This window comes from Trachinotus anak, unplaced genomic scaffold, assembly GCF_046630095.1.
Source record: "Trachinotus anak isolate AG129_WGS33_773 ecotype Australia unplaced genomic scaffold, CSIRO_AGI_Tana_v1 ptg000012l, whole genome shotgun sequence".
Lineage (NCBI taxonomy): Eukaryota > Metazoa > Chordata > Actinopteri > Carangiformes > Carangidae > Trachinotus > Trachinotus anak.
The window spans coordinates 119229-242877 of NW_027273863.1; the positions used below are offsets into that span (position 1 = coordinate 119229).

At 40.5% G+C, this 123649-nt stretch overlaps 1 protein-coding gene across 7 annotated transcripts; it reads left to right on the forward strand.

Moving 5' to 3' along the window:
- Nucleotides 1–20963: 20963 nt before the first annotated feature.
- Nucleotides 20964–121597, forward strand: LOC139629369 (microtubule-associated protein tau-like). 7 transcript variants are annotated; one of them, XM_071491937.1, is made up of 16 exons: nt 20966–21362; nt 37615–37808; nt 56389–56475; nt 59622–59861; nt 66195–67382; nt 93990–94372; nt 95211–95396; nt 96643–96757; nt 98662–98721; nt 99100–99356; nt 106266–106322; nt 109439–109531; nt 111335–111416; nt 111517–111626; nt 111833–112022; nt 113990–121597. In XM_071491937.1, the coding sequence occupies exons 2-16, from the start codon at nt 37625–37627 to the stop codon at nt 113992–113994; spliced, it is 3237 nt and encodes a 1078-aa protein (XP_071348038.1). In that variant the 5' UTR covers nt 20966–21362; nt 37615–37624; the 3' UTR covers nt 113995–121597. The 7 variants fall into 7 exon arrangements, with proteins under 7 accessions (XP_071348043.1, XP_071348040.1, XP_071348042.1 ...); XM_071491942.1 differs by lacking the exon at nt 95211–95396 and having other exon boundaries at nt 20964–21362; XM_071491939.1 differs by lacking the exon at nt 56389–56475 and having other exon boundaries at nt 20965–21362.
- The last annotated feature ends 2052 nt before the right edge of the window (nt 121598–123649 follow it).

Below are 123649 nucleotides of genomic sequence, written 5' to 3' on the forward strand. Positions count from 1 at the left end.
GTAGACATGGTCAAGATGACCTGCTGAAGTTCAAACCGAGCATCAGAACGGGGAAGGTGATTTAATCGACTTTGAACGTGGCATGGTTGTTGGTGCCAGACGGGCTGGTCTGAGTATTTCAGAAACTGCTGATCTACTGTGATTTTCCCTCACAACCATCGGTTTACAGAGAATGGTGTGAAAAAGAGAAAATATCCAGTGAGCAGCAGTTCTCTGGGAGAAAATGCCTCGTTGATGTCAGAAGACAGAGGAGAACGGCCAGACTGCTTCGAGCTGATAGGAAGGCAACAGTAACTCAAATTACCACTCAGTACAACCAAGGTTTGCAGTAGAGCATCTCTGAACACACAACACATTGAACCTTGAAGCAGATGAGCTACAGCAGCAGGAGACCACACCGGGGGCCACTCCTGTCAGCTAAGAACAGGAAACTGAGGCTACAGTTCACACTGACTCAACAAAACTGGACAACAGAAGACTGGAATAACGTTGCCTGGTCTGATGAGTCTCGATTTCTGCTGTGACATCAGATGGTAGGGTCAGAGGTCAACAATATGAAAGCATGGATCCATCCTGCCCTGTATCAATGGTTCAGGCTGCTGGTGGTGGTGTGATGGTGTGGGGGAAATTTTCTTGGCACACTTTGGGCCCCTTAGTACCAACTGAGCATCGTTTAAACGCCACGGCCTACCTGAGTATGGTGCTGACCATGTCCATCCCTTTATGACCACAGTGAACCATCTTCTGATGCTGCTTCCAGCAGGATAACGCACCCTGTCACAAAGCTCAGATCATCTCAAACTGGTTTCTTGAACATGACATGAGTTCACTGTACTCAGATGACCTCCACAGTCACCAGATCTCAGCCCAATAGAGAACCTTTGGGATGTGGTGGAACAGGAGAGTCACATCATGGATGAGCAGCCGACGAATCTGTATATATGCAGATATATGCAGTATATATTTATAATCTGAACTGCACAGCAAATACATTTTTATGTATTTAGTAAGTCACAAATATGTTGATACAGATAAATATCAGTAAAATTTTCAGAGACAAATGATTTTTTTGTCCAATCCTGCAGTAGGCCTATAGGATCCATTTGTAGTGACTACAGAATTATCTGTATCATTATTATTATTATTATTACCTTTATTTATCATCATGTTTGGGCACTCACAGCACTTGCTTAAAATTAGAAAAGTGACTGTGACAGTGACTTCACGCATCATATGTTTTTTAAAAAAAACTACATGATCTTTACCTAAACCTAACTAAAGTGCAAACACTGGTCTCTGGTGTGAGCACCATGTGCTTCGTATTATCTTTCCTACAAAACATATTTGCTGTTGCAGTTAAGGTGAATAAAACTATACTTTCTAGTGGACTGTTTTCTGGAGACATACAGCACAGTAATGCTCATCTTTGCTTATGTTATATCAGACTTCAAATTAACATTTCCTTGCAGGCCAAAACATACTTACATTCTAAATAAATTCTAGCAACTATAATAATTGTTACATTAGAGAGGAGCTGTTTACTAGAGTGACTATCTTGTAGTAAGGCCAGCAAGGTGCAAGGTGTGTATGCAGTAGAGAAGGTAGGAAGCAGACAGCTGCTGGACGAGTCCCTCGGAACAATCTGTGCCATTTAGGCTGAGGGCCATGAAACCAAAACAACCATCATCACTAACCATTAAATCAGTTTACGGATTAATTGATGGCTTTCAAATGTACAAACAAGAGAGAGCATATGTGCAAATACTTGATGAGCGACATAATGCACCTGGATAGGTTATAGCATAAAAGATACATATTTATAAAGTAAAAAATTGGCAAAGGCTACTGTAATTGTCCAGATCTTGAAGCTATTATGTGTATTATAGATTTATTTATTTACAATTATACATGTTTTTCTTAAAATAATGAGATGATTGTAATATTGTTCTGTTTGTCTTCAGCTCTGGATGGAAGAATCAAAGATAGAGATCAAAGCTGCGTCTGTCAGTCTGTTAAAAACCAAATACTCTGAGTCACTTATGCTATTATGTTAAACTTTCATCACTTCATCTGCAGCAGCACGCACAGCAAGCCGCCACTGTTTATCAAATTATATCATACTCACAACAAACCACTTTGAATCTAAAAGTGGACTTCAAAGCTGAAGTGGGGATAATTTTGGCCTTTTCTGTTTCTTTATTTCTTTCTTTATTCCACCATCTGTACTCTCTTCCGCTGTTAATGTTGCTCTATCCTTCCAGTTTCCTTCCTCCTCTCTGATATTCTCCTCTAATTTTTTTCAGTGTCACTCACTTCACTCCTTACCCACATCTACCACTTCACTTTACTCACTCCTCTCCCCCGCTCAGCCCTCTTCCCTCTATCTCTCCCTCCATCTCTGACTCGTGTTCTCTTTGACATGTCTCTGCGTTTCCTGTCTTTTGTGAAACCCTCCTCTCTGTCACATCTTGTTTTCCTCATTCTATCCTGTTTTAATCCAGTTCCCGCCCCCTTGCACAGCAGAGTCACGCTATTGGAGGAAATGGATGAATAGTGGCTGCTGAGTGACAGGTTATTCTGGGTAGACTGTGGAGGTAAACATTAGAGGTAATGGAGGTAAACGTCTGGTCATTTCATTGGGTGGTACACAAACAATAGACCAGTCGGTTCTGGCTGGGCAGTGATAGTCTGGACTGCTACAGGATCTTGTTGTGTGTTAGAAAACCAACCAAATTATATAAGGCTTGTCTCTATACTGCTCAAATATCGAGTCACCGTGAATCACTTTGTTCATACCTCAACCTGACTGTGTGATTTGCTTGAGTAGTCTGCAGCTGCATAATTCCACATGCACATTTGGTGCTGCTTTCTTACTCGCTCTGTGAATTGTAGTATTCTTGGCTGGTACAGTATTGGGCACCTGTTGTATGGGAGGAAGTGCACAGCCCTGTTTTTTTTTTCACCCAAACCTGTTCACAAGAAATTATGTTTATGTGCAGCTAATTTGGAAAAACAAATATGGTTTGAGGGAGTTACTATATGCTAATTTAATATATGTACAAATATGAAATACAGTATATGTACACATATATGTGTGCATATTGCATGAAATAAATTAGAAATTGGAACAATTTCATGTATTGACATATGTGTGTAGCCCATACAAATATGTATGTTTATTTATGTTTGCTTATATTGTGGACATACAATATATACATTTATGTCATGTCAATACATGTTGATATTATATACAGTAATTTAAATTCCAAAAGACAGAAGACAAAAGATAGACATGTTTAAAATTAATAAGAAATGAATAAGAAAAACATACAGTGTATAAGCATACAGAATTTTAAATGTGTGTTGTTTTTAAACTAACATGTTATAAATTAAATATACATTGTTAACATATATGATCGCAACATGTTGTAGACTGCAATATAAGAATTCATGATACAGATATTTTTATGTACATGTACAAATTTAACCATGGGTACTTCATATATGTTATTAACATATATTTTCACATATTTAGAGGATAATATATCCCCTTATTGCTAACATATATGGCAACACACACACACACACAGAGTACAGAAGCGTAATGCATTTGTTTGAGAATTTCTCTGAATTAAAGAGATTATTATCTCAGATTTGTGAGATAATGTTTTCATTTAAAAAAACAGAGCACATTTTTTTCCCCAAGTAAATGCATTACACCTCCATAGAAATGTAATGCCAACTGGAACATGTTTTGTAGTAACCACAGACATTTTTTAATAGAACCAGAGTTAGTTTAAAGATAATTTTCATCTCTTCACATGTGACAGTTCATACATACAGTTACAAGACAGCACTAAACAAACAGGACAAAACAGTGACACAGTACATCACAAACACCTACCATGTCAGTAACAAGTATGTTAGATTAATTAAAAGCAAAATTTGTGTACAAACCAACAAAATGCAGAGTCAGTAGGAAGCAAAATCAGTATCAGCAGTAGGAACAAAGGCTGCAGTACAATCATGATCACAGTAAACATAGTCATGTAAAGGAGGAAGGGGCCCAGTCATTTAAAACTATATATACAAGAGACAAATCTGAATATGATTTAAATTTCTCAAAGCTCAGAAAATTGACTTGACTTTCAGGATTGTTTGCACAAGGACTCTAGTGGTTTAATACTGTTTCTCCAGTCTGATGCCAACATGTAATATAAAAGAACATGTGGAAATGGTTAGGCTGCATCCATAGAAAGACAGTTTCACTAAAATTTGCTTGGGTTTTATTTGTTTTTCTTAAAATTAAGTTTTATTAAACCAAGATATTTAATCAGTAACTATATCAATCTTTTCAGCCTCGATGAGAATGTCAACATCAGGGGCCTGTGCACGATGAAAACACTGTTCTCTGTACTTGAACCTGTACGTCCCTGCCTGCTCACCCATAAGCCTATTAAAATCACTGATCTGTTCCCACCTGTCTGGTCTGTCTCCACCCTGTTGCCCTGTACACACAAACTGTGACAAGTGCATCACAAACATTAAAACACTGTGCTGTGGTGGATAAATATGAAGACATCTTTTAGATGAAAAATTCAGTTGAAAGAGTTTAGAAAGAACATCATGACTGACTCTATCAGATTCTCACTCAAGTCTAAAAGTACAGCAATAACTCCTCCTTATCAGGCCTAGACTTTATTTGCTCTATTAGCTGTCAGCTCCTGAATGACAAATTAAGATTACATTCAGCAGTTAATGTGATCTGAATGTAATACTTTGTTCCAAAGTAGGAAGTAGAGAAGGAACTTCACTTGTTTCGTACACAATACTGGACTCAGAGAGGTGTGGATCCAGAATTGTAAGGGTCAGACAACTCTGGAGTGAATGTGGGAAATGTTTTTAAGTTTTACTCTGAGACAAACCTCTTGCTTCTACCTTCTTTGGGCTCTTGTGTCCTCAAGGTCACTAACCCTAATCTCACCCTACAGGCTCACACAGTGGGAAACTGCTACTGATAGAAAGAGAAACAGACAGACAAAATTTAAATCATTCTCCTGGAGTAGATAGTTTCAGTGTTGCTGACCTCCATAATGCTTGGATGGAATTTATGACTAATAATTTCACACTACAGATGAAAGGAGGCAAACTTAAGCCTTGATCCTGAGTTAAACATCTCAAATGTGGCAAAATATCACAAAGATGAAGAGTTGTTATCGTGATTATTTAGATTCCAGTGGAGTCTGCAGTGTCCCAATTAGCTGCTACTGTCTACTGCAAACTATTCACTCTTACATATTTGCTCTGAAACAGGTGCATTGTATGTGTGACATGGAGCATGGGAATAAGATTGTAAAGCATTACCTTTCCCACAAAACAGCTCAATAGGGAGCTGTATGGACTACATCAAGGTGTAAAGATTTACAGCTTTAGTTTTCTAATCTCTTATCATTGTCATGTCTGTGTGTCTTATGATTGAGACACACAAAAGCTGAGCTTTTGGGCTGTGGCACAACCACATACATTTTGCTCAGTGCAGTTATTATATCCATGTAGGCGGGGAAACTGGATCTGTGGACTTTTTCAAGGCACATCTAACTAAATGTTCTCATAAACAGGAACTGAATTTCACAATAACACACTGACTAATTACTGTGATATTTTAGCCAGCAATAGATCAACAGAACAAATATTTATTGTAAAGAACTGGAAAAAGCGGCAGCAGTATAACCAGCAGTTATTCTGAGCATTTGACCAGAGGAAAGGGAAATTCAAAAATAAAATTTCTTCTTTGTCTGGGCTATTTCTTTTACTCACAATTGAGCTCAATTTATGATCAATATAAGATTTTCACCATTTCTTCTTAATTCTTAATCTCAAATCATAAAATTTTGTCCTTAAGATAGTCTTTTTTCCCTCACTGCACTGTTCTTTACTCATCTGAAACACTCAGCTCTTAAGATAACAGTAAGATCCCAAAGAAAACTTGATGTCAGAATCATGATTGTGATGAAATGAATTCCTTTGAGCACAGCAGAAGATTTCCTGCTTATACTCAAACTGGACAGCATTGATTTCTCAGATCTTGATCTCCTCTTTTGCTCCTCATTTCTCCTGGGGGGTGGGGGGGATCAGAATTCAGTGATCTCCAAATAAGAGCTTATTTACTTCTGTGAGACAAAGACAAGACAGATTCATTTTCCTGTGGGTGTGGTCCCTGCGACCTCTTACACTCCTTACTATTGTATGACCTGGAACACGGAACTTTATACATCGCACTTACTGAATTAGCGTCACCACAAGCTGTGAATGTAATTTAAGGTAAATGTAATTTTGATTTACAGCCTGCAGTTTATCCACCAGAGGGAATGCTGTCAGTGTTTTTTCTCTCACATCATACATTCTAAACTGTTACAATACAAACAAAAATAGATTTGAGATTAATTATGTCAATTTATTTCCTTGAAAATGAAGCTGACATCAATATCCTGCCTCTGTCTGAAGGTGTTAGGCCAAGTGGGACACACACGCACACACAGGAAGTGTGTGAGGCCCTGTCCGTCTGGCAGAGTGGAAGACGATTCTATACGGGGAATAAGAGCGCTCAGTAATTTATTCACACCCTTGGCCAATACAAACCAACTGTATACAGTACTATCTGATCCAGACATACAACAATTCTCTGATCCTACACACAAATACACACACACACACACACACACAAACCTGCTCTAAATGTCGTTAATGATTTAAGACCTCCCTCTCAGAATCAATGAGTGTAATGAGTATATGCAGCCCACATACATGGAGGATTCCCACCTTCCCACATACAGACTGGTCACAGAACAAGAACATACACTCACCAACCACTTTATTAGGAACACCATCCAAACACAGGGCAGTTCCTCTCTTCACTCTCAGAACAGCCTCAGCTCCTCAAGTCACTGATTCCACAAGGTGTTGGAAACTTTCCTCTGAGACTCTGCTCCGTGTTGACATGACTGCATCACATCATTTCTGCAGATTTGTCAGCTGCACATTCATGATGAAGAAAACTTTCCCCACACCATGACACCACCACCACCACCACCACCTGCCTGGACTGTTGACTCACGTTGGGTCCATGGATTCATTCTGACCGTACGTCTGCTGCCTCAGAAGAAACTGAGACTCATTCATTTCTGTTCTTGGAGACAGAAGTGGAACCTGATGTGATCTTCTGCTGCAGCCACATCCGCCTCAAGGTTAGACACACTGTGCATTTTGTAATGCTTTTCTACCCCCCACATTTGTAAAGAGTTGTTATCTGAGTTACCATAGCCTTTCTATCAGCTCCAACCACTCTGTCCATTTCTTCTCTGACTTCTCTGATGTTGCTGTCTTCAGATCTGCTGCTCACCGGATGTGACCCAGTGTCAGAAATACTCAAACCAGTAGGTCTCACACAACAATGCCACAGTCACTGAAATCACATTCTTCCTCATTCTGGTGTTTGCGATGTGAACATAAGCATGTATCTACACGGTTTTACATATTGCACTGCTGCCACATGATTGGCTGATTGGATGACTGCATGAATAAACAGGTGTACAGGTGTTTCTATTAAGTGCTCTGTGAGTGAAGATATGTGGAAACTGTGAAGGAAGCGGAAGGGGTACAATTTGCTCCAAACACAATGTATTTAGGTTATTTCACTCAGGGGGAGAAAATTCATCTAATTCTTTCCTCTCTCACTAGTATTTACAGTATTTAAAACATGGAAACAGGGTTTAAAGGTTTAACCCAACAAGATCAGACCATGAATGTAAAAATTATTTTGTCACAGTTTTCCAAAAAATAAAAAAAACCTCAGTTGGTGTTAAGCTGCTTTGCCATGTCACACCACGTTCATTGTTGAACTTTAGAGTTAAGTAAAACACTGAGGGACAATATCACTTTGCCTGATCTTTGCAAGGGCTCCAGACAGAAATGATGCTGCTGCCACGTCTGAAATTGAAACAACCCAACAAGCCCCGGGTTCATAGGTCACAGGATATGAGGTTGAATGGTGAAGAAAGGGATACAGGGAGAGAGAGAGGAGAGGGAGAGTGGGGAGGTAGCAGAGACCTCTGGACCCTCTTGGAGTGTTTATATAGTGGTGGTAGGATATCCTGCTACATGATGAAATCATTACAGACCTGTGTGAGTGTGTGTGTGCGTGTGTGTGTGTGTTTGTGTGGTCAGAAGGTCAGAACCCTTTGTGAAAACAAACTGAAGTCAGTGAGCTGAGCTGCAGTTTGTAGAAAGTTTCAGTTCTTTTAAAGTTCTTTTAAAGTTTCAATTCATTTCATTTGTTCAAATTCAAGTTTTGAAGTGTGTGTGTGTATGTGTTTGTGTGTGTGTGAGTGTGTGTGTGTCTTTTAGATAATCTGTTAAGCAACATTACAGACGTCTGCTGAAGCTACAAATCTGTGGTTCACTGTGTTTGTGTAGCAGCTCAAAAACAATTCCTATCTATCTGTTGATGTTAAATATCATACATCCTCCAAAATGTTTATTTTAATGTTAAATCTGAACTCTCCTTAAGGTTCAGTTTACCACTATTATATATTGTTGAGAGTCAGATTAATACAACTTTCATGTCTGGAAACTAAATATAAAGCTGGAGCCAGTAGGTCTGTTCAAAGCTACAGCATGAATCTGCAATTTTTTAATCTGCAAAAAAAAAAACTGTAGTAAAAATGACATACTGTGCTCTGACATGGTTTTACTGGGCTTTATGAGCTGCACCATTTTTGACCATGGACAGTGACGTCATGGAGTCATCTCTGACTGTCTGACCAGCTCACAGTGATCAGTCACATTTCTTTAGAGGTGATTCTCTAACCTTTGGAAAGAGCCAGTTTCCCTCTGTTGCCAGTCTTTTTGCTGAGCTAAGCTAACCAGGAACCGGCTGCAGCTTAATATTTATCATACAGACATGAGAGTGATATCAATCACCTACTGTCAGCTAACTCTCAACAAGAACACAAATAACTGTATTTCCCAAAATGTAGACTCTCCCTAAAGCTTCCTATGATCCTGGGTCTCTTTGTATAACTGATAACTCTGTTTGAAGATGCAGCTGCAGATTTAGAGGGTTGTGGTGCTGTGGCAGAGAGGATGCTCTCTGAGTGCATCAGCTGGAAGGGTTTCTCATGATCAAGACAAGAAATGTTAAAAAATGGCATAATGGGAACATGAAATATCACATTTACTGTACATGAACATATATGAACACAATTTATATATTTTTTTTTTTACAGATATAAAGATTCATATCTTAAATAAAAGCTCACATGGACAGGAAAGGTGATATATTACATAATTCTCTGTACTCTATACTTTGTTTGCATTAATAAACTGAATTAAAAACATACAAGAATCTGGCATAATAACAACATATAATATGTACATATATTGTGTTTTAAGATGTTTGTCAAGTGATTTTCATGTCATGTTTTATGAACACAACTGTGAATGTGTTCTTCATCAACCGTCGCATAAAAAAAACAGAAACATAATTTCCTGTGTTTTTCTTGCACTCAGTCGGTGAGACTCTTTGAAGTCAGTGGCAATGTTCCCTCTCTCTCTGTCCAAAGTGCATGTAAGCGTACAGTGTTGTCGGACAGACAATGGCAGACGCACTCATACATTTCCCTGTCCAGTCTAGGAGGAAATTTTACATTTGTCACTCTCATGTCCGTCTGTGTGTGTTTGTGTGTTGCCGTTTGCTCTCCACTTGCACAAAGTGATGCAGAGAGTGGTGAGATGCTGAAAAGATTGAGAGCTACAACTCATTCAACAATGAGCCACGCATCACCCAGAGGCTTAGTCATACAAACATGCAGTGAAAGAGGAAACCAGAGTGAATGGGCTGATGAAAGAAAGCAAGAGTAAGATGCTGTGAGGGAAGGAATGTGTGAGTTAGTGAGGCTTGTGTGTTTGTAAGAACCCTAACGTCCCTTTGTTTTCCATTAATACTCGTTTTCGAGAAAAACCAACTGTCTCTAAGCAGCGGAAGAAAATATTTAAGTATATTAACTGAACTCAAGTACTGTACTTGAAGACAACTGTGAGGTACCATCATTTTCTGCTACTTCAGGCAGGGATTATTGCACTTTTTACTCAGCTACACTTATATAACAACTAGAGTTACTTTGCAGATGAAGATTTGACCCACAACAACATGTTAACAACTCCTTACAAAAAAAGCAGTGTCTGATAGCAGCCCTTTGTCAACTTTCATGTCTATACTTCTCAGACAGATGGTGTGAATCCCTGTTTGTGGCCCAGTAATGAAAAAATAACAGCAAAAAAATAAATGAATGAATGATGATTTTTCCTCTTCTTTCCAACCCCATTAATGATCTCGCACCCACTATATTTATCATGTGACTCTTAGGGGGCTTGGCCTTAAGGTTGAGAGCAAGTGGACTAAACTACCTAACTGCATATAAATAAAGGATCTGAGTGATTCATCCACTTATCATGAAGTGCTGTGTTATGAGAGGCTTCTGTGTCAATCACATCAAAGGGGAAAACTACACTGGCTCCATGTGATTCACCAGAGCTCAGCAGTAGCAGGAAGGCTGAGTGAGTGCATCAGTATGACTGTGAGGCAGGGTGTCACTGAAAAAGAGCCTGTTGGGCCAGTTAGCGTCTTAATATTTGCAGAGGTCAAATACTCACCATGCAGTTTATGCAGCGGGCACAAACAGAGGTCTTGTTTTGTGTCATTTTACCAAACTATTTTTATAAATATTAAAGTAGTGAAGGTAGTTTGTTGGGAATGATTTATTGGACATTAGTAATTTTAAAAATGTTTCTGTTTGAACTCCTCATGCACAGCCAGCTTTAGCGATCAGGGGCTGGTGGGTCACAGGAGCATCTTAAGTGAAAATCAACATTAATTTCTGCACACTGAAATTCACTGTCACTTTTATTAATGGTTGATTTTAATTTTCACCTCTATAAGATCTACTTTGAATAAGTTTTGCAGGTCATACGTTTGAACCCAGGAAACTTTTCCTTGATACATTAAAGTACTAGAGGAGTAGCTCCAGCTCAGGAAAATGTCAGTACAGCACAGTGTTATTGTTATTGGTGTAAAACTGCCAAGGACCACTGGCTCTGGAGTTTCCTTAATGGCTAATAAGTCTGAAGACTCAGTCTCATAAACTGAAACTTTCATTGATACACTGATCTTTTATTGGATACTTTAAGGACATGTATGTTAGTGTGTTTTCAGTACAATTGTTTTTGTGCTTTCTTTGTAATTACACTGGTGCATATAGTGCTGGTACTAATACAGGCCATCAGTCACTATGTAAAGTGCCAGTTCTCGTATGTCTTCTATTCCACTTGATCAGCATTAAGAACATTAGTAATAACATTATGCAGGCTAAATGTAACATTGATTTTATTGCAGTTATATATATATATATATTTTTTTTTTTCAAAAAAATCACTTTACTTTAATTCCACGTATTTAGCTTTTAAATGCAGAATATGAACATTTGATACCTGAATTATAGCATACAATAATGTTGTTATAAGTGTTATAATATATAAGTGTCTATAACTTTAATAAACACCATGATAAAAAGATAAAAAATGTGTTGAAGTTGAAAAAAAAAAAAGAGAGAGAAAAAATGAATGTGTGTCCTGCTATGTCTGTCCTGGCTTTAAGGCTCCATGTTACTGTCTTATTGACAAATTGTGTTGTTCTGTTTTTACAGTCGCAGCATGAACCAGATTCCACTGTGGGACACTAACTCAATCCATCACATTACTTTCATCATTACATAATTATTCTATCTACAATATAAAATAGAAATAAAAATGAGCAATTTGGACCATCTATTATTATGATCTATTGTGACCTTTATGGTGACCAAGAAATGTCACTGCTTAATAAATGATTTATTTTTGTGCTGCCATTAATATTATGTTCTCTCACCAGTAGATGTCTCTGTAAGACTGTGAATAGTGGACACAGACTGGGGTAATGGAGGAGTGTATGAGGCAGTGTGGCCTAGTTCCTGCCATGGATGTACTGAGAGCTGGATTTGGTGTTGCCACTTCACCTTGCTGCTTATTCCCCCCAGTGGCCACTTGTGGTATAAAAACACCACCATTATGAGAAAGGCTTCAGTACAACCCCTTTTACACCAATGTTACAGCAAATGAGTGTTTTTTTAAAATATGGATTAATGTGCTAATAAAAAAAAAGGGTGAAGGACTCGTTTCACACCGCCAGATGAGTTTGTCTTTCTGTTGGGACTGAGAGGACACAGACACACAACTGCAGGGAGCAACATCATCACCTGTAGTTACTGAGCACACACACACCACACACACACACCATCACAGATTCAAAGGTGAGCTGCTAGCTACTTGTGTTTTTAAAAATGTATTTTGTGACTGCACTCACCTCACTCTTGCAGCCCCGAGCTCAGGGCGCTCTCAGCTGGTGTGCAGCAAACAACCAACATTCACCACTGCAGATGCAGACTCAGACTGTGGGTTGGGTGCTGTCCTAACACAGTCGCACTGAGACAACTTCAGGTGTTAAGGTGACGTAATGTGATTTTTAGTTTTAGAGGGTTTCTTACAGTGTCAGTGTTTGGTAGTTTTGTTTTTTGTTGCTATAGTTGGGTAATTGGATACTGGGGAGATGATGCATTCACAAACACATAAGCACTTGATATTGACTGCCACTGACACTACACTCCTTCACCAGTAGATGTCTCTGTAAGACTTTGAATAGTGGGGACAAACTGCAGTAACGAGGTGCGTAGATGGGCTGTGTAACTTTGGCCTGGTAAAGTGACTAAGCTAAGTTACAGTGCGTATGCTGTGACTAATAACTGTTAGTAAAGTTGTCAGCAGTTGACTGAGCACTGACTGAGTTTGGTGCCTCACTCACCAACATAACAAATTAGTGATTGAAACATGGTAAGAAATCTTTGACAACTACATGCTGGTGTTACACTAGGAGACATGTGGCTAGATGCAAGGGAGTATAATCTTTGTCTGGATGTGGATGGACAATGGCTGTTCTACTCAGAATAAGATGTAACATTTGTGGAGCTCATGGCTGCACTTGAAAAGCATTTTGTTCCTAAAGGTAATGTGGTAGCTTCTAAAAACAGAGCAAAACAGATCAAAAAGAGCAGATAATGCTGATCTAACAAAATTAAAAGTCAGGTACAGCACTACCTGGCTCACCCTTCCTCAGCCATACTGTGCTGTTTTCATGTCTCCACACCCCATCTTCCTATCCCTCTAACCCAGACACCCCCTGTGAGGCCTTGCCCCAAATCCTCCTGTCCTGTGCCTCCCCACCCCCAACCCCTTCAATTCTGTCAATCATCAACTGCTAAATAGATATTAGATATTTTAATTTTATAATAGCTGTTGGCACAGGCTCAGGAAAACAGAACAAATAACTTTCCATTATGATTGCAATTAGTGAACAAAGGAGATGGGGATTTGGCATCGTGTGTGTTTGCTGCTGCCTGTTTGACGAGCGTGTGTGAAAGTGTTTTAATGGTTTAGTGGTAAAACATGGTATATCCAGCGTATTAGTGTGTCAGTCCCTCAGCTAAGCCTCATCTCTGCAGGGGTTCACTCCTTATTTAGGTCATCAGCCTCTCTCTGCAACAGAAGAGTGAGGGAGTCCTGACTGTAGGAGGTATGGCCCAGTAACCATCTAGTATGTAACATGGAGGACTGATGGAGATGAGAAGGACTGATTGACCACCTCGCAAGCATCAGAACAGGGAAGAAAGGTGATTTTTTTCAGAAACTGCTGATCTACTGTGATTTTCCCTCACAACCATCTCTAGGGTTTACAGCAAATGGTGTGAAAAAGAGAAAATATCCAGTGAGCAGCAGTTCTCCGGGAGAAAATGCCTCGTTGATGTCAGAAGACAGAGGAGAACGGCCAGACTGCTTCGAGCTGATAGGAAGGCAACAGTAACTCAAATTACCACTCATTACAACCAAGGTTTGCAGTAGAGCATCTCTGAACACACAACACATTGAACCTTGAAGCAGATGAGCTACAGCAGCAGGAGACCACACCGGGGGCCACTCCTGTCAGCTAAGAACAGGAAACTGAGGCTACAGTTCACACTGACTCAACAAAACTGGACAACAGAAGACTGGAATAACGTTGCCTGGTCTGATGAGTCTCGATTTCTGCTGTGACATCAGATGGTAGGGTCAGAGGTCAACAATATGAAAGCATGGATCCATCCTGCCCTGTATCAACACTTCAGGCTGGTGGTGGTGGTGTGATGGTGTGGGGGAAATTTTCTTGGCACACTTTGGGCCCCTTAGTACCAACTGAGCATCGTTTAAACACCACAGCCTACCTGAGTATGGTGCTGACCATGTCCATCCCTTTATGACCACAGTGAACCATCTTCTGATGCTGCTTCCAGCAGGATAACGCACCCTGTCACAAAGCTCAGATCATCTCAAACTGGTTTCTTGAACATGACATGAGTTCACTGTACTCAGATGACCTCCACAGTCACCAGATCTCAGCCCAATAGAGAACCTTTGGGATGTGGTGGAACAGGAGAGTCACATCATGGATGAGCAGCCGACAAATCTGCAGCACAATGTGATGCTGTCATGTCAATATGGAGCAAAATCTCTGAAGAATGTTTCCAGCACTTTGTTGAATCTATGCCACGAAGAATTAAGGCAGTACTAGTTTCAAAAGGGGTCCAACCCGGTACTAGCTAGGCTACTGTGGGCTCTAGGTCTTCCACATGCCTGATAAATAAATGCAAAGTAGGATGTAACAATAATAATAATCATAGGCCTCAGTAAAATGTGTAGAGTAGTCAGGGGATGGGAGACGATGAGGCAGGCAAAGGTCATAAAACTTCCTCGACCTCGCTGTCGTGGGGAAGTGTAGAGAAGCCAGGAAGCCAGGATCAGTGAAATGTGATGATGTTTCTTTGCACCAGCTGCCAGAGAGCAGGGAATTACAGTAGTCCATTTGACTGGTAATAAAGGCAAATATGGCAATTTCCAGCTTTGTGGCAGGCAGACATGGTTTAATCTTTGAGATGTTTCTCAGATGTAGAAAACAGGTTTATCTTTGTTAAGGCTGCAGTCAAAAGTGACACCAAGATTTCTGCAGTGTCTCAGTAAATCAGGTAAACCTAGATTATATGGTGCAAGGTTGTCCTGCAGACGACATTACTGTAAACTTTCTGTAAATCACTGCATCATTCTAACTCTGTCTGTCAGAGAGTCCAGGCTGTGCACAGTTCTCTCTCTCTCTCTTTCTCTCTCTCTCTCTCTCTCTCTCTCTCATCACCTTCTCTGTCACTCCTCCCTCTGTTGCTTTCTGCAGGTATTTCTGCCTCTGGAGCTGTAGAGTCTGGATCAGTGATTGCAGTCCACCTCCTGCCCCCATGATCTTGCTGCTACAATTATCATTATTAGTTCTATTATTATTATCATTATTACTATTATTGCATTGTGCTCCCTCCCCCTGCTCTCCATCTCTTACCATCTGTCTTTCTCTGTCACCCCATCCATCCGAGCCTGGTTCTGCTCGAGGTTTCTGGCAGTATTTTCTCACCACTGTTGCCAAGTGCTCACAGTGGGAACTGTTCTGGGCTCTATATGAAAAGTGCCTTATAACTTTATGGCTGTTAGGATCCAGGCAAAATGATTTTTCCCATCTAAAAATCAAAGTTACACTGGAAAAGGGGAAAAAAATGTTAAACTAAACTGGAGTTAGGGGACTAACTAACTTTGAATTCTCTTCCATCTCTCACTTTTTAATGATGGGGGGCAGAGGGAGGATATCTGCAGAGAGGATGATAAGAGGGATGGAAAAGACTGAAAGGAAGGGTTGAAGCATCAAAAGAGAAAGAGGAGTGAGGGTAGATGGTGTGACAGACTACGTTTGAGAAAAACAGGAACAGAGATGCTAATGATAGAGAGAGAGAGGGGGAGATGATGCAAGCAGGCAGAATATTATATAACACTGTCAGAGGAAGAGGAGGAGGGTAGGAGAGAGAAGAAGAAAGGTGATGGAAGGATAGATGGAGGAGAGGAGACTCCTCCCCTGTATGAACCTGAGGAAGACAACGGGCCTGCAGCCATGCCCCCTGGTTTGAGTCATCAAGAGCTGCTGCTGCAGATGTGAGAAAGGGGAGACACAACTGAGATGAAAACACAGCTTACAACAAGCTTGTGTTTACTCTCATCTCATTGGTTGATTTGAATTTTAATTGAACTTTTATTTGATGGTCAAGTTGGATTTGTTACGACTTGCTCATAGAAACCTCCTACAGCCTCTGAATCCTGAATCTTTACTAAAATGAAGTAACAATCGATACTTTATAACAAGAAACAATATTTTTGAACACCAGGAATGAAAATTAGCTGACCAAAGCTCTATTTAAAGGTCCCTTTACTTTTAAAGTTTTGATATCCATATGAAGATATATTTGTGGTTTAAGTAACAAAAACCCGTCAGCATAGTTTTACATCTTCTCTCTCACGCCTCATTCTGGAGTTCTGGCAAGAACAAGGCATCTTGTGTTGGTCTCTGAGGCTCTCTTCCGATTGGCTGTTTTCTGAGTGATGCACAGCCAGGCCAATGACAGGTAGTGGACTGTAGCCTACTACTGTAGCATGGTAAAACTCATGATGGTCAGTCCACACAGAAATGACCCAAACAGACAGTTAAATTCAGGCTAAAATGCTTTGGTATTTTAGAAAAAATAAACTTCAGGCATGGGTCTCTATCACTGTCCTTGGGAAGACGGCTTGTTTTCGACACTGCTTTAGAATCAAAAAACACATGGTCATCTCACTTTCTACACTATAGGACCTTTAAATAGATGCATTACAATATTAAACCTGCATTAACCAATATTTTATATTAACTATAAAATATTAATGTAAAGTGGTTGCTCTGAGAGAGAATTCAGCTCCCCTCAGGAATATGGAGAATAAACCCTGTTTCCAGCTGCAAGCAGATGTTTTCAGCAAAATAAGTTCTGAGCAGCAGACAGATAAATTTAGTGACTAGCTGGTGAACATAACGGAGCCATAGATTGTATGTAAAAATGAATGGTGTGATGTCATCCATTGGTTTGTATTGGAGCTGGTTTGAAGCCCACAGTTGCAGTTTAGGGTTGGCACCTCTTTTACATTTGAGGCCAGGAGCTTCCAAGTAAGTGGGGAGTGTTGCCTTTCACCTTAAACTCATCAGAGGCTTCAATGGAGATGCTTCTCGTTCACTTTAAATGGAGGGACGTGATGTGTTGCTTGTGGTACAAGTTGAGAAAAGTTCAACTTTACAAGTGGCAGCACAGGCGCCAGCCAATTACATCATGTTTGCTTATTCAGGTTCAACCTGGCATTCAAGATTATTGTGGTGGGGAATGGCCCTGCTCTCTGTGATCAGAGTTTATTTGCGTACCAGGACACAAACCAGAGAAATCAAGCCTGGAGAGAGGTAGCAGAGACAGTTTGGTGAATCTGGCCTGTGTTCATTTGGTTATGGAGTTTATTTCTCATGCACTTCCCTTTGGCATTGCATCGATAGCTAACATGGCAGGTTATTGCAGAAAATAGCATGTCTATAGCAGGCTATTTTCTGTGACTATTGTGTGACTCGTTAGCTATTGCACCAGCACCAGGCACGCCCACAATCAGGCGTGTGAGTGCTCTGTCATGCTCTGAACAGCAAATGAAAGACTAACTTACTGAAAACACCAGGCAGCAGCGTGACCGCTAGCTACTGAACCGTCTGTCAGTGAATTAGAAAATATCCATTAATAATCGGAGCTTGAGGACCAAATTAAGGAAAATTTCGATAGATAGGTTATTATTTAATGTGCACCGAATGTTGGGGGTCTGAAAAGTGCATTTGTGCTTTGAATAAGTAATTCTGACAGATGGCTGAAACTGAGAACATCAGCAATGAAAACTTTATTTTACCAGTATCCATGTAGCATTGAATTATTACAAATCATCATCCACAGTGTGGATCCACTGATTGGTTTAGTTTTTTACATTTCAAAAAATAGAAAAAAATCAATAAAAATAAAAAATAAATTAAACATGCTGCATGTTGTGGTGGTGCAGGATGTGTGCAGTAGTGGACAGTGTGCATATTTAAGTGTGTATTGTGCAGTGCATTAAATATATGTACTGAAATAACGTGTATGTGTGTATGTGTCTGTGCTTTGTGGTGTGTCGTTATTATTTTCAATTCAATTCAATTCAATTTTATTTGTATAGCGCCAAATCATAATATACATTATCTCAAGGCTCTTTACAGGGTCAGGTCAAGACCTTACTTTGTTACAGAGAAAAACCCAACAGTTCCCACAAAGAGCAAGCACTTGGTGACAGGGGGGAGGAAAAACTCCCTTTTAACAGGAAGAAACCTCCAACAGAACCGGGCTCGGGGGGGGGGGGGGGGGGGGGTCTGCCTCGACCGGTTGGGTTTAGGAGAAGATAAAAAGAGGGGGTGGGGGGAGGAGAGAGGAGAGAAGAGAGAGAGAGAGAGACCAGGAACAGCTGTGTAGGTAATGGTGTTATCAATAATAATGACAGGTAACAGTGGTTAATAGTAAAGATGAGTAGTGGTGGATCTGGATCCTGCTGCTCCCAAGGCAGAGAGACCTGCAGAATGAGGACAGAGAGAGAGAGAGAGAGAGAGGAGAGGCACAAATTACGGGAGAGAAAAAAATACAAAGTTAATGGCATGAAGTCATCGAGAGAGAGAGAGGGAAAGAGACAGAAATAGAGAGAGAGAGCCCAGTGAATCATGGGAATCCCCCAGCAGTCTAGCTCTATAGCAGCATAACTAAGGGATGGGTCAGGACATACCCGAGCCAGCCCTAACTATAAGCTTTACTAAACAAGACACTTTTAAGCCTGATCTTAAAGGTAGAGAGGGGGTCTGCCTCCTGAACCCACACTGGGAGCTGGTTCCACAGGAGAGGAGCCTGATAGCTGAAGGCTCTGCCCCCCATTCTGCTCTTACAAACTCTGGGAACCACAAGTTGACCTGCATTTAGAGAGCGAAGTGTCCTATTGGGAAAATAGGGAACTATAAGCTCTCCAAGGTACGATGGTGCCTGACCATTAATGGCTTTGTAGGTGAGGAGGAGGATTTTAAATTCTATCCTGGAGTTTACAGGGAGCCAATGCAGAGAAGCTAACACAGGAGAGATGTGATCTCGTTTCCTCGTTCCTGTCAGTACTCGTGCTGCCGCATTTTGGATGAATTTATGGCGTAGGCATGTAAAATGAATAAGGTCTTCTAGGTACAGGGAAATTGATGTAAGTACTGACTCTTCAAAAGTCTGACATCACTTTTCCATAAATGGGAAACGTTGAACGTTTTTGGACCCCACTGGATAAAAGACATCTATCATTTTGCAGTGTGTGTTTGTTCATTGTGATTTTGGGCTTGTGTGCCACCAAATCAAATGGGAGTCATAATCCCAGATAATCCTATAGAAACCTTTGTGTCTCGTACAGCTAGTCAGTCATCTGGCTAGCTAGCTCTATTACATAGACGGTCAGTCAGTCAGTCAGTCAGTCAGCCAACTAGCCACTCTGTCATTCATTTTAATGCTTCAATCCACTGTGATTGAAGCAATAACATATCTGCTGGAAAAGGAACAATAGTGTACAACCATGAGTTTAATAGTTGAGAAACTGCATCCACACAATCTCCAATATTAAGATACATTATCCTCAGCTCTGGTGGCCCACAACAAATTATTATTATATGACAAGGCAGGCGAGCTGAGGGAAGCGAGTGGAACAAAAAGGTGTCCAAATTTATGGTACTTTTATTCTATCATGTTGTTTGATTGCTGTATTGGAGCTTTTACTAAAGTAAAGGATCTGTATACTTCTACCACCACTGACCGACTAAGTTATTATTATAATTATATTATATATTACTGTACTTACATGTTATTGCAATTCTTACATTAGATAAAATGATATCACAGATTGAAGACACTTAAAAAAAGACCCATTGGAGCCCCCCTACATTGTAATTTTAAATTGTAAGCATTAAATTCCAGCTGGCTTTGCTTTCCAGGTGTTTTTTGGGCTCGGAACACATCTGTAAACCAGGGACACTGGATTGTAAAAGTGAAATCAGGCTCCTTCATACCGCAGTTACATCAGCTTCTTACAGTAATCTTCTATCAGTTTATTGTTCATTCTGTACATTTATTTGTCTTTTTACTGGATATAAAACTACTGAATTTGGATCTTGTTACTTTTTGCATTATCTGGGTAGATGCTAAACTGCATTGCACTGATGCTTACTGTGTGCAATGACAATAAAGTTGAATCTAACCCAGTTAATGAACATGATGATAATCCCGTGCACAGCTGTATGTAGGTTCATCTGCCAGGCTGCTGATCTGGAGCAGAAAGATTTATACAGTAGAAATTCCAGCACACGCAAGGCCTGTCTAGATCATCTTCATTTATTAATGATCATATATGATTACAAATATGCAAACGAACAACACGTTTTGCTTTGCCTCTAGCCTGCGGTCAATTGCAGATATTTACATTTCCAAATTCATAATATACATATCATTTATTATATACAATGTTCAATTGATATTGATATACATAGTAAATAAGATTACAACCCATATCACCCACAACTAGAAACAAAAGAAAATTGAAAATACAATAAAATACAAATCTAGTCATTTTTGCTATTAAAGAAGCAATAATATAGGTGAGTTGTTAGTTAAACAGTAGTGAGTAATGCTAACACTGGCAAAACAAGAGGTTTTAGTCAGGTGATCATAATGTCAATTAGATATTTGATATTGTCATATTTTATCATTTGATATTTAGTTTTGAATTTTGAATTTCAAATTATGTTATTTAGTCTTTGTCTTGTTCTTGTAAAATCGTGAGTCCATGTTGGAGATACATGTCCCGAGTTTAGCATGTTATTTCCTTGTATTCACTCTAATGGATTTTACAAATCCAAACATAAATCAAGTGAAAGTTTCAGGTTCACGGCAGCCCCTTGAAGGCATCACCCCTCCAGCTGCCCCCCTGCAGATTCACAGGGAGAAGGCTCCTTTTTCTTTTTTTTTTTTTTTTTTTTTTTGCTCCGGCTTCTGATTGGCTGAGCCGGATCTTGAGGGGGCGGGGCCCGTGTCTAAGTGTTGGCATCAGTCTGCTTTGCGAGCAGGGAAAGGTGGAGAGATTTTCAGCATCACACACTCTTGACTGTCACACATACACACACGAAAACACACTCAGCGAGAGCAACGGGACACATCCAGACGGTGAGCAGTGTTTCTCCTCTTACACCTTGTATCTGATTTCTGACGTGTCATGGCGTGATTAGCGCTGTTCGCTGTACCCCCGCTCTGCGCCACCGGCTCCTGGCCTTTATGGATGAGTGATGAATGATGATGAAATTCATGTTATATTTACTGAATTATTTAGCTCTCGTGCTGCGTGGATGTGGGCCCGTATTTCGCTCGGTCCGTGGCGCACAGGCGCTCAGACCTTATTGTGCACGGTGTTTCCCGTCACAGTGATAACGGGGGGTGGGCGTGTGAGTTGGGATCTCTCCGGTCTCATGCGGAGGTCCGTGGATTCGTGTTTCTTTGTTGTGGTGGTGCCGCAGTCGGGATGGTACACCTCTCCTGCTGAGGAATCACCGGAGCTGAAGTATTCCTGAAATATCCCAATATGAATTTCCTACATGCCTCATTGTGCTCCTCAGTCAGCACTGATGAGACCTCAGTGGCCTCATTGCATCTCATGGCCTTTTACACTTTACCATATTCTCTAAGACTACAGTGACCCATGACTATGATCTGTAGTGATCTGCTTGTCTCTGTAGTCGGCCCATGTACTGTAGGAGTATATTAAGTCAAAGGCAGATAGGTGCAGCTCCAGGGCTAAGGCCTTGTTATATAAAGGGTTTTTTTCCTCATGTTGCAGAGCCTGTACACCAGTTTTAGGAAGAGTCTGTTATCTTCTATAGGGACTAAGTCTGCCATTATACAATAATACCCCACCCCCTACCGGCCTACTCTACACACATATACACACAGCCACAGACACACACACTGCATCCTCTGTCTCTGGATTAGCACACATTGTTCTATCAAAGCTCGTGTCTTTCTCATTCTGGCAGTTCCAGTCTTCAGTCTATTACACATGTGAAATTGGATGTGTTGTGTTTGAGGATAATAAATGTGCAGTCGATTCATTACTGAAAAGACGACCACAGCAAAGACAAGCTGTAGGAATACTATCAGAGTATGAACATTTAAATTCTCCCTCTTAAATTTCCCCTATAGTAGAACTGGCGCTAAAGTTTGAGAAAACATTGTCATATATTTTCTGTATCCGCTCACCCCAGCGCTTGAGCAATGCTACATGATGCAACGCAGCGATATTTTCAGCCAAGATACATGGCTGCACCATCATACAAAATGGACATATTCTGGAGTTTCATGCTTCATCGAATACATATTTCTTTCAAATTCATCTTGACATGTTCTGTATCTTGGGATAGGTATAGAGGAAAATTCCTAATAATGATGTGATGTTATGTGTTGGTGGGCACTGTTGCATCCTGCAGGGTTGAAGAGGTCACGGTCATCTTTTCTGCCACTCTTTGTCTGTGTTCCTTTTTGTGGTTGTTTGACATTTTCTGCCTACCTGCTGCTTTTTCACTGTCAGTAATATGTCACATTGTATTTAATCAAAAGATCCTCTTCAGTTTTAAGTATTTATCTTTTGATACAGCAACAAGGCAAAAACAAAGCGTAATCAGAATCAGATGGTTGGAAATTATGACATATCTGGTGACCGCTCAAAATATTATTATTAAAAAAATTGTCAAAGTAGCTATTAATTCTTTAATATTACACTTGTATGTAGGGAGGTGGTAGCAGGTAGTACAGCAGCTTAGCCATTAACATCAGGGTTGTTGGTTCAAATCCTTGGCTACTCCAAGCCCCATGTTGTAATGTCCCTGAGCAAGAGACTAAACCCCATAATTGTTGCCCCTGATGTACATGTGTGAGGAGGAAGAGCATTTGGTTTATATCTGTGTAAAATCAGAAAAAAAACTGTAATTTCATGTTTTTGTTGCTCTAGTTTTGTTTTTAAACTCCATTTTAGTCGCCTCTTTTCTCACCAGTCATGTTTAATGGCTTCATTTTTTTTCTTGTCTTTGTCATGAGAAAAAAGGTTGTTGATGAATATAGTTTGTAATTTCATCAACAAAATAAACACTACTTCTGATACCTTTAGATCTTCGGATATCTTCAGATTAAACTGAAGGAAATGTATTTAATTTTCTGACTGATTTATGAAACCATATAATAATAATAATTTCCCAATTACAACCTGTTGTGTTAGCTGTACACTTCAGACCACCCGTCTTGCACCGATTTTAGCAGCGTTCTCTCTGACGCAGTATGTTTTAAATGAAATATTTATGAGTAGTGACAGATGAGTGATGAACAGGCTTGTCAGAGAGACAGGCAGACAACAATATAATTTAATATTTAAAGAAAGAATGAAAGACCAAAAGCAAGAAATAAAAAGAGGAGGATATACCAAGAAAAGGAGTGTTGCAGTAATAAATGGATGAAGAGGCACTTGGGAACAAAGAATTTACATAAGTGCATCCAGCATCCATTCATATGCAGAGGGACTTAAAATGCAAAAGTAGAATAGACTGAATTTCCAATATAACCAATATAACACGGGGAAAAAATTAATTAAGACAAAAAATATTTGATTATGGTGTAAGAATAACTGAGGAACATGTATATATGAAACCCATTAGTTTGAGCTCATGAAGGTGCGTTCAGAGTTAATGTGAAACAATCATCAGAGGCAGTCTGATGCATACAAACTCCATGAAGACGTAAATAGATGGAAATATATGCACATCTGTCCTTGGTGGAGAACTGGAGTTTCTCCTAAGTGTTGAGATCACCTTAGTCTGAGCTGTTTAAATCTACAGACTTACTGTACTCACAGTCACTGTGTTAACATCTGTACACTTGCTAACATCTGTACATTTGGTATGGGTGATTAATGACAATCCAAGTAGTCCAGTTTCTGCCAATAACACATGTTGAAAATTGGCCGATGGCTTGGAAAATGGGAGCAGATACACTAGAATATCCATATAACAAGACATTAGGAACCAAAGAAAGTGTGGTGACATAGAAAAAGTAACAGGGTGATGATGTCAAAGACGACAAGCAGGAAGCTATATGGATTATGGGAGATGTTCTAATGCATGCTCGTTGTGATGATGATGCCATAATTTCTGATTTAGGGATTGGTGGGATTAAATGCAATCCTTCCCAGATTACCAGCCAAGTAGGCCGGAAGTCAGGCTAACAGTCATCCAACCATATTGAGTTAACATTTTCAGTCCTTTTGCCAGGCAGTGAGCCATTCAGAAGCAGTTATGTACCCGGGTAACCAATGAGACAGTCAAGGTGGTCACCCAACTGGCCAATCATCCACTGTATAAATCATTTGTACAGCACAACAGTGTCAGGGATAATCAGGTACTTCTACAGGAAATGTGTCAGGCTCTGCAGTCATTCAGTAAGTCAGCAGGTCTACCAGACATGAGGCAGAGATATGATCTAATAGTGGAACCTCATCTTTTTTATCCTCCAAGACTGAGGATGAAGAAGAGAATGATATAGAACCAAGGATCAGATGTTGTTTAGTGATATGAAATCATAATTTGTATACAGCTGCTAAGACACCCGCAAAGTGACTAGTATGATTGGCACCGTTTGAACTAAGGTAGTAAATTAAGATGTCATGCCTAAGATTTGTGATTAAAACTCTGTGTGTAGTATTTCACAGTTCTTTCATCTGACCTGAATGGGATGATCATGTTCATTTTTCTACAGGCAAAAGCATGCCAAATTATAATTAAATGATCAATATTTAAATAAAAGTAAACATATTAAGTTCTAGACACATCCTGACTCCTCATTTGAGGCAGTATGTCAAATGTTTGCATTACCTTTTGAATGTTTGATGAAGCAAAATAAATTTCCCATTGGGTGGAACAGAGATTTAAAGTTGCAACAATAATTATTTTAAATTAACAGTGAGAATGTCTATGAGTAATGTGCAAGGAGCCGCTGGTAGTGACGAACCCACAGTGAATAATCACCCAACTCTGTGGTTCAATCACCTCTATGAAGAATTTTAGCCTGTTTTAGTTTGTTGTTTTGGTTCTCCTGCTGAAAGATTTACTGTTCTGTCTAACACCTTCGAGCAACCTCATTTCAAGACACTGCAAAAACAAAAACCCTGGTAAACCAACTGCAGGCTCCCTGCCCATCAATGGACAAAATTAGCAACCATCGTGGAGTATTTCCAACATTGAAAACCCAAAGGTAAAAAGCACACACACAGAGCTTCAGGAAAAAGGTGACTAAAGGTGATTAATCTCAATTTTACCACTTGATCCCAGCCATGTCAATAACCATGGTAATGTGTATGAAAGTTCTTACGACTAAGAAAGAACTGGATGAATTCAAATGGAGAGTAGATGAGATGAAATCAAGATTTGATGAAAGAAATTGTCATCCATCCACAACAGACAAAGACTATAACTATGCTTTGATATCCTCAAGATCCTCAAGAAGAGTTGCTTAAGCCTTAAGTCATATCTGAAAAACCAGAATTACCGGGAAAAAAACGATAAATAGACACTGGCGCATCCTAAGTGCAGAACCATCACTGCGTGAGTTCACAAGACCCGATCATTCTGACGAGCACCAACTGTCAGAGACAACTGAAGCCAAAAGATGGCCCTCCAGCCACCCTGCACTTCATTGGATTTGAGCATCTGACTCCTCCAGCCAGAGGGGCCAATCTACCAAAACTACTCTCTCTATATGGAAACATAGAAGGTATATCACAAAACCTGTAACCTCAGTTAAATCTGTTAAATAACATGGGATTCACCATTTCACCTGCTTTTAGTCATTGTCATATTATAGGAAGTCAATTACCATGTAACCCTTTACACCAATCATAATATTCAACACTGGAAGTATATATGACTTTGGTTTCACACCACACCGTGATGGGCACGTCCTTTTAAAGATCTAATTATGGTGGAGCATTTATCTGCTAAAGGGCCAGATGTTTCCCTTAGGAGTTGGAGGTGGAGACCAACACAGAGCGAAAAAGGGGAGTGAATACTGGACTTGAATTCGTCAGGGCACAGACACACAAATAAATGATTTGCTTTGCTATGTTGGATGTGTGTGTTGGACATTGCTTACTTATATTTTAAGGTGAGAAAATGTCAGGTGCTGTGTTTTCAGCTTATTCTGATTTTTTAACATATTTTTAAATTTCCAATCTGAACATCTGCATTTTGATAACTGACACATCAGATGTTTGCTCAGACATGGAGCGTCACATCTTTTGACCTCAAACAACCCTTCACTTGGTCTCTAGCTTAACCTTCTCCATTACATGTGCAAATAAAAAGTCCTAACTGCATTGGAAATGATGATGTGGGATTCAGCTCCACTTGAAAATTTTAGCATGTGGGTGTTTTAGAAATGGACAATGATGCTTCAGAGGCTGGAGACATAACATTACCAAGGTAACAGTCTCACCCCTTGCAGTAAAGACACAGTGGACAAGTAAACTTTTCACTGATACAATATTGTCTTCAAGTCTGTGAAGGTTGTGAAGTCAGCTTCACACTGTGCTGATGAGAACAGGGACGGAAGCTGTTGCACCAGTGACTCTTGAGAACCCTTCAGAAGGCTGCAATAGTAATTTTGATTCATTATTGATGACCTTAGAGAATTATGTAAGCTATGAGATATTTTTTAGAAGCCAATTTTATTGCCACAGTGGGATTTAGGGGCCTGAAATCAAACATTTATTATATCTGATAAATCGTCACTGAAAGAAAAATGATTCTGCCACCTTAAAGAGACATAATCCTGAAAACAGAACATCATGTTATGAACTATTGCAAATAACTATTATCTTCACTGCTTCCTAAATACATTTGTATTTAGTGTTTTTGCCATTCATTCTGTGAGTGAATTGTGTTGATGTTATACCGCTCGTAGTCGAACCTGCTTCTCCTGTAGGTGTTTACCAGCTTACCCACGGTGATCTTGGCCAGTTGAAAGTGAACCACCACTAAGATACAAATATTGCTTTTTGAGACCCACTCTGGCATTAAGGCTACATCCACATTAGTACATTTTCATTTTAAAACAGTGTTTTAAAATAAAAATGATCTGCATCCCTTGCAGAAACGATCTGTGTACATACTATCACACCCAAAACCGCATTTATACATGACCGTTCACACACTGGGCATGCATGAGCCTGTATAAACAGGAAGCTGATTGCCTACTCTGCAGTCGATTAGATGCAGAAAACACTATGAATGAGGAACAGCAAAGATAGCTGTAGTGTTAAAATGCAGAATTTAACTGCACAACAGCTGCTAGCAAAGACAGCAAGGTCAGTAATTCATTATTCATGTAGCTTTCACCACTGGTAGCCAAGGCTGATAAGATCCAATCGGAGCGACCGTGAGTGTTTACTTCAGCGTTTCCAGAGGTCTCAATTTTTGCCCATCCAGACTACAATGCAACCAAAACGGCGTTTCCAAAAGTCTTGGGGCGCTCACAAACTCCTGGAGTAGTGTAGATGGCAGGCAAAAATTTAGCTAAATTTGTAGATTTGTGCATAAGGGAAGACAGAATTGTGAACGTAAGAGATGATTTCAGCATGCAACAAGAAAGGGAGCAGAGCAGAGCTTTGCATTTTTAACCACCAGATGGAGACAGAGCAGTTTTTGGTGTCTGTAAAAATCTATGCATTGACACTAAATTATTAAAATCACACTCAATATGTTGGCACTTTATCATATTTTAAACCATTGGAGTAATGTTGAGAGTCAAGTTAATTTAAAAGTACTCATTCATTCATTCAAACCACACCGCTTGTCCCTTGGTAGGGTTGCAGGGGGGCTGCAGCCAATCCCAGCTGACAGTGGGTGAGGGCGGGGTACACCCTGGACAGGCTGCCAGTCTATTACAGGGTGAACATATATATAGACAAACAACCATTCAAACTCCAAACTCCACACAGAACAGCTCTAGCCAGCCGACAGGTGACGACAGTGCTAATCACCTGGACTGGACTCACTTGAGGTTCTTGAAGCTCAAGTTCACTTGGGAGGGGGTCAGAGTAAATAGTCTGGCTTTCTTGGGCTGTGCCCTGTGAAGACGAGTGAAGCCTCAAGATTTGGAAGTACACGACCCACCAGAGCACAAGTCGTTCTCTTACATGAAGCAGTTGCAGCAATAAATAAACCAAATAATGGCTTTAAAAGCAACCTCCTGGCTGACCTGGCTATATAGTAGCGATGCATCGAGTGGTTCAAACAAAGAGTTCAGAGGGAACGACAAAAGTCATTCTCCCCTGCCAAGGACGCTGCTGAGATTCAGATCAAATCTGACATCACATGGTACAGTAGAGCGCGGGAGGATGACCACGTGTCTCTCTCTTCTTCATTGTCCTCATCCTGAGAGCTTCCATCAGTGTGTGTGTGTGATTTGAAACACGCAAAGGTCTCTTCTGTCCTTCTGATCACAGTGGCGGGGATTCAGATCTGACCTGACATCAGACAGTGCAGTAGTGTGAGGGAAGGATAAGAACAAATTTTCTTCTTCTGTCAGCATTCTTCAATGGGTTTTTAGTATTGTTTTATAGGCTTTCATTGCATGCCTTGCTGCCACATTCTCCTTCTTGATAATACCACCGGGGGCGCCAAAGGAAGACATTTTCAAAATGTACAGATGGGGCTTTAATGTTTTACAGAAACAAGACAAGGAGAAAACCCACTCAAAGTAGGAGATTTCTGATATTTCAGTCACTATCTCTGAAACAAGGAGGGTTATTTTCCTGGGTATAAAATGTGAAAAAAGACTATTTGCACATTTTTATAAATGATTCACTTAATGGAGCAGACAGGAAAAACTGCAGAGAAAAGACTTCAGGTGGGACCCTCTATAACTGAAACTAACGACATGCTGTATATTGTAGTAGGCTACTCTGTGTGTAGCATAATGATTAAAAAAAAAAAATGGTGATTTTGCAGAATTAAACTCTTACTAATCTGTCCACTCATTTCTACGTGTCACATTAAAACAAACGGTACCTCTGACAACTGGCAGTACGACCGTTGAAGACAAGAAAGGCTGGATGTTCATGGATAAGATGATTCCATGGAAACAAAAAAAAAAAAGTCTCCAGCGTGGAAGTCCTATGTTTTGTTGGCCTATCCATCCACCCTGACCTCTTGTAACGCAGACTTTCCCGCTCTTTATACTAAGTCATCTGACGTCTTCCTTTGCGCTTGTGGTAGTTACTGCTAGAGGTCTAGTAGTTAACTTCATACAAACTGCAGCAAGCAAAGAAAAACTAAATCAAAGCGATAATTGGTGCGACCACTCTACATTTGCACACAGTTTTTCAAGGCACTGGGCAGGAAGGTTGTTTGTGTGGATTTAGGCTGTTGCTTCTGTTTCTTTGTGTAATCGCAGACTGACTTGATGATGTTGTGGCAAATGTTTCCTATAACTTCCTCATTTAAAAAGCCTAATAATTGGACCTCTGTAACTATGTCTAACTATAATACACTGATGTGGTTTTCCTGTAAGTCTGTACAAAATATCTCAGTGTTTGTCACAGTATAAGATTGCAACATTGATAACACATAGTGAGACGAACTTGATGATGAATAAGGCTTCATGTTGATAAAGATAGATGTAACACTGAGTGTTTGTTGCAGAGGAGTGCTGATGTCCTGAGCTCAGATAAGAGGATCTGCAGGAGACAGCTGCACAGCCAGGCTGCAGGGTCACCAAAACATATAGATTTGCAAGAGCAGCATAGGAGACGTAGAGAAAAGGAGTAATGAAAGCTAAAAAAAAAAAGAAAAAAAGATGCAAGATCAACATCAAGCTGAGAAATAAAAAATACAATAAAAAAGCATTTATATACATGGAAAATCAAATGATAAGCATTATACTGACTCTTCTGCTGTGAAGTTGATTTTTATATCACATATCATTTTAGCCACAACATGTAAAATCCAGTAATATTAAAACAAGCTCTCTGTTGTTTCTGACAGATCTTTTGACAGCAGCCTCGAGGGAAATCAGGCTGCAGACTGGAGACTACAATTTCTGACATGCCAAGAGAAATCCATCTGATCATCAGACTGCCAGGCCGTTGATCTTTCAGGCAATCAATCAGGCGCAATTAATGCGTCATGACCCCCATTAAACAGCACGTCAAATGACGACTATTCTGGCAGAGGTTCAGCTCTGTTCTAAAATTAGTTAGTGCAAACAATTTGGGGCTAAAATTTGGGGCTTAATCCGTATAGTGTCTGCCCAGCTTTAGGTATTGCAATCTGTATCAGGAGAGGAGAGACAAAACCTGATTGGTGCATCCCTAGTTTGATGATATGTGTAAGTGTGTATGTGCACATATATGTGTGTGTGCTGTGTGTATGTTGTCAGCAGTAATCTAAACTGCTGCTCATCAGAGACACAGTGTGTGTGTGTGTGTGTGTGTGTGTGTGTGTGTGTGTGTGTGTGTGTTGGCACAAGGAACTGCTGAGTCACCATGACAACCGGCCAGGCAGCCATGACAGCATTTTGTCAACATGTTATATGAAAAAAAAAGAAAAACACAGTTACAGCCTTTGTTGTGTTTCCTTTTACTTCCCCTCAGTGTTTAACCAAAGAAGGAATTTTTATGTTTTTTTTATGTCACCACCATTATATAAACTATTCACATTGTCGTATCACAGTGTATCCCTGACATCACGAACATTCTTCAGCATGTAGACGTTACTTAAACATAATTGACTGACATGACTTTCACTTTCACAGTCAACATTTCTGAGCTCACTAATGGACTCGAAGACACATTTCCTCTGTCTACATTGTTAGCTCCTAACTAAATTAGGCTACTCATTTATCCTCTGCTTCTGCCGGCCTTAGACGTCATCTTAGATGTCGACTAACACATTGTCATTTTGGGGAGTACTCAGTACTGAGCAGTAGTTTTCCATCCAAACATAGGGATGAAATTAATATTGAGCTTCCCATCTGAGTGAGGGTAAGACAGCCAACAAGAATAGTTTCCAAAATGGTGAAGTGTTCATTTTGAGCTGGAGTAAGCATTGCTTCTATTTGTTATGATAACACTGAAACCACCGAGCTAATGGCTGAACACAGTCACATCACTACAAAGAAACTGCAACAGGTCCGAAACATGAGAAGTCAGATGATCAGACAGGTCATATGTAAACCCTGAAGTTATTTGAAGGGGAAAAAAAAGAATATTTACTCTTGTCTCTATCGGGTCTTTTCTGCTACAGCAGTTAGCATTCTAACCAGCTAGCCCCAACTCACTGTAGCCTCCAATCTGCCCTGAAGACGTAGCTGCTCAGAGGGCGGATTATAACCTCTTGGACTACAAAGAAAACAATGGCCAAAGCTCTTGTCAAGCAACAGTCACAATTGCCTGCTCCTGGCAAGAAACCATGAAAGCATGCAGAGAATTTTTACAAATAGTCCCTTCAACATCCAGTCAGACTGAAGAAACTTGATAGAATATTTGCTAACGTGCTTTGACAATATTGTTAAGCAAAGTGCAGTATACGCTTACTTTTTATTGGCCAAATAGAGCTTGAGTTTTAGTAAATCTGCGTTCTGCTCAGATGTTAATCTGATGTACAGTAAGTTGTGTGACACATGAGAGTTCACAGAAGAGATAAACAGTGCTCGTAAAAATACAGATGATCTGGTGCCATGTTATTATCTCTTGCTGCGTGCTGACAACCTTTTATTTGTCGTAGTGTGGCTGGTCATTCAAGCCAAATGTATTACCACATCGGACTCACTATAATCATCTCCTTCATCTTTGGTCTTCAGTTATTTTTGCAGGATGACAAGAGTTTCTCTGTTCTCTCCGTCTCTTGAAATGTGTGTGAACCCTTCAGTGGGCTGGACAGTGCAGCTGAAAGCTGCAGCGTTAGCCACTTGCCGTCAGAACTGCCGAGAACCTTCCAAAGCAGTGATGTGCCTCTCTGTCTGTCAGGCTATGAGGCTGGTTGCACATTAATTTATCATGATTACACTGAGCTGAAAATAGTTACAGCCACTTTACATAATGCAGTCCTCCAAAAATCTGTCTGACAAACATATAAAGTGTCATAACATAAAGCAAGATATATTATGAATATTAATATATCATATAATAATTACCAGCGACCAATAAGCCCATAAATGCAGGAGGGAGCAGGTTCCCATGGTCACTAACCTCTCCATTCACTGCTGTAGCATCATTAGCAGAGACATACAGCAGATATTGTACTATGACTCATCGCTGGAGTGCACTGACCTACGGCTGTAAAGCTACACTTGTATCATACTGTACAGCAAAAATAATTTTAAATATGATATTGAAATTAACAAAAGTAAAATAAACAACTAAGACAAATTTAATGCAAACTTAATATTTAGTTTGTGAAACCATCATCGTTGCTGACCAGTTCACTGAGAGGCTCAGAGGAAGTTTTTATTATTTTTTATCTTTTTTGGTCTCTTGTAGCATTTATGTTCATGCTACTCAACTGTCACATTGTGGTGCTGCTTTGATGGCACGTCATTGACAGCTGTATTAATATTTTCTAGTTCTTCCTCTGGTACCACTTAGTTCTTTGTGGTTTTGTTGTCGGCAGAGAGTGCAAAGTAGATTTCTCCAGGCAATTGAGTACACAATGTCTTTTCAACATGGCTACAAAACTTAAAAAACTTTTCTTGGCCTTCATTTTAAATAGTTATGTGCTGTTCTGTGTGCCAAGTGTGCAGGAAGTGTCCAGCTTGCAGGTGGGAGGCACTGAGGGACATACTGACATCAAGAGGTCTAGGAAGTAAGGCTTGGACCCCCAGCAAGACATTTCATGCAACTGAGAAAAGAGTTTTTTTCCCCAACAGAGTGTACTTTGAGCCATGTTACTTTGTAGATCACTTACATGCACAAAAAACTATAAAACACTAGGAAAGGGCAAACTCAGAAAAGTATGATAGAGCCTCTTTGGCAAAGAGGATCAAACCTGGTCAAACCTCCTCTGGCACCAATAACCTCAAACCAGCTCTCACAGTAGCTCCTGATCAGACCGGCACAATGTTAAAGAGGAATGTTGGACTGTTCTTCCCACAGATTCTTAGGATGTCTGCATGTCTGCTGCTCTTCGGGTCGTTCTACAGCATCTCTACTGGATTAAGGTCTGGGTTCTGACTGGGGCCTCTCCAGAAGGCAGATTTTGTTTGAAGTCATTATGTAGTAGATTTACTTTGACATTTAGTCTCATTGTCCTGCTGCATCACCTGCTTCTTCTGAGCTTCAGCAGGTGGAGCCACCCTGATATTTTCCTGTGAGAGACCTTGATAATGTCTCGATAATGTCAAAGCCCTAAATCATGAAGCTCCCTCTGCCCTACTTCAGCTTTGGAATGATTTTTTTCCATGTTGGTATGCAGTGCTCTTTTTATGCCATACATAGTGGCACACAGTCCCCAACAATTCAACCTTAGTTCACAAAACATTTTCCCAGTAGTGTTGTCGAGAGTTAAGCTAATTTTTGGCAAACTCCAGGCTGTCATGCCATGGTCACCATGCCCCATGCTCCATGCACTATAATTTGCAAGCAAATCCTCCAACGTGAATGACCATAGAGATCATATGTCCTTACCCTGTGAAATAGCGCCCCTAAGGCAGCTGATGTACTGCACCTTCTTCGTCATGGTTACAAGAATAATCATGTAGTTAAGGCTGTTGAATGGTCATGGTTCAAAGAAACAATGAACACTCTTCCTGTTTCAAACAGGAAATGAGCAGCAGTCTCCTTCCAGCTCAACCCCCTCCCGATGCTGACTTTATTGCTCTTTATACAATTTGATTTTGTGCTTCAGGCATTTTCTGTTCATTTTATACAGGTACAAGTTAAAAATTGAATGCTGTAAATGTCAACTCATTCTATTACAAGCATTGTTTCTACAGGCTTTGATAACTTGTCAGTAACTCGTCGTAAAGCTGAGATGCTTTTGCTCTTCTATGAACGTGTTTGATGTATTGTGGTACTGAACGCAGAGCTGAGACATTAAACCAGTATCACAGTATCAGGTGTGGTTTCCTGAGCTGATTTTACCCTGCATATCACAGTCCTTATTTGTCTTTCTGGAACTTGCTACATTTTGTGCTTTTCTGTGACATTGTTGTCCTTGCAATGTAAAAAGTGTAAGTTACCACAAAAAAAGAAAATTCAGCATTTGTGTGTGTGTGTGTATGTGTGTTTGTGTTTGTGTGTGTGCGCGCGCGCGCTTGCATGAGAGCTCTCAGTGTTTTGGAGGATGAGACGATTACGTAGCAGACGGTTGGTTTCAGAGAGGGAGAGGTGGTGGATGTTGGAGCAGGGGATTGTGGGTACACAGATTTTTAATCCCTCAGTGCAACAGCTGTCGTGCCCAACAACCCCTCATCACCATCATCATCATCATGTCTCTCTCTCTCAAACAAACACACAACACACAGAGAGAGAGAGAGAGAGAGAGAGAGAGAGAGAGAGAGCCTTTTATTTAACACCAGTTACTTTGTATTTCTTTGTGTGTGAAAGTGCTGCACCAGTGTACTTACAACATTAGCATTAGTAAATGTTGTTTGACCTTGGAGCTCACATGGACTCAATCCTTGAAGTTGCAGTTGTAGTATTATAAGAATACGTAGTAGAAACTAATGATTATTTTCATTAGTGCTCTGATGTAAGAGAGAGATGTGTGTGTGTGTGTGTGTGTGAGAGAGAGAGAGAGAGAGAAGCAATTGGGAATGAGAGTGAATCTGTTAGAGCGACTGTGGCCAAAGTTCAGGCAGGAAGTTAATAACTGGAGGATTGTGGGAAACTGGGTCCATGTGAAGGCATGTGAAGCCCTTTTGAATGTAGATTCTTACAGTTTCAGTAAACAGTGGTGTGGGTTTATTCATTTCTGTATTTTCAGACTGAAAATTTCACATATTGAAACAGTGATAATATTTGAAATCTGCTTCAAGGCTGCATTAATGGACAAATTATCACCTTATTGAGTTGTTTTTAAAATGTATGCATTGTTAATATTAAAAATGATCCTCAGTCATGGTCAGCCAAGTCTGCTATACATTCTGCTACATGTAAGCTCTTCCTGGTCCTGTAGTTGTGATTTTATCCAGTGTAGTGAGGCCATCATGCTGGAAGGATAACTAGTAGAGTCAAGTTCATACAATTTTCAGCAGCCGTGACAAATAGTGTTCATTTGCCAGCAAACACAACTTTCCAAGAATATGTAAAATATATATCGAAAACCAAAAGATGTTATTGCAGCTGCTGGCAGAATGGGCAGAATGGGCGAGAGCAAACAAACGGCACCCAGTCCGGCCTGCTGAATAGTGTGGCTTATGAAACCTCTCCAGTGGAGCGATAAATATTCAGAATAATAGGCTAAGAGGGTAATGGAGGTTCGGAAGCTCCTGTTTAGGATTGGTTCATTTTTTATTGAAAAGATTAAATTATTGAGTGCATTGTGTGTGTGTGTGTGTGTGTGTGTGTCCATGCCCGTGCGTGCGTGCGTGTGTGTGCGTGTTTGGTACAGTTGCAAGACAATGACAGCTTGTTTGCTGGGAGGGTGGATGAGGGGGATAAACAGAAACTGAGGACAGAAAGAAAGAAAAGTTTGTTCAGGGGTCATTCTGTCTTACTGCTGGGCCCACATCTATGTTGTATGTTTGTGGCATTTAGCAGGAGCGATCAAGTGTAACTCCAACTCAGTTTACAAGTTGTACACAGTGGGTCACAATTCTATCAAGATGAAGCAGATTTATTTGGTGCAACTCTTTCCTGAAATCACTCTAGAATCACAGCTATTGTGTCTGACAGGCTGTAAATGCAAATTCATCACACTCTGCGGGCTTGATGCTGCATACTTATAACAGAAAATGCTTTGGTATACTATACAGATAAATAGGCCAGGCAGATACACCAGCCAAATGTAGGTTATTGCAGATATAATATATAATACAGATATATCTGTCTTGGTGGGTGTATATTTCAGCCAATAAATAACAAGACATTGCATTACAAAAATGCCAAACTAGGTTTGAGGTAATTTAAAACCAGTGTCACCTTCACGTAGTTTGTCCACCATTTTACATCTTAAAATGTCCTGGTCTTTGCTACCAAAATAAAGATAAATGGAAAAAAAAAAACCTCAAAAAACTACAAATCTACAAATTGATCCCGAATAAGATTATTTCTTATATTTAGAAATACAATTGTGAAAAAAGTATTGCGGGTAAGAAGAAATGCTTTTTTTGCCAAACAACATGTGGAACATTGTGTTAGCACAAAAGCTGCACTTACTTTTCTCACTGGCATCAGGTGCTTCACTCTTGGTTCAACCCAAGTGGTTCATGTATCAGCTGACTGGCTACTACCTGACTAAATAAAGCCCAGTAACATCCATGAATCCACCTAAAACCACAAACTGTTGTTTTTGCATTTCTGTTTGTGTACTGGTGATGCGATACAACAATGTTCATAATTAGTGAACTTAAGAGATGCTGGTAGTTGCTAGTAGTACTTTTGAAATTTGGTCAGGAGGCCAGGTTAATAGTTTCTCACCTCTTCCAGTCTTTATGCTAAGCTAGGCTAAATGCTCCCTGATTCCAGCTATGGAAACACACAGTATTCTCATCTAACTATTGTGAAGAAAATAAATTGTATTTATAGAAATGTTCTGTATAACTATTTCTTTAAGTCACATCGACAGTACAACTTTTAACAAACATAAATTCTAAACCCAATATGTTGATATATAACACATTTTATATGTAATTAGCCTATATAATGTCAGAAATGATGTAGAATACAAGTGGGTGGTCTTTTAATTTATTTAACCAACATGGTTTTGCCTACATTCACTAATAATAATAATAAAAATAATGAGTGTACAAATTGCTTTGACAATCGAAGCAAGAGCAATAACAAGCAAGAGGCTCCAAAGGCAATGTAAAAACAGACGCTCAAATGCTCTGAAGAACTTTGAGTTTTAATCAGTGTTGTTGCTGTAAGTACTGGGATGTCAAACTGAACTGAAGAGAGTTAGACATTGAACACAGAGATACTGAACCAAGAAAACATCAGTCAGTGTGCAGCGTATTATCAGGCTGCATCTGCAAGCTGTCTACAAATTGCGTGTACTAGGAAGTCACACCACTGCTCACCTGAATCGACAGGCCTGTAAAAGGTGTGAAGGGGTCAGTCACACACAAATAAGTGCTGTGTTCACTGGAAGGAAGAAGTGGCAGTTATTTGTATGAGAAAAGAATATTGAACGTTATCCTGCCTATCTCTCCTTTCCCTCTGCAGTAACAGGACTATGGACCTGAGCCTGCGAGATGCTCTGGGTGGAGGTGGAGTCCCAGGTGGGGCCCCGGCTGAGGCCCTGCTGAAGAGGGACTTCATGTCCACGTTGGAGAAAGAGAGCTATGATGACAAGGTGGGAGAGACAGTCTCCAAGAGCGACTACCGACCCTTACTGGATGGAAAGGACACCAAGAGCGGTATGTCCCCACGAGCGTCTATGCAAAGATGTGAATTGAGAGTGATGGTTTCTTGAATGTGATGTTGATCCCTGCAGGGAAGTTCTCTTCTCTGGAGGAGGCCAGGGTTGAGTGGGCTTGCAGGCGTTTTGAAAAATCAGTCTCATTGCTGAACCATCCCAAAAGAATGTGGAATCTGTCCTTCAAGTTTGTGAATGCAGCTGCCACATGTTCAGTCCAGTGAACAGGGCCAGGTGCAGAGTTCAGTGTGGCAGCACAGACGGCAGAGTCCACTGTAGTATAGTCGTGAATCCAGTGCCTGCAGAAATGATCAAGAAAGAGCGTATTCCTGTCTTTGAGAGAGGAGGCAGCGCTGCAGGCAGCACTGCAAGAAGGGAACCTTAGGCTGACAAAGTTTTGCCAGCTTCCTGAGATAGGAGGCCGCTAGGGGAGCAGCAAGCAGCAGGGCCTGAAGCAGCAGCTAAAGCAACAAGGGAATCAGCTTCAGTGTCCATGGCTTAATGTCTTTAACTGCTTCTTTTCATAAAAGATATTGTGAGACAGTTCAGGAGATAACTTTGATAACCCCCACCACCACCACCCCCACCCCCCACCCTTTCCTTAAAAAACGTGTTGCTTGTTGCTAAATGTAACATGTTGATTGGTCGGTGACATGATCACACGTGAAAACATAATGAGATTTTCCACGAGAGTTAGTCAGTGTTGAGGTTGAATGGTGCCCTCGGCTCATCACATGAGCAGTGCTAGCTTGCTGTTTTGTGCCCGAGCCTCAGAGTCCTCGACCCAACGCAACTGCCCAGGTCACTGACGGAAACAGCTGTGTGTTCTGTACTCACCTGCCGAAGTGAAGTAAAGTTCACAGACGGAATATTCCCTGTCGTGTGAGGTGTTTCCACCCACGCACATCCAGGCGAAGTAGCCCAGCTTACTTCAATAGGTCTAGGCATGACAACAATTGTTCTATCTGTTGTTTTATCTGTGGCAACACTGCATTTGGTTTTGTGTGATGGAGATGAAGTCACCAGCTCAACGTGGTTTTTGTGTTTTGGAGGTGGGACTTTTCCCAACTCTAGCGAATTATTATCTGTAACCAGAGACAGCAGGAATCTTTCTATTCTATTGAGAGAACGTCTACATGTAGTTTCTTTAGCCCCTCTGTGGGATGGTTCCTGTTCATCGCTTTGATCATGTTCAGTGATGTGGTCAAAGTCAGAGGGACAACCAGTTCAGAGTAATTTAGATTACATTTCAAAATTACTCAAAGCAAGTGCAAGTCTTTTGAAGATGTCTGAGCTTGTACTTGTGGCACACGCAGACATGGTGTTTATTAACATTAGGACCATGTTTCCCATATACCTTGCTTCCAAAGGTCACAGTACTCTGAAGGTGAACAGTGTTTTAAACAAGCTAAGTCTGTATTTAAAAATATACTGCATCTTGTTTCTTGATGAAAAGAATGAAATTGTGCTGTTGGTTGTTGTCAAGTTCCTGCCAAGGCTCCTTATTTTCAAACCAGCCAAGTCCACAGTTTTCTGTTGATAATATGATTTTACATTGTGATATACTCAACATTTTTTATTTATTTATTTTTAATTGTATTATTTTCATAGTTAGTCAAATCTGAAAATATAACAATAATGATGTGAAATGATTTTAAATCAGCAGTAAAAGTCCTGATATATGACTTGCAACCCCTTTAGCTGGGGCTAAGACAGGCTACTCTTTAGCTCTGAGAACTAACCCTAACCCTCCACCAGCTGGTCATTTACACTCAACAGCTGCTGCGCTAACTGCTAGCTACCTGTCTGAAAGTGACATCATGTCAACAGCTGAGCTAGACAAAGAAACATTAAGACACATAGTCGTGGTTCTTTCTGTACAAATACAATACAAGTACAAATTACATTTCCTGTTGTCCTCATAGCGGCTGAAATCAAAGTCACCCACAAATAAAACTTTACAGCTTGTTTAGTCATGTTGAGACTGATAATGTTGTAATTATATTGCAGTGATAAATAATGATTAAATGAGCATTTCCTGTGGTTGTTACAGAGGCATAAACCCTTAATAATTAATGTTGTTTTCAACAGTGTAAGGTACAGCATACTGAAACATGTTTCAATTCAGAGGGTATTCATTGAGAGTCATGTGATTTCGGTATCAATAACAGTCAACAGACGTCTTATAATCATCCTGGACACTGCACAAAATGCAAACACCACAAGCTCCTCAGATTCTACTATGTGCCAGGGGCCTAAGAGATCAGGGTGTGTGTGTGTGTGTGTGTGTGCGTGTGTGTGTGTGTGTGCTTTGAAGATTAAGTCTAATTGCTTCAACACTTTGGCAAAACCCTGTCTAGACTTTAATTAGTTGTCAGTCTTCCCTTGTCTTTATCTCTCAGGTTCGCTGTCTTTATTCAGGACCTGACAGTCCCTCCTGCCTTGTTTCCCTCAATTACGGTCACCTGACTTTCCCTGACCATTGGCACACCTGTTCTTACTCTGTCCCACACCCACGTCACCTGTTTGTCATCTGCCACAAAACCACAAAATTAAAGACAAATATCCTCATTCAGAAAACAATAAATATATAGAAAATCTCATTAAAGGCTTTACAGAGGAACTCTTGTTTTATAGATTATTTTTTGAACTGTATGAGCACCTTCATTAAATACAATTGTTTTTAATTCCAGAGTGGTTGGAGTAAAGGCCTAAATAAACTAGTTTACTAAGTATCAATAGATGGACACCATGCCCATCTCTTCTATATTATTACATTACTCTTACCAATGAAAAGATGATTTCATAAGCAATAAATTAGGTTGTTGCTCAATTCAATACATTCAAGGGCTTTGCTGGTTCATCCTTATTTAGTCTGGTATGACTAGTAGCTTATAATGTTAGTAAGTTTCATCGCTGTATAATGCACCTTAATGAGTTATTCGCTGACTCTTCTACACCTTAGTTAATGCTATATTATACTATATATAGTATAGTATTAGCTAAATTCTTACTTGCAGTTTACCATTTAGTATCACTGTCACTTGTGGCCACAGTAGCCAATGTTCAGCAGAAGTTACACAGTGCTGTGGTAATTTTGTAAGCAATGTATCGAGAGGCCATTAAAGTGCACGGAGCTGTGGGATCTAACCAGTGCGCTTATAAATTATAAATCAGCGTGTGTACTTACATTTCTAGTACGTTTCAGTGTTTTGTTATTCAACTTGACAGGTGACGTTGCAGTGGCACAGCATGCTCTCCTTTAAAGATCTGTCAGTTGTTAGTTGCAGTAAGTATTTGAAATGCTGACTGAGGTTGATGCAGAGTGAAGTGTGTTATGCCTCGCTGTAATGATCAAGTTCAGCCCATAATAAATTTATTGTGCCACATTAATAATCCATTTAAGTTTATGTCACACAGCTTGTGGTGCCACCTCACGTGACAATCATGTGACAAAAAAATTAATAAAACTTCCACAGCAAATGTTGTGTACATGACCAAACACAGCCTCCTAACTTATCCCACATTCATCAGGCTAATGAGATGCTATATAGATTATGGGTGGAGAACAGATATCTGCATAGATCTGGAGATGGATGAAATCTTGTTGACTGGTTGGATGTATATGATGCTAAACAGAGATGGTACATCAGACTCAAGTGTGTGCATGTTTTTTTTTTTTAAATCCTTTATGATAAACCATTAGCCTGCCATATCATCTCACATTGTTGACATGTTAGTGTACAGCTGGTATTATAATGATCATCAAAAGCAAGCACACACACTCCAGCTGTGTGTGTGTGTGTGTGTCAGAGCTACAGCCGGACTATTTAAAACTGGTGACCGTATAGGCTTGTAGGCCACATTCTGTATGTGGCATGAGTGTTCTTGTTGATACTGTGCAACAGACTGTGCTGACAGCAGATGTTTTACCACAGGGTTTCTCGGATGTTTTCATATCACTGCTCCTTAGTCAAACACACATTACAACCACTGACTTCAAGTGATGAGATTTTAACCAGGGGGCCAAAGGTTTGGCCCCTGAAGGATCTGTTCTGAACCCATGGTCCTTTTTCAACAAGGTAAATATTACTTTTTTTTGTGTGAAAAGAGCTGTTGGACATTGTGAGTGAAGGCTGTTGTATGTCACAACCTATCATCTCTGTAATCCATCAGCAGCAAGCTCTTCTGTCTTCACTGTAGATTGATATTGTCAATTTGTCAAAAAATGAAAATGTTCAGCTCAGCAGAGTGATTCAAAAAGCTCTTTCCACTGGCCTTTGTTATGGTTAGTTAAAGTAGACCTAGTTCATTGGTTTTCAGCTTATGTGATTTTATTGCTTTGGTTGATTAATCAATTACTAAACAATTTTGATTGTTAATTAGTCATTAGTCATCTATTAAGCAAAATATATGTCTCATTTTAGTTGAAAGTTTAACTTTACCCTTTTTAACTAACTATTTAAAGTTATGATTGGCAGTTTTCATTGTTTTGTGACATTTTATAGCCTAAAAAATTCAGCAATTAAAGATCAAAAATAATTGTTAGTTGGAACCAGCTTAGTTTACTGTTCAGCTAATTGCTGAAAGCATTTTAGCTCATGGTACACAGGTAGGCTTTAAAACTTTAAGACCCACATGTTTCTCACAGTGTATTGTGTTCAGGGCTTGGAGGACACTTTGGATTCTGGGAGAACAGCGAAAACAGAGGAAGAATAGTTGAGTTGAGCTTGTATTGTGTTTGTCAGATGTGTAGAGCTTTCACCACTGACTCTCTAATTTCACTAAGTTGCTACTCACAGATGAGTTTTCCACGACATTAAATAATAAATTTGTTTTAGTCAGTGAAAATGTACATTGGTTGCTTCTACAGTTCAACTGTAATGGTTACAATTATATGATATGACATAGAGGCTGCTTGTTCCGACCCTCGAATATGACCTATAGGAGCGTACCAGCAGCAGACAAACCAGACCTTTGTTGCCATGGTAACAACATTGAGTCAAGCTTGTGAAACAGTCATAGTGTGGTTAGGTTTAGGCACAAAAACTGCTTGGTTAGGTTTCTGAAAAGATGGTGGTTTGGGCTAAAATAAGCATTTACTTAGAGGACCTTCATTGTCATGGTGACAATAATAAATGCATGCAGTGGTTAAGGCTGTGGATAAAAGATATCGATAAAAGAAACAATGCTGATTGTTGAATATTAAATATTATGAATTGGTTGCACAGGGGAAATAAAAAATGGTCTGCTGTGGGAAGGTCCTGTGTTTTGTCGACAAATGCATCCACCTCACCCCTCCTCTTCCTCCTCCTCCTCCTCCTTCTCCGGCATGTGTTGTCACTCTTTATACAACGTCACTTGACATCCTCATAATTAGTAATTACTGCTAGAGGTTGCCTAATAATAAAAACACAACTATGGGTCGTATTAAGCCGTTTGTACAGGTGACCTATGGGTTTGTTTTTTACAAGCAGTCTCACCGCAGCTGAACTATGTTCTAAGGTAATAGAAAATATTTCTGACATATTGGCTTTCCAGACTGACATGTTTAGATATCTAGTTGGATGGTCAGGGTACATTTCAGAATCACTACCATCAATCAATTAGATCTATAGTCTGAGACAAGAGAGCGTCCTCCAATCTGTCGTTCTGTATTTTTTTTCATCCTCTGTCTCTCTTCCTCTTGTTTTTGTTTTCTTTTACTCGCTTCTTTCCATGTTCCCACCGTTCTTTATATTCTGTGGCTGAAGGTGCCATGTTCTTCTTTTCATCTCTGTTTTATTAATGGCGAAGCTGTGTAGTAACTCAAGGCTGCAGCTGTGATGAAGGGGTGTAATAAACCTGACTCCTGCAGTATGAACTGAATAGGAACCAAAACCTCACCTGCCGTCTGTGTCACTCAAAAGAAGACATAAAGATTCTTCTTCTCTTGTTTCTGGCAGTTAACAAACAGCTGCAGGTGCATCCCCACCACTCTCTGGGCTGGACTGGCTCTCATCCCACTTTATATATACATGTTGTCCTCTGGCTAACAGAGACGCAGAAAGTATGTGTGGCTAAGTGTAAATGAACATGTATTAAATCCCTTCTGGATTTTATCAGGATGTGAGACACTGAAAATGATCATTTGCTCCCTCGGTGAATATCATCTCCTCTCAGAAACAGTCATGTTTATTTAAAGTAAGATATTTAACCACATCATTCCCAGAGTGGGGGTGGGGGCATTTTCCCCTCACTTTTCAAAATATTTTCCTGCAGACACCATCACATTAAAGGCTTTTTTTTTTAGTTGAGTATCAGTTGTTTATTTAAAAAACTAAAAATGTTTTTCACAATACAAAAGGTTTGCATAGCATTTAAATTTTTATATATTATACCACCATTGTAAAACCATCATTATTAAAAGTGCAACAACCATTGCTATCATAGTTATCAAAGTTTGTTACGTGCTACAGTGATTAAATATAAAAGTGGTAACTGTATAAAATGTATCTAAAATCATTTTTCTTTGTTTCTGGTGCAGCTTTATTTTTCCAGTTTGAAGACACAGTACGTTTGACGTGTATGAATGTAGATGTTTTTCTTTACATTCACTGCAGAAATTGTAAAATGTGTGAATTTCAATGTTTTTGAATATATTCTAAAATAAAACCTAAACATTTCTTACAGAAGCTCAAATGTTTTGAGACTTATACAAACTGTTTTCACCGTGGTTATATTAAATTGTAATTTATATGATTCATTTTATTGGGCAGCACACAGGTTTGTGTTTTTTAAAAACTTCCTTTGAGACCATCGTGGTGCATGTGGAGCCTGATGTTACACTGAGTTTACTGCGTCCTCCTGCAGCAGCACAGTGGAGGTGAAACTGTGCTGCAGTCTGCTGCTGTGTTTGCTGAGGCATGATAACCTCATGCATGTATGTGTGCATGAGGTACAGCAGATGAATGTGTCTGCGTGTGTGTCTGTGTGCCGTGTGTGGCCAACAGACACAGTTACTGTCATGGTTGCTGATGCAGCACAGACAGGGACACACAGACAGGCTGATGCAGTGAAGTTGCTTTAGTGGAGGAACCACGGCTTCCAGACAGATGGACGGACAAGCAGCCAGTGCAGGTACAGACAACAGTAACTAAACTCAGGTTGCAGGCACATATGAGAACCCTGGGGAACATAAACAGAGGAAATGACACAGAGCTGGTGTCAATGGCAGGTTTAAATACTGGGAACACTTATGTGAGTGGGGAGGGAAGCTGAGGCGACTGAAACAGGTGAGCAGATGGATGCAGGGACAGGAGGAAAGTCCGGAGACATCTGCTGGGCGGATGTATAATGGCAGGTCTGGGGAAATGAAGGGATAAACATGGCCAGGGAGATGAGCAGGGGCTGCAGACGGGGGCTAAGGGGAACTGAGGAGCAGAGTGTGTGTGTGTGTGTGTGTGTGTGTGTGTGTGTGTGTGTGTGTGTGTGTGTGTAACTGAGTGTCAGTTTGGCAGTGGCTTTAAGTTTAGGACAGAGAGGCATGAGAAATGCAAAATGCATTTATTGATTTCCATGCATTCATGAGACACACCAACACCAACCACCTACTGAAGGCAACTCGCTGCCTTTTATACTCCAGCTGCTGCAGGTAATTTGCTGGAAGAGACCTGAAGATGGGACCAAAGCCATGTGAAGTAATAAATCTTACATAAATCCACCACTGCCACACATGCAAATATAAATTATAATACATTAGTCAATTATGGATTCCTATGAATAATAACATATACAATATGCTCAAAATAGGGTCAGAAATCAGAATTGCTTTTGCCTTGTTTGAGTCCATTTCACATCCTGACAGACTGAGACAGACAAACACAGGACATGAGCTGTGAAGAGTTAAAGCTTAAATGGTTTTAGCTTTTAATATGTGACTTGTAGAATCAGTTATATGTGATAGCGGGAGATTAAGAAGTTAAAGAACAATTCTGTCATCAAAATTTGCATTTTTTGTTTGGATTTTTGTAATCACCAAAATAAATCCTGAGATCAGGGAACATGGCAGCATCAGTGCAACAGAGTCAGGCTGGACTCAAAACACAAGCAGCCAGACAATCAGACAGGTTGTAAACAATATGACCGGGGCTCAGGTCATGCTTTTATTTCACTTGGTATTCAACCCACCAAGATCACTGTGCTGAAACAGTGTAAGGCTTTCACCACATATTTTGTCACTGCTCATTCAATATTCAGTCCTGGCTCATGCTCAAGAAATGGAAATACTCAAGTAAAGTACAAGTATATTATACCTCAAAAGTAGGCTAGAGTACTCAGAATAAATTTACTTAATTACTTTCTACCACAGCTAATAGAGTTACTTAGCCTTCAGCACACCTGTATTTTAATATTATTCAATGACCCAACAAGATAAAACTCCTGAATTCCTGAGTAAAAACAAAGAGGGTGTGTAGAACCCAATAATGTAATAAATCCCTGATAATGTAATAAAAGTAAATTTGAAGAAGATGCTGAATGCATTTGTGTGTCATGGTCTGAATATCACCTGGGCGACGTTTCAAGAAGATTAGACAAAATTTGTGACAAGAGAGGCCTTTTAAAGGTTTTTGATCAAATCAAAGATGGCGGAAATCCAATATGGCGGAAAAAGACATTAAGGATGCGTTTACCTCGGCTTGGCCCGAGGGCTCCAGTGATACATCGTTTGTGAAAACGGATGAACGGGTCAAAGTTAACCATTCATGCATGTCCAACTTTGACCTGTTGGTGGCGCTCTGGAGCTTGTGTTGCTTACACAGAAATATAACCTTGAGCACACCACTTGAAACCAAGTAATGGGTGATCCCCTGTTAAATTATTACATTATTGGGAAGTTATTACATTATCAGGTTTTATTACATTTTCAATCCACTCAAGTGAAATTTTTTATTACATTATTGGGGTTATTACATTATCTGGGATTTATTACATTATCGGGTTCTACAGGGTGCCTATTATAAAAATTAATTTCAACCCCCAGCCTCCCTCCCACCATTGTCCAAGTCTTAATCAGGGGGGTCAAAGGTGAAACAGTTAGGTCACCAGTTTTTTTTTTCTTTCCAGATGCCTGTAGTTCCAGAAGAGGGTCCAAGAGACAATTGTGAATGAAATGTTGAATAAAGGAATCCAGTATGTTGCCTATTTTACTAAATTAAATTTTTAAAGTCTGAAAGTGTTCCACACCATGTGGAAAATTCATAATAGTACAGTCCTGAAAAATAAGATTGAGGAAACAAAGGATAATTCAGGTTATTTGACATAAGGAGCTGTGAGTTACTCAATGCACAGAAGACAGAGAACAAAACAAAAACCTGTGAAACCACAACATCACATGTCATAAGATACTTGATAACCTTGTTGAAGGTCAGTGCTTTAGAGGCCTTGTAGTTTGGTAGTGTTTGATAGTTTAGAAAAGCAGCCCTCCCAGAGGTGCCACCACTTCTCAGTCTGTCAGTCACAGAAACAGGATCTGCATCAGGTACTCAGTGGCCATGGGACTGCAGCAGTATTACAGAGCACCTGCAGTTGCTGGTAATGGCTGTCAGGACCACAGCACTGTTCACCCAGAGGAAATAACTGTTTACCTGAGCACCTCTCTGTTTCTGCTTCCTCTTTATTTCCCCCTCAGTTATTCACCTTCTGATGTCATTCATCAGAGTATTATTTTTTTATAATTAACCACCATATTTGTGTCACATTTTTTTCAAGATTTACATCTTTAGCAGTAACCAGTGGACATGAGCCTGATTGCACTGAACAGGACACGGAGGTCAGAGACTGTGGAGAGGCAGACTAGTGCATTGTGGGTATTGAACTTGTCATACGATGTGCTGACGATGAGAAAAATACAGAAAATCACCAGCCACATCATATAAAAGAAAACAAATGGGAACATTGTCTTTGAAGAAGGAAACACCGGGGATTTTATTAGAAATGTAATTGATTTGTTTATAATAATACAACAGCTGATTTCAGCTACCAGTCATTTCAACCATGACTGTATTCATCCACAGCAGGTACAGCATCATAACGCAATTAACTAATCACTTAGGGCTTTGATTACCTGTCCCTCTCTGCTCCGTCTGCTCCTCTTCTCTCCATTCCTTTGTCTCCCCTCTGCTCTCTGCTGCCCTCCTCACCCCTCTCTCACTCTTCTGCCCGCACCCCTCCCTTCTCTCCCTTGCTCTAAGTGCTCGTCTCTCTCCAGAGATGGCGACAGCTGTGACTGAGGATGGGATGCTGTTTGACAATAACCTCCCCTGTCCTTGACTTGCAAGGGAAAGACTTTAACGTTGACAACAAATGCACACCAATACTAGCTGCATGAAACATGGGCACAGAGCAGGATGATCAGGAGATTATGATGGAGGAGGATGAGATTTCACCATCATTTTTTGTGTCTTTTTTTAGTGTATTTTATGGCGACAGTGTATAAACATGTCTTGTGACATATGGCTTCAATAGACAGAAAAAAACAAAAATATCTGGGAAAGTGAGGGAATGATAACAAAACACAAAACATGCATATAAAATATTAATGATATAAGCAGAACTTTTAAATGAAAGTAAATTGTAAAGCTGTTTGATACTGACCTTGTTGCCAAACTGTAGCTGACCCAGAAGATGTTTATCTAAATATAGAGGCAGCAAGTTTGCCCTGAGGCTGACTGCCATCATCTGGACCTCTTGCTGTGAACTGAAGTGCAACTGGGCTCTGTCTTGGTTCCCCCGAATGCTGCACTCCGTCATCACAAAGTGCACTTCATAAAGCCCCAGACCACTGTAGAGGCAAGGCACAGCAGGCAGTCCCGCATTCTGACCTTTGTGAAGAAATGAGACTGTTCTGTAAAAAAAAACAAAACTGTCTGGTGGCTGAAGTAATTATGAAGGGAGGAAGTCGGGTGATGTTATATAGAGCTATAAAGTCTGTGTTAGGAGGAGGCTAGAGTGGATGGCTGGGTCCAAAACATTCAGGAGACCACTGTTCATTTCGCAAGTGAAACCAATAATCAGTGTTGTTTCTTTTATTCATAACTGTTCCACAATAGTTCATTACTGTTCATTACATTATGATGATTATTTTTAAAGTTATTATTTTGGCATTTGTAAGCCTTTGTTCATAGAACAGTGGAGAGTGACAGAGAGTAGGGGAAAGATGATGATGAAGGTCCTCTAACCTGAAGGAAGTATTTATTTCAACCAAAATCACAATCTTTTCCACAGTTTATATCCCAAACCTGACCAACTGTGACCACTCCACAAGCTTAACCGTGTTATTTGTTTTTACCATGACAAAGAAGGTCCGTTTCGACTGCTGCTAGTCCGCTCCTACAGTTCTATGGTTGTTTAGGTTGAAGAACTTGTTGGAAGAATGGTATGAGGTACAGGCTATATCAGCGCCCTTAAAGAGCCACTCAAATAATTTAGTATTGTACTTCAATAAAGCTGGAAGACATGGATGTTTTTTATTAGACCTATGCAGCTTGTTAAATTTACAGAGGTTTTATTTTAGTACACATTCCACCTTCTGTACTGATCTCTAAACGTTGTCATTAAAGGATAAGGCAAGAATATTCTATTTTCTATTATTTCTATTATTACTATTAAAAGAATCCATGACCCAGCCAACAATAGTGCTTAATACTTAAAACTTCCTGACTTCTCCACCTTGTCTGTGTTTCTCGACCCCAAGCTCTTATGTTTCTACTGAAAATGTTTATCTTTAAAAAAATTGGTTCACAAATATATAGATTCATTTCTAAAGGGAATGGAAAATGGTGCTCTAATTGGTTTATTGCATGTTACACTAATTAATTCAGTCATTAAAATAGAGCCCCTTGACTCAAACAGGTTTTGAAGAGAATTCTAAAAGAGATATAGAGAGTCACCATCCTAGATACAAGCAAAATAGTAATATGTGTGTCCCATTGGCAGCTGATAACTAAGACTTTTGGGGTTTTAAGGGAGAAGCTACATACCCAAATGACCTGAGCCAACAAAGTGCAGCAGAGATAAAATATTAACTTCAACCAGCTTAATGACTCAGAGGGCCTGTGTAGGAAACCTCTTCGGATGTCCTTTAATCTTGTGTCTCAACATTTCGCCCTCTGAAAAGCACATACTCCACCTATGTCTCAAGGCTCCATTTTCCTCCCCATCTACACAAGCTGAGCTTAATTTAAAAAAAGAAGAGCTCAGAGGGAAGGTTAGCTTTGCATCTTACCAAACACTGCAGTGCAATATTGCAGGGTGAGGATGTAAAAGTGTGACCAGTCCACATCTGGCTCAGGGTAAGGCCATCAAACTGTATTTCTTCAAACTACGTGATGAAAGATTTTTATGGTGATTCCCCACTTATATATTTTGACTTGTTTTTCCTTGCAGAATGTTTGAAAGGGCTTCCAGCCCAGTGATGCAGAAATGCCATAAAATAATGTTTGAAAAACAGAAGATGTTTGACCTTGAGGCTTGATACTGTCTGCTGTCCTTAGAGGACTGTCTGGGTTCTGACTGTGCACACATGCATGCACGCACTGAGTGTGTGTGTGCCTGTGCATGTCTATGGGGATGTCTGAGAGAGACAAAAAGAACAAGAAAAAGAAGCGAAGGGAAAAGAACAAACTTCTTCTTTCATTCATTTACATTTAGACTCCTCCCTGTACGTTCCATGTAGAGTAGCTTTTGTGACATATAGAGTTAAGTGACATTGAGTATTTAAACTGTGTTTCCCATAAAGCTGCATAAACTGTGGTCATTTTTTATAAATGAAAGAACTGTATTGATTGTTTGCATAGTATAAAACAAAATATGTCTGTACCAACCATAATCAAGCTTATTTCTGCACACTGGGGGAGTAAGTATTCAAATCATCTACTTAAGCAAAAAGAGCAATGTTTCAATATAAAATTGCCTCATATCAAGTAAAAGTCTTGCATTCAAAATTACAAAATTAAAGTATTGTAAGACAATAGTTGTGACATTCAAATTAGCCCCTAATGATACTTTTTTGTAGCTGTAAGCTGACGTTAGCTTCACAGCCCAGCTTAGACATGTTTATAAGTTTAACTAGACAACTTTGAATACTGTTCACTTCATGCCAGTGAATATTTCTGAGGGGATATCAAGTTGAGATTCACTCCACTTGACAATTAACTGCTACAAAATCTTCTATCTTACCAGATATCAAAATGATTCAATGTGGTGTTTCTTCCTGATGGAAATCCTTTGACCGAGGAATTACTATGACTCACTGTAATAATGTTAAATCCACACTATTATTTTGAAAGAACAAATACCAAATTATTTGGTTCACAGTTGAAAAGTTAAACTCATAAGCTTTAAACACTGTCTTGCTAAATTCAGCAGCCTCTGGTGGCTAGTGTTAGCTAATGTTAACAATATATTAATGTGTGACTGACATTACTGTGTCATTTCACTGACATTATGACTGTGCTTGTGGTACTGTTGCACTACAGTTTTCATTATAGAAATCAACCAACCAAAAAAAAAAAACCTACATTTTTTTCACACTTTATGAAGACGTTAATAATGTACATTCTAGAAATAATTCACACCTCTTGGGATTTGAAATTTATATTTATATTTAGCTCTCCTCTAAACCCTGCTTGAGTCTGTCAAAAAGACAGTGCTGCTATGTGTTCTGCCCCACCCTCTGTGGCATCATTTATTTTCTTGATTCTACTGAAAATGCTAATCATTGAGGAAAATTGGATGGTGTATGTGAGATGTCATGTATCCAGTATTTATTAATTTGCTTATTGCAGTGATAACTAATCAGACATAATGTGGTAGTAACGTATTACAGTTACGTTAAAGCTGATTGTGGCATCGACGAGGAGGAAAGGTGGACAGAAGAGTCTTGTGGCGTTCTCTTTAAAATGACTCTGCAGTTAATGTGTCTGCTGTTGTATGTGTGTACTTGTCCATGTGGATTCAGCTGAATAGACATTCAGGGATTCACCGATGTCGTAGCTTTATAGACCCCAGAATGGATACAGCCATAAAGAAACACCTGCTCTCACAAACACACTCACACTAAATCCTGTGCACTCTAAACTCACAGTTAATGCATGCTTGTTAATTATTCATTATTCGGCCCTGTGCCAAAAATATATTTGTATTTCCCTTGATATGTGTCTTGTGTCTTGATATAAGTAATAGTAATAGTAATATATGATATATCATTCATATTTTACACTGTCTGTCTGTCCCCTGGTATTTCAGGACCATAGACAGAAACATACTGGGAAGAAAAAACTGATCACATTGCACTTGATCCAGGTTTATTTTATCAAAGTGTATTAGATCAATAGGAATATATTAAATATCTGATAATTATCAATGAACATTTAGAGCTGGGGGAAAGGGCATGTTAATGCTTGTAACAAGGTCCATTTACTCAAGTACTCTGTTTAACAACTTGAGCTACTTATTCTGTATTTTTTATGCTATTTAACACTAAAGCCCCACAATATATCACAGAGAAATATTACGTCTTACTCCACTATATTAATAACTCTTCTACAATTATTAGCTACTTTGAAGATTCATATTTTACACACAGAGCCAATGCTTATATATTTATTTAATGCATAACAGATTAAACCTTAAACCAATATGTAAAACAGCTAAATTCAGCTCCACCTTAACCAACTACAGCAGTAAAGTGTTTTACTAAAAATCTTAACTCAATAGTGCAGACTGTTAGCTCTTTTTCCAAAGCTTTCAACCACATCTTGAAGTCTTCATCAGTGGATGGAGTTTGCGCAGTCGTCGTGGACATGTTAATGCAATATTTCTGTTACCAAAATGTTATTTACACATTGTAGCAGTGGCGTGTCGGCAGGGCAAGCAAGGCAAGTAGTGCCAGCCCAGTTGAGTTGAAATAGTCATCAACCATAACGATGTGGTGGAAACGATGAAGGATCTGCTGCCTGTTTGCATTTATCATGTAATTTACTTCCCACCCGTGGCAGCAAGGGTATTGTCTCTGAAAGCTAGCTCAACTGTTGGAGCTGTTGTTAATGTCATTTTCATGAGTTTGAACGTGTCCCGTTGACAAAGGCTGCGGCTTGTCAAACCTACAAGAAAGCAGCATTACTCGGAGGTTTGCGCATGTGCACTGAGGATAACTGGGCAGACTAGATATAAAACAGAGACAGTTTTGTAAGTAAGAGTGTCTTTGCTATAACATGTGTGCTTGTGAAACTGTCCTGGACTCAGTTTCTACCGTTCTAGGATCAGTTATGATACTGTAGCATTATACGCATGCGCAGGCGTGTGTGGAAACTAAAATTGCTAAGCGCTAAGAGGCGGAAGTAGCAAGTAAACAAGCAAATTACACTGATTTGTCATCTTTGTGCAAGATTGGCAGTAAATTTGAGACAGGATATTGTTACAGGAGTAGAGCAGCTCCTTTCATGAATAGCTCAGTACGTAGGTTGTGTACCTATCGACAGAGAGAGAGAGAGAGAGCGATGAGGCTGGCGACTGGAGCTGGGAGTTAGCTCATTAGTTAGCAGTTAGCAGTGTAGCTGTGGACGTGGCAGTGCGATTTATGTGCACTTTAAGCTGTTTCTCAGTAAATAAAAGCTCCAACTCCTCAAGACTGAAGTTCCCGCATCTCCCCTGTGCTTCCCAACCACAGTCCAGACGTTGAGCCAGAAAAGGTTAACAACACTGAGGCAGGTAACTGCAGGACTCCCCGTTTTCACCAGGGGACACATTAACTGTGGTTGTCAGTTAATGGTAAATATGGTGAAGATGACCATTTTAGACATTCTTCCTCTATACTACGCATTTGATATTGTAACGTCCCTCGTTAAGCAGACGATGAGACGTTAGTTGGTTTCTGCTGCAACTTTATTGCGCCCAATAACACAGGCTACTGTGGGCCGTAGCCAAAATAACAAACGGAGTTGCCATAAACTCTATACCAGCCTCTCACTTAACCTCTCGTAACATTGACTAACTGCCGAGTGCCAAAGCAGGAAGACAAGGACAACCCCCCCTAACTCCTAGCCAATTACAGGTGTTACAGGTAGCTCACATGATGGACAGGCTTCACAGCGTCTAAGCTGACAACAAAATTGTCAAATTGTGGGTTGTATTTGGTTGGATGGTGTAGATTAAATTTTAGTAACCGGACAGTTGAACCAGACATCAATGACATGTACTTGTTGTTCTACATATTAAACTGTAGGTAAGGACAACAACAGCTGAGCCTCAGCTAAAGAGCTTGACAATGGAATTATTTATATATAACCACCAACAGCAGTGAACAAAAAAAAGAAATAGCATCTCAGGGAGGATTTGTGTTTAGTGTTAGCTGTGGTGAAGCTGTAGTCTGAGTCTGAGAGGAAAAGACAGGAGACCGGAGAGGAAATGCAACCATAGCATAAAAACTGAAACTGAGAGAGAGAGAGAGAGAGAGAGACAGTGAGGGCATGACGTGTCTGTGGGTGCTTTCCATTCTGCTAACTCATGCTTCCACCCATTCTCGCTCCTCCATGACCCAAAAACGATCCCCCTCCGTCATCATCGAGGATGTTCCAATCCCTTAAATGTGTCTCAGAGGAGATGAGGGGAGAGGAGGCTCCCAGAGGAGATCAGAGTGAGGATTCACAGGTGTACTCTGTGTGGAAGGAAAACCTGTCTGATGGGAATCTGTTAAGTGATTGGTCAGCTGATGTGATGAGACAGTGAAAGGAGGTGGCCAGGTGGTGCTGGAAACAGCTTTATGATTTGTAGGCAGAATAGCTGACTTGTATAGACAGGAAAAGCAGTTCCAGCAGCGGCTCTAAAACTGTTCATGTTTATTCAAAAAAATAAAAAAAAGATTGCACTTGTAGAATCTGAATCATGAAAACATGAAATCGGTCCTATACACCCACACATTTACAGTTATTGTAATTATAATATTAGCCTGAGATTTGAAAGGACTCTTTAAGGCTCTAGATTTTATTCTGAATTTTTACTATTTTTATTGCTCCCTCAAATCTGTTTTTTCTTTGCCTAGTAACAAAGATAAATTGCCTATTTGTGTTATTTCCATCAGCCTGAGGCCCTGGCACTGCATATATCTACATTAAGCAGCAGTCAACAGACAAAGACACTGTTTTTCTTTTTCTACTCTTATTCGTACACATGTGACAGTTGAGATGCTGTGTGTCAGGAGTAGTCGCCTTCTCCTCAGATTGATGGTGGAGGGAGAGGGGACGTCCTGTTTGGTGAATACAATTCTTCCATCCTCACCTCTCCTCCCTCCATGCTTCTCTCTCTCTCTCTCTCTCTCTCTCGAAACCCAACTGCAGAGTGGGGAATCGAGGAGACACATGAGTCACATGGAAAGCAGCCAGTGTGTCTGTGACAGACAGGGGAGAAAGGTGCTGTGTCATGTTATGTGAGGGAGTGGGCTTATTTCTGCTGGACAGACAGTTCTAATAATGTTGTGTATCAGGATGCATCGCTGTTCTCTGTTCTTGAGGTTGACAGCAAATTTCTCTTTCCTGATTATAACACTTTGATGTCAGAAAATGTGAAAATGTTCTTGGTTTTTTTTGTTGTTGTTTTTTTAAAATGTAATTGACTAATACTAATATTAAACATGTACTTTATTTATTATATTTATCAGTGGTGATGTGTGTGTGTGTGTGTGTGTGTGTGTGTGTGTCCTGTGTGCCTCTGCGGCTAGGGCACATGCATCAGTCCTTTAAGACATGCCCACCATCAGCAAGCGAACTGCAGATGCTGTCGTCCTCTTCTCGTGTAACCATGGTGACGGTCCCTATAGCAACGTGTTGTGTCTGCTTGCCTCACTGTCAAAAAAAGTACACACACATGCAGACACACATGCAGGCTGGTTTTGAGAATCGGGACCTGTTTGATGCATGAACAGTTGGCAGAGCAGAGTGGCAGACAGACAGATTCAGGTGCAGTTTTCTGTCTGTCTCACCTTGTGGAGAATTTCAGAACAGCCTGCAGGATGCTGGATGTGTTTAGTTATGTAGACTTCAAAATCAACATTGCACTTTACACACAACAGCGACAGGCAAAACAACATCAAAAAGGGAGGTGCAGTTCCCTCAGCGAGTCAACCTGTTTAGGGCTTTTACCAAAGTGAACCACCTCAGTGACCCGTACCTGGATCCAGAGGGCAGGGCAGTGGGTGTGTGATGTCCTATGCTATTGTATTTGCGCTGTGTGTGATGGCCTTACAACTGAGCTCTGAGAGGTAACACAAGCTTGTAGGCCATGTATCTCGGGTGTATGTTATACCTGAAAATGTCATAAATAACCTTGGTCATGAAAAGATTGGTGCACAGTGTGAGACATGGGCATCATGGGAAAAGGGAAATTTGATCTGAAGTTTAAAAAAAATACCAACAGGAATCTAATGTTCCCTGCTTGACAAGGAGCTTGACAAATGGATTTGATGTTTGGTTGGTGAAGCAAAACAGTTATGGCAGATTAAAAAGAAAGCTGGCGATGATGGTGATAATGCTCTTTGTCTCCATTAGGTCCAGGGATGATGTCATCAATGATGTCATCAGGCGGATACCAAGACCCACCTGGAAAGCCTGCCTTCAGCTCTGACAACCTGTCTGGTAAGGGTGGAGTGAGTGCTAGTTATTCATCACACAGTTAGTTTGAATAATAATAATAATCATCATCATCATAATAATAATAAAATTGCCCCCTGTAGGTCAGTCCTCAAAATAACACTTTCCAGTTCTGACACCTGAGCACAACTTCAGATGTTTCCATGTTCATTCACAGGTAAAAGCTTAAAGGGATCTGGCAAATCCATTTTACATTTGAATACCAAAAACTACACAGACTGTACATATTTCACATGGTCACTATAAACACTAATACTTAATTCTCTTACATTATTCTCAACACAAACATATTGAACACTAAATGTTGTAAAAATCAGAGAATCTGTTGTTTTCATCTATTATTACATTATTATATACCAGAAAAGTGGTATACCAAGGCTGCTTCTACAGAGTTAGAAATGAAAGAAGAAGAAGATGCATCAGCTTTTAGGGACAAGTACAGGCTTGACTAATAACATTGAATATGGCTCCGATCTATTCAAGTGCCCCAATAACCGAGATAGCAAGAGCAACAGCAGGACCCTGAAACTGAAGCAGCCAAAATGAATCATCCACCATTCATTAATCTGTGTTTTTCCCCAGGTCAAAATGTCAGAAAATGTCTTATATTCAGGCATTTTCCATTAACTTAGTGCATATTTAAAATGGAACAATAAGCAGGTGGCTAGTTTATTAATATCCTCTTATAATTTCCAAAGTCTCACATTTGCTTTTCCCATTAGTTTTTATGTTTTGTCCCACCAGGTCATCTTTTTTTTTTACTTCTCCCACTCCTTCAGGCTCATTTTTCTGTCCTTGTTTTTTTTTTTCCATACTTTTCTCTTCTTTTTCCCTCTCTCTTTGTTTCTGTCTGTCTCTGAACATCAGGTGCTGCCACTTAAGTGATTTCAACCAGAGCAAACTAAATACACAGAGCATATATGCAGAAATGACAGAATAATGCTTAATATATAAATAAACCATTTAAACTGGACTGAACCGGAAGCCCCCCCCCAAAAAAAAACAAGTTTATTGCGTTTCAAGCAGGAATGTTGGTAAATCAGTCTGCATTTATCTATAAATTAGTGAGTGATCCACAGCTGCTTTAAACAGTATGAAAAGCTTCACCCTCAGTTCATTAAATCCCTGCTGCCATCTGAAACACATGCTGATAAATCTTCAGCCTCTGATTTGTGCTGCACCACAGCATACAGTTTGTTATCTTTATTAAATTATGTGCAAATGACACCAGGCTGCTACACAGGAACTTCATACGACACACATCAGACTGGTCTGTTATGACTCAGTACAGTGTGGTTGTGTGGACCCCCTCCATGGTTAACCTTGGTAACGTGTACATGTTTTTGTAACAGGTGTTTTTTATGATGCAAGACAAGAATGACATAAGCAGTCAACACCATGACTGAGTATTTCCACCTTCGAACTGCAGTGAACCAAAAGCACTGATTCAGCCAGTCAGGGATTCATATGTCATATCACCTAAGGAACCAATCCGATCAAGTTGCAGGGGTGGGCCAAAATAAATCCAAAACCTTGTCAGTGGAGAGAGTGTGAATTTGCATTAGCACAACCACTAACGCTGTTTCCACCACTGCCAGTTACAAGCTAATGAGCTAACAAACAACATAAACAAATACAAGATGCTAATTATGCTATACGATTGCTAGTCACTGATTTTGGTGCACAACAGTATCCTCATCTGAGCCTGGGGTCTGACTGAAGCTGAGCAGGCCTGATCCAGAATTTTTCAATGAGGAAGTAAGCGTAGATGTAATTCCAGCCCCTTTTCGGAGGTTTTTTTATGTGGGAAAACCATGTTAAACCAAATATTAATAGCACATGATAGCAGAGTATTTTTACATGGTTTAAAATGTGTCTGGAGGGGAACTTTAGGAGACGTCAGATCACAGCAGATCATCAGTCCTGTGTCACTGCCACACCATCTGCCCCTGGCTGCAGATGTGAGGTGTGGTGTATTCGGACCATGCCGCTCTGCACAATCTAGACAACAGCATGAATTCCTAGAGAAGCCTTTGTTGAGCTGTTGTTGTCATGTGTCACTGCGAGTGGCACAGCTGTGTCACAGTGATGAGACTAGACAGCGATGTGACTGGTTGAGAGTGAATTTATTAACATCCTCCAATCTCTATTCCACCGCAGCCAGCCCTTTTGCACTTTGTGCTGCTGCGCCTACATGAACCAAAATCGCAGGTGCTCTTGGAGACAGCTGCATGAACCATGCGCCCAAGATCTACCACTTTTCACTTGCTGTTGTGCTCGCTTAAAATAGGGCCCTCAGTGTGCTATGAGGGGTGGGATCACAGATCAGTGGAGCCTCACAAGACAAACGACAGCGGCATGCCTGACTCATTTCAGGGTCCACATTACTTTTTCACCTTCTGTCTCATATTTATGTCTGACCACAGTCTTTGAGTGGGGTTATGTCATCCCTCTTCTGTCTTTATATCTGAAGATGCTGCATGTGAAAAACCTCAAACTGCTGGTTAAAACTGGGAGTATTTGGCTCCGGCTGTATTAAATGTTTTTTTGTTTTTTTTTCATTTTTTATCTGTATAAGTTTTGTTGCCATGGTTATGTGCTCAGGAAAACAGCTCAACATCTAGCAACAGGTCAAGCTGCTACATAACATTACGATTAATTAGATGTTTTAACCATAATCAACCCGGGAGGTAAACGATAAAAACATAAACCTTGATGCAAGAGTCTGCTTTGCAGTTGTTCAGCACTGTTGGATATTTAATAACTTCCAGTGGTTTGATAAATACAACAGGGTCTCAAAGGTATTTAAGAAGTATTGACTTTAATATTCTTACATAAAGGCCTTTAAAGTATTGAATTTCATTAACAAAGGTCTTTGCTTTTTTCTTGTCGTAGAAGGAAATAAATAAACATCATCAAACATCATAAATAACACTCAAATGTTAAATTTTTTGTGTGACATTCTCTTAATGTCTCTTAACCTATATTTTTACACACAAATTGTTACCAAATAATACCAGGTACCGTTTTGTCAAATGTATGTATATACTGTTTATAGCAACAGTGTGTATAACTTCCATAGAGACAGTTGCCTGTTGATGGTGTAAATCTGTGCTTTGTCTCTCCATCAGGCTTCTCTCAGTCTGGCACAGGAGGGACCATGGGGTCCAGCCTGTCACCGTTCCAGACCAGCATGAGCTCCACCTTCGGCCAGTCTGGGATTGGTTTGACAATGGACACCCAGAAGAGTTCAGGCCAGTTTGGTGTGGAAAGCAAAACCACTAGTATTACCAGTGGAAGCAGTCCATTTAAGACCAGTGATCCATTTTCTTCTGGTGGCCCAGGAATTCACTCTATGGATTATTCTACAGGTATCAAACACAGGGTTAGATGCTTGTCAGGCTGCATTCACACAGACGTTTGCGCTTTAAAAATGCAGCTGGTGCAGGGAGGGGGCATTGTTCAGCAAAAAAAGCTGACCCTGGTTCAGCTCTTTCTGCAGCACAACATGACATCATCCAGCAAGGCACTACCTTGGCCAGTCACATACATGCCAGCATGCATGCAAGCCTGTTCCTCCAACTGGACTTCAGGATCGTATTTCAGTGTCTTACCGGTACATAAAACAATGCACACTCCACCAACGCGTTGCTTTAATGCAGGGCAAAGGTCTGTGTGAGCGCAGCTTTAAATTGAGGGGGTGGGATTCAGGAGAATGAGGAGAGAGGAGGAAGTGGCTTTTGGGACCTTTCTATACTAAATCTCAGCTGAATAGTTCACCTGACACTCGGGACCTAGACTCATTAAAATACTGAACAGGTGTTTTCATATAAATGTTAGGGAGGGTTGAGTGGATTTGTCACACAGTAACAGAGGGAGGGCAGAGCTAGAGCCTTGGCACAAATTGAAAAATCAAAGTCGTCTAAGTCTGGTCATATCTTACATTTGTTATGGGTGCGTTGTAGCAGGGCAGCAGGGGCAAGTGGTGATAGCAGCAGGGTAACAGCACCATCACGCAGGACAAGCTTTCACCAGCAGAGGGCAGCCCTTTCTGGTTATTTTCACTCTGGGTGGAACAGTTCCAGCTCTGCGTTCACGATGCTGGTTGCCTCGTGGCTTTACGCCCAGTTGCTCCTTTCAAAAATACAGATGGAGGACAACTTCAGTAGTCACTGCAGTCTGAAGAGAAAACAGCAGTCTATAGGAAGCTTAGTGCTCCACGTGAAATTTCTAGGAGCATGTGTTAGTGTTTATAATATCCATCACTGCTTGAGTAAGTAAGTGAGATTTTGCTGCTTTCGGTGCAACAAAAACACAAACCTACATGAGCCTAAAGCCTTCAGAGCCTAACATTTCAAGGTTCACAGGAAGAAGAGGAGTAATAAATAAATCCTCAGCTGAACTTTTTACATGACTCTTAGTATCAAAGTTTTCACTGCAGCTAAAACTTATTAAACATTTAGCCTGGGTTTTATTTCCAGCTCTTTTGGTTTGTTGTTGGACTAAAGATAGCTCTGCTAGCTTAAAGGCAGGCAGCAGTACAGGCTGGTTGTTATGTCACAGTCAAAGTTCAGTCACTGTTGGGAGAGATATGGTGCATCACTTACATGGACGACAATACACTGCAGACTATTTGAACATCTTCCTTCTAAAGAAAGCGGAGGCACGTTCAGAACAGATCTGTTAGCCCAAAATGATTTGCAACCCAGCAGTGGTGGCTGTTGTAATGGCTGCCACACATTTAACCCAGTCTTGTTAGAGGGAAACGTGTAGTTGTATTTGTTTTACCATAAAAATAACTTCCTTTTACCTATTAGACTTACAGGGAAGACATTGTAGTGATGTAACAATATGCTGCTACTTTAAGTTTCTTAGTTTAGCCATCACAACAAATACCTGCAGACACATCCAGTAAATGTGCCAAACCTATTACATAACTCTGACGACAACAACCAAGAGTGAAATGTAAGCCTTTGAAAAGCGAAATCCCTTTTTATTGTAGCCTGTTGGCCCTGCAAGCTGTCTGTATCAGTGCAGTCTTTCACATATAGATTTACACATGAAGGTCCTTTTGCATGATGAGGTAGAAAACAAACCATGATGACTGAGAATTTATGGGTAGATCGACATGCACATGTTCTGTACCTTAAATGGCACGAATCCCAAAAGTAATGAGTGGAAACTGTTGCTCTCATGAAGGAAAATTCCCTGTTAGCTCAGAGTGCAGAGAGTTGGCTATTAGCTGCAGACATCTGATCTCATAAATTCTATTTTATATACTTAATTTTTACATGGAGGTTCAGTGCTTTTAACCTGTGCAGCTATCAAACAGCAGGGAGTTTGAAAATGTAAGGAGAAGTGTAGCAGACAGATTTACCATTAAACAGTATTTGGACTAGTTTCTAGATCTCATGACATAGTTGCGTCGTGTTTTCTGTCCCACTACAGCAGGTGCATCCCGGGTCGTTTGTAAATGAAGAAACCCACACCAAAGGCAGTATGAAGTGCAATAACTTGATCAAATTAGATATGAATAATCTGACCACTGAAAATTTGTAAAGTAAGAGACATTTGAAGATGGAGAATGTGGTTTCCTGTGGGCTTACAGTTCCACCTGATTACACTTTTATTCAAATGATGACATTTTAAAATAACCCGTTCTCTGGACATTGTATCACAAACTTGTTACAAGTAGCTGCAGGTCTGTTTATATTTTTCACAGCAAATATTTTTATTGGTCGCAGCAGGGAAAGCACAAGTGTAACTAATAACATTACTGCTGGCTTTTTCCTATTCAAATAAGTCCCAGTAAACCAAGCCAGTGAGACAGTGAGCACAGTACCAGACCTCCATGAGAAAAGGCCTCCTATACTCACTCCAAATGTTATGTAAAGCCACTGATATTGAAGTGCATATTATATGAGTGTACATGGATGGTATTGTGACATTGACACCACTGATAGGTACATGTAGCATTCATAGATCTAAAGGTATGTTATAAATATTAAAAATATTTTTATTCAGCAAAACGCAGCTGATTTGCTCCCTTCTTTAAGCTTTTATTTTGGTAATTGAGTACGAGTGGTTTATAGAAGGTTAAGTTCGGGGTCATGGCACTGCACAGGGATCTAATGAAGCAAAAAAGTGATGAAACTTTTTATTAAAAAGTTAGCTTTTTCACAGAGGGAGTCTGTCTCTGGTCCAGTTAGATCTTGATTTCATCTGTTAGATGGGAACCCTGAATCTAAAAACACTTATTAAGTTATTGGAACAATTTAGGGGTTTTTCCTTTGATGGCTTGAAAACTGTATAAAAACACAAATAGCCTAACATCAGTGATTTGCATTATAAAATTGCATTTTAAACTGATATGTAAGACTTACAGTGCGAGGAAAAGGGTCTTATTTGAGCTACATGGAGCTACAGTACTTGACATTGATGAGACATTTCACCAACCAGCATTCTGCGCTGTCTGTGTCGCCTCCTCTCATATACTGTGTTTGAGACTTTAAGCTCTCTGCACACCTGTTCTTCTGTGTGTGCAGGTGTCAGTGGGATTCAGTGAAATGAAGCCCCCTTTGCACAAAATTTCAGATTGCCTCTCACACACCGCACTTTGTCATAGGCGATGTGTTTGCCGCAGCCGGCACTCCAGTGTTGATGTTTCTCTTGGCAGATTTCCAAACTCCAGATTAAGAAGTACTCCCATTGAATGCCTTATCACATTAAATATAGATGATAATGCTCTGGCCTTTCCTCCTCTTTGAGCTGTTTATAGCTGGGGAAGCATTGGAGGCTTCAGGGAGAAAATGGCAACATCAGTTAATTTGTAAATGCAGGAAAAGTTGCCAGATTTAGAGGGAATGCACCTTTTCCTAGATTCCCATTAATATTCAGTGATGTAAGACAGAGTGAAAGGCAAGCCGGAGATGTGATGATGAAAACTGAGACAGAGGAATGATAATTTGGGCAGGAAGAGGACATGATGAGCAGACTGAGATGGGTGTATAGGTCACATCATTTGTCCCTCTACCTGTCTGTTTCTATCTGTCTGTTCATCTTTCTGCCTCTGGTTCTCCTTGAGCTTGAGAAATGCTTGTCAATAATAACTGAGAAATATGGCTTTGGAGGAAAACGATGGGACAGTTTCCTCTCCAAACGAGAGAAGATTGTTTGAACGGACAAATGTTGGGATCATTTCAGTGTAAGCTGAACATGTTTTGTTTGCTTTCATGTGCACAGTTTGTCATCATTATGTGATTCAGTAATGCACTCCTTGTGTTCAGTGTGTCATTGTGGGTGTTTCTGCATGTGTGACAGTGATCAATGTTATCACCATGAGTTTTCAGACTTGCATGCATTTATTTTTAATCATGCATGCTAGACCTCAGCGGAAATGCGCTTGATTTATTTACTTTGTTAAGTTGCTTGGAGGCTCTTTTGCTCCCACTGTGTTTGTTTTGCTCTGTTGTGTGTGCCTGCTTTGTGCGCAACACCAGCTCTGCCCCCTGGGTAATGATGATTATGATGATGATGATGATGATAGTGATGATCAGGGGTTAAACTGGGCTGGCACCTTTGATTAATAGATTAATAAATGTGATTGACAGTTTTGTACATAATGTGTTTTAACCGACCCTCTCTGTCTCTTTACCAGCCCCCCCCCCCCTTTGTGTGCCTGTTACTCAGGGTGCACATGATAGCAGGGTGCTGCTGCCAAATCCTACTCTAACCCCTGATGATGATGATCACACCATAAATTCATTGTTTAGCTTGCTTAAAACACAATCCATTCCAGACTCCATTCAGAATTTTCAGAATTGAAAATTCACAAAATATGATATGACCAGACAATGGATCTTTCAACTTATAATTCCTGCCATTTTACTATATCAATCGGGATTCATATAAGACGTAAGCAAGGATCTTAAAATAGTTTTAGGCCTCTTCTAAAGATATAAAATGTAGATATATGAGACCTCCAGTCACACTCAGCTTTGTTTCTACAAAGTCACCAAGACCATTTGACAAATCCAAATAAAAACCATTATATGTAATGTAAATTAATGGTTAATTCAGACCAGTTTCACCCTGGCAGAGATATCCACATTGCCACTGTGGCACAGCCAAGCAGATAAATCAGAGCAATATCCTATCACCTGATGCTGAGCCATTATGCTGCTGTGAGGCAGCACCTGTAAGTATCAGTCTTTATGTAAACAGATTATGCACGTATACTCCAGTGTAGTTTTTACTGAGCCATAGTACCAGAGGGTCTGTAACAGGTGAGTAAAGCAAGTACTGGTTGAATGTATTTATAAAAGTAGGCACCATCACATACATCACATTTTATGAAAATGTTCAAAGGGTTATGATGAAAGGAACCTAAAAGCAAACAGACTGTGGTTACTATAGCTGGAAACACTCAGCAAAGTAAGCTTTAACTTAATTTGCACTGTATACATAGGCAGCATAAGCAATGGCCAGGTTAAGGGCCATTTGCTTATTTGTGTGGCAAAATGTGTCATTCAAGTGCAGTGGTAACTCATGTTGCAGTACCATATGTCACAAAATGCACTTTTTGCTAAATACAGTACTGCTATTATAGGATCTACTATCATAGTACCAGCTTATGGGTGCAGCCCCACGGTCTCATCGTGTCTCAGTGGATGTACTACAGTGAAACTTCTCGCAAATGCATATCTACAAGCAAAACAGAAGCGCCATGAATGGGAGTTTAATCTATTTTTGTTTAAATAATAGGCAATGAAGAAGTAGCTCCCCTTAAAAGAGTACCCCACCCATTTAGCATTGCAGTACATTGTCAGACTCATGATGCAAATTGATGCCAGAACCAGTCACATGCCTTTTTTTTATTCCACACATTCTTCTTCCTTGCCAAAACTTAGCACCTACATTACCCACAATGCAACTTGACCACTGACATTGGACGGAGATTTGCGTGGGTCATGGTAGTAGTAGCTAATGTAGCCTCGAGCCTTGAGCTGCTAGCCTCGAGGAGAGATGAGAAGTTGACTACAGGGGTTTGGTGAACTCATTTCTTTCTAACTCCACAACTCTCTCTGGAGCCAGAGAATGTGTTATACAACTTTTTATATTTGTAGTAGCGCTCCTCAGCACCTGTAAACAACCTTTGATGTTTAAAGTAGATTGAGTTCCCCTTAAAAATAAGTACATCTAAATCTTCTAACTAGCTATTTTTTATATGTGCACACAATCGAAGGGGCCAGATTAAGTCACTCAGCTAGCACACCCTGATTCTTTCCAGATCCTGACACATTCATTGGGAGTGGCCTAGTCCCACGCACCCTATTCCCAACTATTGTACTAACCATTTTATTCAACATACCTTCAAACAGAAGGTTGAAGGATAAAAATGGCAAGCACAAGTTTGTCTGTCTCGTGTATCTCTTCAAACACTAAGTATTGCAAACCAATAATCCACCCTCAGACATTGGTATTTCTACAAGATCCCTTACTTCAAAATATCACTTCAGCTTGTATGGCTACAACAGTTTTTGTTAGACCAGTTGTTGCACTCATTTACTTGATGAAATAGCAAACAATTTATACCATTAAACGGAAAACCTATGGTAACCACAGTCTGGTGGCTTTTTGGCAGGTGATTCTCTGACACAGTATGTGATTGGTTCCTCCTCTTATAAAACCCTCCCCCTCGGCAGCTCCTGTCCTCTCTCCCAGCGGCTCAATAGACGACGTCAGTCCCACATCCTCCGCCTCTGAAGAGAGCCCCGAGAGAGCAGGGCCAGGGGGCGAGGCTGGCAAGCAACAGCAGAGACGGCGCAAGAAGAGGAGGAAGGGCCATGACGAGGTCTGCGACTTCTTGGATAGCCAGGAGAATAACGTCAGCCAATCAGACAAGCATGGGATGCAGGAGAAGGGCGGACGGGAGGCAGAGGATAATGAAGACGAGGAGGAGAACTGGGAGTGGGAGATCAGAGAGAGTGGAGGAGGGGGTAGAGTGAAAGGCAGGAAGACTAAGAGTCGGGCAAGACTTCCAGAGGAGTGGGGAGCACCCCAGCAGCCTGTCTCTCCTACACCGGCTACAATTGCTCCAACCTGGGCTTCAGCTGCTGACTCTGGTCCATCTGACTTCAAAGCTCCAAACTCCAACCCCAGCCCTGTTTTGCCCTTGGCCTCTGCACAAATACCCACAAGTTTCACCAACCATGCCCATGCTATCCTTGTAACAGATTCGTCTCCATGCTCCTACGAGCCCATGTGTGTAGATGATTTCCTTACGGCTACTAAAGACAGGCAAAAGGCAAACGAAGAGAAAGTTTCAACCAGCAAACCTGAAGCCAGAACCACTGAGAGTGCTTTAGCTGGGGATGTTAGTGGTAGTCTAGCATTAATAACAGGGGACAATCTGAGTCCAGTTTCCCAGACCTTCTCTTTCCTCGATTCCGTCCTGCAGACCCCTCAAGACTCCACTCCTGACTCGCAGACCACCACCCCTATCACCAACACCCCCTCCCTTGCTTCTGCTCCCCTGACAAACTTCACCCCAAAAGAAGCCCCCATTCCTGCTTCAGAAGCCTTTTCTGTTACCAAGAGCACTCCAGGCTTTACTGCTACTTCCACATTGTCCACCGTCCCAGCTGCAGTCACATCGGCCCTCAGTGTAGACGCCAAACCTTTTGTCCCCTCAGCCCCGACCCTTAGTTCAGCCTCTCCCTCTAAGAGTGAAGCCCCTCCCACTTCATCAGCAGCCCCTCCCTCCACAAGTGTAGCCACACTCCTTAGCTCAGCCCTACACCATTCCTCCATCACCACCACAGCCCCCCCCTCTGTCCCTGCACACTCAGAGCACCAGGAGTCCTCATCGCCACAGCTCCCCCCACTGGAAGGTTGGTGAACTTCAGGCAAGATTATGAATAACATGGGGATAATTTGAACATAAGGGATTGTAGGCTGAGACAGCAGGAAGTTGCAATTAATTTTCTTCCTATATGCATGGCTCTTTGTCTGTGGATTGAGTATCAGGTCTGCTTGGTGCTTAATCTATTCCACTATGTATTTGTAATTACCAAAGCCTGAGAGATAAATGCGGGACAGCTTGTGTTTTAAACACTTCTTAAGATGTTCATATCTAAAACAGATCTAGACACTAATCTACACTTTCCTACTATCCAAAAACCATTGCGTCTACAAAAATATAGAGTTTTATCTAAAAAATTTAACCAGATAAACATTTGTGTCCACATGTATCTCTCCTCCCAACTGCTGGCATGAGTACCGGATACAAATGTACCGTGCTGAACGGGCCCTATAAAACTGCAAGGGTAAACTGATAAATTGCCTGATTTGATTCCCCTCTGCCTGCCTATGTGTATCTGTCACCATGATCACAGAAATTTTATTACTTGACCTGCTGCTTCTGATAGCTCTACTGTCTGTGCTTGCTGCACTGTTTGCTGTTTCATCTAACTGTCGGGTCCATGTTTAACCTCCCACTATCTTCTTTCCATCTATAGAAACACACATATACACACATATATGGTTATATACAACAATAGTTGTATATAGTCCATCAACTGCACAGAGCCAAATTAGTGTAGTGTTGATAATTGATTTACCAATCATGTAAAACATGGCTTAGGTTGTTAAGACACAACTTACAATTGTCAAATTTTCTTTACGCCTCTTGGGTTTATTGTGTGTATATATTTTGTGTTTCTACTGTAATTGTTTATAATGTATTTGACTCGAAGATGAGTTTTTCTGTAGGAGTAGAAATGCAAATTTTTAGAGATTGCGGAACACTCATATTTGGGCTGCAAATCTGGTACTTGCTGCCTGCTAGAGATTAAATTGGAGCAAGTTTTTAATTCAGTGTCCAACATGCAACAGTCAGCTATCACGTAAATTTTTATGTATGTGATGTTAATTCTTGCACTTTAATGGGTGCAAATACAGTGTAGTTTGAGGTATAGTTTGACAGAAATATCTTAATATCTCAAGGTCCCCTTGCTAGATATCTTCCACCACAAATCTTGGCCTTCTTGGATAATGGGATATGCCATATCGAATGACACCACCTGTGAGTCACCATACTCCCAGATTTACCTCCATCTTAGAGGTTATGTTTTTACCCCTGCTTATTTGTTAGCAGGATTAAAAAAAAACACTCAAAAACACTAATAAGATGACCTTGAGTTAAGATGCTTTTTTTTTTTTTTTTGGTCAAAATTCTTTTTTGAGGTCAGAAATAAATCTTCAAGCTCAGAGTTACAGTATCTCAAATTAAATGAATTGACTTTTAACCACTTGTAACCTTGATTCTTCAATGTAAAAATACAGTTATGTTTATAGGTTTTCCTGTTTAAATCCTAGTCCAGGTTAAAAACTCTCTAGTATGGTATCCCAAATAACATTGAAACTCCAGCTGCTGGGATTTGCCCCCTGTTGTTATTGCAAAAGAATGACACAATTACACACTCTGTGTCTGTAATACCATAATTTTGATATAGCTGATTACCTCAATTAATGTAACAACAGTGTAGTAGCCAACAGTCTAATGTCCACTGCCTTAGCTAGCTGTCTTTCTTGGCTGCCTGACCTCTCGTACACTGGGGAGAGCCCTGACAGGGGCTCAGTCTAATGCTTCTTCCTCCTGGTGATTCTGGGTTTCAGTGCTCAGCACTACGTCTACGTCCCACAGTCTGATAAATGAAGTGTGATTTGCTCTATACTTCTCAGCCCTTTCTCACTACTAAAACCTGACCAGTACTTTTGGTAGTAAAATGTGTTAATATAACTGTTTTCATTACTTAATTGAATCTAGCCCTGTAGCTCAGGCTTCCAAACTCTTAACACTGTAGGCCTTTACTAACACTGTGCTTTCTTGTACAGTGGCCTTCTACCTGTAAGGATGACTAATTTCTAAAATGTTGTGTAACTTCCAGAAATTCTAAATGGAGTTTTGAAGCACATTCACGATTGATACAGGAGTTCAAGCTCTGAGGCATCGCTAGTGTTTATGTTGGAGAACTGTGTTTAATGCAGTGAAGCTGATTCTCAAGTGACTGAACATTATCTCTCTTTTTCTCTCCCCCTCCCCCTCTTTTTTCATAATGCCATCAATAATGCAACCTCGAAAAAACAGGTAAGACTTGTTTCTCTTTTCTTTATTTTCTTACTTTGTAGTAACTTTGTAGTGGATGACGCCACAGTGGTATTACTAATTGTGTGGTGAATAGTTATTTGATTTATTTACTCATTCTTGGGTAGTTTTACCAAATGATGGCAGTGAAGTATTTGAATGTACAGAGTACAGAAAAAGGACTAAAGCCAGGCACAAACAAAGCTTTTGTTTTTTTAAAAGGGTGATTGGTTGAATGGTTAAAAGAAAACTGATGCTGTATATGAACATGGCAAACCAGTTGTCCAGCCATTCCAACATCAGCACAACCACATCAAAGACAAGTCCTTTGTTTAAAACATGTTGAAGTAAGAACTGAAGAAGGCATTTTCCACAGCCTCATTGCCGGTGTTACACTGTATTTTATGATCCCTAGCAGTGCAGCACCCAGCTGCCAGGTTGCACTGTGCAGGGAAATCATCAGCAGTTTATTCAAGTGATATTTAATGAATGATAAAGTAGAATTGATATTATTTTCACTGTGTTTTTTTTTTTATTTTACTTCTTGCTTCTGTGGCTTCTGCAACTGCAGCACAGCCACCCAAATAAATGCAAACATCATGTTCCCTTACAGCAGAGCATGTAATTTGTAATTGGTCCAGTTTTGTCTCTATTTTAAGATTAAAAACCAGACACTTTCTGAGTGGGTTTTGCATTTATTATATTGTAAAATTCTGAAGCACATATTAAAAACAGAAATGGACCTGGCCCATCCCACTAGATGCAGCCCTGTGGAAGCATGTATATAAAGCAGTGAATGTGTGGTTAGTGATATATGAAGCAAATCACATTTGCCTGTATCACAGCGCCCTGTTGTGGTTGATATGGGTCATTATTCCCAACAGGATCACTCAGTGACAACTGAAAATGACTGAAACTATGAGTGAGCTGCATCGTTGCCATCATGTTCTTGAGCTGTTTCTAGCATGATGTACCCTCCAGGGTCCACCAGATGGCATTACTTGCAAGACAATTACTTTTTCATTTCACACCTCAGGAACTGGTGTAGGACTATTGTCACTGCAGAGATATGTAATTAAATATTTAACAAACAAGCACTGTTCCAACGGCAAATGCACCCTTAACTGTCACAAACAGGATTCTTTCTCACCTATCTGAAGAAGCAGAAACGCCAGCAACTGTTTGTCATGGCTTTAAGTCTGTGTGTCTGTGTTTGTTGAGAGCCCGTCTCTGCTGAGGAGGACGGCACCATCGAGACTGTCCTCTCTGCTTCTTCAGTCAGCATTAAGCTGTCTCAGGGTGAATATATTGCTCTATAACTGATCCTCACTCAGCGCTGGACTAGACTGGGATCTGGTGCTGCTACAGCACAGTGCACAGCACAATGTGTTATTTTACAGAAGTGCTCTGGCTGAAATTGACATTTTAATATCCATCAGTCCTTTTTAATACTAATTACCTTTTAAAAATTTGTTTTTTTTCTGTGCTATAATTTCTGCACTTGACAAAAATGTGTTGTTGGAAATTGTTAATGAAGGTAGATTTTCTGTAGGTGGCACTCCTTTCTTTGTCTCATCAACCACAGCACTGGCCTTATAACTCGGGTTAGGCTATTGACAATATGAGTGACAACGCTGAAGTTGGTTAGTTTAGTTTCTTATTTAGGTTTTGATTTTTCTTTACAATATATATTAGAAAATTGGAAGATTTTTCATGTTCTTTATATTTTGAAAATTCTACTAACATGAACATTTGGAATATTATTTATTACATCATAGTGATGAACGCTGATTGGAGGGGCCCCCTGGCATTTTTATTTATTTTTTTGCCTCTAAAATGGCCAGTGCCTTCCAGCAGGTTCTTCCATCTCTGCAGAAGAGTTCTGAAGCTCTGTTGATGACCGTTGGTCTGCTCCAGCACTCTGTGATTCTCTCTGTGTCTGTTTCTTTCCTCTGTCTTTATCTTGTCTGTCTGTCTTGTGCGTCTGTCTGTACATCCCTCAAGCTTCTGTCAGATACAACATTGATGGTTATGTCACCCTTACATAATGAAAGGACATCCTCACTTTTTACTGTGTGTATGTGTGTGTGTGTGTGTGTGGCCTGTGAAATGGATAAAAAACTGGGCCGCCATCCCTGTGTCTATGGCTATGGAAGCCAGAGACAGAGAGACACAGCATTCTTGTAGGCAAAGCAAAGCCTTAGGCTAGCTATCTTTTGGCCAGTGAGTGAAATCTGGAATCACACACAGACACAGGGGGTTGTTGAGTCTCAGCCCTGCTCGTTCGCTCCATCAGGTGTCTGCTGGGAGAATTGCAGTTCTGACCATGAAGCACTGCAGCTGGAGCTCAACAGAGACAAATGGCTGCTGGTGTCAAAGAGAATTAACTGGGCAACACTGGACAGTCTGGCTTCTGATCTGAATCCAATATTTAGTAATATTTGATATTTTTAGGCAGAACTGATTGTTCTAGGCGCATGCAAACATGCCAACCATTTCTAATCCCAGCTTCTTGAATGTGGGGACTCTCTGTTTTATAGCAATGTAAGTTTAATGTCTTTGGGTTTTGGTCTGTTGGTTCCAGAAAACGAGGAATCTAAAGACTTTGGCTTTGGGAAACTGTGATGGCATTTTTCTTAGTTTTGTGGCATTTTATAGATTAAACTGTTAATTGAAATAGTTATAAATAAATAAAAAAAGATCATTAGTTACAGAAATACTGCCAAATAGTATCCAAACCATACATTTGTATCTTAGACCTTAGAGGTGTCAGCCAGACATGACTGTATCACATCATTTCTGCAGATTTGTCAGCGTCATGGTGCTAATCTGCTGTTCTACCACATCCCAAAGGTTCTACTGGATTCAGGTCTGGAGACTGTGGAGGCCACTGAAGTTCACCGAACTCACTGTCACGTTCATGAAACCAGTTAGACACCACTTTTGCTTTGTGACTTGGTTCATTATCCTGCTGGAAGCAGAGATTCATCAGACCAGGCTACGTTTTTCCAGCCTTCAATTGTTCAGTTCTGGTGAGCTGGAGTCAGAGTCAGAGTGGAATCCAATGTGGTCTACTGCTGTTGTAGCTTGTCCACCTCAAGGTTCAACATGTTGTGGTTTTTATAGATGCTCTTCTGCTCGCTGCAGCTGTAAAGTGGTAGAGTGGTTATCTGAGTTACTGTAGACTTTCTGTCAGCTTGAGCCAGTCTGGCCATCCGCAGAACTGCTGCTCGCTGGATGTTTTTTTTGTTCTGAGTAAATTCTAGAGTAGTGGTTCTCAAACTCTTTCACATCAAGGCCCCCTAAACTGACACAAATTAGAACACGGGCCCCCATCTGATAGGATTTTTAGAGTTTGATGTGAACATGAAGTGAAGCTCCTGACCTGCAGGATTTTATGCATGAATAAGTAGATGTACAGAAGTTCCTAATGAAGTGCTTAGTGAGTGTATATCTTGTTTTATTTCTCTCAGCTACCTTATGACTGTGTTGTAATTCTTTGCAAATGTTATGTATGGTGTGTTCATGTGCTTTGGAGAGGTTTGGAAATGTGACACTTAAAGATAGTTGCTGAGCCGCAGTGGATTCCCAGGCTATCATGAAAGAAATCAATCCCTGAAAACTCACAATTAACAAACACAGATGTCATGAAAATAATCACGGTAGTGCTCTCGGCACAACTGGCACAACTGTAGTGATGGAACTGTAGGAAAGGTTTGTGCTGGTGGTCAAATTGAAACTGAGTTTGAAGTGACTCAGATTGAATAAATAATGACAGAAGCATTTCAGTTCATTTTGGGCTGTTTGTTCCTTTAAGGTTGAGTCATGACGTCTGGCGCTTGGCAAACCTAACAGGATAATGAAAAACCCTGCGTGTCGCTCGGTTCAGTCACTCATCACATTATTCTCTCCTTAGATATTAGACTCCTCACTCATCATGAGGGCTCATTTAATTTCCCTGCATGTGATGGATGTATATGGTAGCTTCTCCCTGCATGATGCCAGTGCATGGTGGGTTAATGAAATCCTATTTACGGTCTGTCTTAAAGGCTGAATTTTTCTCATGAGTGAGCCCAACATGAGCTCTGCACGCTGCAGGATCTCACTTAGGACACCTTAATGACTGGGTTGAAGGTTGGCATCTGAGTCTGCCATCTTTTGCACTATTCTTTCTGTCTTCTGAATATTTCTAATGAATTTTGGTCTTTTGCTCCTTCACGTCTACTCTTGCTAGAATGTTGTTAAGTTTTCCTCCCTTCTCCAGGGTCACTGACACGTAACAATTGCATTGTAGAGGTCAGGAGCAGTTGTTAGTTTTGTCAGTTTCTTTTTGTTTGAAGTGATTATTTGGGCCTTAAAGTTGATGTGCTTTTGATTTTAGTGACATTATGACAACATACTTTTTCTCTGATCCAGTGTCAAGCCCAAGTCCTCTAAAGTGAACACTGTACTGGTTCTTTTAAACTCACTTCAGACCATGAACAGGAGACAGACCAGATTAAAGCCACTGGAGCAAGAAGTGGGCTAGTGCAGAGTTTTTGGATTTTTTTTCCAACTTGTCCTCTTTTTCTCCCTCCTTTCACCCCAATTTCTTTCTTCATCTCTGCTCGCACTTATGTCTGGTTCACTTTTATCCCTCTCCTCTTTCATTTAATCTTCCTTTTCCCTGTCATACTCCTGTCTTGATTTTTGTTAACCCTTTGCTTCCCTTTCCTCCATCAGCCCTTCATCTGTTGCCCTTCGTCCTTATCTATTCCCAGATTTCTCTGCCTCTCTCTGTCTTTCTCATTCCCACTGTCCACCCTCCCTCAACCTTCTGTTTGGACTCTTCTTTCTCTTTGCTCTTTCTTCCCCCTTATCCTCCTCTGTGTCTTCACTCTTACTGTTGCCTCCATCCGTGTCACGTCTTCCCGTCTCGTGCCCAGACTCCCCATGTCAGTGGTGCCATAATAATCACTGTATCAGCGACTGTGGTGGGAAGACGCAAAGGGGTTATGGGGGTAGTTGGTGGGGAAGTGGGAGAGTCGTTGTCAGGGAGACAGGGGAGGCGGTTGCCGTGGAAACAAAGAGTGAGGGATGGAGGGACAGAGAAGAGGTGGACTGGGTGTGACAGTAAGTGAGGTTGAAGAGTAAAAATAGAAACGCTCCGACAAGATCCCCCCCCCCAATCTCCCTCCCTCTCTCTCTGGACAATCAGCTGTAGGGTCCTCTCTCAGCTTCCTCTATCTCCAGCTGATGTTCAACAATTTGTGACCTTCAAAAGGAGGGTTTACAGTGACTTACAGTGATGTTTTCCGCAAGAGCATGAGATTTCATTTGAGCCTCTCCTGTTTTTTTTTTTTCCTTTCAAAAAAGGCCATTTTTATTTTTGTCCTTCTGCTTTTGAACTTGTTCCTTTATTTGTATCCCTAACAGCTTAGCTTGTTAGTGTCCAAAACTATCCAAACTAAGTTTTAGTTTAGAGATTTTTACAGTTTCACTTGGGAAGCCATATTTTACAACCCACCTTTTCATGCCAGTTTTGCAGTAGACTGTTTACATTTACAGCAGCCATTTCATGGGCAAAATAACTACCACCACCATTGCTACCATTTCTGCTTGTTTGTGTAAAGCCGATTTTCTTATCTAAAGTCATATCTAAAATAGCTCAAATATAAACAGTAATATAGAAAATTCAAAGACGACAAAATTATAAAAGAGAAGGATACATGTATGTGTGTTAATGTGTGAATATGTTGATATAATAATAATACAGGAATAGAAATTTTCTAAATGATCTGTTTCTCTGCAATTTGTGCAGAGAGTTGTTTGTGTAGATGTAGTTAAATTTGAAAAACTGAAGAGTGAATTTAAAAGTGTAGCAGGTCATCATGTGGGTCAGAACCAACAAGGGATATACACTCAGTTGGCAGTTCAGATACACCTAGCTAAAATGAATGCAGTCTAATACAGCAGTCCTGCATTAATGATGGTTATAATGTTGAGTTTGTGTTGAAAATGAGATGTAGTTGATTCAACTGAACAATCATTCTGAGGCTGCAGTTTGTGGCACATTTGTGACCCTATTTATATCAGCGAGGGGAGGCTCCATCCTCAAATGGTCACACAGTTAAATCAATACCTCTTTAACACAGTTTCAACAAAAACTGAACATTATAGCCTTCATGAAGGAGGCTTTATATCAGAACTGCAGAACTATAGCAGACTTAAGCTATGTGTATCTATTAACTGCCAACTGAGTATATGTTAAAACATTTTAAGAATAAGGCTTGTGTTCTTTAGTTTTCTTTTTTTTTTTTTTAATCAAAAAGGCAACGGAAAGACTGAAAACAATGTTAGTCTATCAGTTTAAACTTCCCAACTTCCCTGCTCATTCACTGGATTCACTGGCACTCAGCCACGAATCCGTACTACTCAAGTAAATCTTGCTAGCAGCTCTGTGAGGCTATTCTTACTGTAGACACAGTGGTGCTTTGAGCCAAATGCTAACAAAATGTAAACAAATATTGGCTGAAATATGGGCTGAGGTTGCAGCCCACACCATAATTCAGTGGGTCCATCTCCACAAAGTAAACTCAGAGCATGATTATCTACCAAGTACAGGCAGGCAAGGAAATTTAGTAGGAGAGAAAATCCGTAAATATTTTTCATACTTTTTCATTTTGCACTATAAATATCGTAACTGAGCCCCCCCATCCTTCCATCAACTTGGGGAGATGGAGGTCGTGGGTAGGGGTGCAGTTATGTCAATGTTAGCTGATGGAGGTGTCCACAGTAAACCCCTGTTGTAAGATGATTTCCAGAAGTAGCAACTCTTAAATTTGCATATTTCTTTGCATATTTCTCAGAGTATGATAGACATTAGCTTCAGAGTTAGCAGAGTTAGCAGTTACTGTTGGCACAGTAATGCCAACAGACAAGAACAGATGTCAGTCTGTCGCAGTCTAATGATGTGTGATGTCCGATGACTTCTGACTTTAGTCACCTTAGTCGTTAAGCTTAATTCTAGCAGAGACTCAAAGGAGCTATTCGTAAGTGTGGGTATTGCTACATAGCCAGTGTTAGCATCAACAGCTGTTTACTTAGGAGTCTAGGAAAAATGTTGTGAGTTCAGCATTAAACTTCATTCCTTTTTTTGCCATAAGTTCGCTCCCGTGGTGTAAAGCACTCTTGTCTTTATCACATCTTTTCTTCTACTGAACTTAGCACGATAAACAGGTCTCTTTCCCATAGCGACTGAATGTAGCCCTCAGTTTGCCCTGAAGACGCAGCGCTGCTCAGAGGACGTATTATAACTCTTGTCTTGTAAACGCAATGATGGCAGAAGCTCTTGTCAATCACCACCACCAGCAAGAAACCACATTCAGTGGCAGAGAACTAGCTCCTTTGACAGTAGTAAGGCCTGAACAGTAATCCTAAACCCGTGTGCAATGATGAAATTCAGCATGAGGAAAAAGAAGTGGAACTTGTAGTAGCTGAGCAAACATTTTCCACAGCAGTGTGGATCGGACAGAAAAGTGACATCTCCCAGTGAAGCTGCACTGAAAGTGACATCAGTAGGAGTGTTAGCTGAAGGTCACTGCCACAGGCTTTTAGTCATGACAGCTGAAAAAAGACCTAATGAACGTACTAAAGGCTACTAGCTTCCTGAGCATCTTAATATCATTATTATTATTAGATTGATCTAATTTACAATTTGTGAAGCAGAGAATTAAATACAAGGAGTTATTTTGTCAGCTGTCAAACCTATGAATTCTTGTGCTTTAACCTGTGAGCCCATTTGAATGGTCGCACCAGTCACCTCTGAGCCAGACTCACACATTAACAGAAGCATCCCCTGGGTTTCTTGTGTAACACCCATCCTTTCCCAGTCTATTGAAACTAAACAAACTGTCTAATGTCTTCCTCTTCCTCTCTTTGGCTCCCTGTCCCCTCTGTGGTTACAGTAGACAAATTGTTTATGGAGGATTATGTAATAATGCTCATTCATTTTCAGTCATGCTTGACAAGATGTCCTTATTATTTGGGCACAGGCCCTGGATGTGTTGGGGCTGAAGAGGGGTTGGTCGGAGACAGTCAGCTGTCACGTGTAGCGAAAACTTCAGCGAGACAGAGCATCTGTTTAAAACAGTGTTTCAAAGGGAGGGTAAGACCTAAAGCTGTCCTGCTGACAGCTGATTCCCAGTGGTTCACAGGTTAGAGATATTAACCACTCTCGCTGTCTACACATGTACTGGCTGTCAGTGCTTTCTGCCCATGCCTCTGTCTTCTCAAAGCACTGAATATTTTTTCTTGTCACCAGATTAGCGCTCTGCTTTATCTGGCAAACCATCCTGAAATGATTTACGTGACGCATGTACTACATATTGTGAGGGCTGTATCCTCTTTTGAGCATGACTTTGGTCTTTGGGAAATTTTGTTCCATGCTTTAAAGAACCAGAAGTACCTCCAGCAGAGATGCTGTCAGGAGAGAATACTTGATTCCAGATGGTTGCACTCCTTGAAGTCAGTTTCTCTGCTCTCAGCAGCGTGCATGGTGTTCATAATATGAACACTCATAATATGCACAGAATGTCATGAGGTCACGCTAGAAAACAGCATCCACTACATCCCTGGGGTGTAGCTGTGTATTGCTTAAGCCCATGATATTTGTCAGATGTAATGTAGCACTGATACCTTTTACACAGAATTTCTCAGTTAAGTCCTGAAAATCAGTGCGAGGCAAAAACATGGAGATGGGAGAGGAAGGGTGGGGGTGAGACCCTAAGCTGTTAGCACAATTTTAATCCTTCTTGCAAATCTGTTGTACAAATCCTGAGCCAAGTGTGGAGGGGCTTTAACGATGACCCAATCATCATTAAAGTGGAAAAGTCTTAGGTTCTTTTTAGATACCATACTGTAGCTTCCCAAAGTGATGTTCTATGTATGAAGTGAAGTGGCCTCAGAGAGTGTTTGCACTTTGTCCTGATTTAATTAGTGGTATATTATTTCAAGGCTCAAGTTCCGAGCAGAAACGGTTTACAAATGGCAGCCATGCCATGACAGCTAGTTTTGAAAAGCTCATGATGTGCAGTTAGATTGAGTGACAGAGGAGCTTTTTCAGTTCTGCACTGTAACTCTGTTGAAAAAAAAACGTCCGTCTTCTCAGCAGACATTTGGATCTTGCTCAGCAGTCAGAGCGCAGGTGGAATTGATAACAAAGATGACCGTTTCCATTTAGGTGTCCTAGTAACCTCGCTTATGTGCTATGTACTATCCACAATACCAGGGGGCTGGAACTAGCACATATAATTGGAATGCAGCCCCAGTTAATGTTTTATTGGCTACACCTGTGATTTTGTGGAAACTTGTGATGTTAAGTTAAAGAAGACATTTGTAAGTTTTGCTATTTGCTACATATCCAGTGTTAGCATTAACAGCTGTTTACTTGCGAGTTCAGCTTCTACTGAGCATGCTAACCGGCTGGCCCCGGTCCATCTAGTTACTTTCTCATTGTGACTCACTGAAGCCTCCAATCTGCCCTGAAGATGTATTGCTGCTCAGAGGGCGTATTATGACCTCTTGTCTTGTAAACATACCACCACCCACTCCCAGCAAGGAACCACATTTGGTAGCAGAGAAAACTAACAAAAAGCCCCTTTAAGATCTGCAGTGAAAAAAGCCTTTTTCTGGTAGGCACCAGCTTGTGTCCCAGGTTATTCTTTGCACGTTGTGTGGTATATGCTAATAATTTTTAAGACCATTCCCCTGATACAATAAAGCTTCAGTAAGTGATTTCTGACTCAGTCAAGTTGTTATGGCTAACATGTTAACAAACAAATATTATTACCAGTCGGGACAGCATGGCTTCACCTTGTGAGTCACCTTGGGGAGGCAAGGGCAGATACCTCCACACAGGACACTGAATGGTTTGATGGGTATGAAAATGATGTGAATCATGCTGTGGCTGTCACAGTCACCAGATCTCAACACAGTTGATCACCTGTGGGAGATCTCTGTAACACCATCATCAGAACACCAAAAGAGGGAATATCTCTTGCCCATCCCTCCAGTCGACTGTCAGAGACTTGTAGAATCAATGCAGTGAAGATGCTCTGGTGGTACGTGGTGGCCAAACACCACTAAGACACTTTATGTAGGTTTTTTTTTTCCTTAAATTTTTCACCCACTTGTATGGTCTGTCTGGCTATGGACTGATTTTGTCAGCGTGATAGTGTCACAACGACAAAGACACAGTCATGAAACTTTAAAGGTGTGTGGTTGATCAAAATGAAGGTCAAGTTTGAAGATGGGTGTGGTCTGTTGCATTAGTACTGAGAACTCCTGTGATAATGTAGTAATAAATGAACTCATGGTTCAGAGCGTCAATATGTTGACGGGATCACATCATGAGATGGTGTCTAGTGCATGTATCAGAAACACGGACAGCTCTTTGCAGTCCTCATTTTGGCCTCTTGGAGAATGTACTGGGATTTTATACCTGGATTGATCCTCAACTCCTGAGAAAAATATTGTGGCTAAATGTGTGACTTTATTCTCCATCTTTGGTTCTTTGCCTTCTTGCCATAAAAATGTAGTGTAGCTTGCAAAGTGTGGTTCCTGTGCACATGGCGAATACACTCAAAGTCCACAGTTGTTTACTACAAGGAAAGATTTTTGAACAAAACCAATTAGCTGAAAATAGTAAGTATCCTTTACTTCAGGCTGCGTAGCCCTTTCAACTCAAGAATCAAAAAGTACTCCTGCCTTGAAATGGCTGATAATTTTGTAGTTTCTGACCCAGTGCACCTTCAAAAAGGTAACAGCTGTGGCCTCTTTGACCCTCTGTCTACCTTGTCCTGCTTTCAAAACCCATATATTAAACAGCTAATTATAAAGCTTCTTTTATAGCTGATACTTGGCAGCTACCATGACTCATCTTTGTGAGGCATAACTGTTTTATTGTGACTGTTTTATTGTATTTTTTACTGCATGGTTAAACGGTTTTCATATCACATATCAGTGAAATTATATAGTATTCATCTGAAATTAGAATTTGGTAGCATTATCTCCATTACTTTCCATTACAGTTGTCACTTATTTCAGATTAATGCTATGCACTGCTGTCCTCTGCAGCATTTCAGCACACTAAGCTTCAGCCCATCCTGAGTTCTCCATCAAAAGATGAACAAATCCCTGTTGCAGAATGCTTTGTCTGTTCAAGAGCTTACGTACCCTGCAATCAGCAGTTAATGTTTCCATTTTCTACCTAAAATCATAAAGCACTTGCCACCTTCTTTTATCTAATATGTGCAGAAAAAGATGACTGTGGCTCCATCATTTAAAAAAAAAAGCCAACTTTAAAGCCATTTGGAAACCTGTTACATTGTTGCACCTGTCAGCTGAGTCTCCAGATGGCCCAAAATTAGTTTAAAGTTTAAAAGATTAAATATTTGCCCCTCCCCAGCCTGCACGTTTAATGAATTACACCTATATTTAATCACATTAATTAGTGTAATCAGCCAAATTAATGAAACTAATTATGGTAAGTGGGTGAAATCAGAACGTTGCTAAGTGAAAATGTGAAACACTCAAAATAAGGGTACAAATTAAGAAGACAAGGGCACGTGGATCAGGGCACCATGTGCACACTATTATTTCGTGACGTCAGTGTGGTCAGTCATAAACTCAAGATACTGATGAGGTCTTTCTTGTGGCTGGTGATAGGCCGATATACGAAAGAGACAAAATCTTCGGTTCTGTCTCACTCATCCCTCCTTGTGTCTCTCACTCTGTGTCAACTTGTGGGCAGTGGTTGTCATATGGCAACTGAGTAACTGTGATAGTCATTGATCTGTTGTGTGCATGTATGTTTGCCACTGTGCACGTGTGTGTACGTGCAATCTTGTGTCTTCATGTGCATATGCTTGTGCACGTTTGTCGCTAGGGGCTGGATGCTGAAAACATTTGCTCCTGCGAATGAGGGAATATTCCGGGCTGTCATGTGACTGTGTGATGTCAGAGAGACAGAGAGAGAGAGCGAGAGAGAAAAACCGAGATACAGAGAGAGAGAGAGGGAGGGAGAGCAAGGTGCAATTTAGCCCCACAGCTGATCCATGCAGTGCTCAGAGAGAAGCCGACACGAACAGACACACACACTCACTCTCACACGCACTTCTTTTCGCCTCGAAACACACATACACACATACAACTCGCACACATCTGCACAGTTAGACACACGCAGACACACACACACACACACACACAACTCTGAGCCATTACTTAAAGGATACATTGCCTCCTCTACTTTCCAAGCTGAAAACACTTTGGATGCTGTAGACATTTTTGCCTCCTGGACAAGAATAAAACGACACAGACAGGAGCAGGAGACAGGAGGAAGAAACTGAAGACAGAGAGTCTTTTCAAAAAAAGACAAGAAAGGCGTAAACGAGAAAAAAGGCGAAACAAAGCCAGAAAAAGAGCAATACAAGAGGACATAACAAGATAGCAGGAGAATGTCCTTCCTGTCTGGCTCGCCCTGGCAGCCTGGCATTATTAGTGGCAGCAGTGGGTACGGACAACCTTCCAGTGGGCATCAGCGGCAGCAGCAGCATCCGCAACAGCAACACAAACCTTCCAGTGGCCTCTCTGGTGCCAACATCCCTGCGGTCCTGGCCTCCTCTCCACTGTCACCCTCCAGCCTGGCCTCTGCCCAGCACAGTGACTGCCAGTGCCAAGGCCAGATGGCACTGGGGGGGCAGGTTGCCGCCACCACCCAGGGGGGGTCCAAAATAACTTTCACAGAGGATGAGATGAAATTAGGGAGAAGCAGGACTGAGGGGGCATCGTCTGGGACGGCAGCGGAGGCACCAGCAACACCGACCTTCGGGATGCCAGCACTGAAGATAGAGGATGAGGGGTCCAGGAGGGGGGGGCTGAGGGATGATGGACACAGATTGGGAGGGGCAGAGGGACCATTAGGGAGTGCAGGACAAAGCCCCAGCAGTCCCCTATCTTCTTATTCCTCCCCTTCGTCTTCATTACCCTCCCCTTCTATTTCACCTGGGAGATCATTTCCAAAATCCGCACTAGATCCTAAACCTACATCAAACCAGAACTTTGGACAAACTAATCTGCAACAAAGTTATACAGACAGCAAAGATGGATTTTACATCCAGGGATTTCAAGTGTCTTCCCAAGGCCAGTGCTTGCTTTCTCCACCAAAACAGGCCTCAGGGCTTGGGGACAGAAACAAACTGAACCCTTCCTTCACTGGAAGTACCAGTTCAAGTCTTGGAAATAAAGAGGATGAGAAGAAATCTGTTAGTTCTTCCGCATCTGGAGGTCATCTCGGAAGTCTGACAGAAAATTCAATACCAGGTCTACCTGGAAATCAAACTCTGAAACCATCTTTAGGACAGCAAAGTGTTGATACACAACCTGCTAGTACTGCTCCTCCCGTTGCTGACATAACAGGGGGTAAAGCTGGTGCCACTGCAGGGCCCACAGCAGGCTTTCCACCAGCCTCAGCTAGCCAAGCTAATGTTGTTGTTGGGGTGGGTAACATAGGGGAGAGCAGTATGGAGAGAGAAAGCGTAAGCCATACTGAAAGGAGCAGGACAGGGGCGGGTATTCCACCTAGTCGAGGCAAAATAGAGAGGGGGGTTGCAATCCATGGCCAGTCAGAGGATTTAAATCACGTCGAGGATGGTAGAGTGGCTTCATCTGCTACGTTACACAGAGAAACAAAAACTAGCCAGGGCAGCGAGCTGCCACAGCGGACTGCAGTGAGACGCGCAATGTCTGACTGTTCACACCTGTCTGTTCCCATGGTAATGGCTGGAACGTACCCCATCAGTATGGGAGGCTCACCGTTGATGGCACCCAATGTACCTAATTTTGCCCTGATGGGAGCAGCATGCCCGCCCAGGGTGCCATACCCACACACTGCTGTCCGACGCTCACTCACTGTCATGGACGGTGCAGAAGCTGCTGCAGCAATGGTGACAATGATGTCATCCCGGTTAATGACGTCACCCGTATTGCCATCATCCCCACCACCTAAGAGGCATCATGGGAGCTGCGAGACCAACTTTTTACTTCCTGTTCCACCCCCTGCAGGAACACCTGTTAACAGCAACCAAGACAGTAACCTGAGCACAATGGGTAAGAGTTTCCTCTTGTTTGTGTCTGTGGGGTTGGGTCATGAAAAACTTTAAAAACCAAGCCTTTGTCTCAAACCTTTAAACTGCCAGTCAGATCTCTGATTTGTTCAGCGATTCTTACAGGTCTGGTGCTGTGCCCACTGTGGGCCTTTTCCACCCCTTGGAAAAGCAGTCAACATCAGAGCTCAGTTGGCAGGATCTTGATACAAAGCTAATTAGCTACCAGGCTGCATTCATCAAAATTTGCGACAAACATATAAGATTGATGCACATATACAAGTTGTTGTTAGGTGGACTTTCAGAAATGATAATAATAATAATAATAATAATAATAATAATAATAACCGGATACATCACTCACCTATTAATGCATTCTTACATGATTACGTAGGACTCAATGGTTGGACCACACCCATCTTTGAACTCAGCTACACACCTGTTAATGTTTCGTGACTTCATCTTTCAGATTGTGTATTGCAGTGACAAAATGTGTCTACAAACACAGACATACAAACACCTGCCAGTGTACTCAAAACCACCTCTGTGGTAGTTCCCGCCACAGCAGCTCTTGCCATGTTGACACACACAGACTCACAAGGTTAAAACATTACCAGCCAGAGTCACAGCTGGTTACAACACAACAGCCCTAACCCTAACCTGCACAGACTGCCCTTGTCTTAATACTGAATAGGATGCAGCTGCAAAAATCCTATTCTTTCATCTTCTGTGATACAGAGTGTTGATGACAGGGGTTTGCTGTGGAAACAGCCTTTGCTGGGTGTGTGTGTTTAAATCAGAGTTCTTCTGGTCTATAAGTTTTAAGCCATAGCTCCATGTGTATTTTTCAAGAGGTGGACATTATCCACAGTGAAGCGATGGATATGTTTCCAAGCTCTTTTGCTAAACCATACTAATGTGTAACTAAATTCAGCTTTAAAATCCAGCTATTTGCTAGTAACCTGATTGACCTGATTGAAGCATGGTTCCAGCTTACAGCGTATGGTGCTTAGTGGCTGTGGACCATGTGAACATTATACAGCTAATATCATGCATGCCTGTAGTTCTGTCTTTGTTCTTCCTGCCACTGCATCTCACCTGAGCATGTGTCAACATCAACAGCGGTTGTTACAGCTCAGTGGCATTTGGCTAAATGTAAGTTGTTGGCCGCACCCTCTTTTTCCACATTAGCTATGTGTGAAAAGAGGAGTCTTTCAGAATATCAATATGATGTTGCCACATTGCAACATGTTGGGTATGGTCAGTGGCACTAATAGGCATCTAGGGGAGGCTAAACCTCCCCAAAATGGTCATGGAAATATGCTGAAGTTTTCTGTGAATTATTTGTCTTGCTGGTTGTTATTGTGATGCAATAGCTAACAGGTTATTTTGGTGAGAGAGAGAGAGAGAGCGAGTGAGCAATTGAGAGAGACAGCTAAGAGAGGGAGTGGGAGAGACAGAAGCCTCTAGTGACTGATGATAACGACCAGCACAACTAGCGCTTTGGCCGTTTCCTGACCTTGAAATTCACTTTGCCTGTCTGTGTATTTTGGTGCCAAGCATAATGTGCACTGTGCATAGGTGGGAGGAGAGGAGCAAGCAGGTGAGAGGTTTATTCCAATGAAGCACTCCAAAGCAAGCTGATGGTGTTGCTGTGCTGAGAATAAACGTCTCAGAACCACGTGTGTCTAAAGCAGCGTCACTCCACTGGCGAATCAGTGATTTTCATCATCAAGAGCAAACTCAATTCTTGGAGCAAATGAACAGAAATACTTGGAATAATGCTTCAACATCCAGCGAATAGATGCATTTAAATCCATGTTTAATTTGGATGGATTCTGACAGTATCTGCTGTCCGCAGCTGCTTGACGCTGCATGAAAAGCTTCTCCTTCAGTTCATTAAATCCCCGCAGCCATCTGAATGCAGCAGGAGCCGTATGTTGATAAATGTGCAGTCTTCTAATCTGAGGCATGCCACCCCACAGTGCAGTGCCATTACACATGACCATCCACCTTTATTAATTCTCCTGCAGATGACACCAGGCTGCTACAGAATAATCACACACACTTCTATAAACTCCAAACCTGTGAGTTAGAAAACAGTGTTCTGCTTGTTATGCTGACATCGGATTATCAGAGCTCATTAATCCTGTGCTTCAAGACCCTTCTTTCCAGCTTTGTTTGCCTTTTTTCACTGGCTCATTCTTATTTCTCACAGGGCCTTACAGTGCAAATACTGATGCATTACATTTTGTGAAATGATGTGGCCATTTACAACACGAGACAGGGCACAATTTGCACTGAAAAATATTAGTCATGCAGTCACATAAACTTCCCACTTCCCCAAACAATGTTTTTCATTATTTGTTTTATTAACTGTAAAAAAAACAGCAACATATTGTGGTGTTGTGTGTTCACATCATGTCACTCCAAAGCATCCGAACAACAATATGATTTTCTGGAAAAGCCGATTCTTCACTTGTTGACCTGTCATACTTCACTGTGATTTGCTCAGCTGTTTTATAGCTAGAGGACCATTGCCGTAGCTGCCCTCCCATCAGTAATCCACCTCACCCAGTCATTTTGCATTTTTCACTGCTGCACATGGCTGCCAGTGCTGGCACAGCACTAAAATCAAGTGTGGAGATAATATCATTATCACCTTGCTAGCTAGCACAATACAAGCTAGTGATGTGGAACTAATCCATTGTTGTTGCATGATGCATTGACTGCATATATATTGATACGTCAGAGTTAGTCATCTCTATCATTCACTGTTTGTCTTTCACTGAGAGGCTCAGCAATGTCAGCATAGCTAAATTTGCTAAATGATAATGCTAACAGTTAGCAAACTAGATGTAATATTATAAATACGTTGTGTTGCCACACCTCATTTTTGATGTGATACTTTCCATCACATTTTGCTTTATCAGTGCTCTAATGTTTTAGCATAATAGAATACATCTTTTATATTGTCAGCTAACTGGGTCTTCTTAATCTTAAACTGAACAGATAATAAGAGTGTGATAAGTATGTTAGACTGAAGATGATGCCTATAAAGTCTACAAAATAAATAATAGTTTTTAATAGCAGCTTTATTTTTGCTGGGAACCAGCTGTTTGTTGACATTAGCAGACTTGTAAGCGTTAGCTAGTGTCACACACTGTTGGCGCTGTAGAGGAGTGGAAGAGACGCATTGAGGCAAGCATAAACATCACATTCAACTGATTTTTTGGAAAATTTGTCCTGAGTCCTCTACATAGAAATCAGTCCACAGGCTGTTATACCTTTAATATTTAAATCACTGAGAAAAAAAGTGTAAGTAAAACCACAAAAATGTAACAGTATGTCAGCATTAACTTAACATCAGTAAATGCCGTTCTGTAATGAGACTCCTTCATCAACTACCACCCGGTCAACAATACATTCTGTGGCTTCTATTGATCACTGGACTTGAGTGAGCTTTGCTACATCAGGGGTGAGAGAGGAGTGAGTTTTGGAAAAGTTCAGATAATAAAATTACATAAACCTTAGTTTGAAGAATGGGATCACAGGAGCACGGTTTGCATGATTGATTGTGCAGTAAACAAAATGAGTTTAGGAAAAAAATATCTTCATTTCAAAACCGGTTTAATTGTCTTTAAGGAGGTTTAATCTGTTGAATCAATATGTTTTGCTAGGGTTCAGGTTGTCACTGTATTTCATTTGATTTTATGAATGTCACCAGTCACCTCTTATTTTATTGTATCCTTTGAAACAGTTTGATTTATTTTAGATGTTTAGATGAAGATTGATGTGACAGAAAAGTGTGGGAAGGGAGTTGGCTGAGGATTATGGGAGGACCAGCCTAGGGCTTAGAACTTGATTGAATGATTGCTGCATGATTTGCATGATAGATTTATTATATGGTTCCATATAACAAAGTTAATGAAAGAGGAACCATCCATAAATGTATAAATTCAATTTCCCCTCCCTGTAATGTCTTCTATCCATCTCTATTCAGTAAACACTCTGTGTTTCTCTCTGCATGTAATGATTTATCCATCCACCCAGCTATGTGGTCTGTTTTTCAGACTGCAGTCGACAGAGAAAAGCTGAGACATTGATTAGATATTGACTCTGGCTGTACTCATTCAAATATAGAGAAGCTATTTCTGGCATCGCATGTGTGAGTATGCACGGATATGTGTGTGTAGGTGAAGAGCTTCAAGTGACGTGAATCGTACAGATTTTAAAGGCACACACCCACACAGACACACTGACAGCAGACAGCGTGTCTGCAACTTGAGGTGTTTTTTCATTTAGCACAGAAATAGATCACAGCTGCACAACAATACACACACACAAACACACTGCTATAACGGGAGGGGCAGGCAAATGAAAGTCTCGAAGTTTGAGCTAACAGGAACCTCAAACAGTGATAATACACAAACAATTCACTAAGCAGATGGGCTCAGCCACCTTTTTTTTTCTTTTGCTGGTTTACATAAAGCTGTACGTGCTTGCCAGGACAACTATAACACACTGTTATCAGTCACTCCCCGGCTTTATCTCATGTAGAACATTTCCCGTGTGAATTACATGGCACCAAGAAATACTGTATGAGCATGTCACCCTTATGCTAGCCAACGTACAACAGCTGAGAGGTTTCACAGCTGACTTCATAGCGTTATAATCATTAAGATTTGAGCCCTGCTTCATTTGGCAACACCCATGGTGACTGGTGATAACAGCAAGTGTGGTTTAAAATTACAGCGAACGCTCTTTGAGCAGTTACTTTGTCAGAATTACAAAATAGCAGCTGCTGTATCTGTTTTTAGCGCAGCCAAACAAATTCAATTTGTTTAAATAAAGTAATCAGTCAATAATAATTGCAACCACAATGTGATTTCATGCTGCTCATGGTACAAGTAGTTTCCAACACAACATCAGGGCACAGTGAGGTCGGTTACCTTTGAGGAGTCTGAGGTGTGCAATCTATCACCTATAGCTCTTCAACTACCAGCCGTGGCTGCTCCTGACTGTGCTATTACTATCTGCAACATTTCAAAGTAATCCGCTGTCAAAAACGAGTCAGTTTAAATCATCTTGTCTTCTTTTGTAGACAGTTTTTGAACAATCCAGGTTTGCACTAACCACTGGGACAAATAAATTGTGTTTTCTGAGGAGGCTTCTTCACAATAAAAGCCACCCCATGCTTCCCCAGTCACCTACTTCTAATGTCAATCAGCAGCAGTAGGAAATGTTGGGTTAGTTATATTGGCAGGGGCAAAACAAGTAAGAGGTACATTATTGTCTCAAACATCACTGTATGCTGTAGCATGAAGAGATCCTTCATGGTCCAAACTAATGCTCCAAAACTAAACCATGACAAGCAGACCTAGACCACAGTACACAAAAGTGTATTGATTGGGGCATTTATCCATTTTTGCCAATGGGGGGCCAGGGGACAAATGGTAGATCAGGTTGGCCACTGGTACCTCAGTTGGTGGTCCAGTCCGAGTCCCAGAAAGGGCACCTACTGTAAATTCCATGAAGATGCTGATCCCCTGTGTCAATCCCTCATGGGAGCAACCGAAATATTACCAAACACAACTGCATTAACCTTTGGCAATATAGTGTAATCAAACACCTTTATAGAATTCCTGCTGACCTTTCTACGTAGGTCAGCTGAAGACATACTTCAATAAGGCATGGAAATCAAAAGTTTGTGTAAAAAGTACAAAGTCGAGCTCATTTCAGCTTTGTTTAAACCTGCAGTGCAGAACATATATATATCCCCCTTGTGGCAGTGAGAGTTATTACATAGAATCAGTGTCATGCAATAGATATGTAGCATACTTCAAATACCAACTTTGCCAAGGACAATTCATTAGATTACGTGCTCATGTATTGTACCTAGTAACGTACATTCACTAGATAGTGAATGAATAGTAATAAAAGCCATCATTATTGCATAAAGAGGGTTTTACAGATGTTAAACATAGTTTCTCTCACACACACTGCAACAGTGTCACTGAGCACAGAATCAGTTAGTGTGCACTCTGTGTGTACAAAGTCCTGTGGGCCATTACTGTATTTGTCGCTGCCTATTGATTGTCCTGTCTCTCAGTGTGATGCCTTGATGCTAGCAAGAAGGAGCTATAGCAGTCAGTACACTTGGTTCATGTGTGTATGTGAGACAGAAAAGGTTGTGGTGACAAATTGGTTACACACAATCACTGTTGGGACTCGCCTCCCCTTTTGGGGACAAAAAGCAAGTCAGCATTAGGGTTAGAAGAGTAGTGGTTAAAGGAGAGGGGAAGATAATGTCCTCTGAAGTGATGGAAACAAGACTGTGTTTGTGTGTGTGTGTTTGTGTGTGTGTGTGTGTGTGCTTTGACAAGGCCGCCTATAGCAAAGTATCCTTGCACCAGCTCCATGTCTGAGTATGTTAGTCACGCTCTGATTTACGTGGCAGTCAACTCTCTGTCTCTTTCTCTCTGTCACAAACACACACACACACACACACACACACCAGCACACACGCAGCTGGTTGCCAGCAGCTGTGTATTGTAGCGTGGTATTAGATGGATCCTCTGTATTCTCAGCCAGCAGATTCAGTTTGGATGAGTCATATTGCTGGTCCTGCAGGGTGAAGTGATACAGTGATGCAAAGTAGCATGTGCAATAAACATCGATTTGTGTCAGGGTTAAAAGGTGCAACCATTTTTTTTCTGATTACACCATCTCTGAAGAAATTCTCATGGTATAGGTTTTGCTTCTTGTAGGAAAATGAGACAAGTGGAAATTTGTGCTCTAAGCTCATCCAGTTTTGGCTTAAACATGCTCCCTTCACATAATCCAGAGCGCAGAGTTAGCTTAGTGCTACTGCATATGAGAAAAAGGTTGTATAAACCCTTTTAAGCTCCCACCAAACTGTCAGCAGTCAGATTGCATTATGGGTAATATAGATTAATATAGGTTTTCATTAGAAAGGATAATGCATTGAGTAAAAAAAATATGATTTCTCTGAATCTATTGCATTGATTTAGATCCATTTTAAAAGTCCTACAGTGAATCCTAAATCAGTAGAAGAAGAACTCTCCATAACTCCCAGGGTGGATTTCTGTTTTTGCATGTCTTGATAGGGGCATTTGACCAAAGTTGAATGAAGATGGCAGGTACTTGCTTGTACCCTGGGGGTTCTGGAGCACTGGCAAGAGGGTGTAAACCTAATTTTGGTAGCAAGAGGTGCAACTGAATCCAGGAGACTGTGTCTAAGTCAGTAGTACACAGGGCCCGTCACTGCAGTGAAAGGAGCCGGGACCATGTGTAATCACTCCCTAAGAGCAGTTAAAGTTAATGGACAAATGATAAATACATCAGCACCAACATTACAAGGACAGGCACAAATGTGATGGAAGAGACAGTCAGATCACAAACCACTATCTTGTACGATAGAATAAAGATAAGGATGTTATCACTGCAGGGGTAAATAGAATTGAATTGAATACAATAAGAGCCCTCTGCACAGCGGTGACAGTTCCCGGGGACTGGTTCCGCCTCGTCTGCTTCCACAGTTGGATCCGTGTAATGTGTAAAAGAATAATGAGCTCAGCATCATCCTACCAGCATCTGTTTCTGCACAAATAACCGTCTGGCTGTGAGCTAGGTAATATCTTTATTTGTTTACAATTATTAATTATGTCATAATTTCATAATTCTGTTGTGAATGTGAACGTGGTACTATAGGGAAAGCACCCAGAAGAGTGCAAACAGACAGAAGTGTAATGTATAAGATGATACGTGTTGTACGAATCATTCTTCATACACGGACCGGGTGCAGCTGGCATTTGTTTTCCTGGATCACATTATTTAATGTTTTATAACCCGATAGGCCCAAGTTCACATCAATTCCATTCAGGCCCGATTGCTTATCTTTATTTATCATGAGTTTTAGCTGCTAAATTGGTGAAGCTTTTGGCGACTTGAATTTATAGATCAGAATTAAACTAATTTAAACAGAGCTACTTGAATATAGCTTCGTAAATTAGACTTGAAAAACTAGAAACTGACTTTTGAGAATTCCACAAAGTTCAGACCACATACATTTAAAAAGATGGTTTTCAATATCAAATCCCAAATGTGCTGTGTTACATTCAGATCTGTACGATCATTTGGGCATAAATTACATTTAACATCACAAGGGAAGAAGTGACTCCATTACAGCTCGATGAAACTGTTCACTTTATTGCTGGAAAAATCACAACAGCGGCAAATTTGCGTTGTTTCCATGGAGACAGAACAATTATCACTTGGAAAACCTCGGGAAGCCAGGGGACATTAGGGCACAGCATAGCCAAGCCTGTCTGGTGTCATTGTTATGTAAGTGAATGTCTTGATGGCAACAAAGAACCCCCCCGTCTCTTTCTGCCCTCCACCCCTTGGCTCCGCTGCCTGTCTCCATATCACCCAGTGAACATTCTGAACCCCTTCTGTCTCTGCCTCCGTCTGCTCTGCTCACCTTTTTTCCTGCTTCCCCTTGCTTTCACTTTATTTCTTTCCTTTTCTTTCTGTTTATCCCATAAATCAGCTGTTAGCAACATTAGCGCTGCAACCCGGCATGACCTAGTGTTTCCTCTGAGGAGGGCGGATGTTGTTTTCATAATCCTGGCACACACAGATGAAGAACACTGAACCCTGAAATCCAAGGACACTTCACAGCTTTTCGAATTCTGATTCAAACAATCTACATAGATGTTTTTAATAAATACGCATTTTGTAATTCTATTTATGATCCTCACCTGCATTTGCATAAATATAACTCCATATTTATCAGCCCACTGTGACACGTGTCGAGTCGCGGTGCCTCGATGTGACATTGTCCTATTTTCCCTGCATCAACGTGTCAACTCCCAAGAGAAGCTGCTCTCACTCTCCAAACTGAAACATCCAGGCCATCTTACAAGTGGAGAAAAGTACAGAATGTCATTTTCCATTACGTCCTGATTGATCCTGTCTCAGGATCTACATCACATTAAAAATGGTATTTTTAATGGACATGTCGATTTGTAATGAGAAAATGTAGAGGAAGGTAAATGAAGACACCATGTAAAATCATAAACATTAAACACAGAAGCAAAGTTTATGTTCAAACTTTTTTGCATTCACCACTGACCCTGTTTTAGTTTGAAAACTCTGGGGTCGTGTTGTAGTCAGGCAAAAACAGAGACTTCAGGAAACAATGACGCAGACACCCATGTTCACTTCCCGGTTGAGTCTCAGCCTCAACTACCAGTGGTGAAAGCACAAACTAACAAACAACAAATTACAAGTTGTATTGTCTGCAGCTAGAGTGGACAATCTGCTTCCAGTTTACACAGCACGCACATGCCCAGTGTACATTAATGGTCACGTGATATGCATTTTCAGTTGAGATTCTTTCTGATGTGGAGCTAAAATGCTTGTTTGGACAGAGATCGTTTTCGTTTTAAAACACCGTTCCTGCCCGTCCACACTACAAACAACCCTGGAGTTCTCATACTAAAGCAGGGTTTAGCAGCGTTTCCAAAAGTCTCCGTCGCCGATCTTGAGCCACATTAGAATCTAAAAGTGAAGATGTCTCTGCCTCAGCTGCATTCCACACTTTGACCTCTCTTCTTTTAATTTTTCTCTCACACATCCAGCAACATTATGGAAGTGAATGACGTAATCCCTGGGGTGCCGGTACCAGAGTAAAGTTCCTTAAATGTTAGAAGGGATGTCATTGATCAGACGCCAGCTGTCCACAGAGTCCTAAAGGTTGCTCAAAGGCAAATCATGTCAGCAAGGTTCCCAACCTCCGAATCAATACCCACATCTCAGATTCCTTTAAGCTTATGAAAAAGGTCTGGTGCTGCCCTCAGGACTTTGTAGCACTTTTCATTGATATAAATGGGAAACTTGTGCTCTACTTACACCACATGCTCTGATTTGATACTGAAAACATTTGTGTATCCCTTTTGTTCACTACACAACAGCCTGCAGTGACTTCCAAACATCCTCCTGCCATACAGTGTTGATTTTATTGAGCCAAAAATATTGATGTACAGTTACAAGTTCCAACTTAAAACATGACGCCCTTAGAATCAAGTTTCACTTTTTTTCTCCCAATCTTCTGTATCCACGTTTACTTTATATGGTTTCGGTAAAATAGGCCGACAGTGACAAAGACATTGTTTCTCTCACAGTGAAATCTGACAACAAGGAGAAGCAGGAGAAGACAGAGGTCCTGTCCGGTAAGACAGAGAAGATTGACGCCTTTGACAAGAAGGAGAAAGAGGAGCAGCAGAAGAAAGACAATGGGACGGACAAGAACCAGAAGTCTGAGAAGATTCTCAAAGACGAGGAAAAGGTAGAAAAGATGAATGCGGAGAAAAACAACAAAACCAACGAGAAGGCAGAAAAGGCGGACAAGCCGGAGAAGACCAACAAAGACGAGAAGAAGGAGGAGGAGAAGAAGCTGGCTGAGAAGAAGGAGGAGAAGAAGGAGGAGAAGGGAGAGAAAGGCACAGCCAAGGCTTCAACAGGCAATGGCAGCAAGACCCTGCCAAGCCCTGACAGCAAGAGCAAGGTGGGTCACACACACACACACACACACACACAGCATACTCAGACACACTGCTGTCCAAACACATTTGCTGCCTACAGTTGGACACATCTGGCAGTGGCAGGGTGTGCGGTGGTTACAGAAACAGTCCTGTCACCCAGAGGTCACAGTGCTGGACTCTGCCGGTGCGTAACTTAGAAGCTGCACTGTCCACTTTTATTCAACCTCCTCTGTCGCAGTATGAACACATCACAGGAGAAGCATGATTTTTAGACAATTAGGAGCCAGAGGTTAATGGTGCAAATACATCCCTGAACTAGAGTGTCACTTGGTAGAGCCCCTACTTAAGCCGAGGTCAAACAGTCTTACAAAGCTTCAAAATTTAATGAGTTCTTCCCTGGCCCATGCCCCATCCTGCCACCAAGTTTGGTACAAATCCGTTCAGTACTTTTTGCATAATCCTGGCGACAAATAAATTAAACAGACAATCAAACCAACAAACATTCGGGTGAAAACATAACCTTGGCAGAGGTAAAAATCATCCCATTAGCACCTGGATGAGCAAGCTCACAGATAGTTCTCAAGCCCCTTCTCAGTAAGCCTTCATTTTAGGACTGGGTGATACATTGACATATTTAGTAAGTAGTTTGAATTTCTTTTGAATTTTATTTTTGCATGATGTATAAAATATCTACATCATGACACAAAAGAGATTGTCATATGGTTGCTGGCTGGGCTGCCATATCATGCTGTCATCTCTATCTCCATCCATTCACCATCTTTTGTTCCTTACTTCCCACCACTGTTTTTTTTTTTTTTTTTTACTGCTGTTGGCTTTTAATTCCATCCATTCCATCACCAGCCTGATCTGGGTCCAGCCAAAGCAAATGCCACCAAACCCCACCCATCATCTCTATCCACGAATGGTGAGGCCACCACGGCCAAACAACCCTCCCCCACCACAGCCTCAGCCAATAAAAAAAGCCCTGTACCCAAGGAGACCACACCTGCTGCTGCCAAGCGGCCGTCAACAGCAACCGGCACCAAGGTGAGTATACTACACATTGTACAATATACACATAGTATTGTATAATATATATACAGTATATAGATTCAGATTTGGATTCAGAGCTTTTATTGTCCTTCATGGGGGAAATATGTTTTGCAGTTGGTAGTGAAAAACAACCAGAACAATAAAAACGATGAATGATAAAAAATGATAAAAACAAAACAAAAAAATAAATAAATAAATAAATAATATATATGTATTAAGTTGATGTAAACCTGTAGAAGGCCGCTGAGATAATCACAGAATCATGGTTCATAGACTTGAATCTAATATTGAACAGTTGAAGATGTACAGTAGTGTTGCTTCTATGAACATGACATACCACATAATACAAATTAATAATATATTAAGATGTATAGATGTAATTAATGTATAAATGTAGCAGTGTAGTGCATGCAATTTGCTAATGTTGAACTCCCCAGCATGTGAGTTGGAATCTGGAATCAGCAGATTTTTTATTGAGGAAAGTCTTTTGTTACCGGACGTTTTTTTTAATCCATAAAATAAATGTATTTTTACATAAACCTTAGGCCTGTTTTGGCCTTAAAAGCTCTCTTACTAACATTGTCTGGTTTGGTTTTTACAACATTAAAATGGTCATTTCTTCTTCCCCTCCTGTTTTTATGGAGGTATTATGTTTTCAGGTTGTCTGTCCGTACATCCATCCATCTGTCTGTCTCATTCCCATCTCTGTCCCATCACTAACTTTTTCAAATTTGGCATAAAAGTTCACTTAAACTCAAGAATGAGCTGAGCTTTGGTTGTCAGAGGTCAAAGGTCAAGGTGACCTCACAAAACACATTTTTGGCCATAACTGAAGAATTCATGTCTGTTTATAGCACAATTCAACACTAATGTCTAACAGGATAAAATGATGAAGTGATGACATTTTATAAGCAAACCATCAAAGGTCAACTTTACTGAGACATCACAATGTTTTGCAAAAACACCTCTGGCCTTTGTTCAGTGACATAACTCAGGAACAGAAGGAGAGATTGTGACCATATTCCCCACAATCTGATACCTCTGTCTTCACCATCTTGCTTTTCTTTGTTTCCATTCTCAACTTATGTCATGGTTGCATGATTGGCATGTCATAACACAGTCTTTACATGCCAGTAAACGTACACACAAACCTACTGTACATACAGACACACATACGTAGTCTTATAGACTGTCAAAAACTCACACCCACAGATTATCTGTGTTCTGTTCTGATTTCCAGACTCCAGAAAATGGTACGGCTGAGAAACGCCCACCTGTTCCAAAGGCCACGCCAACACCACGGACAGCTGCCAGTAAGAACAGCTCCTCTGCAGCTGCTGCAGGCAAAACTCCTGGTACGTGTTCACACACACAATGACACAGAAGGTACCTCCACTCTGCTTTGGCTGGATCATAGTGCTGCCAGTGCACCGTGACATCTACAGCAGGATCTGAACTCTGTACAGTGGCTGGAAAATGACTCACGGTGTAGACTGGCACCGCTTCAGGCAACAGGCTAACTGAATTGCTGCCGTATGTTATACTTTATCGGATTCGAGCGCTGGCTTTTGAAGACACCAGACTGGTATTTTTATCACATCACCAACAGTATCTCACCTCCCTAAGTGACGGAGCAGTGACTCAGTAGTGACTCAGTCTGAGCCATGTTCAAACAGTCAAACAGATATTCTGCTTGTTGTGCACTTCAGCCCAGCACCCTCAGAGAAGATGATTCATTCACCGGGTTCACACTGATGCACTTTATGTACTGAAAGGTGCATATTTCATTTAAGTTGCATGAGTGAACATTATTCTTGTGACTGTTGCCCCGATGGCTGTTTAGTCAGATTCCATAATGCGCCTGCTACATGACAGCAGCATTACATACACTACCGCACCACCACTTTATCAACATGATGGACATGCTGTCAAACCTCTATAAACGGGGAAGTGACTCACTTTTGCTCAGACAGCAAGTAACACATTCTTCAACTCACAGGAAGCTCACAAATTATATAATGTAACATTAATTCATTTGAGCCACATGGGGGCACAAGCACTCGAACACTTGAGCTGAAAATCCCACAGCAATAACATATGATCACCTTATAAAGTTGCCATAGGGAGCACGTTATTAGCAATCAATTCTTTGTCACATCCAACATACACAGACAATAGCAATCATTTGGAGTTGTATCTTAAGTATTTTGTTAAAAACAGCTAACTACTGCTGGGAATAGGGTTGAAGAGGGAATGAAGCAAGCAGTAAATGTGCTGTTCAACCAAAACTAGGAGCTAAAAGAGGCTAAAAAGACACAAAAACTAGAGTCATTGTTAATATGAAAAATACTGATCAGTGGAGCTTTAAAGCCCATATACATAGTCCATATACATACCTGCTTTGTAGATCACTACCAAAATACAGTTAGGTGCCCATCGATGCAGCTCATCAAATGTTTCATTAAGCAGTAATGTCAGCATTCTGTCAGAAGCAGAGCAGACAGTCACACTGGGTCAGGCAGCGTTATGCAACACAAGAGACACAAACTGAAAAACAACCCCCATTAGCTTTCATGCTAAAGTCTACTTTAGCAGCTTAGCTTGCAAGTGACCAAATAAACATGGACTGGGGAAAAGTGCAATGCTAGCATCAGTTTGCAGAGAGATAGCTAATTACATGCTGAGCTGCAGTGCATTAAACAGCAAGTAAACACACATGTACATGCTAACAACACTGTCTGCCCCTGACATGTAGCTACAGCATTTATTTTTACTTTTTCTCTTTGTTCCTGGATGAGAGGAAAAGGAGCGTTTTTGGTATTTCTCCAAAGATCTAGTGATAAAATCGATTAAAAATGCATATAAAAACACAATGACATTATTTTTGATTACAGAAAGGGATGAATGTGTGTGATTTCAGTTGGAATGTCAAAGTTTACAAAAGCAATGCCAGAGCAGTAAAATGCATGGTACACACTGCTACACATTAAAGATTTGATCTAAAAAATCTACCACTACACAGATAAAACAGAGCAACTCAAAAAACCATTTTGTTTACAGTTTAAACATATGGCAATAAAGTATGGCGCCGCTGTTTCTCATTCTGCAGCACAAATTTTACAGCCTTAGGGTCAATGCTGGTATTTGTCCAGAACTACCTGCATACTGACTCATACTTAAACAAACAGCAGTGATGAAGTATTTGGTGAAGCGTTTCAAATTAGTGTTGTTAAGCTACTGTGCTGTCTTTACTACGCAGTGAACAAGAATGACAAGGCTGAAAGCAAGACGGGAGAGGCCAAGAAGCCCAAGTCTGCAGGTAACAAAGAAAGAGACATTTGTGTTAACATTTAAGGGAAGTATCATCATTGTTTCATGATTGTTCTCATGGGATTCTACAAACGTCACCAAAATGAAACAAAAGTTATGGTCATGTTTATAAAAGCTGCTTAAGGCACCTCAAGGGTACATTAAATATAATTTTTACTGCCTGGTTACAGAGTATAACCACATTACACTTAAACATGATTTACTGAGCAATACCTGTTCCTCAGTGATGAGGAGTGTCTACATCTCATTGTTGCTAATAATCCCTTCCCAAGAGAGATGGAAGTTTTTGCTGCATACATACAGCTCAGCTTTCACAAAACTGATCTAAACTTAACTTATGTAACATTTTTTTTTCCTTTTTCTGTAGCTCGTCCTCGCCCAGCCTCCACCACCACTCCTGGTACTCCGGCTGCCTCCACAAACGGTGACACCGGCAACACCCACCGCCGCCGCATCATTACCAAACCCCCTGTGCCCAAGCAGACCCCACTGGAGAAGAAGCCGGCAGTGCCCCGCGCTCATCGAACCCCCCGGCCTATCAACGCCCCAACACCGGATCTGAAGAACGTCCGCTCCAAGATTGGATCCATTGACAACATCAAGTACCAGCCTGGTGGAGGAAAGGTAAGACAAACCAGACAATACAAGGCAGCTCTATGGTTAATTCAGAATAGTGATGTACCTGCTAATATCACCAGACTGTCAGAATAAATGATAGTCAATCTGCCCTTGAAATGTTAACACTGTTTAACAAACACTTCTTTAAGGAATATTAGCTTGCTAGTTTGCTAAAAAAAAAAAAGTATTAGAGATTAGTTTTTAATTACTATGCTTCTGCACTGAGATATTAATCAGTCACTACGTCATGATTGTGACATCTGACAAAATAATCATCATAATATGCAACTGCAGGTTAATGACAGCAGCTGCTGCATTATAAGATATAAATGAGTGAAAGTGGTAGAGGTGACAGAAAGAGACCCTCTGAACTGACAACCGTGTCTGAGTAGGCTCACTGTGGGAGATGTCAAATCCCTACAGTAAAACGACGCAAAGAAAAAAAGTGAACAGCACACATTATTGTATCTATTTCTCTTTTATGAATGCATTTACATTGTCACAATTACAGAAAACAGACATGTTAAAGGGACAATTGTATAGCTCTTGTCTTTAATAACTGAACAAATTGTTTTATACTTTGATTTCACATTAAAATCTAAACTCGGTAAAGAAAGTGAAGAGGTGTATTGCATTTCAGTGTTGTCCAACAGCAAGCAGCGTAGGCCTACCGACAGAACACATAGAAAACACAACGAGAAACATACTAATGACAAATATGAATGAATTATAGACATGACAACAGATTAAAAGATGAGAGAGCCAAAAAGGCCAGTGAATAAAAATGTGTCTTTTGCCTGGATTTAAAAACAGAGTTGGAGGGAGAACATTTAATATCCAATGGCAAAATTTGTGGAGCAGCAGCTGCAAAACCTCTGTCATTTGGTTTTAGTTGTGACAGATGGACATACAAGAGAGACAAGTAAGATCTAAGAGATCTAAGAGCTGAGTGCCAGGGAATAAGGTCTGTGATATAAAATGAGGCCTGGCCATTTAGAGCCTTGAAATCAATCAGCAAGGTCTTAAATTGAATTCTAAAATCAACAGTAGGCCAATGAAAAGAGGCTTGGACAGGGGTAATCTGCTCTCACTTTTTAGTACCAGTCAACATCTCTGAAGCTTGATTTTGGATCATCTGTAAATTAGTTCATGAAGACTGTGGAAGGCCTAAATATAGGGAATTGCAAAAGTCTAGATGTAATGTAATGAAGCCATGGATGGCTTTGTCCATGTCATGGACAGACAGAGGCTTAGTTTGGAAATGGTTCTTAACAGATGGTAACTACGGACAGCTATAAAATTAAAGAAAAAACTTCCATTAAATGTCTTAGTAAGGTGTTGGCCGTGACATGCTGCTGAACAGCTTTTTGCACCTTGGCATTGATTCTGCAAGTCTCTGGAACTCCACTGGAGGGATGAACACCATTCTCCCAAAAGATATTCCCTGATTTGGCATTCTGATGATGGTTGCGGTCTGTCTGACAAGTGGATCCAAAGTCTCCCAGAGGTGTTCAATTGGGTTGAGTTGGCTGCAAAGGCCACAGGATATGATCATTCAGATTATTTTCATATTCATCAACCATTCAGTGACTCCTCGCGCCCAAAGGATGAGACATTGTCCCAGAAGAGAAGACTCCCATCAAGAAATGGTCCATTATAGGATAAAGTTGAAGGAGGCCTTTCAGGGTCTCCTGAGACAGCAGACAGGAAATGGCAACCTAGAGGGGTTGCAGCTGCAGTGGTTGCGGACACGAAAACCTAGGTGTGGGAGGAGTTCATGGAGGCTATGGAGAAGGACTTTCTGGAAAGTTCTGGGGAAGCAAGGCCCTGGTTGTGTTCAGCTGAGGAGGGGGACCCTTTGGAGGATATCGTCAGACAGTGAGAAAGTGTACTTTAACTTTTGAAGCTGGCCAATCTGTCCTCTGTGAAGGAGGCAAGATTCAAAGACTTGGAGGAACCCACCCATGTCCATGATAGAGGTCTTTGGTGCAGTTAAGAGACTCCTCAGTGGCAAGAAACCAGGTGTGGATGAGATTTGCCCTGAAATGCTGTTAAGCTCTGAATATTGTTAAACAGTCTGGCTGACACGCCTCTTTTCAACACCTCAATGTCGCATAGAGGTCAGGGCCAGTGTCTGTGGACAGGCAGACCAGGGAGGTGGTTTCCATCTTTAACAAAGGGTGTGTTCAAATTACTGGGGTATTCCACTGCTTAACCTCTATTAGAAAGCTTATGCCAGGGTGCTGGAGAGGACAGTGGACCAATTCTTCATCATTGCAAAGAGGTTACTAGAGGGGTCATGGGAGCTTTTGGACTTGGAGAAAACTTACGACCATGTCCATCAGGGAGTGTTCTGGGGCGTACTGCAGGAGTATCATGTCCTGGGGTCATTGTTATGAGCCATCTGATCTCTATATAATTAGAGTGAGCGTGTCCATTTCCTTGGTAGGAATACAGATACAATAATACAGACGTTAGAGGGCGCTGGGCCAGTCTATGCTCCAACGATCACCTATGCACATGAGTTTTGGGTAGTGACCAAAAGATTGAGATACAATACAAGCAACTGAGTTTGCTCCGTAGGGTGGCTGGACTCACCTAGAAATGGTGCGAGGAGTTGAGAGATTTGGAGGGAGCTCGAAGTGGAGTTATTACGCTGAACATTTGAAAAGAGCCAGTTGAGGTGGTTCAGGTATCTGATCAGGATCCCACCTAGATGCCCTCCATTGGAGGTTTTCCGGGTATGTCGACCCCGCTGGAAACCCCAGGGTAGACCCAGAACACACTGCAGATATTATATATCTCATATAGCCTGGAAATGTGTCACAATTCCTTAGAAGGAGCCAGAAGATATTGCTGTGGAAAGGGATGTCTGGACATCCTTGTTTAGCCCGCTGCCACCCTGACACAGCCTCAGATCAGCAGCAGAAAATGGGATGGGTAGATTTACTGTAGTTGCTACATTCACTCTTTCTTGCAGTTCTAGTCTTGTGAACATCTTTTAGCATTAGCTTACCATCTGTCATTAAACAAGTCTCTGTAAGCTAACGCTAGCTAGATAACAGTAATTAGCTTAGTTGTCAACACTTACCAAGAATTTTAGCAAAAAGCTGCCCTCTGCAGGACAACACTAAATGCAATACACATTTTTACTTTGTTTTTTTTGTGTTGTGATTTGATTTTGATGTGGCATGGAAAATTCATCACACAATGAAAAACTATTAATTCAGTTATTAAAGACATAAGTAACTGTCATTTTACATATGATTTCCATTCAATTTTGATACAGTAAAGGAATGAATAGAAAGGAATAGATACACGGATATGCATTGTATTTTGCTTCATTTCTTAATTTGATTTGTTATGATTAAGCACACATTTCCGAAGGCAAGTTTTTCACTACTTAAACTAAAATGCAAGGTGAATGTCAGCTTAGTGGACAGAAAGCCAAAGTGGAGAGGACAAGATTCATTTCCAAATATACCCAACTAGGTTTGGATGTAGTCCTGATCTTCCACCAGACAACCATGTTAGGCTCACAGGTTTATTTTCACATGTGTATCTGTATATCTGTAAAGTATATAGTAGGCCTGTATGTATATCCATAATGCTTATTTAAATTTGAAATAGATGTTGCTATTACATATAGCAACATCTATCTGTATCATATAAGTACAAAAAGCTCTCATTGGGTTGACAAAATACCCAGATGGAAATTTTAACAGTAATTGACTGTTTTACCTTTAAACCTACTTGGATGCTATGCCTTGGCAGATCCTTTAAGTCTCAAGTTGTTTTGTTGGTCTTTATGTAGGGCTGACTGATGTGGGAGTAGATTCCATGAAGCTTTAACAACATTGTCTGTGTCTGATAACTAAAACCAAAAGATCATTACGTGCTCTGTCATAGACTCTGTACTGAATACACTGGATTCAGTCACATTTGCAGCACTTTACTGTCAGCTCCTTATGCTCATTTCTGTGCCAGGTAATATTGTGATTAGACATGTAATAATGAGACAAGGATGGATGGAGAGGTGAGGACATAACTATGGTCCAAGTAAACGTGATGATTTTTTAAATGTATTTGTCCATTTATTCATGCATTTTAGGTTGTTTTACTGATGCGTTTGTTCATTCCATTCTTAATTTGTGGATTGTTTTCCTTTTAAGTGCCCACCTTTTAATTTCCGTTTTTACTCACTTCAATACATCTTCATCTTTGTTTTCCTTTCTTTGGTGTTTCCTCATCGCAGATTTATGAGATTCACGACAGCGTTTCCTCAGTTCCTGTTATTATTGTTTTATTTTTATTGGTTTTTTTTTATTTATAACAGTCAGTTATTGTTCTGCGCGTGGATGGGGATGGGGGTGGGGGATATTGTTTTTATTTCTTTTATTCTGTAAAGCACTTTCTATGAGAAGCTATACAAATTAGGTCTGATTGATTGATTGATTGATTAATACTCTGTTAACGACAATGCTCAAATTAGCATTTGCAATGAGTACTGAGTAGGAGAAAGAATATAACACTAATTTAACAGCATTCAAGTGCTTAACACACACATCCTCTGCACTGTATTTGACAAATGCAATGCCCACATCATACAAAATCATATATGACTGAGAAACACCTCAGCTCAGGACTGCAGACATTCATTTCTAATATATCCTATGTGTGTTTCTATTCATGTATTATGTTTATGTCTTTCCTCAAACATCTACCCTGTATCTGTCATCTTTCTGTCGGTTCACTTCAACATCCAGAAATGTCATTGCTGATCATGCCTAGTGCTGCCATGTATACTTCGTTTCCTGCACTCCCCACCACCCTAAAAGGTGCACCTGTCTTATAGTAGCTTGCAGTCCCTTGCCACCTGCTGTAACACCAACAAAGTGACAATTAGGAAACAATCAAAACATTGTTTCTGTGCATGCCAACTATCTTTTTCCATTGTGATAAAGGTGCATGGTATTTACTGACTTGACATTGCTCAGAGACCTAGTCATGCCGTCTGTGTCCCCCACAGTGTTTGTGACAGTCTGTCTTTGTGCTGTCACTTTGAATCACAAACGTCACCTGTTCTCCTCTATAATGTGTCAGTCCAGTTCATCCTCTTTTCATCTCTTCTGAGTTGTCTGTCATCCTCTTTGAGTGTTATAATAGTAACCATCACATTACTGGATCGTTATTACCAGTGCATAAATGTGTAAGTAACTTATCACTGTTAAGTGTGTTGAGATGGGGGTGATATGAAGCATTAGCTTAATATTGGCTTCATATATAGCATTCTAGGATGAAACTCTTGGCAAAAAAATAGAATGTATTTTCCAAAATGTTGAATTATCTTTTAATAATCTATGCACCTACCCATCATATGATCGTGGCACAACATATTGAACTTAATTAATTTGTTTAGCCACTATTTTCATCTTTTTCTTTGATTCCTTTTGGGGGGTTTTTTGTTGTTGTTTTTTTTCTTACATTATATTTTTTCCATGTGTTTGCATGTTTTCATGGTTGCCTCTTCAGACATTCAAAATTAATTTGTGTTCTTTTGCATTAGTCATCTCTGCTTGTTAGTCTGGAGCTGCTTCATTTCAGTCTCAGCTTTTCTAAAAGCAGAGCATTTTCATCTCCTTTACTTTAATATCCTTCTGTCACATCTCTCCATATTCCTTTGAACCTCTTCTGCCTGGGAGAGCTGGCTAACATACATCAGTCACTGGCTGGGTAGGCAGGCAGGGTGTGCAAACCATTTAAGAGTTGTCATATCCAGCACAGACACCATCTCTCCCCCTATTTATCTGGTGAAACAGCATGCATGCTCCTTTTAGCAACACTCTTATTCATATTCACAGTGACTCCTCGCTTCCTCAACCTGTGTCATTTAGACATGATTACATGGCCAATTAAGTTAGATCAGTGTTGAGAAGGAGCTGCTGCTGCTTTCTCTCCAAACGGTTCCGTAAAATTACACAACAAAAGAACTGTCACCAGGGAGACATTGCAGAGTGTCTGGTTATCTGCATCACACTGACAAAAACTAATGTTTGGTCACTATTCAGTGTCTCAGGTACATGTACTGCAGGTCTGTTCCTGCTGCGTCATCTCACTTCCCTTTCAAAGATGCTCTTGTACTCTTTTTTTTTTAAATCATTCTATCAGAGTGAAGCCACTTAACGCACACAAACACATCACCGCCGTGCATCGCTTGAAGAGGTCCCGACTCATTCAGACCCCGGTGATATTAATATTGACTTGTCTGTTGTGTTTTTTAATATTTTCCATTTAACAGCAGCTTATTAACCTAACAACCTTTCCATCCTCAGTGTTTAGGAATTGGACTGCTGTTGTTTGTCTGAACTATGGAACATTTGATGTGTTGTTGACTGGTCGTGTAAATATGCTCACGCTCTTTTTGTGTTGATATTTGATTGGCTGTTGTCACGAATGCAGGTCAAAAATTGTCTCACATTCTGCTGCAGTTTACTGCCAATTGAAAAGTTGCCATTATCCATCTCATACAGTGTATCGGTATGTTTATCCTCCCATTTGTTCGGCCCATTATTAAATATTACATGTAATTGGTGCTACTGCAGTCAAATGTTTTAAAATTATTCATACACCCACTCATTTGGCTGATGGACTTGATTATAAATCTTCATCAGTTTGCTTCTTTTTGATTCTCACAGTTATTTTCCATGCAGTCATATAGTTTGCTTCCCTTTTAATTGGCTGTAATAGCCCATACACTCATCTCATTGGTCCAGCTGCTGACCTACACATCCAGCCCCCCTGCCCTCCATTTGATCAGCACCATATTCCCACCCCTCCACCTGCTCTTCCACCCCACTGTGTTGTGGCATGTGGTTTGTTGAGGCTCTATTGACCAGGGGGTGGTTGTCTCCCCAGGTCTCCTCCACCCCGAACAAGACATCAGACCCCTGTGCCCCTGCCGCCAAGGCCAGAGTGAGTCCCCCCACCATCTACACCCTCACACCTTACACACTCCCAACTTCTCTCTGCAGTTACCACCTACACAGTCCATTCTACATCCACCCAGGCCACACCACTCCCTTGCTGCCCAGTACGTGAAATATAGTTAAATATGATGATATGATGTCAGTCTGCAGTTAACACTTTACTCTCCAGTGTCACTAATTGATGATGACCAAATAATCGCAAATAACACAAGACTCTAAACAAGCAGAAAAATAGCACTTTGGCTATTGCTGGCATTGTCATTGAAAAAAATAAAAAAGCTTTTTGTATGGATATAATTATAATTAACCTTTATTGAACATTAGCTGAGTCAGTTGCTTTAATTAATCACCATTAGGTGACCTAGCTGAGAGCTAGCCAAAAAGTACTGTAATAAAGATTAAGAGAGTTGGGTGTGGCTTGGCAAATCTTCTTCTTTTGTCCTAGTAGCCAACTGTGCTACTGCAATAAAGATCAATTTTTCCATAGACTGACTTTATAGATGAGATGTCTGTAAAACTGTTGGCAGGACATTTCCAACTCTTTGTATTCTAAAAAGTTCAAATTACTTAACTGAGCTATTAATGTCAGTTACATAGCAACATCTAGCAAAAGTTAGCTACCATTAGTTAACATTTACACATTTATTAGCTCCTTTCATTTATTTCATGAAATAAGGAATTAGGCACAAAGTCATACAAAGACATGTATGGTATGTATTCCTGCTTTTATTTAAACTACTGGGAGCTGACCATGGCAGTTAATGATAACACACACTAAGTGCATTTTGCAGGATTTTAACATGTCCATTTTAAGCTGCTGTGCAAGCTGCTTCAGTCTGTGTTTATCTTGAACATTGAAACATATCAAGCCAAAGACAGAATACCACAACTCAAATACTAATAGCCTAATAATACAGAAATGAATGTGAAAACAACCCAGCATAAAGCACTACAGCAGCAATCTCAAACTCTGATGTGTTTTTCAGCGCTACCTCTGCTTCTGTACTTGCAAAATGTCTCTCGTATGTTGTATCGCAGGTTTCATATCATTATAGTCAATCGGACCTCATTTACATTTCTTCTCATTTACATTTTCATTTCCATAACATCTTTACAGCTACGTGCACTGAGAATCATATACTGTTCAACACATTCAACCAAATCTCACCATTGTCATCAGCTACACTTCTATATCCATCCAAACTTTCCAAAGGACACCGCAGTGGGGACTGACGACTAAGTGTACCAAATAAAATTAATCAACGTGGCAGCCATGTGTTCTTATGTTCCCCGAGGCGTGACTACCCGTGAACGCTGATCTTAGTGCAGCTAATGAATACTTACAGTGATGTCACTGTGTAACAGACAAATTGTCTGTGTATGCTTTTTGCACCTGTCTATGTGCTCATGCATGCACTACTGAAAACCTTCACAATTATTCATGACATCAAAAACAAGAAGAACTAGCAAAGTAATAGAAATAAACAATACACATGCTATATGTTGTTGTAAGTAATGTCAAAGATGCTAGAATCTTTTCCTGCTATTGTTCACTCCTGGTGTGCTAGTTATAGATTTGTCCACTGCCCCCAAAACAGTGCATTGACACAATGACATTAATGTAGTAAATACACATCAGTGGTTGCAAACAGCTGCAGAAGAGAGGGTGCATGGGCAGGCACAGAGGGCATCCTGAGAAGGACCTAACCAGTGAAAATGTGTGTGCAAGCTTTAGTTGGACACTTTGAGTCTACATGACATCCTTCAGTTCCACTTACTGTGGGCTTCACTGAGTTATTTTCTTTCTTGTTGTAATCTGGGGAAACAGTTTCAGCATCCTGAAATTGTCCCTGTGGTTACCAGCATTAGGACTAGTCCTCATAGAACCTGAAGAGGCCTGATGAACCACAGTCTTGCAGCTACTTTAAGGGGTATTGAAATGAATTAGGGTGTTTACAATGTGCTATTAGAAAGAGAAAACAGAGAGAGGAAAACTGTTTACAGGCTACTGCTGTGTGTCCGTGTGTGTGTGTGTGTGTGTGTGTGTCTGTGCGTGCGTGCGTGCATGTGTGTGCTCACGCATTAAGCGTATAAGCGCTAACTGTTTAGTGAGTCATCCTTTGCTGGTGCTACCTGCGTCATCATGCCATTTTCATCCTGGAGAAAGAGACTAAGACAGAAACAGAGATAATGGAGGAAGGTGTCGACTGCTGCAGGGGTTTCAAAACAAACAACCACAAAGGAAATTGAATCACTGGGCTGGGTGGAAGTGGGGGTTACTTTTACTGTTTACTATCCTTATTATCTTGTTGAGATACCAAAGAGATGGTGTTCAGTATAAAGAAATAAGTATAAAGTATAAAGAATTTTTTTTTGGACCAATATCTCTCCAAAACTAAAGCAGAAAGTTTTGCTTTAACAAGCTGCGGACATCCTGTCCAACTCAACCATGCAGCATTTATTCAGATTTTGTGCTTTAGTCTTTGCTCTTACAACTGAGGGGCTGACTGCAGTGCAGAGCAACAGGCTGATTAAAGTTGAACCTGAACTACCTTAAAGTAACGTCTTCCATTCTTTAGTTGCTTGCAGCAGCTTCTGTGCTTACAACAGCATGTGTTACCACAAAATCACTGACTGTTCGGTGTTAAATTCTGTTGCATGTTCTCTGTCTCATCTTCTAGTGTTTGTCCTACGCTTGTTTAGTTTCAGTTTATCCCGTTTATGGAAGCGCTCTGTTGTTATTTAGTCAGTATCGTTTCTCTTCTTTCGGTAAATCGACCTTTATTTTCTGTAAGAAATCACAAACGTGTCCTTTAAGAATCTGTCCCACTAGTTGCACCCTCATTTCAAACCACTTTAATTTACTTATTTTATAATTATTATTCAAGCACTGATTCAATTACTCATGTGTAGGAAGAATCATTTGATTTGAATGACAGAATTCCTTCCATACTTACAGCACAAAGCTACTGTTTCCTGTTAACTCGAGCCGCCAGCTGATCTGCTCTTTTCTGCTGCTCGTGTCTGTCACACCTTTCTTTCTTTCTTTTGTTTTCTTTCTTTCTTTCTTGCTCATCTGTGTGTCTGCCTGCCTGTCTTTAGGTTCAGATAGTGCACAAAAAGTTGGACTTCAGCCATGTCACGTCTCGCTGTGGCTCCAAGGACAATATCAAACATGTCCCTGGAGGTGGCAATGTAAGTACTGCTAGAGCTGGAAGCAGACTCTGGTGAGGGTGGATGCTTATCACCTTTTATGCAAATGTGGCCTCATTTGGGCTGCCTCGCTCACACCTGTGAAAGGAAATCTCTTTTTTTACCCTACTTAGCAGCCACAAAAAGGCCAGACTAGTCGCAAAGGGAGAAAACAGGAATTTTTGTTGTTGGTGTGTAAATGTGGTTCACCGTGGCTGGGTGCAAATGATATCACTTACACCTGATGTGGCTTTACAAAAAACAGACATAGCTCTGAAGTCCTCATCGCAGAGATATGACTTTTATTTGACTGCTGTAAAAGGCTAAATCGCTTTATCCTGGTTTAAACAATCATGAGATGATCTGATTATTAATACGAAATCAAATCAGTGATTTAAACCACTGCATCCATAAATATTGTGCTATACTTACCTGGAGCCCCGAACACAACGAAATCTGATTTGAGTGTTATTTGTCAGAGCAAGAGGCAACTGGAGTTCAACTGTAACAATTTAGAAAGTCTTTTCCTCACATATCGTTTTCAGTAATTAGCACATGAATGGCTGTCACTATTTGCACTTGGGATTGATTTCACTTAAAGGGAACTGACCTCAGGTCCTTCCTCTTCTTACCCTTCCAGATGTTGTTCCCATCTGCTCTAAACACTTGCTGCACTATCATGCTCCATCTCTGGGCTGCTCTCACAGTCACCACTTTGCTGTCTGTTGTTAATTCAACAAAATGCAAAAGGTTTTTCCTCTGAAGAGTGAAAAATGAATAGAAAATGATTATGTATTCATGTTTGATCATGCTGCAATATAAAAAGTCACACTCCCCATTATTGGTGCCAAAGAATAGGAAAGATTGGAAGTGGATTAACATACACACAAATAACTTTATATATTTGCTCCACACTGCTAAGTGGAGCATCCTTATTTTGAAAGGCATGTTCTAAATACAGGAAGCAAATGAGGTGCAAATACAAGCCAGCACTACCAGGGTGCAGTAACAGGATACTACACAAATCTCATAGGAAGGAAGTAAGATGAACACATTATAATGCCGGACCAATATGCAACATTTCTTCACTTAATAAAGTCAACTTTGGTGTTTCCTCAGCCAAAAATGTCATCAAGAAGATTTAAATCAGCTGTTCAGGATTCAGATATTTGTGTTTATATTATAAAATCAGGTCATAAGTGTTTTAACCTGTCAAGCACTCTCTAATATCAATGTATCTAATATCAGGCAATCAGAATTAATGAATGTTTATTTTCCATTAACATTTTAATAGCACCGAGTGTCCTCCTGTTAGTTCTCCTTCTGTCATCAAACAGAAGTCTGATTGACTTGATCACACACTGTGAGGATGGTCAGGAAGGAAGGTTTTAAAATGCAGTAGTGCCAGCAGCTGTCACACTACTCAGGATTACTCCCTGTGATCCTGAGCACACACGCTCATGACAACGGTCAAACAACTGCCTGCTTCCATCCTCCACTTACAGCCTGTCCAGATGTATCTGCATAAATGCTGCATCATTCACAGGCCTAACAAAACAAACAGGCACCTTCACCCAGAACAGAACAGGGAATCAAGCATAGTAGGTGTGGTAGGTTTGTTTGGTGTATGCCATCCTCTCCCACGTTGTCCTCTCTGTAAATGCACCAGGTGCATGACAATGGATGACAGTGATTTTCTAAAGTGGATTGTGTGGACATTGAGGTATACAGTGGTTTCACGTACTAATACAGCGTCTCTGTAAGTCAGTATAAAGAGGCTACATTATGATCTCTCCCTCTCCTCAGGTGCAGATCCTGAGCAAGAAGGTGGATGTGAGCAAGGTGACCTCCAAATGTGGCTCCAAGGACAACATCAAACACAAGCCAGGTTCGACTTCAGTGTCTCTTCTGTTCACCTCTAATTTCCTCCCTTCAAACTCTATTCTGTTCTATTCTATTCTATTCTATTCTATCCTTTTTTACCCCAGGAGGTGGTGATGTGAAGATTGAATCCCATAAAATAAACATTAAGGCTAAGTCTAAGGTTGGATCCCTGGACAACGTGGGGCCGGGCAATACACAGACCAATGGACACAAGGTCAAACTTAAACACAGTCATTAATATTAACAGCTCACAGACAGTTAACTTCTCTGGTTCTGCTGACTCATTGTGCTTTTACTCACCAACACCACTAGATGGTGTGGTGGCATGAGAAGTAGTACACTATAAAAAAAAAAACATGGTGTTCTTTTTGTGTGTGTTTGTGTGTGCCCCTGCCTGTGTGTGTCTATATTTGGCAACAGGAGGAGAAAGCAGAGGAAAAGACATCTTCACCCCCAAGTGGCGCTCCAACAGGACCAGCAGGTGTTGCTAAGGCAACAGCACCAGGAGGTGTTGCTAAGGAGAATGGGGTGAAGGAGCCCACACCTACTCCTTTTGGGGGAGATGGACTGAGGGAGCCCCTTAGCATAGACAAGCGCATCACTGAGACAAGTGGGTGCAAACACACACACACACACACACACACACACACACAGCTATTGGTTTTAACAGGATAGAAGAGCTTGTCTGTGATTGTAGCCAGCTGAGCATGTGCTAAACCCCACCATTTTTACTTAGTGTCAGGCTTTCCATTCTCACACCACACAAATGCAGTTTACAAGGATACAAAAGACACCACCCTCTAAACTCTTTACATAGAGAGCATTACTCTTATTACAGCTTCCAAGTAAACAACACATAAAGACGAAGCTTGAGAGGCCCAGTGCTGCCAACTATTGTCAACAGATAGCAGCTAAAGCCTCTTTAAAAAGTTGTTAAATGTCACTAGATGACATCACATCAAGCCTCAGGCCTCTAGGGCTGAAAAATGAAGCCAACACTGAAGTGCCAATAACTGCAGTTCCTTGAACGGTCACTTGAGTTTTCAAGTGGCTCCAAAAGAAAGTCAGCCCCCATAGACTCCCATATTAAAATGTCCAACTTTACGGCAGCAATAAACACGTTTATAGTATGGTGTCTGATTTCCTCCTTCAACTGTATGGGTATGAATTTTATTATTTGTTTTTTCATTTATTTTGTTATGCTTAATTGAGGACATGGTGGCTTTGAATGACACGTGCATGAGTGTATACTTGTCACAAACTGACAGGCACCATAGTCTCTGCTCCACACACCCCAACTCTTTGCCCATTTTTCAATTAGTCAGGAGTTAGGCAGAGTCAGACACTGCCAAGATGGCAACGGCTGAGCAGCCCACTCTTAGCCTCAAAGCAGCTCTTCAGAAACCTGTGGGTGATGTCACAGAGGCTGCTTACATCTTTGTTTACAGTCTGTTAGGGGTGTCACATACCAGTTAGCACATCAGTGACCTCATAATGTAACTACTGTATTTATAAACATACAAACTTTTAAAAAAGCACAGTAAGTCAAACAAAACATAACTGACCCCCAATTTGCTTATTATTGTCAAGTTGCTGTCATCAAATCAACATGCATGTAAACGTACTTCTAATTTCTACCACAAATAATCTTTTTATGTAGGCTGTTGTAAAGACCAGACACTAAGAATAAACTTACTCTTATCAACTGTGTATTTTCAGAGAAGAAGTCACACAGACAAACAGTGGGGATCAGTGATTGGTTGTGAGGTACACACATTCACAGCTCGTTTATGTTTCTGTCTGCCTGCTGATTGGTTGACTCGGTGAACAAGAGAGCCACAACTGTATGAGAGCACATTCACTCAGAATTATTACCAACTCTTCTCAAGAGAAAGGAGTTAAATCTGCCCAAAACAATCAATAGATGTGTTGCTAGGTGCTGTTTTGAAAGCGGTCTTAAAAGTCACCAAATGTAGCAAGATAATTGCTAAGTTGGCAAAACTGGACAGGCCCGCTGTTGTTAGTTCTGGTTGCTAAGCTGTAAGTGGACAATTGAAGTTCAGAGGTTTAGCCAACGGTCAATTGCAGAGAAAATTGACATAAATAAGTTGATATTGTGTGTGCATGCAAGTGTGTATGTGTATACCTGATTTCTGCTACACGTCTAAGGGAGTGCTGTGGTAAAAATAGCCAACACTTTGCCACTAAATCAAATTATGAAGAGACCTAGAGAGTAAAGATTAGCTGGTTTTATGGGATAGATCCATCTCTGTCTCTGCAGCTGGCCTCCAGACTCCAGAGTTCAGAGGCAACAGACCTCTGCCACCTGATGCAGTTCCCAGATTCTGCCTAATTGATGGATGTGCTGTAGAGCTAATACAATAAAAAAAAAAACAAAAAAAAAAAACAACAGGAATGTTGTATAATTTGGCTCCATTCAGATGAAGAGTAACAGCCTATTAGAGACCATCTGGAAATTTCCACCCCTCTCTGTATTACTTTCTCTTCTTGTCTCAACCTTCTTTTTTTCAGTCTTTTTACTTCTCTTTTCTTAATCCAGTTTGTTCCCTTCCACAGATTGAGTCCCAGTGACCTGTAGATTTTGGTGGGACATGCATGGCGCTCGCCGACCTGCCAATCAACAGACCAACCAACTTACCACAGCGCAGTCACTTCCCTCCGGCCCTTCATCTCGCCCACCGCTGCACCGAACTGAACGATCGCCTCTCAGTGTTTCTCTTGGGTCTGCTTGCCAGCTTCCTGCTACCAACCCTGACCCTTGACCTCTCGACATCCTTGGGTTGACCTTTGGCCTTGCCTATAACAGAGAAGAGCACTTGCTGTTTGTCTGTGTTTCTCTGTGTGGGATTCCACCAGCTACTAGGCTGATAAAATTCCTTTGTAAGCACTGATTTAGAGGACTTCATCCCCAAATCTAACAAACCCAAGGCAATGAACCCACTATCATAGTCCATGCTGTATTGACTATATTGAGCATAGCCAGGTTTTGCATAGAATATTTCCATCTGTGAGTCTAATTACCATTTTGAACACTTGTGCTTGTGGCCCAAACACCCTCACAACTCACAACTTTACTCTGGTCTGGCTTTCACAAGTCAAAACCACACCACCATCTTACACCCTCATTAGCAGACCTATGCTAATGCTACTTTTAGCCCCACCTCTATTCTCCGTCCATGCCCATTTAGCCCCAGACCAGTTTAACCAGCTAAAGGCTTACCAGCCAGCACCAGGGCAAAGACTGTCAAGTCTGCTTTAAATCAACACATTCCAGCCTCCCAATTATGTCTAAATCTACAGTATCTACAGCACTGCACAATGTGTCATCATAGATCATTCAGATATTATCACCTAATTACTTCTCTTGGTATCATTGCACCGGTTTGTCTCCTCCACGTTTATCACAATAATGCTTATGCAGAGTAGGGTAGATACAGTTGAAAAATTCGGATATAGATCTAGATATAGATGTGGATTTCAAAGTCAGTGCAGAAAGTGATGGGATGTCGGATAAGTCCTGTGTTATGTTTCAAGAAAAAATGAGTTCATTGACAGTACTTATGAGAAACTTTAAAGGCTACACTAAAGCAGATGGTTTGTGATTAGTGCTTGATAGTCATCAAGAAAGATGTAGAGTGATTGAGGATCTTTTTTGCCTCTCTGAGTAGCCTTGGCTCAAAGAAGGATTTAGCTCGGAACACAGGTACTTGATGTTGAAGCCAAACATGTATTGAGTTAAGATGACAGTGCTTGACCTTGAAGAAGTGAACACAAATTCAAGCTGAGGGAGTGATTGTGAACAGACGTATTTAACACTGTATGATGAGTGTTAAATCTTGCAGTAAAACTGCTAGCTGCTGCACCTTTTAGTGAAGTAATGTGAAAGCATTAATGCAATATATTAAATATATAATATTGTATGTAGCACTTTTCTTGTTGCTGCTCCTTAAAGGCTGGGGCTCACCACCACTTAAAATGGTGAAATCTTCTGGCAAAATCACTTCATTTTAATGGAATCACCTTAACTAGTGGTTTCTCTCACAAAACCGTGCAAATTTTTCACCTTCAGACCTACCAATTAATTTTTTATCCATTTTTATTTAAACCTTCCCTCTCAGAGTATCAGCAGCTCTACAAAAGAGGTATGGTTTGCAGACACTAACAACAGAGGAGTCAAAAGCACTAATACGACGTTAGCAAATGTGCTAACAAGCTTGCTATCAGTTAGCAAGCTCGCTAGCTCATAGAGCTTCTTTCCCTTCTTCAGTTACTTTTTTATTGAATGAAATGATGCACAGTCTTGACACAAAATGCCAGGGAGGTGTAAACGGCACAGTTCAGACAACATAAAAGAAAACTCAGAGAGCTGTTCGACTGACTAGCACTAGCATGTTCTCGCTAGGGTCTTAGTGGTTACTAGCCAGCAGTTATAGTTCACCAATTAGCTCTGTGAGTAGTTCCTACATCTCCAAGCCTCTAGAACCATATATTTCAGGAAGATGTGCAGATTAATTTTGTTGTGCAACTTTCTGGTGTCATGGGGCTTTAATTCACAGTAACACAACATCTTGAATGTTTGTTCAGACATCAGGGTAGCCTATACCAGTAACACGTTGATTTAGATTCTTCCTGGTTACATGGTCTTAGCACAAGTCCATAAACTATTATGGATATTTCAGCGCTGCAGCCCCGTTCAGTTTGGGTTGATGAACAACAAAGCACCTTATACAACAGACCAATGTTAGAGTGACACTTACTAACCTTTATCTCTAAATAAGCTCACACACTCAGGCCATAAAGTTTTAGTCTATTTCTGCCGCTGCACATGCAACCTATTCTCCCACTTCACTGTCTCATCTCTCTGACAGCAATACAGTGATACCAAACCTCCTGTGTGTCCTTCAGTCCCATTCATACATCTGAACTCCACAGTGAGGGAGCCCAGCAGTCACCCTGAGCAGTGTCTAACATTTACAGTGTACATGTGGCTATTAGAGACAGACAGACAGACAGACAGACAGACAGCACCTTCCTCCTCTCGCGCATGTGGCACTTCCTGGTCATTTGATTCGTCCCGGTGGAGAGGGGTGAGGCTGCAGAGCCACACCTCCTTTGAAGTCCTCCCACTAGCTGGTGCGTCTTAGAATCCTCTCTGTGAAACCTGCTAACTTTCTTCACACAAACACACATACAAATAAGCACAGATCTATACAGGAAAGCACACACATGCTTGTTGGTGTGCATGCACACATTCAAACACACACACAAACAGAAATCAGCACATAAACACAAATACAGTATAATACAAACACAAATCAGCACCCAAAAATGCTGCTCATAAAAGCATTTCTCTGTTGTAGAATGAGACCAACTCTTTATTGTGTTTTGGTGGTCTATGCTGATATCGTTAAAACAATGATGAGCTGTGTTGGTGTGTTGTTCCTGTCATAGTCATTGTCGGACATTTGCATCATAGGCTCACCTCGTCCTGCCTCATTCTTGTCTATTTCCTCTCCCAGTGTTCCACCCCAGCTCTCTGACAGCAATACAGTGATCTTAGTTGGGAACGCTTCCTGTTATCTGTGCATACACGTGGGAGACAGACAGACAGAGAATGACCACAGAGGTTAACAGGGTAGGAGAGCAGCAAGATCACTTGCAGGATGATCTGTCAGTTTAAGGGAATGATATTGTTACATTCATGGCAAGTCTGAAGTTGTACTTTTGTTTGCAACTTTTAAGTGATTTGCTGATTTATTTTCTAGAGACTGTCGAGTAGAACCTACTGAGAGCTGCTGCCACTTGAGGTGACCACTGAGCAGCAGTTTCTGAATAGATGGACACAAATAGCTTTTTAAATGCTGTTTTTTCCTGCTCTGTTTATTTTTACTTTTTAGTTTAGTATTTTCTTGTTTGTTTTGTATGTGATATCACTGGGTACACAAAATAATCTTAGAGATACATTTCTAAATGTCAGATTTTCTAAAATTCTGAAAGGTAAAAACCCCAAAAACGAATGAAAAATAATTCCACAACACTGGAAGCAGCTCTGAAATGCCATGAATGCAGTAGTATTTAAGCAAGGCCAAACCAAGAAAGTCCTGTAAATACTGCAGCTGGAACCATCCAGAGGTTTTTGAAGTTGTCTTTCGAAGTGAACAAATCTGTCCTTGACAAATAGAGATCCACATTTTAAGTGATAAGACAATTTGAAATGGTCATAGCGCACTCATTTTTAAAGAAAATCAAAATCAGCGGTTAATGAGAAAAAAGCCTAAAATTGTAGGGAATGTTACTTTTTCCTTTTTTAGCTTGTTTGTATTATTATTATTATTTTTTTTTTAAATCACCTAAATTTAGTTTTGCCATTTTTAGTTTCTATTCAAACAACACTGTGACATGACTTTGATTCACAGACCAGAAACATTGTTATGTACCACATCAATAAAATGAGTAGAAGCAGCCATGTTAAAGGAGACAACACTGTCTGCTCACTGTAATTCTTTGCATTATGCATTAGAGGCTGGGATGGTCTCTGCTGAAACTATGACAGATTAGTGACATGTTAGTGGCGTGTTGCAGTACTCATTAGATGTGTGAACTGTTACTACTGCATCCATCCTGTAGAGAGTGTTGCGTAGCCTCTGGAAAACTGATAGTCTGGCTCTGAGACTGACTGAGAAACCTGACATCATCATTAGAGAAGCTGCTGTAGAGTTACATGCTGTTCTCACGTAAACTAGCTTTGATGGCCACACTATATTATTGTGTCTGGAACCCTAAATGCTATCGAAATCACATGAACTATGTACAGTTCCCCGTAAGACTCAAAAGTCTTGTGCACTTTGAACACAGTCTTGTTCATTTCTTGAAGTGATATAAAAGTTGCTCATATTATATATTGTACTGTTTTCTCCAAATCATTCCCATGAGTTGCCTAAAAGTAGAACATGTCACATGACATATGTGGCTCATATGTGAAAACCTCAGTTGAAGAGTATACTACCATGTGACAGGATGAGTTGAAGTTGTATTGGTACCCCTTTATCTTGGTCAGCTTAATGGATTTTAATGGTACTTTGGCTATCTGTGTTTTGCTATTAGCAATGATGGTTTAACACTGAAATCTTCATGAGCCTCTTCCCTCATGTTCTTCCTGTCAACATTCACTGGTTCTTACTTTCTGGCCAAGCTTCAAAGTCTCATTTACCTGAATGGGCAAGTTTCTGTGAGGTTAGAGGAACTTCAAGACTATGACTGGTACAACGTCATAAATGTCATGAATGAATTTCAGTCCTTTAGCATATGGTATGTTAAGTAATTCTAAGTAAATAAAATTCCACTAAAAGAAATTAAATTAGGAACTTGCAGCAACTGCATTTTAAGGAGATGCATCTAAACCGATGAGGTTTATTCCACGACCTATAAAACAGACATAAGATTTGATGAAAATGATGCACAGACAGATTTAAAGTGTTATCTGTTTGCCAGACAGAAGATTTTTGAAATGGAAATTGCTAATCATAAAGATTGTGATTCACTTTTATAATTTCTGTATCTACAAGTATCTTGTACCTGTATCTTGGAAGTCACTTTGGACAAAAGCATCTGCCAAATGAGTAAATGCAAATGTACAAGCCATAGAAAATCTGATTCCAGATATCCGTAACATTTGGCATAATTACTTGAAATTTAAATAGAAAAGTTTTACTATATTATGGAATTTTTCACACTTCATGTTCATGAATCCCTCTAAATTTGGAATCTATTAGCCTGTTTATTTCCTTATATTTTTAGGATAACAAAGTTGCATTACTCGTAATTCATGGATATTTTTAAATATTTTGGAAGCATTTTTGCTTTTATTAGTCAGACAGTGGAAAGCTGACAGAAAATAAGGTGGATGATCATATGTAACAAAGGTCCCTGGCCAAAGTTGTATAAAAAGATTTATTGAAACTTAACATTAGAGCCCAGTGTTATAAGCTTATAGCAGATATATTGGCATTAATGTATTCATAAGTGAGTAGAATTTGTAGTATTTACACAACAAAGCTACGTTTCAGGTAATTTCGAAACAGACAAATTAGATATTTTTTCCTGTGCAGTGCATATCTTGATCAGAAGTGAATTTAAGGGTTCAGTATGAAAAATGTTTACGTTATGTGTTTATTGCAACAATGTATATTTGCATTTTTATTCAATTTAAAAAAAAATGTATATTGGCATAGTATTGGCTCAGTAATCTAATATCGGTCAGTCCATACTTGACATACTGTATGCTAAAGCAGTAGCACATGGAGCTATCCAATAGAAGTAATTATTCCCTTTAGGTAGGGAAGAAGAAAGAGGCCACCTCATTGCTTAAAGTTAAACTTTAATATAATCTCAGAGGAAATTATTAGGTTTAAGACTAGATTGATGCTTTTGGACTCAGCAGTAACCAGTGTGCAGTAGTTAGGTAAAGGATAAAGTTAAAGTTGAAGCTTTCCAGCTTGGACAAAATGACATAACCATATTCGCTCTGATATCCATCCCATTAACTGTTTGAGTCCCCAGTAGTAACGCTTGAATACCACCCTTCTACTAGTATCTCACACTGTCCCTTGTATTTACAGCGCATTCAGAAACTTGCAATAGTTTCTTAAATTCAGTTTTTACTTTGTAATTATGGGACATTGAGTGCAGACTGATGGGGTAAGATTTATTTCTAAATGACTTTAAGATAAGGTTGCAAAAAAAGTGAAGGCGTCTGAATACTTTCTGAATGCACTGTAGTCACAACCATGTTCTTATCATCAGAAGTGACACAAATAAATTAAAATCAAACAAAAAAAAAGGAAAAAACTGACTTCTTAACAGGGTTGATGTTGACAGATGAGCTTTAATGTTCATAAACCTGTTGCCGTTAAGGTTAATAATTGTATTATTTTAAGATTGAAAGCTTAAAAAAGGAAAAGTGTACTTTTTCTTTTTTTCAGTCTGCCTTTTTTCCGCCAAGAAAAGGGCTGCTAAAGTTTCAAGAATGTTTTCAAAATGTATAAAAGATGCAAGATTATGAATTCATGTATGAGGTTTGTCTCTGTTCTGTTTTAGAAGATAGATCACATATGGAAACGCTATTTACTGGATTCAAGTTGATGAGCAGGAAGGGAGGCAGTGTGTGTCATGTTTGGTATGGTTGCATGTATTATGAGTTGCAGAGGTATCACAGGAAGAAAACCTGAAATCAAAGGTTTTCAAACTTGGTTAGCAAACTTCATTAAAACAGAAATAAAGAGTCAGGTTGGTTTCCACTTAAGTTTGAAATGCACTGCATATGACACCTGACACACACTGGTCAGCCCTTTCTCCCGCATACCGCCACCCCCATATAGACTAACGGCAATGAGACTTAGTCTTTTGGCATGTGGTAGAAAGTAATGTTCTGTATTAGACAGCTCCGATATAGACACCTAGACATACCTACCAACACAGGACTGAATTAAGGGAAGTCTGACCAAATTATCTTATCAGCGTCAATAACAAAGGATAAAATTACTGAAAATATTTGGACCTATTTTCACTCTTAGAAAGTTAAACGGCTAAACACCTGAAAGGTAACTGGGAAAGAGTTAATAAAGACAGTGTTGGTAGATATGCACCCGGAACCCCTAGCTGTGTCTCCCACCTACAGAGGCTTGTCAGCATCACAGCACTGAAAAGTAGCTTTCTCTATTTGCAGCTACCAGTTAAATCAGTAAGACCAACATGCCAACTGTTTAATCCTCAGAGAAGTGGAAAATTAGGGCTTTGTGTTGGACTGTATTGTACTTTCTCAGTATTGTAATTTGGTAATTTCCTTCTTAATTTTTCTGTATTTTAGTCTGATATATCAGCCACGTGTCCAACTCTGTCAGTACAAACAAGCAAAATAATCTACTTTTCAGTGCTGTGGAGTGGATCCACTGTAGTGGGCTGTATTATACTGTAGGACACAACACCATAGCAAGAGCATGCAGATGACAACAAACAGACTGCTGGTCATTAGAGGCATTTGTCCTTTTAGATAGAGCTCATCTCCCCAATTCTGAATATTTGGTATGAAAGAGATGTTCATTGTGATTAATTGTTAACCCGTGATGTGAATATTAATCAAGAAATAAAAAGATGAGCAAAAGATCAGATAGTGTCACAGTTGTGTTATTTCTTCTACATTAATTATACATGTTTACTTATGTACTGTATTTTATTTATTTGATACATATTGATTAATCTTTTTAACCTTCCATAGCTGTTTAGTGGCTGTTAACCAATGCCGAAATCAGAAGAGCTGTGTTTTTTTTTTTTTACAGTGCACTGCTATTTTTAAAGCCAGAAAGTGAACATGTTGCAGTCGGTAAGAGTGGGGCTAATTTTCATTACTTTATGTACTGATTCCCCAGGGAATCAATAAAATCTTATCTTACTTAACTTACACACTGCACAATTATACATCGTAATACATCATCGTTCATTTACTTTTTGTATTTTAAAATGCTAATATGAATCTACTAGTACATACAAGTTATCAAATAAATGTAGTGGAGTAATTTTTATGTATTACACACTCATTAGAATTTTGAATGAATGAATACTGGGCACAAAAATCTATTGTTCAGAGAAGACAAAGACTGAGAGGAAGAAGTTAAGACAGATGTAAATCCTCAGTTCAAGTTCTGATTGGTCATATTGACTAATGTTAGCTTTAGTTTAACTAAAAGTACCCGAATTTAGCACCTTGGAATGACACCACCTTTGGCACATACATGATGGGGAGGTATTTAGCTTAGACTTTCAGGTTTGGGTCCTCATATTTGTAGATGCTTGGCTTTGTTGGGTTATTGTTGCTGCATCTGAAATTCCTCAGACTAGCATAGAACATCTGGATAAACCAGTCGTTTTGGAAACAACGTCTGTGGACAGAAGTTAAAACTAAGTGCCTTTGGCTACAGTCAGTGTATATTTGTAGGAAAAAGGTAGTGGCCTTCAATGAAAAGATCACCTTGGTGTTTTGCATCAATAATGGTTTATTTTCTGACCTCATCTTATAATCATCATATGCACTTTCAGCATCTTGGACAGCTCAACATTGAAATAATCCAGACAATTCCCTTAATTAAAAATTAAAGCACTGCCATTTGTGCTTTGGAATGAGGAGAAGTCTTGCGACACTCAGTTACTACTATTGTGCATCAAGTAGCAATGTGTGTTATGGAGCAGTTGACCTCAACAAAAGCAACACCGGGCCATAAAGTATACCCCCATAGCCCCAACGAGACAGGGCATCTGCTGTCCGAGCATGCAGCCTATATACTGTAAAACATATATTTACAAAAGAGCTTGTTGGTCCACAGTTGCCTTTGTTATAAATAAGCCACATCACTTCAAGTCCAATTGATACATTAGGCACCAGATTCGAATCAGTAGGTTATGGCTCCTTGAAATCACCACAGTCTGAAAACAGAGCCACTTTAAAAATGAAACATGGCCAAAGACAGCACAATGAACAAAGATCTACTGACTTTTTGTACACCTTGCCTTCAAAGTTTCTGTAGCAAAATCTTTTGTAGAGTTTAGCTGAGCGGATTGTTTGGAAAAAGTTTATGTATAGACTAGGACTAAAAACAAGAAGGTTCTCTATGTCAGCACCAACATAATTTAGGTTATTATATCAGAATTATTATGTTTAAAACGTGTTGGCAAAGTTCTAGAAGTTGGTTGCACCTTTGCTTGTACCCATGTCCTTACTTCTGGAACAGCGTTGTATCCTTGAGCATAAAGATAACCTGTGAAATTCCTGCTGGCTGCTTTCACAGTGCTGATGATTTATTGGACAGCTTGGGGACAGCTTATGACGCACTACAGAGGAGCAAATGTTTCAAATGGAGAGGAGCAGCAACAGGTGATCAATAGACAATAGCAGTAGATATCCGAGACAAGAATTTACTGTACAACCATCTGACACCAAGGATAAGAATATGGTTTATTGTAAACCAACAAATGCAGTAAAAGACTCAAAACATTAGCAGTTTGAAAACTTTTTTTCATGAGTTTCATATGCAACTTATTCAGAGGCATTGTCTATCTGTGCATTTTGAGAGGGAATGACATTTAGAACGTGAAAATTAACATCATCAATGCATGTGCACACATATTCTGTTGTACAAAACTTTGGCACTTAACATTGCTCTGGCT

What these genes read in the sequence shown, in the direction of transcription:
- LOC139629369 (XM_071491937.1), top strand. Translation starts at nt 37,625, where the DNA reads ATGGACCTGAGCCTGCGAGATGCTCTGGGTGGAGGTGGAGTCCCAGGT. An exon ending in TGGAAAGGACACCAAGAGCG is followed by an intron (nt 37,809 to 56,388) that starts GTATGTCCCCAC and finishes TGTCTCCATTAG; the next exon opens with GTCCAGGGATGATGTCATCA. An exon ending in CAACAGCAACCGGCACCAAG is followed by an intron (nt 95,397 to 96,642) that starts GTGAGTATACTA and finishes TCTGATTTCCAG; the next exon opens with ACTCCAGAAAATGGTACGGC.